The sequence below is a fragment of the Zootoca vivipara genome, chromosome 3, assembly GCF_963506605.1.
Source record: "Zootoca vivipara chromosome 3, rZooViv1.1, whole genome shotgun sequence".
Taxonomy (NCBI): Eukaryota; Metazoa; Chordata; class Lepidosauria; order Squamata; family Lacertidae; genus Zootoca; species Zootoca vivipara.
In genome coordinates this window covers 48,175,718-48,285,448 of record NC_083278.1, presented here as the reverse complement: position 1 = coordinate 48,285,448, position 109,731 = coordinate 48,175,718, and the positions used below count along the sequence as shown (strand labels likewise).

Genomic DNA, 109,731 nt, shown 5'->3' with positions numbered 1-109,731 from the left:
AGAGCCTTGCTAGATAATTTAGTCCAGCCATCGTGTTTCCTACATTGGCCAACCAGATGCTGCTTGGGAAGCCCACTAACAGGATGTGAGTATCATGGTTCTCTCTCACTGTTGTTGCCCAATAATTAGTATTCAGAGGCATGCTGCTTCTAATCTAGGGGTTAGAACATAGTCTAAGGGTCATAACATACTATTAAAGACTCACTAGTAGCCACTGAAACCCATTTCCCCTGTGATTTTGTTTAACTCCTGTTTTAAGCCAGTGGTTATCACATTTGGTGGCAGGAAATTCCATAGATCAATGATCCACTGTATGGAGTTTAGGGCTGAGTAATGTCTGGTTTTCAACATCGTGATATAACACCAGCTAAACATTGCAAAATTCCTATATATTACGATGTCTGAAACAAAGATGGAACTATGTAAAGGGAAACTACTACCACTTGGCAACTGTGGGAGTCTAAATCTGACACATTTTTACTTACGTTTAACATACAGTGGTACCTCGGGTTACAAACACCTTGGGTTACAAACACTTCAGGTTACAGTCTCCGCTAACCCAGAAGTAGTACCTTGGTTTAAGAACTTTGCCCCAGGATGAGAACAGAAATCGTGCGGCGGTGGCTCAGCGGCAGCGGGAGACCCCATTAGCTAAAGTGGTACCTCAGGTTAAGAACGGTTTCAGATTAAGAACAGATCTCCGGAACGAATTAAGTTCGTGACCAGAGGTACCACTGTATTGTTACCACTGTTATGTTAAAGTATGTACAGAATAAGAACAACAGGGGCAGCAGGAATCATGAGAGAAGCGATGACTGGCTTCAAGGTTTTCCCCACATCATGATTTTTTACATAGCGCGTGCACGTGCACACGCACACACACACACACACACACACACACACTGTGATTCATGGTATATTACAATGTCAAATATTATGAAACCGCAATCATGATGTAGACTTCAAACCAATTTTGGATGATGTATCAAAACATCACCCAGCCCTAATGGAGTTGATACCTCTGTTCTGGGCTGTCCCATAAAACTCTCCCAGAAACTAGCACCTTTTCAAAATAAGCAGAAGCACACCAAGCTTCACATTGTTTTGTCAAGGTAGCACAGGGGCCTTGTAGAATACTCTGGGAAGAGCAGCAGAGATGAGAGCAGAGCTTCTTCCAAAAGGGTGTTTTCTAGAGAAAGCAATGAAATAGTAGTTAGGCTGTACCAGAGAGATGACAGGAGGATAAGAAGTGATGTTACACAGTGTGAGGGACAGAGTCAAACCTTTTGTCTTACTCTCTATTAAACAGATACTGTAGATGGTCTCACTTTTATGTCCGTAGTGCCTTCTATGGTATTTTTTTTTCTGGGAATCTTCTCATCAGATAAGAATGGAACTGCTACAGTTCAGTATTTCCAATTCCCAGAGTGAACAGGCAATCCAGGAAGATACAACTGTGTGTTGTACTGAAAGTTGCTGAAAGGTCTAGGTGGATAAGTGAGCCTGAGTGACATTGGTAGGCACTGACAACTGTAAAACCTTAACCCTCACCCATGTTTTGCTGCTTAAAAAAATAAATAAAAATCCATCACCTCCAGCATAACCTGCTTTTAATGTGAACTAATCTGCTGCCATACTAACCTGGTTTCTGCAATTCAGTTAAATGCTTAAGCAACTGGATTTAATTTAATTACTCCTCCTTGGTGGTTGAGCTATTTGCAACAATGAGGTTTAATATGAAGTATAATTTTATGTAATTAGCATCAGTGGGCTCAAAGCTGGTATTAGGAATCTTCTCTTGTCAAACTGCATGCACTGGCTTTGGCTATAATTTATTCTTTCAAAAGTGTGTGGTAAATGCTTTCTTCTTCCTCCTCCTCTTTTGCAGGAGGTAAAGGGTACCAGTAACAAAATCTCAAAGTCTGAGTCATCCACTTGCATTATTCCCCTATTTTGAATAGAATCCCTATTTGCCTTTTTAAAGTGTACATGAAACCAAGCGTGTTCCATACAACATTTCGTAATTCAGGGGGGAAAAATTGTTTGCTACGACTTTGAAAATAACAGTGCTGTCTGTTCTTTTTAAAATCTGAAAATACTCCTTCACATTTATGTTGATTTATTCCCAGTAAAGTTGAGGAATAGTTTTGCAATAGATCACTGTATCTTTTTGATAAACCATTCCAACTTCTTGGCTAGTTGCTGTAGTGGGACAAGGAGAGGAAGCAAGTTATTCTCATTCCCATTTTAGCTGACTATCTGCTGCCTTAACACTTCCAGAAGAAGTAATTGGCCTGAACTTTTATGATTACCCTTGAATTTTACAAGTGATGGGAGAGACTGGCATAAAACGAGACAGCAGTCAATGAATTTAGTAGGAGATAAAGCATCTGCCCACATTTACAGCATTTGCCTGCCTGAATTCCACCATGGAGGCTCTACCTTTGCTTCCCCACATGCAAACCACCTCACTGAGGTAGGTGTGGGGCACTCTCACAGTGAGTTCTGATAGACCAATGGTTTTCAGACTATATTCAGAAGGAAAGAAACCATGTTCTCTGGGTTTAACACCTCTACCCGTGTCAATAGAAAGATTTAAAAGTGCAAGATATGGAGAAGGTGAAACTGGTCGCTTAGATCTCAGGACAGTTTCAGGAAATACTTCCCTCCCCTCCAAATGCTGAATGTTTGGGCAGTCCCACCACATATGTTTATTTGTACTTAGTGATTGACATCCTCTCTGACATTGGGGGATAATTTGTTTTAGGGTTAGGTACCAACCAAGGACTATTTTGAAAGATATTTCTCTACGGTAGTATGTGCTGACAGCTGACAGGGAGTTGTATGCAGTCTTAGCCCAGAGCCAATTCCAGCTGTCACAACACCTGGAGTTTATTAGGTACCCTTGGATAAGAAGATTTAGTAATGGACAAGCTTCTCTGAAAAACAACTTGCCAATGTGCCTTATGTTCCTCTGCAATATACAGGTGCAAGGGATTGTTGTTTTCCAGAGAACTTGCTGATTTCAGATAGTAAGGTTCAGCTGACTTGGTCAGCACCCTACTTCAATTGAGTTTCGTTGTTGTTGTTTAGTCGTTTAGTCGTGTCCGACTCTTTGTAACCCCATGGACCAGAGCATGCCAGGCACTCCTGTCTTCCACCGCCTCCCGCAGTTTGGTCAAACTCATGTTGGTAGCTTCGAGAACACTGTCCAACCATCTCGTCCTCTGTCATCCCCTTCTCCTTGTGCCCTCAATCTTTCCCAGCATCAGGGTCTTTTCCAGGGAGTCTTCTCTTCTCATGAGGTGGCCAAAGTATTGGAGCCTCAGCTTCAGGATCTGTCCTTCCAGTGAGCACTCGGGGCTGATTTCCTTCAGAATGGATAGGTTTTATCTTCTTGCAGTCCATGGGACTTTCAAGAGTCTCCTCCAGCACCATAATTCAAAAGCATCAATTCTTCGGCGATCAGCCTTCTTTATGGCCCAGCTCTCACTTCCATACATCACTACTGGGAAAACCAGTTTAAACCCTAGTAAATTCATTAGATTTCTCTGCAACCCAAAGGGTTATTTGCAGGATCAATGCAGAAATAAGGCCCTGAAGGCAAAATGAGAGCTGGTGTTGTGTAGTGGTTACAGTCTTGGGCTAGGACCTTGGAGACCAGGGTTCAAATCTCCATTCAGCCACATAGCCCACTGGGTGACCTTGGGCCAGTCACTGCCTCTCAGCCTAACCTGCTTCACAGGGTCATTGTGGGGATTAAATGACAAGGGGGAGCCCCAGCATCTCTCATGATCACCACTGGGTGTTGGTGCATTTAATTTAGGACTTTTATTTTTATTTGCTTCTATTTTCCACTGTCAGCCTGTGCTACTGAAATATATGCTTTCATAATTTAATTAATCGCCATGATTTGTATTCATGTGGAATGACTGATTTATTAGCTTTCAAGGCTTCTGTAATTACTCTGTGTAAATCAAGTTTGGAGAGATTATGTTGTAATGGCTGCAAATGTACATTACTTGCGACACAGCAGGGATTGGTCATACAAGAGAGGTTGTTCAGATGAATGCACTAATGGCTCGAGTTCTGTAAAAACACGTGGATGGCACAATATTGTTGAGGGGGGTGGGAAATCTCAAGATGGACATCTGAACATATGGCTACTGTTTAGACTGGGGTATGTGGGAATGTTGTGAATTAAAAGTCTTACATTACGGCACATACATAACTTGTGCAGTTTGTTGTCTGAATGGCTTTGGGGCTCTTAAAATAGAATCTCTGAAAAACCAGAGGTTCTTCAACCCTGCTACCGTAGATCCGAAGTTAACCTTCCATGAATTGAATGTCTCTTTCCATCCACAAAACACTTTTGCTCTACTGGTGGAAGTGGAAAGAAGGCAATTATTGCTGCTTCCCCTATCCCCTGCTGGATGTCCCAATCCTCTGGAGTAGATTTTCAGAAGTCACAAAGGGCTGCAGAGAAAGGGTTGGGCACTATGGGATGCATGAGATGGGTCTTTGGCAAGACCCAGTAGGGTACTTCTTATGTTCTTAAAAGGAATTGGAAAAGGCCTTTCCACAGGATCCAGGCCTATTGCTGCAACTCTAAACACATTTACTCAGAAACAGTGAGGCTTGCTTCTGTGTTCATATGCACAGGGCTAAGCTGCAAGTTTCTGTATTGCTGTTGTATGTTGGTTTGCTGATATCTTCCACTTAAAAGATGCATTGGTGCTTGAAATTTAAGTTATGTGTTGGGCTGCAGACAGACAATAGTTTTTTGTCTTAGAGATGACAGAGAATTGAAAATGATATGCGAGATATATCATTTCCCGTGGTGTGTGTGTACTCCTTCCTTTTATTCCACTATTGTCTGGAGTCAACAGTTTTTGCAGGCTTTTAAAGCACTACAAAACCCTGTTTTACCAGAAATGATTGTGGAACAAAAGAAATGAATGAGCACACCCTGGGCAATGATGGTGCTGTCATGCCACTTTCAACTCTTTCTCAAAAATAATAATTGTTTCCACCCTTAAGTATTACCCTTGAAATGCACCTTTCTTATTTGACAGAAGTTTATTCCTGAATCTTCTGCCTTTCAACTATCACAACCTAAAAATGAAATGAAACCTTACCTCTGTGGTAATCAGCTACAGCCTACTGTGTAATAAAACAGTTGTGATAATAGAAAATAATTGGAAAGAGAGAAATGTCTTAAACCAGGCCTAATTCATTTTTCCCAGGAGGGTAAAAGCAACCCCTCTAGATACTGTGCCAACCCTAGCAGCAAGACACAATTGCCTTTAAATACAAGAATAAAACATTCTGTGGAACAGCTATTTAATGGCTAATAAAATGCCAGGATGTGTGCCAGACCATGTGTGGTGAAGTGCTCCAAGAAGTAGCAGAGGAAATGTACTCTCCTCTCCCCTGTTTGTAAGTGTTTTGTGCACAGAGCAGGACCTTGCAATATGTTGATCTTATTTCTGGACCTTCCTTTATGAAGTATGATTCTATGCATGAATAGTGCTATTAGATGTACAAATACAAAGCATATGCCAACATGTGTAAATTCAGTCTTGTATTTAGTGTACTTCATCTGATATATGTTACTGTCTACTGTTAGTAAGTTCCAATAATTTGGTCAATGTTGATATCTACTGGTAAGTCTTAAGAAACCCAGAGGGAAATGTCAGGGGAAACTGATGTTTACCAGTGAATGTAAGCAATTTTGGATGATGTGGGCATCCTGATGGAGGTATTACACTCATGGCTGCCCCAGAGTTAAACAATTCCTTCTTTACAGAAGCTTGTAAAAGCAACAGTCACTTTGGGAAGTAGCATAAGACTTTTAAAATTTGATAGACCATTGTTGGCAAGGGTGAAGCTTTAAACTGGAATGCACCTTATTTTTCTTCTTATTGGACATTGATACTGCCTGTTTATGTCTAGCAAGACCCTCAGAAGACTTAGGTTCTCAGAAAGGAAGTGAGCTAGAAATCCAATTCAAAGGAAAAGTCAGGACATTCCTTCCAATGTAGTTCTTCACTGATATGATGCTCAATCTTGAGTGGATGAAAGCATGGCTTCTTGAGATATGAAGTCGCATAGACTTATCCATCAACATGTGTGGACAGTTTGTGCTGTTGCTTTGCTCTGCCGCAAGCATATATATAACCTGGTGATGGATCATGAGGGAGAACTGCCTTTAAAGACTGAGAGCCTAGCGTGCAATTTTATAATGCACATTGGCCTATGATTGCAAATCTGTAGCTAAAACAGGTTCTGGACTTTTAGCTTCACACCTGCTTATGTCAAAAGATAGTTCTGGTTCTCCACGTTCCATAGCTCAGAACTACCACTCTATTTTTAAGAGCTGAACTTCACTGCATGTCTGGCTCACTTCCAGGCCGCCAAATCGCAACTGCAGCCTTAAGAGAAACTGTGAGCTATTCAGATCAATGGGAGTTTTGGCACTGACTTGATGATATGTACTTCTTTAAAGATGTTTGACTTACGTAGGGCTTCACATCACACACGTTTGCTTTGGCCCCATATCTCAGTCCTTCTTAGACTGATTTCAGTTATATGTTGAATTTTGACTGAACATGACAGCTTCATTTTTCTACTGAAAGCTTATGATAATTTGACTTAATTAGTTTAAATTTTTAAATTATTTAAATTATAGGGTACCGTTTGATGTAAAACGACATTCTGTGGGAGCATATTAATTTTACTTGTGTATTTGCTCTGAGGATTAGTTGATGGTGGTGAGGGAATGTCATCTGGGTGGAACTTGACATATTTGTCTGCATATTGCATACCAGGCCCACTTCAGCAAGAGGCTTTATTGAGCAGATGACAACTGTTTAACACATTCAGCTTGGTCCATAAACCCAATGGAGAAGTTCACATGCATATGTAATTTTCAATTTGCCCTAGTTTTTTCTGGGGGGAAAAATTGCAAGTTTTAAAAAGTAAATCAAGTACATTGGATCCTGCTTGTTTAAGGCTCACAAAGACCCCGTAACACTTTAATTTAAAGAATTCATGGGATTCTTTGTTAGATCAGGTCAATGGGCTCCCCATGTGGAATTGAACTAGGGGATTCTGGAGAAAACAACTGAAAAGGAGAAGCTCTCACCTTTCCCTAGCACGGGCAGTTCCAGGCCACTGCTATTTTTTGGGTAGGATTCAGTCAGATACCAGCAAATTCAGGTTTCACATTTAAAGTTGACCTGGCACTTCTGCACAACAAATTTGCTCGCCACTAAAAAAAACATTGATTGTAATTTTAATTACATTTTAATTCTTTTGCAATAAAGAAAAATGATGGGAAAATCTGAATCAAGCTGAATTAAATTTCTCCCCACTCCTTGCTTAACAGCCTTGCTTAACATCCTCCTTGAGTGTTTTTGCCTGACTGGAATCTGCCCTTGAACTCTGAGAAGGATTCTTGCTTGCCTGGAAGGAGGTTGGAGAAGGGTGTGAGAGTGGGTATAGAAATCTGCCTAACATACAAAGTTTTAAATTCATTGTTCTACCCACTTTTGCCTTTTTGGCCCCTGCAAGGTTGCCCAGAAGGGAATGTGGCTCTGAGTCTTGAAAATGTCCCCCACTCCTTCAGTATAGCCATAATGACTAATAGCCGCTGACATACCTGTCCTTCGTTTGCTCCGCACTCAGAAGTCGCAAGAAATCTTTTTATGGTGAACAATATTACTGAGCAGTCCTGGAAAGAATGTAATTCAACTAAGCAGAACAGAATGAACATGCTGTTTGTTCATTATGTGTCTTTGTACAGCCACTTGTAAATATTTCACAGAGCATTATATGGCCACACTCGTTAATGTTTACGGCTTGCTGTTGAGCAGAGAAACAGAAGTAAGGAAAGGCAAAGGCTTTTTTAAAAGCTGCAGAAATTTATTGACGGCTCTGAAGCCGACTGAGAACCCCCAGGTAAGTTCTGCCCACTATTGTGTGGGCAGGTTGATCCCTCCCCTTACCTGGTCAACTCTCTACTGACAACGCCTCCCAGCTGGGATTGGGTAACTGGCAGAGGAAGGGGGCCAACTCCAGGTGTCCAGCCTGGGGGGGGGGCGAATCCAGGCTGTACTGCCGGGAGCCGCATGGGATCGTGGGGGCTGCGCGCGACCACGCAAAAGGCGCCCCTGTTTGATGTGGGGAGCGGTCATTGATGGTTAGCCATTGACTTTCTTGCAAAAGTGTGTGTGGTTAGGTGTTCTTGCTAGGCATTAAGCTTCCGAGACAATGGATTTGAGAGAGTGGGTGATTATTATTTAGATAGATTAATGTGTTTTACCATTAATACTTTAACAGTGTGCACTACAACTTGGCATTATTTCCATGAAAGAGATGTGCATCCCCCAGTAACTCTGTGCCTTGCACATGCACACCAGAACCTGACATTCTGGTACATGTATTCTGTAATCTGACAGTGCAAGGATAGAAATCACACTCGTTCCTGATGCCTGTTCATTCACTGATGGGCAACTGATATTCCCAGTTCTAGAACAAACATCACACCACCCTGCCAGGTAGAGATGAAATTTGACCAAGAGAAGAATCAGCATGAAGGTTCATGCTACAATAAGTGCATTCATCTTTAAGGTATCGTGGGACTCTGACATTTATCCAGATTTGCTAAGGTGCCTTGCATTTCACATGCAAATCATATTTGAAACGACAAGTGTACTTTTGAAGATTGTGAAACTGCACAAAAGGCGTATAACCATAAATATGTCAGTGGAACATTAAAAATGAGAGGCTGGGTTTGAGATTCTTACGAAAGCTTGACCTATAAATGTCAATGCAAAGGATAATGTTATGCCCTATAACCAACCACAATGTGTTGTGATAAAATGAGTAGACAGGACTCTGTTGTTTAACTGACACAGCAGGCTTTCTCCCCAGCTAATAAATAAACGAATGGATGAATTAAAGGATGTAAATGAAGGCTGCTGTGCCTTTTGGAGGAAATTATACATGATTTCATAGAATTTCCTTATCTTCTGTTTGGCTGTTACTTCCTAATATTCACTTAAAACAAAACGAAACAAAAAAGCACAGGAAGCTGTGTTGGTCCGTTAGTAAAATTCCAAAATCCACAGCCAGGCAATATCTTTCTAGGACAAACCAAAATGGCACAGTATATAGTGAAGCAGCTTTTTATTGCTCCAGAGCTCTTCACTTAGGTTGGATGCTAAGCAAAATGGATGTGGGGAAAAGTGGAAAAAAGCTGGCTTGATGTGGAAGCCACAGAGCCTGCATTTTACTCACAGTCTTAGGATGGAGCATATGATTGCAGACTTGCACTGATTAGACTGCACTAGGTACTATTGATGTTTCAGGTATTTTGTTGCTAAAAGCTATGGACAGGCTAGATTTGTGGCAAAAGGAACTCTCTACACAGATTTGGGTCTGTGGCTTTGTTCCATAAATGATGGGCTACATTTTAAGCCTTGTCAGTGATGCGCACATAGGTTCTTGCAGAAAGCCTACGGAATTTTGTTCTTCAGTGAAAATATACCAGATAAAAGGAGAAAGTGATTTGCAAGCCCGAAAGCAAGCCCCAATGAAAGCACAGCTTCTAAAAGGTATCGTTACAACAACTCAAACCTGTAGCAGTTTATACCACTATAATGGCTACAACTTGCCCAAAAGACTCTTGGGAATTGTAATTTGATGAGGTTGCTGAGATCTGCTCCTCGCTCAGAATCCCAGGTGCTCTGGGAATCAGGAAGGATGGTTAAACAGGTTTGTCTGTGGTACAGGTCTATCCAGAAATTTCATTCAGTTTTTAATGTGACTGTAGTTCAGGCATTAGGGGCTGATCTCACCCCTGCTTTTCACATGCTGTTTGGGATTTTAGAAAGCACAGTTGCATTTGTTGTATCTAGTCTAGCCCATAAGTGTGCTTTACAGGTGCACAAACCATTGTGTTTGCTGCCGCCAGCATCATAGCTCCTTAAGAGGCTGGAGTCTCTATAAACCTTATGCTCAGAAAGTGCCAAATAACAGCTGATTTGTTGGTGCTTTGGAAGCTAGGAGTGGGGTGGGGTCGGGGGAGGTTTGCAGGCACCAGTGTGTGCCTGCAAAGCCCATTCCATCTAAGCCCTACCTTTAGTTATGCCACAGCTGATGTCATATATGACATCAGGTGTGTGGCAGGTGGGAGGAGGTTGGCCAAAATGACACTGAGGGTCAAATGGGGAGGCCTGTGGGGTGGAGATCATCTCCCCCATGCCTGCCCACATGATTTTTCTGTGCTGTATATTTTTTTCTGCACTATAAACAGTCATGGCTTCTGCCACAAAATCCTAGGAAATGAGTTTGTAAAGGGTGCTGAGAGTTGCTAGGAGACTCTTATTCCCCTCGCAGAACTTCAGTTCCCAGAATCCCCTGGGAAGAGTGGTTCCCAATCCACTTTGAGAATTTCACTCTGTGAGATGAATAGCACACTCAAACCACAGCTCCCAGGATTCTTTGCAGGAAGCCATGACGACTGTTTAAAGGGAAGTGATACTGCTTTAAGTGAAGATGGGGGCCAAGGCATACTTTGCGCACCACATCCACAAATGGTTAAGAGTAAAATTAAGACTAAAATCAAAGAGACTTAAAAATGTCCTTCTTAAAGCTGCCTAGACACCCACAGAGATTATGGCAGTTCATTTATATTTAAGAATTGGATATTAAATTAAAACCAGGATAGCGAGCATTGCGGTGTGTGGGGTGGGGTGGGGTGGGGAAGGGTAATTTCTTTCCCGCACATTAATGAACACTAGGCAGAAGCCTGCTTTGTCAGCCAGCTCATGTTACATGACACTGGCAACATAGTGTGAACGGGCTGAAGTAACTGGACAGGACAAGCCACAACAATGACACGTCTGCTGAGGAAATGCAAAAAGACAGGGGTGACTGGGAATCATGGTCAAAAACTTTTACAGAACCTGAAGGAAGAAAAAAGAATAACCTTTTCATAAGCATCTGTTGAGGAATGCATTTTTGTCTCACAGAAGAGGAGGGCAGGGGGATTTTGGAGTAAAGCTTGTGAGTAGATCCTGGTTTGTATGGCATAATGCACACTGTGGTGTTAAATATGCACCAATTAATTAAGCAAAGTGAAGCCTTTGGAAATAATAATAATAATAATAATAATAATAATAATAATAATAATAATAATATCTATACCCCATCCATCTGACTGGGTTGCCCCAGCCACTCTGGCTTCCAACAAATCAAAAAACCACAGCAAAACATCAAACATTAAAAACATCCTTAAACACCTTTTAGGGAAGCACTTGGGCATTTAGTGCTTTTTCATTTGTTACAAAATCATGAGCTTTGGAATGAGCATTCTTATTGATGTTATTCTACAGAACAAAATATCTTTTACATTCACGCCATAATACTGTGAGCCATGGCTGTTGCAGAATGTTCAAGAACAGGCATCCCCAAACGGTGGCCCTCCAGATGTTTTGGCCTACAACTCCCATGATCCCTAGCTAACAGGACCAGTGGTCTGGGAAGATGGGAATTGTAGTCCAAAACATCTGGAGGGCCAAAGTTTGGGGATGCCTGTTCAAGAACATTCTGGCTGCTCCGGGGGGGAAAGCTCACAGTATCAGCTTGCAGCTTCTTGTGAGAATCGGCAGGGCAAACTTTCACACAGACCCAGGGAGGGAAGTTGAAACATGGAGGTCTGTGAAGACAAGACAAGGGAAAGACAAGGAGCCATTATGTGCTGTGGCTGAAGGAAGTGGAGGGAGCAGGCAGTGTCGGTCCATGCATTTTTGTTTTGGATCAGTCATGTTCAAGCTCTCCTTGGCTCGGTGCTGAATTAGATGGGAAATTCACAAGGTCATCTGAGAACACTTTCTTTAAATCCTCCTCCTAAAACACATACAAATCTAGCAGCAAGATGTTTGGATGAGATGGAGAAACCACATAAGGCATCTTCAAGAAGCCATCAAGAAAACTGACCCACATGAATGAGTTACTCCCCAGACAAAAGGCTGATGGATCAGGCAACCTGGTAATGTAATTTCCAGTATACGATAAGGGTTTTATCAGCTACCATTATTCAAACTTTGCATGTGTACCTACATGGCTGCTGGTTTTGTAGATCATGCAGCTGCACAATAATCAATGAGAGCATCAGGGCAGGTGGCTGTGGGTCCCTGGTCAGCTGAACTCAATTCAAAATATTTGACAGTCTGAACTGGATACAGTTGTCTTGGAATATATTGTAGTTCAGCATTACCAATAGACCAATCTGTATTTCAGGAATGGAATGGAATGGAAAACTTTAGTTGACCTTACTTTTTTGAATCACCTGTAGCTGCCTTCAATGGCATCCCTGTGGCAACATTCATGTGTGCTCCAGACAAGTTATCTCAGGGGACAGCAGATGGAAGAGCTAGAGACTGAAGCATGGGCAGAGAAGATTAGGATTCGAAGAAGGGAGCAACAAATGAGAAAGCATTCTGGCAAACTTGCATACAAAACTGTGTGCAATTGAAGCAATTGGCACTAATCTGCAGGCAAATTTTCATGGTGACTTCAAAAATAGAACTTGCAAACCGATGTGGAACTGAGTTGAACTTAAGATTATACAAATGAGAAACAGAGAGATACAAAAATAGTAGTAGTAGTAGTTACAGGTAGGTAGCCGTGTTGGTCTGCTGTAGTCGAAACAAAATATTTTGTTTCAAAAAAATAATAAACGGATTTGCCCATCCTTATTGGAGGTTATTTAAAACTATTGGAATAGATTTTTTAAATATATAAACCACAAACTAGGGCACAAATCACATCAGAAATAAATATGGCATCATGGTTAACAATAAGCAGAATCAAGGGGTGCTTCCAGATGGGCAGCTGTTGGCAATATTAAATCACTGCTCCCCTACTGTTACTACCAAAATTCCACTTGACTGTCCACTATAACTTACTGCACTTTTTCATCAATCACAGTGGGTGGGATGTAATGCTTTGAGCAAGGAGGGGGAAAGTCCAATGGTCAGAATGATCATATGAAATTTGGAAGAAAGATTCTAAACTGGTGGTGACCATCAAGTTTCTTTCCTTGTTTACATTTGCAGTATAGTGTTATAGCACTAACATTCATTCATTCATTCATTCATTCATTCATTCAAACAATATATTTCCAATATGTTAATATTTTAAAAACCCAGATTGAAGCCAATGGAAGAATTAAGGAGCCAAGTTATGGATTGGTTACAGTATCACCAACTACACAATATGCTTAAACTAGATAAGAAAAATTGGGTTTTGGACCAAAGCTCACAATATGAAAGAGAGTTATTACACAATAAGGAAAAACTACTGTCTACAATGTATAAATTATTACTGGAATGGGAAACAAAGGACAAGCTGGTTAAAGCTTTAACAACCCACTGGGCAATGGATATAGGACATAGGGCATAATATAGAATTAAGACTCTGGGAGAAACTTTGGAAGAATGATTTGGAATTTACTGCTTGCTACATACTGAAATGATTCATAGATGGTATTTAACCCTGGGCAGATTGGCTAAGATGTATAAAGTAGAATCAGATTTGTGTTGGAAATGTAAAGAAATGGAAAGAACTTTTTTCCATATGTGGTGGGCATGTCAAAAAAGTTAAAAATATTGGAAAATGATATATAATGAGGGAAAAAAATGTTTAAAACAAACTTCCCAAACAACTTGGAGGCATTTCTGTTAGGAATTGTTCAGACAGAGGTCCCCAGGTGTCAGAAAAACTTATTTATGTATGCAACAATGGTGGCTCAGATTTTGTTAGCCCGAAAATTGAAAGTGAGAGAGTTCCCAGGTAAGGAGGATTGGCAAATTAAGATGATAGAATATACAGAGTTAGCTGGTCTAACAAATAGAATAAGAGAGAAAAAAGAACAGGTATTTAAAGAGGAGTGGAATTTTTTTGCCAAGTATACAGAAAACAATTGTGCACAGTTGAAAAATGCTGGCAGTATTGGGGTAAATTCAACAGTATAATAAATATTGGAGTGATGTAAGATAGGAGAACTGGGTTAGATGGTTACAGCAAAATATGCAGGAATGGTGGATAATCATGGAAGGGGAAGGAAGGAAGTCACTGAATGTATGGTATAATGAAATGTTTAATTTGAGATGTAAAGTTGAAAACATATATAATAAATTGAAAACATATATAGCATATAACATATATAATACTTAAAGCTGTAGCTATCAAATCTGCACTTCCTAAAGCAGTATGAGAACAAAAATGTAGGCACCCCTCAAAATCTGAATTTTGCAAGAGAGTTCTTCAACTGAACAATGCTTACAAAAAGGCATATAAATGAAGATAACATAAGTTATGACTGTATTTTAAAGGTCTAAAATCCTATATTTCTACACTTTACTGCATGTTTCATGATTTTAAATGGGTGGTATCTGAAGAAGTGTGCATGCATACGAAAGCTCACACCAATGACAAGCTTAGTTGGTCTCTAAGGTGCTACTGGAAGGAATTTTTTTTATTTTGTTTCAACCAGCAAGGTTCTCCACAAGTGGGGCTTGCAACTTGTACGGTCCAGGCAGCCATAACGTCTTCTAGGTTACTCCATCCCGTTCCTCCTTTTCTCCAGTTTTCTGTCAGTCCCTCTGACAGATACTCAGCATATCATGGCTACTGAGCCTCCTCAAACCTCTATAGGCTATTTTTGTGTGCTTTCTCAGAGACAAAGTTCATTAATAGCATATATAAGTACTGTATATACTACTGCAGCAGTAAAGGAAAGGAGAATGTTAGCTGCTTTGAGACTCCTTCGGGATAGGCAAAAGAAAGTACTCAATGCAAAATTAATTTCACAGAGGATAGGTCTTCCAAGGCCTGTTAACCTTGGTGGAGGAATATAACTTCCATGATTAGGTGCAGTATACCTCTAATTATCAGATGCTGGGGACAGGGTTTCCCAAACTTGGGTCTCTAGCTGTTTTTTGGACTATAATTCCCATCATCCCTAACCACTGGTCCTACTAGCTAGAGATGATGGGAGTTGTAGTCCAAAAAACAGCTGGAGACCCAAGTTTGGGAAACCCTGAAACATCATGTCCTGCTTGTAAGCTTACCAGAAGCATCTGGTTGTAAACAAAATATGAGATTATATGGACCTTGGTCTGAACCAACAACACTGTGTTCATTTTTGTCTAACGTTTTTCTCCAAAGAGGCCTATATTACCGGGGACTGCCTTTTGAATTTATAAGCCTATGTAGTGATTGAGAGATGTAGGACTCTTTTCTTTTTTAGAGCCACAATAAAAACTAATCGAATTGCAGACATCACAGTGGTACATGGAAGGATGATTGTTGTTTAATTTTATTTGCAGGAAGTTTTCCTCAAACGCTACCAGCCTGTTCTATGCCTTGGAAGGTGAATGAAGATAATATATCCTCCTCATTGAGGGAGACTGTGACGAAGATGGAAAGGGGAGCAACTTCCCTGGGCTCATCCTGCCCATCATTGCCTGCTATTTTAACCAACTTTTGTAGATAGCGTTTTGTGCCCATCACTGTTGCATTGTATGCACCTGATACGCCCTAGATCAGGAGCCACAAGCATTAGTACATAAAATGGCTAGCCTGTATAAACAGTGCCATTAACTGAGGAAAACATTTGTTGCGTCAAAAGCCACAGCCGCCTGCTGTCGTTATCGCCAGTCGAACGAACGACAGATCCTTCATGTCGCTGATGTCGTCTAAAGCGCAATACTGGGCCACGTTGCTGCATGACTGGGACAAAGAGATGATGATACAGTCTGGTTACTATGGCAACAAAGGAGGGATAGTTTTTAAAAAAGAGAGAGAAACAGAAAGAGAGAGAGAGATTGAGAGAGAGAGAGAGAGGTTCCTAACACCCACTGTAATCATTGTCAAATAATTCCTGTTACTGTAAGGGACATTATTTTAAAAGTACAAATGCGTTTTACCTATTTATGCAGACTTTCTATAACGTGACACATCCCTCCCTCTTTAGTTTAGCTGCAGCGAGCGGAAGAAAACACAGCACAGCTCAGCTCAGCTCAGCACCACACACACACACACACACACACACACACACACACACACAGGCCTCATTTTCTGCTTGTAAAATGTGTGTGTGTTCTTTAAAAGGCAGTGGTTGGCTGGTTTTCCGGACATGATGTGGTTGAAGCTGTCATCGTAATGGAAATTCATTGCTGTAGCTATGGTAAATCGAGTTTTCTGCCTGTGCTGAATGCATTAGTCTAATGAGATGTTTGCAGCTGGAGAGCGGAGCTGCTGGAGATGTACGGTGTGCTAACGGACAGGGGGAAAATGGCTTGTGGAACGGTCTGCATGCACGTGCTCCAAGTCCTCTGCTCTCTGGGCCAAAATATCTGGTGTCTGTAAAGAAGCTGATCCATCATTAAAACATAAGCAATAGGTAAGGGGAGGGGGGTTGTTGTTGTTTTCCCTGTGCTTTGTTGCTGCTGCTGGGTCATCTTGTTATTAAAAAATCAGCTGTCATTATATCAGCATGCCATGCTATTGACTTCAATATTTCTACAGCCTTTTAATGTGATTCATACATGTATGCCTATGCACATACAGTATCTTGGTGTACAATTTTAGGGAACACTCAAGCCTTAAGTTTAACTACCTTAATGCTAATTATCAGTACAGTACTGTCTTTGGAACAGTTCCGTATGGAAAGGCATCCTATTAAAGCCTTCTGCATGTTTTGTTTTTTCAGTATCAAACAAAGTGTGTGTGTGTGTGTGTGTGTGTGTGTGTGTAGTAGTAGTAGTAGTAGTAGTAGTAGATTCTGTGGTTTTGATGATAAATGAATGTCTTGAAGATTTTTCATATGTTTGTCAAAGTGGACTTTCCCCATTTATGACAAGTAAAGGTGTGTGTGTGTGTTTTGAAAACTGCTTATACCAGAATATAAACAGTGTGGTTATAGCCTAGATTTTGCTTTTAAGGCTATGAATCCCTTTAAACATTCTGTCCAAAACTGATCTATTTATACCTGAAGATTTATGCTGATGTACCCTTAATGAAATTCACAGGAAGCCCTGTATATATTTTAAGCATGATGATTTTAACTTGGAGAGTGTAAAACATAGAACTTACAGAGAATACAATTTTATTATTATTATTATTTAGCTTTGGGTGTGTTTACCTGGACTATATTATTTTACATGTTTTAAAATGTATATGGAAATGTGTATTTAATGACTATTTAGTGGAACACCCAGAAACAAAAAGAGTCTTCGTCTGAGGCAGGGTAAATGCATCTGTTGCATGAAAAAGCCTCTCCGATGCCCCTAACATAATTACCTTCCACCTTAGACCAAGGGGATTATCAATGAGTAATTGAACAATGAGCATCTCTGAAAGTTGCTTCTCTCCCCCCACCCCACCCTGTTTGTAAATACGATTCCATGAATGGGCTTTCAGTGAAAAGGTTCATCTCATTAAGGAGGAATAATATGGAGTTTCCTGCTCATGTGTGACATGTTCCTGAAATTCAAATTTTATTTTTAAACAGAATGCCTGCAGATTTGGGGTCAAGCAGCCTCTTGATTGGTGGATGCTTTTAAAAATAAAATAAAAATGTTATATGCTCTGGGCTTCTAAGGCTGGCTCCGCAGAAAAATAGAGGTGGTGGGGGGGGGGAGAAGCAGACACAACAGGAGTGAATGAGTAGGAAATGCCGAGTGTTTGTTCTGTGCATATATAGAGCTGCAACCTGAAAATCAGAGGATTTAGGTGGACTGAATTGCTTGCAGCTTTCTCAGAGATTCAGTCATTACTATCTTGAGTTTAGGACAAGTCTTTAGGGACAAATCTGATGCGGATGTGAATTGGTGGCTCTGATCCTGAAGCCAACAGAGCTTGAGAAGTTGGATATAGGTTGAGTTTATGTCCAATAAATTCTGTGCTTCTGCACTGTGGATCAGGCAGAAAATGTTTCAGTAGCATATTCCTCCAGCAGAGGTTTTGTTGACCTTTAAAATACCTGCTTTTAGAGATCTTTTTGGCAATATTAGGTTTAATATATTTCTTGCTTATTCACTCCCATGGGTATGTTTCAAAGAATTGTCTTACGGCGGTTGTTTTCTCTATGCAATTTTGTCAAGAGTAGTTAAATTTCCACTCCTGGAGAAAAAGAACGAGTCTATGTCCTGGGCTAGATCAAAAATTCCTGGGCTAGATCAAAAATTCGAGTCTAATCTCTTGTCGGAATCAATCCTGACACACAGGGTTGTACAAATGTGGCAGCTGGATAGATTTGATATCTTTGCGTCTTCAGAGACCTGTTTGAAGCATTTGTAACCAGAATGTTTTGTAATACACAGGTGAATGCCATGGGGAACGGAATTAATACTACAAGCTGATATGTGAGTTTCAACAGCCTTCAGCAACAGTTTATACTGTGAATGAACAAAAGGTGACCACACAACCAAAAAATGATATCCCCCCCCAGGCACTTACCAAGACAACTTAACTGATACCCCTACCTGGGGATTGTTCCCAGTTAATTTTGACCCTTACTCCTTCTTTACTGTCCCCAAATAGAGAAATGAGGTGGCAAAGCATCCTTTCTGCTTTCATACAATTTCCCCATATAAAACCTGCACCTCTCTCTCCCCCTGCATATTTTCAACTATGCAGCACTCATTTTGCTTATTATTCTTTTTGTCCATAAATTATTATCAGGTTGCATTGGTGAAACCATAAAATAGTACTAAAGTGCCCCCCTCCATCCAATGTAGATTTAAAAAGGGTTAGACCAACACATGGAACATGTCTATTAACAGCAGTTAGCTATGAAAACTCAATGAAACCTCCATGTTTGGATGCAGTAGCTCTGATTATTAGTATTAGATACTAGAGACAAGATAGGGCTGTTGCCTTCACATCTTAGCACCTGCTTTGCCACTGCAGGGTGGAAGATGGTGAAACAGATAGATTTTTGGACTGATCTAGCAGGAGTGTTGTTATGTTTGCATGTCCCTTCTTTTGTCTTATGAAATTGGGATTTTTGTTTTATTTTGTTGACTTGGAGTGCTTAAGGCAACTGGAAGATCAAAGTTATAAAAGGAATAGACCCGTGACAACATGCCATGGTGTTTAAATATTTCAGTATTTTTATGTTTGTTTGTTTTTTAAATATATAAAACAGAGAACATACCCTGCAAGCTTGAGCCCACATTTAAAATGCTCGTATCTTTTAGGCTAACAGTAAGAACAATTGTCACATAGTGGCTAAGAGACTGTTGTTGTTGTTTAGTCATTTAGTCATGTCCGATTCTTCGTGACCCCATGGACCATAGCACGCCAGGCACTCCTGTCTGTATACATAGTATATTCTTAAAGCACATTTGAAACACATTCTTTGCCTAAAAAAACTCTGGGCACTGTAATTTGTTAAGGGTTGCTGTGAACTGTAACTCTGTGAGGGGTAAACTACAGTGCCCAGAATTCTTTGAGGGAAGGAACATGGTTTGAATGTGCTTTAAAGATATAGTATGTACACGGTGTAGTAAAATATCATGCTTTCCATAAATTCAGGAATCTTTGGCAAGCCACTCCTGAGTCTGCTCTGCCCTCCTCCCAAATCTGTAGTTAATCTGTTAAGGATAATACTACTACTGTGACTCACAAAGAGGGTATAAGGATTGCTGAGAGAATGTGCCTGGTTTTAATTTTTTAAAGTTATTTTTCATTTTGTTATTTATAGCAGTTTTCTTCAAAGACAAGAAACATATACCTAACAAGAATCTGAATAAAACCCTCAGTATCTAACAATCACATTACGCATTCTCTCCAATATACTAGCAATGATGGCTGATATCCAACTTAGTCATATTCAGAGTACATTTGTTCAAATCAATGAACTTAAGTCATTTAACTCCATTGATTCCAGTGGATCTACCCTATGACTACTGTTGGATATCACCCAATATCTGATTTATATAGTCACACAGATGTGTACTGGTAAACTATAGTGTTGTGCAATTCAGTCCAACAACTCAAAGCTTTACTCTTCCTTCCTTAACATGTATATGGATATAGAATGTCTTCTGCATCATTTAGTTATAGCTTAAGAGATGGAAATGACCGCTCTGTAGGCTGAGTGGTGAAATGCTAAATTTGGGTTGAGTTGCAATATACAGCAGCCTCAACAGCTCACACCAGGCTTCAAGGAGCCTCTCAGTCTTCATTCTCAAGCAGTTAATTTTGCCAAGATGAAGTAGCCTTGAAACAGGGCTACTTGAAAGGTGCAGAGTAAATTTGCAAAGCAGTAGGTTTCAGAGGCCAGAAACCCCTGGGCCAGGAGGAATACCTCACAAACCGAGAGTGGCACCAGGGACATTAGGCCTTGGAAGCCAGCCCTCTGGAGGGGGCGGTTTGTGTCTGCCACTCTATTCCCTTCTCAGAGTGGCTGTCCAGAAAAATCTAGTTGCTGACCTGATATCTGCTGAATTGATGTTTAGTATAATTTAGTGACCAGAAGGGATATGTAGCCAAACATTTATATGTGTCTCAGCAGAACAGAGTAACCAGTGTGTATATACGTATATATTATTTATACATAAATGTATATTTTGCTCTTCAAACCGAAGATTTCCAGAATGTCTTACAACCATAATTAAAAACAATAATCAGGTAGAAATATAGGTGTATTCCTGTTAAACAGATCTTTTAAAAGATTATTCATTTAGCAATAGCTCCTCTTTATGCTCCAAAAGATGGGAATCAAGAGAAAATATCTACCGGTATTTAATTCCTTCCCCCAAATGGCATGAATGTTTGAAATAAGTTGCTGTTAATATATAGGTGTATTAATATGCTGATCAGTGAAACACTGATTTGTTCACCTCCCCATTTAAAACACATTTTAAAACAGAGTTTTCTGCATATGTAGAAAATACTTGGAAGATACAAATATCTCAGTCATCCAGAATTAGATGGTTTGATGTGTACAGTGGTACTTCAGGTTACAGACGCTTCAGGTTACAGACTCCGCTAAACCAGAAATAGTACCTTGGGTTAAGAACTTTACCTCAGGATGAGAACAGAAATCGTGTGCTGGCGGCACGGCGGCAGCGGGAGGCCCCATTAGCTAAAGTGGTACCTCAGGTTAAGAACAGTTTCAGGTTAAGAACGGACCTCCAGAACGAATTAAGTTCTAAACCTGAGGTACAAATGTAATTTTGTGAGAATACAGACTGAACTGTACAGGGGAAAGAAACCCCCCCAGGAGGTTTAGGATAAATGTGCATGTGGATCAATTAAACCCTTACAGATTTCAGTAAATTAAGACTTAAAACTTGGGGTAATTAAGGGTGTGTGAGTATGAACTTTTAGTTTTGCTGTTTGTGAAGCAACTGCTGATATAGGTAACTTGCCTCCCCGCTTTTCTGTAGGCAGGTGGATAAGATTGTAGTTGGACAATGAGAATGAGTCAAAAGGTTGCTAAACAAAGGTGAGAGGATCATCCTTTGAAATACCAAATTTGAAGGGGAACTTAAGATTTAAAATGATAGCAAGGGACCTCCTACAGAACTTGAGAGATAATTCTTAGTATATAGAATATGGTACAGGTATACATATGCATGGTATACCAGGATTGGATTTCTCTATTAAATCCCATAGGTTCTTATAAAATATATAAGACATTGCCATTTCCCAGCACCATCTGTGGGAATTTCCCTGAGGAGAAATGCTATTTGAGAGAGAAATAGTCAAGTCTATAGCAGTGTGCTACAAGTGGACTTGGAGTATTGGAAAATGCTAATGTTGTGAGGAATCTTCTAATCACAGGTATTGCCTAGGTAACCAGAGATTGTGAAGGAACTTTAAAAAGATTAGCTATTGCTACATTCATTGTTTCATGAAAGATGATTGACAGATCTTTATTACAGGAAAAGCATACAGGATATGCAGCAAGCTTCTGTGACTATACTGTACTAGTAACAGAATGCAAGTCATCACATTATCTCCAGGTCTGTAATTAATTTTCTGGTTTTTTTTAAAAAAAATAGTTTCTATGCACAATTTGCATCTGAAGCCTCAGAAGACGGCTGCCTATTAGTGGCTTCTAGTGCACTTGTGGGGTGTGGAACTAGAATCTTCTGCTGTCTATTTGATGGATATGTTCAGATCTATCTATGGTGTATCCTGGAAGAAGGCTGGGGTGCCCAGCCAGAGGGGCAGGGTATAAATATAAACAACAACAACCCACAATGGCATGAGTGTTTGAGCTGGACCCTGAGCAGAGGCATTCCACACTACCATGTTTTGCTGCAGAGGTTACTTGACTAAGGGCTTATCCATCATTCCTCTTGTCCCACTGTTTCCCCTCAGGAAAAACTGCTCTTTAGCACTCAATCAATCAAATGGAAATTTGGGGATGCTCTAGAATGATTGAGGTTTGCTCTGATTTAGCACGAAAGAGCGGGTTCTTCCTGGGAAATGAATGGGAGAAGGTGAAAACCACTGAGCCCAACATTTTCTAGGCATGGGACAAGCAGAAGTTTGGATGAGCCCTGAGATTACAGAGCAGTGTTATGAAAGCTCAGGAGCTGGGCGGGGGTGTTGTCCAGCCCAGTGAAGAGAGATTTGCAGTACAAGTGACTCTATGATCTGAAAATGCCGCAGCTTATAACTGCTTACACACAGAGAAAAAAATGTGTTCATAAGAGACTACCATGAAAAAAAAATCTATTTATCCTTAATGTTGCTGCAGCTGTGCACTTTGCCTTTGCAACAGAGAAATATTTTGCATATATCTTATCTCCCGATTCCATTTGGTGGCCTCCATCTATTTTCCCTATCAATGACGAATGAGAGATGTGCCTAGTAGCTCTCTCATGGCTCAGTAAATACTTGAATTTATTTGCATATTAAGTTTAGCAGCATAGCTAAGTGTAGCATTAGAAAATACTTCACAATGGGCCTAGTTCATCAGTAACATGCCTAGGATTGATATTTTCAAGGCCCCTTAACACTAACAGAAAATAATTGCATGAATTCGGGAAGCTGGGCCATCATGGAGGCAAATATTTGTTTTATTGAGTCTCTGATTCAAGGGTTTCTGAAGTCAAATGTGATTCTTTCAGCCAGTCAATTAACTGTTGAAATTAAATAATACATTTTCTCCTTTCTTGCTTTCAACTGAAACCTCCTTAAAAATGGTGAAATCATTTCATTGTTTGGCATATTCATCCTTTAATGTAAGGAAAGAGCACTTGCCACAATCCTGATTCTCCCATCTGAATATGTAAGTCTATGCAACTGTTGTAAAAATTTGCAGAGCTACACGGTCCTAGAATTAAGTGGATCCTTGACCCAGGAAGAGTCCAGGTATCCTGGCAGGCAGACGAAGTTTGAGCGTCTCCTGCCTACCAAATAACAGAGGCCAAACCAGGACGTACGAAGCAAGGTACTTTATTAATTAAATAATAAAGCTATTGCAATAGCGATCCGTCCACACAAGCAAGTTGAAGTGAAGGGACCCCGAACAAAGGAAGCTTCACAAATTTATAGGTTTCATTTCCAATAGTACAGAATTGCATAAAAGGTGGGGAAATGGGTTCTGGGAGGGGGTAATCGCGAGAGGACAAAGGGGTTGATGGAATTCTTGATGTAAGATATCATGGTGATAGTCCAGGTAATGATTATGCATGTCTCCTTATTGTTTGACAGGAAGACTCTGCGGATGTGGGAAGATTGTTGATAACACCTGTTTATCAAATAAAATTGTTGTTCTCACTGAAAGTGTGTATTTGAGTCGTGCTCTTTTAGACTGGCTAGGTGGCAGTGTGGTATCAAGAAGAAGTGGAAACAGTCCGTAAAATATGTTGTGCCACAGAGGTGCCTATTAACTTGCAACAAAGTTTATACAAATATTCAACGTTTGCAATAGAGAGAAAAGACTACACTTAAAGTTAAAGAAGAAGAAGATATTATACAGTAACTAATAATACACAGAGAGGATACAATTCTAACAGCGGTAAAACGTTCACAGTTCAGAGCGATGTTTGACAGCTTATAACATTTTATCAAGGACAACGAACTAAAAGCTTAGAAGGGTGCATAAGTGGAAACCTTTGCAAATAGTAGAGTCAAACAATTAATTCTTCAGGATGGCAGGATTTTTTAAACAGGTACAATTTGATAGAAAGGTTCAAGGTATCAGTGCAAGGTTATATTATTGCGGTTTCGTAAATAGATACAGTTTCATACAGAGTAGAGAATAGGGAGATGCATCGGGTAACATGATAGAGGACACCATAACATTACTAAAGGAACAACGGAATAGTTTATTAGGGATAAATATATATATCTTAAAAAGGTCCATGGTTCAGCTGAATCTGGGTCATGAAAAGTACAAGGGAGGGCACCTCAGGCGGGGATTTGGGAGGGTGGAAGTTCCGAGAATGGGTGATCGTTATCGTTTTTGGTTATCTGGCTGGAGGTGCGATTATGCAAGTTTCCATGTGGGTGTGAGACAGGATTTAGCAATGGGTTATGTAAAAGGGTGCGTGTGTTTTCCAAGAGGTCTGGAGGAACTGTCTGGGTCAGCAGGGGATTAATTTACCTTGATACGGCAGAATAGGCTTCTCTTGACTTTTGAACCATGAAGTCAAGAAAATGGCTTCTCTCTGGCTAAACTGTCCCCTCTCTGTACATTGGTAGTCTCGTAATGCATGGGGGCAAATTCCTCTTACCCTGCCCCTTATAACATTTCCCCTCTCTGCGGATTAATTTTTAAGTAATTAAAAATTATTTCCGCACACCGGGGTAATGTACTCCCCACTCCCAAGGTGGAACATCGGTACTATCTCGGGGAACTCAGGGGAAGGACATAACGGAGCTTGAAAGGAGGTTGGGGAGGGCTTTTGTCTGCGGGGAGTTAACATAGCCGGGAAACATTGGAGGCAACAGCAAAGGGAGGTAAGGAGGAGGATCAAAGATAGAGCTAGAAAAAGGGTGCCTTTCACGATTTCCCTGAGCCAGGAGGCATTGGGAAGCCACGACCAGATATCCCAGTCTGAGACCCCTTCATTCTGCACCTCGTGGAGATCTTTTGTTAGGGAATCGATGGCTCGGAGGTGTGCTGTTATATTCAGGGTCTGATCGGATACATACATACAGCACTCCGCCCCGATGAGCTTACAGGTCCCGCCCTGCGCTGACAGGAGGAGATCAAGAGCCAAGCGGTTCTGAATAGAGAGGGATCGGACCTGAGTGAGTTCTGTTAACACTGCTAGCGTGGCGGCCTCAGATTCATTGATGAACCGCAACAAAATATCCGTTAGTTTTAAGATGTCCATATGGTTCGAGAAAGCCCCATAGGCTGGGAACACTGCGCGGAGCCAGGTCTCTGCCTTTGCCTTAGGTTTTAACGGGGTAGTCGGGGACCTCCTGTTTCTCAAGCGGCCGGTAGGTAAGTCCTGGGTTACCCGGAACCCTGGGTGTATGTGGCCGAGGAAGCAGGATCCTCTCATGTGAATACTGACCCACGTATAACCTCGGGAGGAACAGAGCCAGAATAGCCCGCTGAGGGGTTTCCCAATTCGTCCGGTGCTAAAGGCTTCTATGAGACCGTCAATGGGTGATTCTTGAATGAACGGGAACAAGACGGCTGTCAGGGCAGACTTGAGATCAGGGTAAGAACGGGAATGCGTGTGATTCCTGACTAAGGTGAGGTCCTCTCCGGGGTTTATTAAGATCGTAACGGGGCATTTGCTAGAACCCACATGGCTTCCAGTTCCTGTAAATTCTCTACAAATGGGTCCTTGGGACTCACCACTCAGGTATATATACTGTGAAGTGGGCTTTAAGAAAGTAAGGTTCCGGTTCAGGAGGTAGGTACTCTTATACTGTTGGAGGGTGAGGGGGTTTGCAACGAAAGGCACTCCCTGCTCTATGTGGGATGGGATATGGGTGCAGATCCAGCAGTCAGTTAAATTCGTGGCATGGGCGGCCCGCTGAAGGAGCTGGACGTACGTATTACTTTGCCATGCAGAGATATCGGAAATGCGCGGGGGCAAGGGAAGTCCTGTAAGGTTGACGTTTCTAGGGGCAGTGCCGAGGGGCTGTAAAGGGTCCTGTCGGTGGAGTAAGTGTAGGTCAGTTGAGACTCCCCCGCATCTCTGGGGTCCTACATGGTCCCATTCCGTACTAGCCCCACCTCCAACTGAGTGTAACCATCCCTCGACATACCTATTTCCTTCCCAGGTTGATGCCGTCCCTATGTCCCATATACAACAAAATTTTCGAACGCAGATACCTTGAATGGTCGTAGCAGTGGATGGATTGGTACACATGAATCCATAAGTCCAAAAGTCATAATGCATAGAGTCCGTGTATTCCCCCCAAAGTCCTTGTCCTTGTTCTGCGGGGTCAAAAGTCTTAATAGTGGTGCCCCATTGGGTCTGATGAGAAGTTCCATTGTGGCAAGTTAACCGGTTCCAGGAATGGTCAAGGGTAAAGAAAGCACGTCCCAATATAGAGAAGGAGGCAGACCTTATAAGTAATTCCCAGGTTTGGGTGCCTCGCAGTTGGGGTCGAAAGGCATGTGGTAGCCACCTCTTAGTTCCGGGAAGGCAGAATTTGAAGTCTCCAAGGTTGTTCAAGGAAGTAGGGTCAGAGGAGTCGACGGTCCGATGATCCAGGAAGAAGAACTCAGAAGGATTTTCTCCACAATTGAGCTGCTGGGCTGCGACGTAGGTGATGAAGGCGAGACAGTATCCCAGGAGCAGGGTCCGGTCCATCTCACGGGTTGGCAGAGGCGAAAATCTGTATAAAAATAAAGAAAGAACTCGACAGACACGATACAGTTAGGGAAGGGAGGGGGTGGTGGTTTTTGGGTTTGAGAAAGATAAGGGAGGAGGGTGGGAAAACTGGGTTGGGTTTTGGGAAGGTGGTATGAGAAAGGGAAGGTAAAACAAAAACTGGGGTTTCAGGTCCCGCTCCCGGTGTCGTGGCATTTCTGTTTCCGGAACTGCATTCGTATGGGTGGATGATCTGGGTCGTCTGGTTCAGGTACTACAAGGATCTTTGACATCCACTTCTCCAGGTCTCCTTGGTCACCTTCCTTGGCTGTTATTGGGATCGAGGTGGGTTCCTCGGGAGGGTCTTGGGGGGATTCGATGGCTGGCGCGGGATTGTCGAGTGGGACGGTGTCTTCGGTGGAGTTGATGGAAGATGGGGAGGTCCTTGCAACGTCACCCAGGTCGTTGGGGTTTGGTGCGGACTTACAGAAGGTGTGATGAATCCAGGCAGAACGTTCAGAGACCTTGATTGCAGTTGGGGTCGTCAGGAGAATCTGGTAGGGTCCTTCCCACTGGGGTTGTAAGGTGGCTCGCCTGTAAGTTTTAACCCAAATCCACTGTCCAGGCGTGAAGGAGTGAGCATCGACATCAAGGGGAACATTCTGACAGGTTGCTGCATAATGGTGTAGTTTCTTTAGTTGTCGTTGTAATTGTGTAACATATACAGTCAGTTCGTTTTCCCCAGTCTCTAGCTCAGAGACGGGGAGTTGGGTGGTATGAGTCGGGGAGGGTCTGGCGAACAGGAGTTCATAGGGAGATAGTTTCAAGAGTCCTCTCGGCTGGCTACGAATATTATGTAGGACTAACGGAAGAGCATTTATCCATTTTAGCCCGGTAGCCTTACAGATTTTTCCCAATTGGGTTTTTATAAGTCCATTCATCCGCTCCGTCTGACCTGAAGAGGCCGGATGGTACGGGGTGTGGAGTTCCCATTTAATTCCAAATGCCTTGGTGACAGACTGAACTACCTCTGCAGCGAAATGTGTCCCACGGTCAGAGTCTAATCGACGTGGAACTCCGTATCTGGGAATTATTTCCTGCATGAGGATTTTGGCAACGGTTTGAGCATTTGCTCGTTTGCATGGAAAAGCTTCTGGCCAACCTGAAAGTCGGTCTGTTATGACAAGTAATTGTTTAAACCCCATACAGTTCGGGAGTTCTGCAAAATCTAGTTGTAGGCTTTCAAAGGGTATATATGCCCAAGGTCTAGACCCTGGTGGTTTGCGTGGTTCTTGTTTTGGGTTGAATCCGGCGCAGATGGTGCAATTTTTGGATACTGCCTTCGCAAATTGGTGTGCACCTGGGGCATACCAATGCCTAAGGATGCTGTCTGCTAGGCGGTTTGCTCCCCAGTGTGTGAAATTGTGTAAAACCCGGAGGTGGCGGGGTACCCAGGCTTTAGGCATTGCTAGACGTCCGTCCGGCAAAACCCACGCATTGTCCCTTTGGTGTGCCCCCAGTTGTTGCCATGAGCTTATTTCTTCTACACTAGCGGTGCGATACATTCGATTGAAGTCTACATCGGCTGGAACTAAGATGGCTTGAAATTCATTTTCATACATTTCCCCTCTCATGGCCGCTGCCTTCTGGGCAGCGGCGTCCGCAATACTATTCCCTAAGGAGACAAAGTCCGTGCCATTTGTGTGTGCTTTGCAGTGTATTACTGAGATGGCCTTCGGGAAATGTATGGAGTCCATTAGTCTTTTCACTAGCGGTGCGTGAGAGATTTGTGTTCCTGCAGCTGTTAGGAATCCCCTCTGTTTCCAGAGGGTACCCGTAGCGTGTACCAGTCCGAAACAATATTTGGAATCAGTATAGATATTTACGCGCTTGCCTTCACTCAATTCGCAAGCTCTGATAAGGGCAATAAGCTCAGCTGCCTGCGCACTGTAGCGCGGGTTTATAGGTGCAGCTTCTAGGATGGTGTCGTGTGTTACCACAGCGTACCCAGTTTGTCTTGTTCCAGCCACGACCTTGGAACTTCCATCTGTAAAGATTGAGATATCTGGGTTTTCCAAGGGAAGGTGGTCTAAATCTTCCCGTGGCCTTTCGGCCAAGCGGACTGCTAAGGTGCAATCGTGATGGGGGTCCCGTCGTCGGGCAGAGGCAGTAGGGTGGCTGGATTTAGGGTATTGACTCTTTTAATGCGCACGTTGGATGGTGTGAGCAGGGCAGCTTCGTACTGATTTAGTCGTTCGTTACTAAAATGTTGACAGTTTCGTAAGTTTAACAAGGTGGCTACAGCATGTGGTACATTTAGGATTAGTTCTTGATTTTGAACGATTTCTAGGGCTCTGTCCACTAATTCCGCAGCGGCAGCAATTGCCCTGAGGCAACCTACAGTCCCCTTAGCTACCGGGTCTAATTGAATACTGTAGTAGGCGACAGGACGTTCCTGGCCTCTGAAGGTTTGTGTCAGAACTCCGGAGGCTACCCCTTTCTGTTCATGCACGAACAGCGAAAAGGGGAGACGGTAGTCTGGCAATCCTAAGGCTGGAGCGGACCTCAGTTCCCTTTTGATAGTTTCAAAATTTTGTAGGCTTTCTTTGGACCATTCAAGGGGTTCTGGTTCGTCCTTATTAGTCATCTTTACAAGGGGTTTGGTTAATTCTCCATACCCTGGGATCCATGACCTGCAAAATCCGCTCATTCCTAGAAACCCGCGGAGCTGTTTCTTGGTCTTTGGCAGGGGAACCTTAGCTATAGCATCTACTCTTTCAGTTGTCAAAGCTCTTGTTCCGTGGCCAATTATGTGGCCCAAGTATTTTACTTCAGTTTGGCAATATTGTAGTTTTTTTGGTGAGACCTTGTGGCCCTTGTCGGCAAGGGCGGTTAGTAGATGGACGGTGTCCATGTGGCAATTAGTTGCGGAGGTGGAGCAAATTATCAAGTCATCTACATATATTAAAAGGGAGGAGCCAGCAGGAAAGGAGAGGTCTTGTAGGTCCCTATGCAATGCACAAGCAAAAATTGTTGGGCTCTCTACATATCCCTGTGGGAGTCTAGTCCAAGTCAGCTGTCCTTTTTCCCACGTAAAGGCGAACAGAAATTGGCTTTTCTCATGCACTCTTATGGAAAAGAAGGCGGAGCATAAATCAATGACACTGAAATATGTACTATCTGGTGGGATTCCGGTCAAAATTGTATTAGGGTTGGCGGTGATGGCGTGGCGGGGTATCACAAAGTTGTTGATAATTCTGAGGTCTTGGACAAGCCTGTATTTAACTGGGGCACCCGGGGGTGATGGCTTGCGTACCGGCAGGAGTGGACTATTGCATGGGCTGACGCAGGGAACAAGGATGCCTTGATCCATAAAATCCTGTATCATTGGCCTCAATCCTTCTATTGCCTCCTGCGGCAAGGGGTACTGTTTGATGGAGGGGTATGGGACATCAGTGCGGTATTTAATAACAACGGGATCTGCCGATTTTAAGAGTCCCACAGAGGTATTAGTATTTCCCCATAGGTGAACTGGTACCTTGTCAATCAGAGGGGTTGGTATTTCTAAATCAGTCAGGTTTTCTTCCTTTAAAATGCCTTGAAAGGAGACTGCCGCCTCTTCTGGCATGTGGAGGTAGATACCCTCAGTGCTGCAAGTTATAGTTGCCTGTAATTTACATAGTAGGTCTCGCCCTAGTAGGTTGACAGGGCTCGGGGTCAGTAGAAATGAGTGCTCAGCAGTCAGGGGCCCTATCGTTACTTTCGCTGGCTCTGAAAGAGCGCATGTCCTGGGGATCCCATCAATGCCCATTATACGTTGTTTTTGCTGACTGGACCTCAGATGACTGTCGTTTAAAGTTGAGAAAGTTGCCCCTGTATCTAGTAAACACTGATACTCATGGCCATCTATGGTGATTGTGCATATGGGGTCATGGGCTGATAATGCAATTGTCGGGCAAACCAGGGCAAGGTTCGAAGGATCCCCGTTTAATTGTCATTGGTTAGTCTCTGAATTAAGAGTGGGTTGCATTTGCTCCTGGTTAAATTCCAGCGGTAGTTGGAATGGGCGCTGATTCTGGAAAGGGTTTGGCGCTATCGGGTTAGGGTTTTGTGCTGCATTGGATCCCATCCCTAGAGCTGGTTTTGGTGCCACGGTATTTAAGAATAATGGACAATTTCGCTTGAAATGCCCTATTTGATTGCAGAAAAAGCATTGAGAGGTGGTCTCTCGATGCTGGACATTGTTAGCCCTTTGGTAAGGAGAGGCTTGTCGATTTGCATGTGCGTTCATCCCTCTAGGTTGTGTGGGAGCCTTTGAATTTCTGAAGGGGTAACTAGGTTGGGGGTTATATGCGGTACTGGCTGCACTCAAAGCCAAGGCGAGGACTCTAGCATCGTCCTCCTTTTCCTTCCTTGCCTCCTTTTTCTTTTTCTCATCCCTTCCATCATAAATGGTTTTCGCAAGCCCGAGGATCTCACTCATGGGTTTCCCTTCATAGGCTACTTGGAGGGAGAGGAATTTTCTGATGTCCGGACAAGCTTGGTCTTTAAAGAAGCTTTTTACCACTACTTGGTTGTCTGGGGTATCAGGATCGATTCCCCCCCATGTCCGAAAGGCGGTTATTAGCCTGGTATAGAAGGCGGTGGGAGTTTCATCAGGTTCTTGGGTTACCTCCCTGATCTTAGTCCAATTTGTAGATTTTTTTCCCGCGAGCCTTATCCCATGTAAGATGGCTTTTCGAAACGCCTTCAGATACCAAATCCCAGGCGTGGTGTTATAGTCCCATTCTGGTTCGGTTCTAAGTTGGGCTGCAGTTAGAGGCTCGATCCCTGCGGGTTTATTGAGTTGGACATCAGGTAATTTTAGGGCTTCTGTTGCTTTCTCTAAGATCTCCTCCCGTTCGGGCTCATTAAAAAGACCATTCAGGAGCATGTGTACGTCTGCCCAGGAGGGATTATGAGTAGAAAAAATAATGGCAATTTTACGATAGCACATGTCAGGATTGTCTTTTAAGGTCGACATCTGCTGAGCCCAATTCAGTAGGTCTGAGGTTACAAAGGGAACATGGGAATAGACGAAGTTCGTCCCATCTGAAACTGGGACTGACCTTAAGGGATATTGTCCCTGGGTTTTCTCGGTAGCCTCTGGTTCCTTTTCTATGGGGTCTCTTTCCTTTGTGGACGATCCCTTTAATTCCGATAAAACTGTCACTAGTTGCTCCACTAAATTGGTTTCTGGGTCACGACTACGAGTTCTGCTAGCAACAGGACTTAGCTGGGGGGGTACTTCAGCAGGAATTCGGGCTTCGAGGTTGCCCTGAGGTGCTGGACTTAGACTAGGCATGGCAGGAGTTACAGATCCGCCCTCCACTGCACTCCGGGAGTCTTGGACCTCAGCCTCCCGTTGTCTGTTTGCGTTAGAAGGAGATGGTGCCGGGGCTTCGGCAGGGCTGCAGAGCTGGTCTACCGGCTCTTCTATAATTGTTTCCTGGTACGGTGGGGGTCTTGAACTCCTTTCCGTTATTACTGGCATTTGTGGGGCTGTTGGACCTTCAGTCCCTTTAAGAAGGATTTTTGCCTTTTCAAATAAGTTGAGATATCGAATTTGCAAGGGGTATTGGTCTTCCAGTGTTATTCTTAGTGCAGAGATTCGCTGGGCATTAAGGGAACCTCTCGGGATCCATTTTTCCCCCTCTGGATGGTCCGCAGTGACGCGGATCCAGTCTTTCTGACAGAGTCTTTTTAGCCGATTTTTGTCAAGTTTTTCCACCCCAGGTAATTCATGCCAATGTTCGAATATGAATTGTAATGGGCTTTCATCCTCAGAGTCCCCACTTTGGCGAAGCTTCCATTGAGCTTTGCCACGGCTGGGAGTCTGGGACAGGAATTCCTTTGAATTATGCGCACCCATGTTTATTCTGGCTCTTTATACTGCAGTTCTGGGTCCCCGACCCTGTTCCTGGACACTCTTAACTTCCCGAGTCTATGACTCACCCCCACGTCCTTGTGGTGTTCCTGCCTGCCGTTCGCGTGCACTAACTACTAGGCGGCCTGGTGCAGCTAGATACCTAAGGACCCCCTTCTGGTCATCAATTGCCTAGGGTCCTGCAGCAACTTTCCTGCCTCTTACAATCTAATAGAAAGACTACCTGCCCTGGACGCTTGCCCACGCAATGCCGGGTGGTTAGCCTTGGAAGGAAGGTTTTTTGAAAAGAACGGGTGACCTTGCGATCTAGAACAACCCCGTCACTTCCCGGTGGGGATCGGGGGTGTCTAGGGGCGGCTTCACCCGAAGATTAAGAGCAGAGGAATACGGAAAAAAGGTTGGGTAGATTGCTCAGAACTCCTGCGCAGATTGGCAGGAGCGAGCTGGGTCCGTCCTTCTGGGTATTTCGTTTAACGAAAGGACGGATCCCAAAGGCTCTAATTCTTCTTTATCCCTTATGCCTTTACAGCTTAGCTGCAACTAGAGCCCAAGATAAGAAACAGAAAAGGAGAGAACAGTGAAGAGTGAAGTTTTAGAATTTTAGTTGCTGCAGTAATCAGCCCACCGCGTGTCCCCTTTTAATACTCACGACCGATCCTTTCAGTCGAATCCCGTTGTCTCCAGCTTCCCACTGGTTCCTGAAGAAAAAACAGCCTTGTCCCTTTAAACGTTGCTTCGTCCTGGGGGTCCCGCTTGGACTCTCAATTACTACCAAGCGCCTCGGGTCCTGAGGTTGGTTTACCCCCCTGCAAAAGAGGCAAGGGCGCGCTGGGCTCCCCTTCCTCAGTGAACCCGGAGCTCAAGGCAAAACTGGGTCCCCGAAGTGGTCGCCAAACTGTTGTAAAAATTTGCAGAGCTACACGGTCCTAGAATTAAGTGGATCCTTGACCCAGGAAGAGTCCAGGTATCCTGGCAGGCAGACGAAGTTTGAGCGTCTCCTGCCTACCAAATAACAGAGGCCAAACCAGGACGTACGAAGCAAGGTACTTTATTAATTAAATAATAAAGCTATTGCAATAGCGATCCGTCCACACAAGCAAGTTGAAGTGAAGGGACCCCGAACAAAGGAAGCTTCACAAATTTATAGGTTTCATTTCCAATAGTACAGAATTGCATAAAAGGTGGGGAAATGGGTTCTGGGAGGGGGTAATCGCGAGAGGACAAAGGGGTTGATGGAATTCTTGATGTAAGATATCATGGTGATAGTCCAGGTAATGATTATGCATGTCTCCTTATTGTTTGACAGGAAGACTCTGCGGATGTGGGAAGATTGTTGATAACACCTGTTTATCAAATAAAATTGTTGTTCTCACTGAAAGTGTGTATTTGAGTCGTGCTCTTTTAGACTGGCTAGGTGGCAGTGTGGTATCAAGAAGAAGTGGAAACAGTCCGTAAAATATGTTGTGCCACAGAGGTGCCTATTAACTTGCAACAAAGTTTATACAAATATTCAACGTTTGCAATAGAGAGAAAAGACTACACTTAAAGTTAAAGAAGAAGAAGATATTATACAGTAACTAATAATACACAGAGAGGATACAATTCTAACAGCGGTAAAACGTTCACAGTTCAGAGCGATGTTTGACAGCTTATAACATTTTATCAAGGACAACGAACTAAAAGCTTAGAAGGGTGCATAAGTGGAAACCTTTGCAAATAGTAGAGTCAAACAATTAATTCTTCAGGATGGCAGGATTTTTTAAACAGGTACAATTTGATAGAAAGGTTCAAGGTATCAGTGCAAGGTTATATTATTGCGGTTTCGTAAATAGATACAGTTTCATACAGAGTAGAGAATAGGGAGATGCATCGGGTAACATGATAGAGGACACCATAACATTACTAAAGGAACAACGGAATAGTTTATTAGGGATAAATATATATATCTTAAAAAGGTCCATGGTTCAGCTGAATCTGGGTCATGAAAAGTACAAGGGAGGGCACCTCAGGCGGGGATTTGGGAGGGTGGAAGTTCCGAGAATGGGTGATCGTTATCGTTTTTGGTTATCTGGCTGGAGGTGCGATTATGCAAGTTTCCATGTGGGTGTGAGACAGGATTTAGCAATGGGTTATGTAAAAGGGTGCGTGTGTTTTCCAAGAGGTCTGGAGGAACTGTCTGGGTCAGCAGGGGATTAATTTACCTTGATACGGCAGAATAGGCTTCTCTTGACTTTTGAACCATGAAGTCAAGAAAATGGCTTCTCTCTGGCTAAACTGTCCCCTCTCTGTACATTGGTAGTCTCGTAATGCATGGGGGCAAATTCCTCTTACCCTGCCCCTTATAACACACCAAAAATATAAATGCACGCAGAGAGGCAGAAGTGCGGGAAGCAGACTAGAACCATGTACAAGATAAACGAGGCCAAAACTTCACTGGGTACAGGATCATTGGGGTTTGATATTGCATAAAGGCAAGGATCTCTCTCTTGCTCCTAGGCAGCCCACATCCTGCACTGGGATTCCACCCAGCCTGCCTGCTGGGCAACCAGTAGGAGTTGCCATGGGGAGGTTCCCACCAAGGTGCAGGCTAACAAGCAAATGAAAACACGCACCAACATTCTACATGTTTCAGCAGGCTTTTTTAAAAAGGGGTTTTAGCAGGCTCTGAGAAGAGTACAGCAAAGGCACCTGCCTGGTGTCAATAGGCAGGGAGTTCCAAAGTTTGGTGCTGTGACACTGAAAGATCAATTTTTTACAAATGCAGAATGGGTAGTATATGATACCTGAAGTGTAGCAGTGCCAGTTCTTTGGATCAAAGTGGCATAGTGGGCATATTTGGAGTAAGGTGATCTAACAGGTATTGGTCCCAAGTTGTTGAAGGCTTTATATACCGGTACTAGTAGCAGCACCTTGAACTTGGCACAGTAGCAAATCGGCAACCAGGGCAGCTTCCAGATCAAGCACAAGGGAAGTTTCGCATAGAACACATTGCAGTAACCAAGTCTTGATATTTTATGCCATTCTTTTACCCTAGTATGGTGATGTAAACACAATAGAAAAAAACAGATCACTGCATATCATTTAGCTGTGGGATAAGTGTAGTTCCTCATGGCTTTGCAGTGACAAACATTCATTATCATGCTTAAGATGAACTGTCCACCTTCTTAAAATGTTAAACCGCTGCTGAAATATTCATATTTTATCTGTTCATTCATTGCCTTATTAATTTTTTAAAAGGAAACTTTTTTTTAAAAAAAGAATACAACAGTTTTTTGTTATGTCAAAGGAATGCAGCCAATTAGAATCCTACGCAGTTTCTGATTATCATTTGCAAAGCTGATACTCCCTGCAAAAGCTCAACCCTAGAGGAGAAAAGTATGTTTGGACTGAATATAGTGCTTTAAACTCAGTACCATTACCTTAAAAAAATGTTACACATGTATTCTCCTTCCTGTACAAAATGCCAGTTTTACAACTTTATGATGTCTGCACGATATGACTTTTTCTAGTTTGTGTTTACTTCACGAGTCCTGGCTTCATTTTAGGATAAAAATGAATGTGGTGCCTCTTAAATTCTGCTTAAATTCAGTGTCTGCTGTCTGCTTTTCAAATAAGTGGAAAGGAAGTCATGGGAGTCCTGTGAGAGGACTACTTTGTAATGCAATTTTTAAAATGGTGCATTGTAATGCAAATTAAATTTGATTTCTCTCAACTTTCAGCATGATCACAAGAACCATTGTGTGGTCCCTTCTAGTCAGAAATGCTTCATGAATCAGCCAGTTGATGGATGTGCAAAAAGTTGGTTTGTCAATCCAAGCTTCCATGCTGTGTTCTCCTCTCATAATGGCAATTGCAAATGGTTGTTTCAGGAGAATTCTCATGCTCGATAGGGTTTTTCATGTATTTGTTGCAAGTGGCTTTGGTGTTTACCTTACAGTGGTACCTCTACTTATGAATAACTCTACTTACGAATATTTCTACTTACAAATGGAGCTCCGTCCGCCATCTTGGATGCGGTTTAGATAGGATTTTTTCTACTTACGAATTATTAGATAGGGTTGCTTCGACTTACGAATTTTTTCTCCCAATGCATTCCTATGGGATTCGACTTGCAATTTTTTTTGACTTACAAATGTGCATTCAGAATGCATTAAATTCGTAAGTAGAGGTACCACTGTATTTGTTTTCCCCTTTGACAGTAAGTTTGATTGCATCTGAATTAACCCAATGTCTTTTCAAAGTGACGGGAATGTATTAATTGCCACACTACTCTTTTGAGGTAAAACCAAACCTCAGCCCTATCTCCTGAAAGGCAGGGCTGTGTTGTGTAGTAGGCAAGACCTTGGACACGTAATGAAGCAGTGGGTAAGGATCCTTAAGGCTGCTTCTGCGTTGCTCTGTGACCTTGAAAACGTCCTTGAGAATGCACTACTATATGCCAAACAAGCTTAAATAGCCTTTGAACAGCTTGCTGGGTATAGTGAAAATTTTACCCTTCATTTTAACTCATTTACAAGTCCACTGAATTGAACATGGGCTCAATTGGTGCTCCTTTCTAAGTCCTATGCCCAGTTGGAAGAAAGAACCACTGACATTTGTAGAACCTACAGCTCAGTCCTATGCCTGTTTACTAACTGGGTGTCAGCTATACTGGAGAGATATGTTTTGCAGAGAGATTTTGCTCTGGTTATTGAATTCAGAGTTTGAGTGTGACCCTATAGGGCAGGCATCCCCAAACTGCGGCCCTCCAGATGTTTTGGCCTACAACTCCCATGATCCCTAGCTAACAGGACCAGTGGTCGGGGAAGATGGGAATTGTAGTCCAAAACATCTGGAGGGCTGAAGTTTGGGGATGCCTTCCTGCTATAGGATGATATAAAGGAAAACTGGGTGTCCCTTAGTATTTTTTTTGGTCTGAGTATATATATATATTTTGGTCTGTTTTGGAGTGCGCGGCTGCCACAATGAAAGAACCACATTTCAAAAATTCCAGCAGTCTCTGTATAATCAAAGCCATGGAGTTTGTCACAGGTTTACATCTAGTCCAACATTTCCCCCATTGGGCTTGGTCTTTTTAAAAAATTCAATTTCCATAGGAAATGCTTCCTAGACATCAATGACAGGGGGATCAGAGATCTTCGAACATATCCCCAAGGGGACACTGATATTAAAGCAAATTGTCTACATTTCAAACTCCCGCTGATTCCTGAGAGTTTGCTCTCCTTTTTATTGTCCACCTACATTAGCAAAAATAGTATTTCAAAAGGCATCATTTTCTTTAGCAGCGCAGCCAGTATTGGTGGATAATTGGTTTCCTCGCATTGGCTTGTTACAACATGGATCTCTTGTAGGCATGGAAGGTTTAAAAATAGATTACAGACAGGTAAGTTAATGCCTTATTGTGTTAAGGATAATGAAAGACATACTGCTTCTCTTCTGCTATGTTTTTATGAAATTTGGGGCTTGGCTTTCCCCTTACGGTGGTGAAGGGAACTATGCCATTTCAAGCTGCAGGTGGTGTGTCTCTCTCTGTGTGTGCATGTGAAACTTTCAAATGTTCCCACCTGTGATACCCCCCTCCAAAAAAAAAAAAAACTCCTTACAGGTAAATTTTAGGTCATCAGGAAGAATTGTTCCAGTATAACTACTCCCTTCTCTGCTGTCTTTCCATTTTCTTTCTTTTTGCCAAGGAAACAATTTTTTTTTTAAAAAATGTGATTGTTCACTCACAACCTGAGGTAATACTGCTCAACCTATCACTTCATACCCACCTAATTTTGCTGCATATGTAGACCAGGCCGGTCAAATTGGTCGCTGCTACTTACCAGGAGACAGAGAGGGATGGGCAAGGCAGAGGCGAAGTTGGCTCTTAAACTGGAATTAAATTAAATTACCTCAAGTAAGCATACACTAGCCTGCAGCCTTAAACATTGTTCCTCAAAGTCGGTCTTCCTATTCCCTGCAGCTCCTTCTCAGGTAATTTCTCTTCTAGGCACCTTGTCCACTGAGTAGCTATACCAAACATGTGCAGTAAACTGGTTCTCAGCTGGGATCCAATTCATGCATGGCACAAGAAGGCTTAATTTAAGTGAAGCTAGCCCAGTTTCCACCATCTGAGAAAGATCTGCTAGAGAGCAGTTCCTTTTCTGTTTTTTAAACAGAAACTGGTCCCCAGAAGGCTTAGGATGACGTTGTGCTTGCAGTGAGCAAGCAGCTGGACATGGAATTAGTGTCAACAGGGTTTTTAACAGGTGTTTTAGAATGAGCTTTTTATTATTATTGACACGAATAGTACAGACAGTAACATTTGTGCAAAGGCAGGTATTCAGAGTGCCTACCGGTATATTAAATTTGCCTTCTGTGGGTGCCATACATGATTCCTCGTTAGCCAAAGCTGCTCAATTTGAAGAGTATTGAAAAATGGGCGGGGGGTATAGAACTCTGTAGCTTTAGCCAGTAATTTATACATAGTTAGAAGAGTCTTACGGAGCCAACAAGCTGTATGGAGCCAGCAAGAAGACTAAATTATTTGTCACCGCTAAAAAGCACGTCCGTTCAGCAGTGCTTCAATTAACATCAGTATGTCAGGCCTTTAATCCTTGTTTCATTTTTAAAAGACTCTACTTATTTGCCAGAGCATTTGGAAAAGATAATTCACATTTGTTATCCTCTCATATTTATTATTGCAAAGGGAAGAGATTTTCCCATTCTTAACTAGGGATGGGCAACCGTGTCTATTTTGGTTTCCCCCTGTTTCTTATTTTTCCAGTCTTATGCTTGGTTCTTCATATTTCCACATCAATTCAGGATTTATTTATTTATTTTTTTAAAAAGTCCTCATGAAACTTCAGCATTTTAGTGCAAATTTCTCTTAATGGATACATTTTTGCAAAAGCAATTTCCCCTAATATAATGTGTTTTTGTATGTCATTTTCACCAATATATGCCTTTATATGCACAGTTTATCCTATTATATGCATTTCTGTACACATTTGGCTGGAGAACTGCACTCCAAGATTTGGGAAAGTGCAAATTTCAGACTATGGCTATGCTTCACGGATAGTCTGGAAAGTGTGAATTAGATAAGATCACCTTTAAGTGTAAACTGGCTTGGATTTCTCTCACATCCCTAATCTTAACTACAGTAGTAAAACAATTGCCAAAAAATCCATACTGTTCACTCACCCCAGCTTCTCAGATCTCTGCCCATCTTTTCCATGCAACATGGATTCTTATTCGACTATTAGCTTTGGTAACTTAATTCTGAAATCCAGTGCTATTCTCTTTATGCCTCTTTCATCATTCATCAGCCAGCTTCCAAAGGGCATAGAAATATGTTTCTCTTATGTTAAGGAACAGACAAGCTGAAATAGAAATTCTGTTTATTGTTGTTGTTTAGTCATTTAGTTGTGTCCAACTCTTCGTGACCCCATGGACCAGAGCACGCCAGGCACTCCTGTCTTCCACTGCGTCCCGCAGTTTGTTCAAACTCATGTTTGTAGCTTCGAGAACACTGTCCAGCCATCTCGTCCTCTGTCGTCCCCTTCTCCTTGTGCCCTCAATCTTTCCCAACATCAGGGTCTTTTCCAGGGAGTCTTCTCTTCTCATGAGGTAGCCAAAGTATTGTAGCCTCAGCTTCAGGATCTGTCCTTCCAGTGAGCACTCGGGGCTGACTTCCTTCAGAATGGATAGGTTTGATCTTCTTGCAGTCCATGGGACTCTCAAGAGTCTCCTCCAGCACCAAAATTCAAAAGCATCCATTCTTCGGCGCTCAGCCTTCTTTATGGTCCAGCTTTCACTTCCATACATCACCACTGGGAAAACCATAGCTTTAACTATACGGACCTTTGTTGGCAAGGTGATGTCTCTGCTTTTTAAGATGTTGTCTAGGTTTGTCATTGCTTTTCTCCCAAGAAGCAGGCGTCTTTTAATTTCGTGACTGCTGTCACCATCTGCAGTGATCAAGGAGCCCAAGAAAGTAAAATCTCTCACTGCCTCCATTTCCCCCCCTTCTATTTGCCAGGAGGTGATGGGACCAGTGGCCATGATCTTAGTTTTCTTTTGATGTTGAGCTTCAGACCATATTTTGCACTCTCCTCTTTCACCCTCATTAAAAGGTTCTTTAATTCCTCCTCACTTTCTGCCATCAAGGTTGTGTCATCTGCATATCTGAGGTTGTTGATATTTCTTCCGGAAATCTTAATTCCGGTTTGGGATTCATCCAGTCCAGCCTTTCACATGATGAATTCTGCATATAAGTTAAATAAGCAGGGAGACAATATACAACCTTGTCGTACTCCTTTCCCAATTTTGAACCAATCAGTTGTTCCATATCCAGTTCTAACTGTAGCTTCTTGTCCCACATAGAGATTTCTCAGGAGACAGATGAGGTGATCAGGCACTCCCATTTCTTTAAGAACTTGCCATAGTTTGCTGTGGTTGACACAGTCAAAGGCTTTTGCATAGTTGATGAAGCAGAAGTATATGTCTTTCTGGAACTCTCTAGCTTTCTCCATAATCTAGCGCATGTTTGCTATTTGGTCTCTGGTTCCTCTGCCCCTTCGAAATCCAGCTTGCGCTTCTGGGATTTCTCGGTCCACATACTGCTGAAGCCTGCCTTGTAGAATTTTGAGCATAACCTTGCTAGCGTGTGAAATGAGTGCAATTGTGCGGTAGTTGGAGCATTCTTTGGGATTGGGATGTAGACTGATCTTCTCCAATCCTCTGGCCATTGCTGAGTTTTCCAAACTTGCTGGCATATTGAATGTAGCACCTTAACAGCCTCATCTTTTAAAATTTTAAATAGTTGGAACAGCTGGAATATCATCACTTCCACTGGCCTTGTTATTAGCAGTGCTTTCTTAGGCCCATTTGACTTCACTCTCCAAGATGTCTGGCTCAAGGTCACCAACCACACTACCTGGGGTGTACGAGACCTCCATATCTTTCTGGTATAATTCCTCTGTGTATTCTTGCCACCTCTTCTTTTATTATTCTACTTTATTTGGCATGAATAGTGCTAGGAGGTATATGATTATATATATATATATATATATATATATATATATATATATATATATATATATATGGTAATTAAAACAAAAACAAATCAAACCATTTTGCATAATTCATCATTTTTATAATATGTTAGAGAGTGAGAGAAAGCGCGCACGCGCGAGAGAGAGAGTTTCCAAGATTTTGATGTTCTGAAGTGCAAGATTCCCAGGGAATCTATACTTCCTGCATCAAATGTGCATTGTGCTGTCCTCTTATTTGTTTCAACAGCAGCAGATTTGCTGGCCTGCTGAGCAAAGCACTCCTGCCTGTTGGATATTGAAGGCACTGTGCCCTTATGAAGGTAAGAACCCAGTTTGCCCTTACAGTGAACCAGTAAGCAGTGTAATAAATGTCACATCACACAGATGTTTCATCAAGTGCTCAGTAGGTAACATCTACTGGAGATGTCCTCATCACATCTGGTTGTGAACAACTCAGCAAATAATTGCCATTTCAGCAGCCATTGTTTTCATCAGCATTTTCCTGTGTAGCAAGAATGCCAGCACAGAACTTTTAGAGTTTCAAAGTGAAAGTTGGCTTTGGTTCTTGAAAAGCATGAATGAATTCTAATAAGCCTTATCAACAACTACTCTGTGCTATCAGTAAAAGACAAAACAGGCTGCACTGAAACGTTGGTCACAGGAGAAGTGGTCAAATGCAAACAGCTGACCCACTGAAATACCATGGGACTGACATACATTTCTGCAAATGTAGAAATGACTATTGCTACACTGTCATCCAGTCAGTGTGAGTTCCTGACAGAGCTAATTGATGCAGCCAAATAAATATCCTTTTTTAATATTTAATTTTGTAACCAGCTTGAATGGAAAACCAAAACCGCATGCAGTGAGAAGTCATGCTTCCCTGATTAAGCTATCTGTCTTTCTGAATGAACACTGAAACTAATCTAGACCATCTTCCATCTTTTCCTTTTGAACTACACCCAAGTTTTCCTATTGAAACACCAGAGTCAATATGTTTAGCAAAAGAACTATGGTTCAGTGGTAGGTCAGAGGTTTTCCATGCAGAAGGCCCCTCGTATAATCCCTGGCATCTCCATGCTCAGCAGCATGACAAGCCACACCTGATAAACATCACTCTCTATCATCATCAACATCATGATCATGTGGCATTTTTTTCCTGATTTCAGCCAAAAAGGGGGGGGGTTCCCCCAAGTAGCTTACAAATGCAGACAGAAGATCAGGAGTGCCAACTTGAATAAAATATTGGGAGGGGGCAGGTAAGCCCCACCCTGCATAACTGATCACAAGACGTGGTGCACGCACAGCATTTGAATGGCAATGCCCATTCATTTGGGGTGGGGGCAGCCCCCTCAAATATTTTTAAAGGGCCCCTAGGAGATGGCTCCTATGCAGAAGATAGTCTCTGACATGTGGCTAAAAGACAAGACACAAAAAAGGGGGATGGGAGGGAGGAAGAGAAAAGTAAACTCAAGTACTACAGAAATATGGCAGTGAACAGGAGAAGACAAATTTGGAGATGAGCCAAAAGTTACTGGTCTGTTGGAGGAGCCCTGTGTTCTTTTGGACCTGACCTCCCTACCTCCAGGTCAGGCTAAGAAAGACCCCCATCTGAAACCCTGAGAAATTACTGCCTGTCAGTCTAGATAGCATGGAGCTAGAGGGATCAAAGATATCAGGAAAGCAGAGTTTCTGTATTCTTCCTAAAACCATACAATTGTTTTCGTAAGATTCTTAGCCAGTAATTTGCCAGAGTGTAAGCATTTAATTCTATATGAGTTCAGTTTTAGCTTGAGAACATCCCAGGTTTTTAAATATGGGCCTCTATTCTACATGGGATTGTAATAAATCTCCGTTGAAAAGGACATTTGAAAAAGGTAGGGTTCACTCGCTGGTTTATGCCAGCTGAGACAGACACAACTGTGCTTTTCAAGAATAATGCAGTTGAATGAGGACTGCCTCACTTCCTGTTGCCCCCTTTCTTTTTTTCGTAACATGGGAGCATTGTAAGATCATGTTAGCTGAATTGCAGGGTGAACGAAAGAAGGAGGGCAGGAGCCATTTCCCAAAGTTTGCATTCAGATTTTTCAAGTTTTAGATTAAGGCGAATCTTTGTTTCGGGGATGCTCTCAGGAACCCTTCCTTCATCCTTGCCATCATTCAGTATTGCAGCTTGTAATCCCCGCCTCCCCAGTATGTTCCTGAATGATGCTAAGATGTAGGGGTCAGATGGCAAGTCACATACCGTGGGCAAGGGTTGTGCATCAGCTGCAGAGGTCAGTTATGGACTAAGCAGTTACACAATGGGACATGTCTTAATTCATCATGATGGCTGCCTTCTGACTAAAATGGCCTATCCCAGTGATGTTAATAGAGCCATCCACCTGAATAAAAGTATACCAAATATGACTGAAGGCTTTGAAGTGGGTTTTTTTAAAAAAAATAATAAAAATGCAGGACTCATTGAATTACATAACTCTCTGTGGAATGCCCACATATCCAATGAACATAAAGGTCTTCAAGTAATGTTTCTCGAGTTAGGGAAGGTGAGCAAGGGAGAGCAAAAATCCACAAGCTGAGGGAGAGTAATATACCTGCAAATAACCAAGGGTTAGGGTTTCCTCAGGTGTGCATCACAAATTCATAACTTCTGCTTCCTGAAAACAAGGAGCAGGGTCACACACCCCTTGCTATTATGGACTCTGTTAGCTTATGTAAAGCAGGAGGCTACATATAGAATCTGGGAGAGAAGTGGAGCAGGAGGAATATAGGCTTTTGATGGGCTGAGAAGAAGTGGTTCAGATGTATAAGGCAAGGCCAGGTATAACTCCTGAGGTTTCTAGGCTACATGTGAATGGGTGGATGAAGAAGATTCTAACATGTTTGTGAAAGCAGTTGTAAAACCAAATGATTTCCCCCCTCAAGACTTGTGTTGCTCTAAAGGCAGAAATCCCATCTTCATCTGCCCATTATAAACAGTACATATAGGAAGCATATTTCTTACCCAGCAAACCAGAAGAAATACAATCTAGGCTGGAATGGGATCTGAAACAGATGGCCAAAGGCACAGCATGTCTGAAAAAGGACCAAATTTGAGTGGAATTGTGCAACTTCCTTTCCATGGTAAACATTAATTCCCAGTGCAGTTATGCACCATTCCACAAGTCCATAAACAATTTCTCATTACATTATTCTGTAACTGCTAATGCACTTGTGGCTTCTCATCTGCCTCACTTTCATGATCTGTGCTCGTGCTAGGTCAGCCCATAGCACATTCCCCTTGGCTTTACTGACACTAATTAAATGGTCTTTCTTCTTCTTTATGTGATAGGTGCCTACACACACACACACACACACACACAGTCTTAACCAGTGCTTTTTTCTAAAAAAATGTTTAGGGGTACTCTCATTTTCCTACTCATATTGAAATACTGCCACTCAATGAGGCCAAACTTAGATTCACAAAATGTTTCAGGGTATGCGCCCCCACCCCCAGAAAAAAGCACTGGTCTTAACCAAAGTGCCAGTTCACAGGTAGGGGTAGTGTCCAAAAAATTGAGAGAGTGTTCTCTTGGCATATATAGTAAGGCATAAGGATAGGGAGGGAGTTTTTGGCACATAGAGAAAAGCATAAGGAAAGAGAAGCGGATTTTTTGCACTGATAGTTTGGGTGACTATTTTGCATTTTTCTCACTTAAAACTTCCAGCACCTCCCTCAGATGCTTTGATATATTTTATGAAAGTGCAGGTTAGAAATAAAATACTACGGTAGACTCTAGATGCCTGGAGTTCACAATTGGAGGGGTAGAGTGGCAGTAGTGCAGCCTTTTGCCTCCTGTGGCAAAATTTGTAGATAGAATTGCATAGTTGGAAAGGATGCCAAGGGTCATCTAGTCCAACCCCCTCAATAAAAGCATCTGTGACAGAGATGGCCACCCAAATGTAGAAGTGTTACTTTAAAAGCAGATGCAGCACTGGACCTGCATCCAATAAGAAGTCACATGGGAAGTCACATGAGCAACATCATTGGAGGAGTGTTTCTATAACCTTTTTGGTATTGTTATCGAATGCAACATGTTTTTTAAGTGATCTTGTTATATTTGTAATAGTGGAATGCAGTTTCTTGGTGTGTTAGTATGTTGTTATATTTGTTTGAAATGCATCCTAGTTTTTCTGTTGTAAGCTGCTTTGAGCATATTTTTTTTTTAATGTGGCATATAAATAAAATGAATGAACGAACAAACGAATGGGAGAGGCTTTTAAGGTCTGCCTGTCCATTTCCAGCAGATGGATGGTAAACTACCCTTCCTGCCAGATCATGGCAGTGTGGGTCCAGCTTGTTGCTTCAGGACTAAGTGGGTATGGTTGCCATGTTGAGCTTTTTTTTTTTTTTTGGCAAATTCGCAATAATAATTGCAGACATGGGTTGCCATACGTCCAGATTTTCCCAGACATTTGGTTTTTGTTTTTGTTTTTTGTGATTTCCAGCTGGATACTGCTTCCGGCTATAGTATTGTGGATGTGTCCACAAAATTCCAGACATATGGCAACCCTAAAGTAGGAACCTTTTGCTGTGTGATCTGAATTAGCAGTTGGCAAGGGTGTTTCTAAACTTAATCTGGAAGAGCCTTCTAAAGAGAAAATTAAAAACCAAGGACTTTTGTAAATTGATCAGCAACTCAATTAAATTCTTATTTGAATACAGGTGGCTTGATTCCTGGGTCTGGGAGCAACGAAACATGTTGCATGGATTGAAAAGCAAAATGGAATGGTGGTTTTCCTCCGACCTCCATTTTATTTTTCTGTCAAGCAGATCAGTATGTGGTCAGGCTCCTAACTAATCAAGAGTGCTTATATTGGTCAGACAAAGAATGAAGAGGAAGCTGCCCTCTGGGTTACTATTTTATCAAAGGTTGATTTAAGCGTCTCCAGTTCCAGCAATGTTTCTTCAGAGCATTGTGTTTCCAGATTAGATTAAACACTTAATCTTGTTTTCAAGGTCAAGCAGGGTTTGATTAAGTTTTCTGGTTCAACTTTATGAGATTAAAAAAAACCCCAACTACTACTGCTGCTGCTTCCCTTCTAGTTCAGAAAAGCATTGCCTATGCCTCCCCCCCCACCAGTCCAGTAACAGAACAGTTATTCTGATAGTGTTTTGATCCAAGTGAAAAGAAGAGCTATAGGCACTATCTGCTTTTTACAACAGGAGCTGTGGTGACTTTAATTTTGTCATAGAAAATGTACAAAATCTAAACATTGTGTGCATTTTAAATTAAATTTTCAAAGTCATCTCTGGAGAAAACCATTTATGCAGACTAACACTGCAATCCTAGGTGTTCCTCTGAATTAATTCCCATTGTTTTCAATGGGGCTCACTCCCAGAAAAGCATGCATAGGATTGCAGCCTAACTTTGACTGGGATCCAAAGGACTGCCCAACTAGTTCCATGCACCTAATGAGCTTTGGTGCTTGAGTTTGCAAACAGCCACATTCAGATGTTGGACGGGACCTGCTTTTCAACTAAAGAAATATTCCATTTGGTCATGCCCAAATCCTTGGCATCTTTAACATTGGTTTTGAGATCCTGGCCTTTAATTACTCTGATGCTGAATGCACAGTAGGACAAGACCTTTACTAGGGCACCAAGCAAAATAGCATGAAATAGTAAGCTTTCTGGTTGTTGTTCCTAATAAAGACATTGCTATACTGTAGAATCTGTAGATTTCTATAGACCAGGGGTCAGCAAACTTTTTCAGCAGGGGGCCGGTCCACTGTCCCTCAGACCTTGTGGGGGGCCGGACTATATTTTGAAAAAAAAATGAACGAATTCCTGTGCCCCACAAATAACCCAGAGATGCATTTTAAATAAAAGGACACATTCTACTCACATAAAAACATGTTGATTCCCAGACCATCCCAGATTTAGAAGGTGATTTGGCCGCATCTGGCCCCCAAGCCTTAGTTTGGGGACCCCTGCTATAGACCAACATGACATTCTTTTGTTCTGATGTGGATGCAAATTTGCCAAAAAATCCAGGGACGCTACTCTCATTGGCTCTAGACAGTTTGTTGCCCAATCAGCTATGCCATGTGATCCAATAATTCTGTGCCAAGATTTCTTGCAATGTAGCAGCAGATTCTAGGGTACAATCCTCTGATTGCACCTCGCTAGGTAGAATCTGAAAGTTGCACCTGTGATCTTCTGCCTGAGTGATGGCCACCTCCCACCCACCCTGGGTCACATGCTGGCTGAGGGTAAGGCACTCCTGGATATGCAGGGTGTGCCCTTCTGTTCAGCCCACCTTGCCTCTTCAAAGAACTTGATGCTGCAAGATAAAGGGGAAGATGAGCCTTATCAGGTTGCCCTTTATCAATCACCAACCACTTTCCTGGGGTCTGCCTGAAGTTCGCAAAGTAGAGAAGGTTATGGCTTCTAGGCATAAGGGTGTTTACAATAAACTGAGACCACACAGGTTGATGAAACAAGTAAAATGAGAAAGAGAGAGAGAGAATTTTAAGGAAAACATAATTGAGAAATCCAGCAAACTCCGCAACAGAGCAAAAAACCAAAAGTAGATTAAAATGCAGTCCCTCTCCCTACCAGACTTTCAGAAGAATCTTGCTCTTGAGTAGCAGCTTTCTTGTTTGCCCCTCTTTCAGGCTTAAAATATTTTTTCCTTACCATGCTGAGAGCCACCTTGATCTACCTACCCTCTGGCTAGCAACCTTTGTTTAAAGCCTTTGTCTACCTGACTGCTTTATATCACAGGCTCTTCACAGCAGGTTAAGGCAACAGGAAGTCTTAGAGCCCAGATCACAGGCTCCAGGAAGTGATGGAGCCCTTAATTTTCCCACCTTCAGACAAGGGATGTGCTATCTTTCACACACAGACACACATACTGGAGTTGTACTGCCTCCACATCTGGGTTTAATGTTTAATGGCTTGTTCAGCACTAGACTAGAATCTCCACAAGCCAACCAAATACCTCTAGGAAGTTTACAAGGAAATACTATATCATCATGGGAAGGGCGGGCAATCATCCCTTATAGTTCATCTGCAGCATTTGATAATCCAAATTATACTGTTTATTTGTTTCAGATTCATTAGTGGCATTCAGCCTACTCTGCTGGCACTGGACAGAAAGGCAGAGCGTGAAGTGAATGTGTGGCATTATAGAGTTAGGTAGCACATCGAGAAGTCAATAAAAATACTATATAAGGGATTTTAAAAAATAAATAGGAATTCTATCATGCAAATAAAATGGATGGTATAAAATTCATCCAGATGACACACGAAGCCACAGATTCTGCAGGCTTCCGGCTTTCTTTCTTTTTTCTTTTTTTTTGGAGAGGGTGTCTGAATGACGTATGAGAACTTGATTAAAATCTTTCCTCCAACCTTCTTGAGGGTGATAAAAGAGCTAAGAAATCTTTGCTGCATGTGGGAATGATAAACTGCACGAGGGAGGAGAAAGGGAGAAGAGAGGTTTAACGAACAATTTCGGGTTATAAATATGACTGCATATAAATATGATTCTGACAGTGAATCCTATAACCCGTTTTGGGGGATCAGCATGACGGAAGCTGTGTTCTTGGAATCTGATCCACTCTTCACTTTTGTGGCAACCTGTCCTTTAACTTGAATGGTGCAGGACAGGTGCATTGTAGGGCCTGAAGGGAGTGGGGAGACAACTCCTGCGGCAGATGATGAAGACAAAATAAAATGAAGATACAGCTCAAGAAGTGGTGGTGGTCACTTTGTTGACAAATATGAGTGCTCTTTCCTTGTTGTTAACCTCCTGCTAAATGAATAATAGTTCTAAGAATGTATTTCACGTCCCTGCTGTTCTTCAGATAGCCCTCTGTCAATCGCTGTCAAACCACCATGGAAGCAATTGCCAACTTGGTGCCCACCAGATGTTTTGGACAAGAAATCTAATCAGCCCAGCCAGCTCGCTACTCTCCTTCCCATCCTGGCTCAGAACATCTGCTTTATATAATAATAATATAATAATAATTTATTATTTATACCCCGCCCATCTGGCCGGGTTCCCCCAGCCACTCTGGGCGGCTTCCAACAAAACAGAAATTCTAAAATACAGAAATCCATCAAACATTAAAAGCTTCCCTAAACAGGGCTGCCTTGAGATGCCTTCTAAAGGTCTGGTAATTGTTGTTCTCTTTGACCTCTAGTGGGAGGGCATTCCACAGGGTGGGTGCCACTACCGAGAAGGCCCTCTGCCTGGTTCCCTGTAACTTGGCTTCTCGTAGTGAGGGAACTGCCAGAGGGCCATCGGAGCTGGACCTCAGTGTCCGGGCAGAACGATGGGGGTGGAGACGCTCCTTTACCATTCTATGCCCTTTACCATTCTATGCTCCTTATAAGCCCAGGACTTAAATCATTTTTTATGTTGGAATCTGAAATGTTTCTGCTGAATATCTCAAACATAACTAGGATTTCTATCCAAACCCAAATTTCAACATGTAGATTTCGACCATCAAATGTCACCATTGGCCATTGTTTCCTTGAATAGCCATCCTGCAGCATTGTGGCATTCATTCAAGAAGCACCAGTTTATGATTTGCTGATCTTAGATTGGAGTGCAGAGAAGCTCTTCGGGCATCTCTTGCTTAAAATGGTAACTTGTAAATCTGATTCCGTTTCAGTAGGAGAGTCTCTTCTTGAGCAAAATGAATGGCAGAATGGTGCTCATAACAGGGCAATTTGTAAAATTACACAGACATCTTCCTTTTTGATTAGTAATAAAGTCATTTGTCCTCGCGGCCACTTGATTGAGTACATGAAAAGGAGCTTAACAGCACAAACCCCTCGATTTCTCATGGCACAGGATCAATTAAGCTTAAAGTTTAAAAGAAGAGTTTCCGCTTTGGAATGTCCAGGGCAGCACATTTATTTCAATGTCATCTCATTAAAAGTAAGTATCTTGGGTACTCAAATATCATAAGTAAATGGTTTCTGTTTTACTCCTCTCAGAAAAGGACAGGCTCTGTATCCTGTGCTTGAAGTCAGCTCATCTGTTCATTGGATGGGATATTTATCCCAGCTGTCAGCCCTGAAGTAAGCAAACTGTAATCAGTCATATCCTTGGTCAGGACCTCTCCTGTTTGTGCATCTTTATATAGAAGAGCTGCTCACCTACTGAAGACATTTTTAATGTATTATTTTTTCCCAGCAAATTTGATTTCGTAATTTTAACTGACTTTTATTTTTATTGCACTGAGAGTTTTTATTGTACATCAAGCAGTTATTCAATTTGTAGAAATAAACTTAAATAATTATAAATATATAGCCATTTCAGCAGGGCAAAGTTTAACCCTGCTAATGCATTCTGCCTTTTTCTTTTTTCTTTTTCTTTTTTCTTTTTTGCATAAGGGGGCAGAAACTTATTAACCATATGCTTCAGGGAGACTGTAAATTAAGAGAAGATTGAAACACTGGCCACTGGTTTGAGCAATGGGATACATATAATCCATTTCTATCCTGTTGTCTCATACGAAATACTGCATTTTTTTGTGTGTTTTTCTGCAAAACAGCTTCAATCTGAATTTCATTTTAATTTTAAAATTAATTTACTGCCCTTCATCCGAAGACCAAAGGGAGTTTATAGTATAAAATACATGACATAAGGGAAAAAAGAAAAGAAAAGAGAATTGAGAGACAAAAAGTCCTAGCTGCATTTTAAGCTGGTAGCGTGTGCACAGCCAGTGAACAATAACTCAGAAATCTTTTGACACTGCCCTCAACAATCTTGCAGGTGTCTATCTATCATCTATCTATCTATCACAGACATCCCCAAACTGCGGCCCTCCAGATGTTTTGGCCTACAACTCCCATGATCCCTAACTAACAGGACCAGTGGTTGGGGAAGATGGGAATTGTAGTCCAAAACATCTGGAGGGCCGAAGTTTGGGGGTTCCAGATCTGTCTGTCTATCATCTATCTATCTATCTATCTATCTATCTATCTATCTATCTATCTATCTATCTATCGCGGTAGGGTATGTGTTCCCTAAACAGGATTTAGAGTGTCTGTTAAACAAGCTGTCTGATCCAAGTCTGGTTTAAAGATTATGAGCTATAAAAATGGAGCCCAGGAGAGACCTTGAAGTTGCCAGTCTACGGTGAGCCTTTGGGTAGCAGACTGAGCAGGCATGCAGGTGATCTGGTCACATTGTATTTCTATTTAAATTATAGTAATTATTTCTAAACTTGCATCCATACATATGAATTTTATGCAAATCTGTATCCTCCTTTGTCTTTTTTTTTTGACGAAGCATTTTCTCATTTTGGGCGATGCGAAAATGTCCATTTAACAGTCCGCTGGGGGGGGGGAAAGGAGGGGGGGGAATCCCGCCAAACCACTAAGGCTTAGAAAATCCTCTGAAAGATGTATTCAGAGTATTGATGCATATTATCTCCATTAAGTATTATTTAAATACTGAAATCTGCATTTGTTACTCTCCCTCAAAGTACTTATTGAATACTGTACTTATTAAATATTTACCATTGAACTCTTAAAATAAGTCTAGTGATCATAAGCTAATAATTCTGTATCCAGCAATTTGTTCAGGGAACTTGCAATCATCGTGCAATCAATGCATGTTCCTCCACCACAGACCTAAAATACTGTCAGCATAGGCTAGAAAGGGAAAGAAATGCATTTTTAATAAATGCATTCTTAATATATTTAATATGTGTATTAATTTAAATACATTAATATATTAATTTAATATATGCACTATTAAATATGTACTCTTGCAAGTTCAGCTCTTAGATAATGTGATGAATATCACAAGAGAGCCAAAATTGCATAGTAGTCAGTGGGTGGTATTCTGCTATCAGCATAAGGATTTCTGTTTGCGTAACAGGACATCCCTCCTTTCCCTCTGAAAGTGGGTGCCCTGCACATCCCCAAAACCATTCCAGAGGATTGGGGGAGCCCCTAGAATAGATTTAGGGGCACCCAGGAGGAGGAGAGGGGAATAATATTTTGTGGCACAAGTGGAAATTTTTTCCCTGACAGAATGTTTATCTTATTGCTATGCTGGATTCCACCAAGAATATTTGCCTTTTAACTCAGTGAGTCTTGGGTTCAAAAATCCCCCTTAGCCTTGAAACTCACTGGCTGACCAGCTATTTTTACTTGTTGGTTTATTATTTTTAAAAAACCTCCCAGTTGTGAGGTGGTGGAAGAAAAAGACATGGAAGAGCAAATGCAAATATAATAAATACATATGAGTGATAGGCAGGAAATATGAAATTAAAACATGGCTTAAAACATGGCCTGGGATCTTCCAAGAACTGGCCCAGCTTGCATAGCCCCAGATACTTCACTGATTACTTAAGAAGTAAACAATAGTATGTGTGAACAGAAGTGGAAGATTTTTGCCTTAATTTTGTTAGTCCTCTAGTGGGCAGCAGCAACAACAATAACATAAAATTTATAATCTTAGTGCACGAAACTGGCCTTGAACTCTGTGCATGAGCTAAACTAATCAATCATATTCACAAAGGCAAAGAAAATTCCTAGCATTTTATGTCTCCATTTTCAGTGTTTTCTTTTTCTTCATCTTGGATAAAGGGACTTTAACTGAAGATATAGCTCAGATGCTTAGAGCATGGTGCTAATAACGCCAAGATTGCAGGTTTGTTCCCCATGTGGGACAGTTGCATATTCCGGAGGGTTGGATTAGATGATCCTCAGGGTCCCTTCCAAGTCGACAATTCTATGACTTTGGAAATAACATTTACCATCATATGCTTACATCCATCGAATGGAAATCAATGTGATTTTGTGTCTGGATTAACTGTGGCTGGGTCATACTGTACCAGCACCCTTTGTCCCTACCAACTAACTGTACGGCCTTGTCCCTCACAGTTGAGAATGGGAAAGGGTTTCATAGCAATTTTTCTTTAATTTCACCGAACATTATGACGCAGACCACTCACAGTTATGTGAGTACTACTAGCCATTGTGTTGCAAAGGCACAAGAATGAGGTTTGCCTTTCAAATCACCAAAAAAGAGGGGGGGAATCTTATATTTCAATAAATACAATAAAGAAAATACTTCAGTCTATGTCTTGAAAGACTGGTTGTAGCAATCTGGGTTTTTTTAATTTCACAGTAATTCTAGTCTGTCTGTCTTTCTGTCTGTCTTTCTGTCTTTCTTTCTGTCTTTCTTTCTGTCTTTCTTTCTTTCTTTCTTTCTTTCTTTCTTTCTTTCTTTCTTTCTTTCTTTCTTTCTTTCTTTCTTTCTTTGGCATATACCTGTGTGTCAAACCCCCCCCCCCCAAAGTCTGAAACCTGAATTTGGCAATTTCTTTTTCTGTTCTCTCTTTATGCACTCAAACTACCTAGCAAATCCTGATAATCATGTGACCTTGTCAGCTACATTTTTCATATATTTATTTCTTTTTCTAAAAAAAACCCTCTGTCTGCATCATTCTTGTCTGTAGAGTCTTATATCGTCAATTCATTGCCATAGGCTGCTAGTCTTCAACAAAAATGTCAGACCAAATGAAGAAAGGTAAGACTGTAGGAATGGAAGTTGGTCATTTCTACTCCTCTGGGTCCCATTCCTTCAAAGACTCTTTCAGGTTCTTCTGGTTCATTAACCAAACCTGAGTTAGAGGCGTATTCAGCTACTGCTCTTCCTTCTGTCACTGGAGTGTCATACTTCAAAGAAACATCTCCTAAAGGACAGCAAAGTGCCACTGCTGGTGAATTCAGCTTTTTTTAATAGAAAAAATGTACTATGAGATGACACCAAGGACCCATTCACTCTCATTCTCCTTCCTCCCTGAAGTGAGGAAAAGAACAAAGGCAGTCAGAGCACTAATTCTGAAGTCCTGGTGGATTTGGGGAAGAAATCCTCCTCAGTTAAGTACGACTCCGTGGAGGTGCAATTGAGGACTGTAAGAAAAACGTTAATTGTGGGTTCTGCTTCAATGCAAATGCAGGTGGGATAATTAATATCCCGTGAAATGGTGACCATGAAAAGCTAGCAAGCTCAGCCCAAACCAGGTGTATGCAGTCTGGATTCAGTTTGTGAAGTAATCTTGCTGTTCTTTGTCACAGCCACCAAGTTAACTGTTCACAACACGAAGCTGCTCCTCTGTGCTCTGCAACAATATATAGAACTGAAATATTGTTCCTCTCTGCCTGTTGCCTGCTGTGGCTATCCTGCTGCTGCTTTTATTTAACCCCCTACCCCGGTTCCCTAAACAAGCAAGCAAACAAACAAAGACACAAACAAACAAATACACAAATGAAAATAGCTCGTAAGAGATAAATTTCTCTCTGTCTGAATTATTCATCGCTGCCCTGTCAATATGTGCTGCACTTTCCCAAGTCCACCCTCTCAGGGAGCCGTGCACATGCAGGAATGTAAAAGACATGAAGTTCTCTGTGTGGCTTCATCATGCATGTAACTTGCCATATGCATGCAAGCGTAATGTGTGCTAGGTTATTTAACACTGCCATATTTTTTCAGATCTGCCCATTTCTCATTGTCATAGCTGCCAAGTCTCCCATTGAAAAATCCAGGATCAGCAGCGGCGCGGCACCGGAAGTCGCTTGTACGCATGTCCGGACATGCGTAAAAGCAACTTCCGGTGCTGCTCTGCCCGAATTCTGGTGCCCAGTCATGGGCAGAGCGGCACCTGAAATTGGTTCTGCGCATGTCCAGACATGCGGAGAAAGTGCCTCTCTGGCAGGTAGGAAATCGGGGGATTTACGGATTTTTTTTCTATTCAGCATAACAGCGGGAAACGGATTAAAATCTGGGGGTTTCCCGCAAAAAACGGGAGACTTGGCAGCTATGCTCATTGTGCAAGTACCATGTTACCTAGAAGAAGTAAAAACAATGATATGGAGAAGGCTGCTGGGGATGCATTCTCCCCATCTGTAATTAATAATATCTTATTTTCCTTTCCCCCACTCCCATGTCTGGATTGTGAATTTTCTGTGGGTATGTTCAGGTGAACAGCTGAAGTGGTGTGCGATGTGATAAAAATACCTGTGATAAATTTGTGGTCATGGAGACAAGTGATTTGAATGTCCTGACATATCAGAGATGTGTGGCAAGATCAAAAATCACCACCTCCTGAGAAATTTATGAAATTTGGCTTGCGCCAGGAGGTGGAAAGTTGCAGTCGCACTGTGCCTTTGTCACATATCAAAACATGCAGTCAATTAGGTCATGTTGAAACAACGAGAAAATCACTGGTTTCAAAATTTCTGCCATCCCCTCCACTGACTGTTTGAATTCCTCAGTGGAAACTTCAGAATGCAGGGAGATGAATGCACATAGGTTGCTATTAATGAAAGAACAGAAACAAATATAGTTTGTTCCATTCTGTGGTCATTCCCTGTGAGATTTTTGAGAGAAGAGGTGGTGATTGCAATTACTGTACTTTTTAAAAGTGGTTTTGAGAAAAACTTGCAAAGAAGAAGAAAACCTTAGGTACCACAGACACAAAATACCCCTGCTTATACAGCAACTATGCATACCTTTCTTGTACCCAAGTGTATAACAAAATTGTAGCTTCTTTACTCATTGTTACAGTGTATGAAGCAAAAGAGCTGCTGTGTTCCATTTTGTTGCACCTTCTAGTCTTGTATCCATTTAGTAAGCAAGCAGTTAAAATGAAGAAGGGTCTTATGCAGAGAGGGCAAATGTTTCCCATCCCAGCGCAAATACAGATGTGGATAAAAAATTGCTCTGTCTGACATAGTGAGCCCTGTATGTAAGTGGTGACATCTGTCATGGTAGGAGAAGTTTGAAATGGCTTCTGTTTGGCAGCCATTTTGTGTGTACTGGTCAAGGACTGCAAGTCTGCATGTAGTTTACCTGTAGAGTAGCCCCATAGAGAGGTTTTTCTTTTTCTTTTCTTTTTTGCTAACAAGGATACCAACAACATGTAGCTAGGGGTGGGGGTGGGGGTGGGAACGTGCAAGCAAGTTCTAGTAGCCCATTCCTTGGCTCTGACTCCCAGTTTTAGGAATCAGTGCCTTGGAATACAGCTGGAAGTTGAAAAATTAAGACGAGTTGCAGTGGAAGATTAATATAACTCATTTATAACTCCGCAATCCTGACCTTTTGCGAATGATATCAAAAGTCTATAAAGCCATTAATGCTGCCTATTACTACAGGTTAATTTATATACTACTTCTCACATTCATGAGGCTCAGAAACATGAAAGGAACTCTGCTTCTTTCAAGTATTATCTCCTGAATATCAAATTTCCTGTCCTCCAAAGGCACCTTTAACTCTGCTAAGCTAACTGTATAGGAAACTATTATTCTGTGAAACTGAACCTGAAAATTAACTGCTGTCTCCTTACTAGCTTGGGCTTGTGATTTTTTTGTTGATCAGGTAGATGCTATATGGACATAGTACAATGTATTATTTTTTTAGCAAGAGGTGGAAGGGAGACAGGAACTTAGATGCTATTCTTTGGACATTGCTGATTTCCAATCTGGTTGTGTGTTCAGTTTACGTTAGTGATTAATGCTTCCAAAGAATTGGATTAATTGCCAGTGCAGGAATGCCGCTTCACAGGTCCAAGCCTTGAGTTAATAAGTATTTTTAAAAGTGTGACACAATTTAGCCAAATGTATGCATATGAGCAGTAGAATTATGGGCCCTGCTCTTCTGTTTCCCATTTATCCACATGACTTGGGAACATTCAGAGCATCCTCCATATTATGAGATGAACAGAAAAATGGTTGTGCTTTACAAATATATGTAAGGTGGCTTCAAATTGGGAGGGAAACAAGGCAGAGGGAATCTAAACAGTAATAACGAGATATCAAGAATTCTCCATGGCGCAAATAAATAACATGGAAAAGCAAATCCCTCCTCAGCAGATGTTTAAGAAAGGGGTGGGGAGGGAGATTTGGTTCAGTTTGCAATTAAGGGCAACCTTACCCAATTTGCACTTTCTGAAGCAATATGCAAACAGACATACAACCATCCTTCAAAATCCACACTTTTCTGAATTTTGCAATGCAGTTCACCTGCCAATTAATGTGTACAAACGTGTAGATTAGGTGAATGCGTGGCAATGGTTGGGGACAGGGTGGTCTTCCTTTGCTTTACTTTATATCTATGTATATTGTTTTAGTTCCATTAATTAATTCCATTAATCCCATTAATGTTTGTTTTTTAATTACTGTTTTTCCTGTGTTCTTAGCAATTCTTTTTATCTGTACACAGCCTTGAGTCCTTTCAGGGGAAAAGGTGGGATATGGATAAGTATATAATAAAGATGTTTTCCTGGAAATAAGAGCTCAACCTATTAAATTACTCAGGGCACTGGTTTTCCAGCTCTGAATATGATTAGATAGTTTGTGTGAAGTGTGATAAAGGTGCTTACCAGCTATCTTAAGGTAAAGGTAAAGGGACCCCTGACCATTAGGTCCAGTCGTGACCGACTCTGGGGTTGCGCGCTCATCTCGCATTATTGGCCGAGGGAGCCAGCGTATAGCTTCCAGGTCATGTGGCCAGCATGACAAAGCCGCTTCTGGCAAACCAGAGCAGCACATGGAAACGCCATTTACCTTCCCGCTGTAGCGGTTCCTATTTATCTACTTGCATTTTGACGTGCTTTCGAACTGCTAGGTTGGCAGGAGCTGGGACCGAGCAACGGGAGCTCACCCCATCACAGGGATTTGAACCGCCGACCTTCTGATCGGCAAGCCCTAGGCTCAGTGGTTTAACCACAGCGTCACCTGGGTCCCCACCAGCTATCTTGGTGACATCTAAAGATGGGCTGTGATCAGACTACTATCTCTTTCACTAGACTTCCCATCAAGTTGAATACCAGCTTTGAAAATATCCACCTTCCTTATTATTTTTTGGCATCAGGTAATTTATTTTTTTATTTGCTGATACTTTTTAATTATTGCTATATATATTGGTGCTTTTAAAAATCCTCCTGGCTCTGTTGTTTGGTTTTCAGAACTGCTACTGTTTTTTAATGTCTCACTGTTTTATATTTTAATATTGATGGCTATTCTTTCAATTTATTGTTTTAAATGTTACCTGCCCAGAGAACCCTTTGGAATTGAACTGTGGAATATTTATCTATATATATAAGGATTGTTACCATGTCTTTCTAAAGCCCCTGTGTGTCTGTTTATCATAATGAGGGTGCCGATAAATTATATTAAAACTTATTTTCCAAATAAACCCAAGATGACTAACAATATAAACCAATCAACATAAGCAAATAAAAAATGTAAAGGACCCTTATAGTTAAATCCAGTCGCAAACAACTCTGGGGTTGTGGTGCTCATCTTGTTTTACTGGCCGAAGGAGCCGGTGTTTGTCCACAGACAGTTTTTCCAGGTCATGTGGCCAGCATGACTAAGCTGCTTCTGGTGAAGCCAGAGCAGCGCACGGAAACACTGTTTACCTTCCCGCCGGAGCGGTACCTATTTATCTACTTGCACTGGTGTGCTTTCAAACTGCTAGGTTGGCTGGAGCTGGGACCGAGCAACAGGAGCTCATCCCGTTGCGGGGAATCGAACCACCGACCTTCTGATCTGCAAGCCCTAGGCTCAGTGGTTTAGACCACAGCACCACCCGCATCCCATAAGCAAATAAACAATCAGTAAAAGTAACAATCTGAAAATAACATTAGATAACAGAAAGCAGAAACTATAATCTCTTTAGAAGTGACTCTAATAGCAAGGCATAAAATACAATTTTAAATGTCAATACAGCTACAACACTTTCTAGCACCACTCTCTGACATTTCAAAAAACAGAGTAAGAAACTGTTGTTACATTAAAGCAGGCACCCCCAAACTGTGGCCCTCCAGATGTTTTGGCCTACAGCTCCCATGATCCCTAGCTAACAGGACCAGTGGTCGGGGAAGATGGGAATTGTAGTCCAAAACATCTGGAGGGCTGAAGTTTGGGGATGCCTGCATTAAAGCATGGCCTACCAGGGGCGGGGTCAAGGGGAAATTGCCCTTCCAATATGCACAGATTCCCAACCTTCCAACCTTCCTTCCTTCCTTCCTTGTATGTTACTGGCATATTCAAATTTTTTCTGAGAAGCTAGCCTGCTCCCCGCTTTCCATATTTTACCATGCCCTCCTTCTGGAAAAACTCCTGCAGACACTCCTGCATGTAAGACCAATCCACAAAGGCCCTTGCTTCTCTTTACTTCTGCTCTCTGTCTAACCAGGAAAAAAATGTGTTTCCATTACGGCATGCCACAGATCTGGGTAACCTTTGTGCTTTCAAAAATGGAGAGCAGCCATTGCTTCCCTGTCTCAGAATCTTTGTTGTATGATCTACACCACCCAGCAGAGACTTATTCAGTATGCAGTTTCCATCTTGGAAATGAGCCTGAAAGCTGACTGCTGGCTAAAGCACCCGACCCTAATTGCCGGAATTTTTTTCTTAGGATTTTTTCTTGTCCCACTACTTCCTGCTTTGTGTAACATTCTTGCCGAAGAGAGATGGAGAAAAATTGTCTTTATTTTATGACATTTTGGTTAGTTCCGATAAAGGTATTGCCCAAATGTGAATTTTGGTGTGCTGATCTTCTCTTATGAACCAACCTTTTGCTTTCTGTGTGCTTTTCCTATTGTGACTATGTCTGGATGTGAGGAGGGGAAAAGTCCTGCACAATTATCGGAAATCTCTACTTTGAAAGATAAAAAATTCTATCAATAGAATGTGTGTGTAAAAAGCTGGTGGGGTCTGTCTCTGCAGCCTTATCACATCATTTCTAGGCAATCTATTAATTTAGCCTCTTTGTATTTACCATCCTTCTTTACTCAGCATGTGGTTTTATATGATGTTAGACCTTTTACCATGTGTTTCAGAGTTTTGGACAGCTGGTGTTAATGGTGTTATAACCAATCTTCAAATCTTACAGTGTATAATGGATCTATCTGAGCAGAGTAAGTGCCTGTAACTCTGTTTAAAAGATCTATTATTGAGTAGCTTCAAAAACAAATGCATTTGCTTCAGCACAAAATTGGAGTCATCTCTGCTCCATTTTCTAAGGATCATTTTGCGTAAATACATTCATAATTATGGAAGCCTTATTGGTGTCATCTACAATAATTTCATGTCAGATTTTCTGGCTTCTCCAATATATTAACCTCAATGTAAAGGGGATTAATACTACATGCTACAAACAAAGCCATTGGTCACTGTGTCCGAGTCTCACCTTGTCTGAGGCCAAAAGCAGTTTTCAATGCCACCAAGCAGTCCAGGAACTTTCATGTAACCTGGAGATTTTTATAGCCATTTGCAAAGTGCATTTCTGTCACCTTTTGGATCACTTTAGCTAGCCTGTATGCATCAGAGATGGAGAAGAAAAGCTGCTAGGTCTAAAAGTGATAATTTCCAGGTGAAGCCAAACAGTTGTATTTCTCATTTTAAGATTTAAGGATTGTTTACTCTTTGCTTTGTGGAGGGAAAAATGTGTTTTGTGTGCATGTGCTAAAGCACATTATTACATCAATATTGTAATAGTTTTTAAAGAATAAGTAAAATAAGCAGAAATTGAAGTTGTTGATTTAAGAAATACATGGCTGAAATGGTGCTGGCTGATAGTGGTAGCTGAAGGATAGATGCAAGAGACTGGCTCTACCTATAAACATCAAAATGACACCTCTTTTAAATAGAAGGAAGGGTAGTGATCGAGACCTGTGGCGATTGTGCTAGTGTTCTGTTCTTTTAAAAAAAGTTGTACAGAGGAAGCACAGGAAAGTTGCAGGACAATGATTTGAGATGAAATCATGTAGAGGTTCTTCAGAAATGGAGTTAATAAAGTATGGCAATTCTATAGGCAACACCTACTGTGCAAACATCCCCTAGAACTGAGCATTCACACCAAACTTAACCAAGATGTGGGAAGCTATGAGGCATGATGGTATTGCACAGTGCAAGCTGAAAACAGATGTGTCCTTAATCCATAGATTAAAGAAGGAATGAGGAACCCTTTTCAGTCCAAAAACAACTGTCCTGAGTCCACCTGTCAATAGCCAAATGCAAAAGTGGCCATGACTAAAGTAAAAAGTGGGTGGAGGAACAGATATGAGTTTTACGTCTATACAGAAGTCTCCGTTCCAGCCATGCAGAAACTGTCCTTTCCATGGTTAGTGGCTTGGATCCAGGTTTTGCTCCTACTAGCAGGAACATCCTCTGGGCAGTGGAAGGGGTTAACAGGTGTCCTTCTATAGGAACACACTAGAAGCTGAGGTAATGGCTATTAAGTTTTATTCCTGATGAGGCCTGGGAGCTTGCACAAAGCAGAAACTAACACTCTAGCCAGGGCATACTTGTGAGTCTGCTGTCCAGCATCTGGCCCCCTGGTTCAGAGCTGTTTCTCTTAAAGGGGCCATATGTCAAATATTTAGTTATTAATGCATACATTACAGTGACTTTTGCTTATTTCTCTGCCCCACAGTCCTTCCAAAGATCTGTCTAGAGGTATTGAGGCATGCCCCCACAACAGGGTGTGGACTATAGAGAAAGAGGAAATTGATTCATCCCTTTTTCCCCGTGGGTTTCCTCCATTACATCTAAAGACTTTTGTGAACAGAAGGGGCCTTTCAGCTCAGAAATAGCAGCCTGGATTGAACCCACTGTGATTAGAAGTGTGTTCTGTCATTGTGGATGGGCGCATTACTTTCTCCATGACATTGGTGATACCGTTAAAATGTAATGGAGGAAGATGGTCCTTCAGACACCCCTGCGGTGGCAGCTGGGAGAGGGAGGGACCACGATGGGAGATGGATGGTGACCATTCCTCTACTTTGCTTACAAAATTTGTTTGTGGGTCTCTCTTCCGCACTCACCCCCATTTTCAACAATATAACTCTCTTTTTAAAAAATTACAGCTCCTTTACTTATGAATCATTTGCCATCACTGCCTCCAAGACTGGATACTATGGACATGCAGTCTCCCAGAATACCAGGTCGAAAAAGAGGAAGACCCCCGCTCCATTCGACGCCTATGAAAATGGCTGTTCATAACCTCTATTCTGCACCAGCTGGTTCTCTGCCTGTTGTGAAGATTCCAAAGAAGCGAGGGAGGAAACCTGGATACAAGGTATGCCATCCTACCAGCTATGATGTTTGTCTCTTTGTTTTAGACAGGAGTAGCTAGTCTGTGGCCTTCTGGATACTGCTAGTCTCCATCCTCCACCAGCCTGCAGCCAGCTTGACCAATTGGCAGGGATGCTAGGAGCTGCAGTCCAACAAAATCCTGAAGGCCACATGTTAGCCTCTCCTTGATATTTGGAATATATTCATGTGGCATGAACACATGTGCCAATGTAAGATGGCGGAAGGAGATTCATGCTCCTTCTTCTTGCTGCTGCTGTGTGGTTGAGAAGCAGGAAGGGCAGTAGTGCAGAATCCTTACCAGCTTGTTCAGGCTAACACCCTCGTTGGCTCATGCCAGTACAGCCATCCAGAATATTCTATGGATATCCATGCAGTGTAGCAAACTAGTCTTCCGCCACCACTGGTTCTTCCTTGGTTTGTTGCTTGCTGTTCAGTCACGGTACCAAGAATTTTAGGTGGTGTTTTCTTTTCCATTTCGCTACAGCAATTCTGACCGCTGAAGAGCCAAACCACTGCTTTAAGCCAAACACATGTCCAGCAATGGGAAATGGCTATGGTGAAAATTTTCAAATTTTCAAAGAAAGCTCTGTTTGCTGAGATATGATTCTTGTTTATGGCAATAATTTCTTTTGAATCGTGGTCAAAGTGTTCAGGAGACGGAATTATCAAAACACACAAAAGTTAAAACTACTCTCCATATTTAGGTAATTTATATACAGTACCACCATACTTCTGTAAGGTAAATAATTAATGATAAGCAGAATATTACCCTCTGTAAGTGGCTTCACTATTCACATTTTAAAAAACACAACTAAAAACAACTACTGGGCTGTAATTCATGAATGAATTCTATTGCATTTGACCATTTACATAATATCCCACAGTTTCCCAAGCCATTCTTACATACCCAACAAGCATAAACCAGTCTAGGAACTGATAGAGCATGAAATATTACTTCAGGGATCTTCCTGGTGTACAAAATCTGCTGTGAACTTAAGAAGGCAAGCAAGATACTGCTTGGAATAAATGAGTTCAGTGGTTGGTTTCAGATTCCTATTTTAATGCACTTTTATTGAAGTTGATTAGTTGTTTCAAAAATGTTGTGAGCCACTGTGAACACCCAACAGGATGGAAAGATGGAAGAGAAGCTATAAATAAGCATTTGGTTTTTGGTTTTTTTTTAAAAAAAAATCTGCATTTGCTAAATTGATAAGTTTATGCAGGTCACAGAATCCAGCCTGATGCAGAAATTTGATTTTTAGTGTAGACTATAGACTGCTTTGAAAGCAACTGACAAGCTAGGTTACATCCAAAGGTCACCTTCTCAGCCAGAAGCAGCTTCCTCTGACAGAAGGGAGACCTTCATTCAGTGAAAGGAATCCATTTATCAAAGGAGGGCTCCTTCTGAGAGAGAAAGGGAACTTTTGCATCCAACTCATGTGTCCTGTATATGCTGCTGTCAATCGCATTATGGAGCGCAAGAAACTCAAACTACTATTAAATGCTTTCCAAGTAAGGATAGAGAAGAAATTCAATTCATTCCATTTAAAGGCAAACCTTCCTTACTTGCACTTTCTGAAACAATACAATAATGAAAATTCACACTTTTCCCTATTTTGCAATGCAGTTTTCCAACCAAGTAATGCTTACAAATATTCATATACTAGGGTAAAATGTACATCAAAATACACATATTATTGGCAAAAGCATACAAAATGCACCATAAAAAGGGAAATGGCTTTGCAAAAATGTGATTATTGCATATATAAAAATATGTGCATTAGGACAAATTCACAACAAAATTCTGATGAGGTTTCTTTTAAAAAATTGCAAGCTGATGTGGAAATGTGATGAATTGAAGAGTGGAAAAATGAGAAACCAAAATTTACAGATTTGCCTATTGCTACTTCTAAATAATACTTTGTTTTCTGTGCTCCTATAGCAACAATAGGATTTGGGACAAATCTTTGCAAGGTCAAATTTCAACTCCTCCAGCAAAAGGAAAGTTTGAGGTGTTTTACATAATTGTTTTAGTAAAACCTGACAAAGATGCATGCCCCATTTTTCATGTGTGAGGCGTTACATTTGCTACCAAATATAGAAGAAGTGAGGCAAACAAAAACGGGAAGTAGTAAATGAATGAAGATCATTCATTATTTATGGGGACTGGTTTAATGCAATCATTTCTGTCATCTAACTTGTAAGAATAGCAAGTTCGAGGGTGATGCTGTTTCTTGATGAATGGAGAACCAAAAGTAAGACATTCTCTAGTAAACAATGGCTCCAGGTTCTGAGGCTGACAACAGCAATCTGTAATGCTCAACACATCTGACTTTGTGCTTTTCATTAGCATTGGAAGATTTGTACACCGAAGCAACATTTCCGCAAGAAGCCTTTCTGTTGGATATGGTCCCCACTGCTAAAGCATACAGCTCTCAATCAAAATGCACTTGCTGCTAGAGTCAGAGAATACATTTTGTGACGGGTAGATCTCTTGATTTAATTAGCTCACAAATAGCATGGGTTCCTGCTACCGTGAGACTTTTATGTGCATTTTTAAAAGCTCCTTCCTGCATGCTCAAATGGCAGGCGACCAACAACTTTATGGCAACTGGATGCTGGATTATTACAGAACAGATGGATCAATTTGTGTCTGTATGTTACAAAAAAATGAATTTACAATCGGGGTTAAATTTTATTTTGATGGAAGTTTGCAATAAATCCATAGATGCCAACAAATGCATCTTTATTGTCCCCTATATAGATCTGACTTTTCCAGTTACCATTAAACCTTCATGTCTGGAATAATTAGCACATTATAGATAGATAAAGACAGACTTGAAGTTTTAGTTCCCCCTCCCCATTTTTTTCTTATAATGGTCTCTCACTGATGCCTGTGAGTTACGCTAGTTAGTTGTGTGCATCTAGACAACCTAGAGTGTAGCCTAAAAACCTATTGCTTGGTGGAAGATGAATAGGCAAGATGTTGCATTGAAACAATTGATCTACACAGACTTCAGAGCCTATAGAGGCTATTGATGTCCATTACTTAGCCACGCATGGAATGGAGCCATGGCCCCAACTCAGCATTTCAGTTCCATTGTGGTACCCCTCTGTTACATGTGGTGCTAAATGCATCCATATAATTATATTTTTCTAGTTGGCCAGGTAACTGATCTCCATGGAGACTGATCGATCAGGAAATTGATCTCCAAGAAAGCTCATTTAGATAAATCAGATACTGCTGGATCAATTTCCTTCGAAGGAGAAAATATTGTACATGGTGGTGTCTTTGTAACCATTTCACAAATGTATAGGCTGAGTATATATCACAGGGAAGAATAGCAAGCACAGCAGGCATGGCCAGCATTTATCCCCAAATCAACATCACTCCAACCCCTTCTACTAACCAAAATTTTATAGAGAGAAGAACATACCTATTATTATTATTATTATTATTATTATTATTATTATTATTATTCCCAGGCTCACAGAAAGTTGACCACAAAGAAATGTAGCCTTCAGACTGAAAAAAAGAAAGTTCCCTAGCCCTGCCTTAAAACCATCAGAATAATTAAAACAGACATAGGTAAGAATCTGAAAGCACTAGCAGCCCTGCGCTCCTTTGGGATGGAGGTTTGGGGTATAAATTAAATAAACAAGTAAATAAATTTAAAACCTAGATCATAAAAGAGTGTTCTTTAGTTGCTTGAGAACAGCTGAAGAAGGGGAGAGGATGGAAGAAGCTGTCTTGGATCTCTGCTGGCAAAGCGTCCCATATGGCATTGCTGCTGGAAGGGACCTGTCTTTCCTACCCACCTGTTTGATCTCACAGGTACCTGGGACAGAGGGCAGGGCCTTTGCTGCTGCTTTTAAAGTCCAGGTGGGAGAAGGCCAGTTTCTTTTATACCATTAATGTTTAACACCTGTATAGTAAATTGGGCTCATAATCAAATAGGCAGCCCATGCAGATGGAATAGAAATGGAGCATACATACAGAAAAGAAAAAAAGGTTAAAAAATAAGTTTCCTTCCCTCTGCAGTACAGAAAGCAGCAGCTGTTGCAATATCTTCCCTCTGATATTATACCTGCTGCTTACTACCAGCTAAAATTTATTTAGCAGCCACAGTATATTAGGCACCCACACTTACTCATTTTGGCACCAGCCTTGTTACAAGATTTTTATCAAGATTCCTTCAGCCGACAACTATAAACGTTTGCCTCTGTTTAGCTTAATAGATAACCGCTGTAAATGTCTGCCTTTGTTTAGCTTCATGGCTTTTCTCTCTCCCCTCCCCTCTTGCCTAAACCTTTTTCTTAACTGAGGCTGAAGGAATGCATTGGCTTTGACGGCTTCTGCTATGTGTCATTTTCTTGCCCTCGCCACATTGCCTCTTTCACTTGACTGGAGCAAGTGCCTTGGGTATTGTGCGTAGTCTTTTGTGCTGTCATTCTCTTCATCATATTGTTATGAAAAATGTACCCCAAAATGCGTTGCCTTTTAAGAAGGACAGACGCGGGTCGGAAGCTCCAAAATTTGCACTAAGTTCAGCTCCGCCGGGAAAATGACAGAGACCACACGATGCTGTCAGGAAAAACAAACTGATCCCTTTATTGCAGAATGCAAAGCTACAGCTGTAGGGTCCCTGCCTCTGGAAAGAAGGAAGGAACCCCGGGAAATGGTGAAGTCCCCCTATATACCCTCCTGTTCATGCATGGAAATCTCTGGACTAGGAGGGAGGGGGAGACAAGGGCGACGGGTGGGAGATCGGATTAGCTGGGTGCGGAGATGACTTCTCCTTTCAGATGGAGAGATGTCAATCTCTCTTCTCCTGTCGTTGATGGTGCTCCCTGTTGTTTGGCAGGAAGGGCAATCAGTCGAGATGGGTGCAGAGGTGGGGCAGTTCCTGGCGATTTCCATGGGGTGGAAGTCCGCCCGGCAGTGTTTTCCTCCAGGCCATGGAAGGGTGGGCTACGTTGAGGATGGCAATTTATTTGAATAAAGTTGTTCCAGCTAATCCCTCTATTGTCCGTGTGTCCTTGAATGGGTATAGGGTGGTAGTAGGGCAAGGTTCAGGTGGGTTGGGATCATACAGGGTTCATACAGAAAATATACCTGGAAAACATACCTAATGCAGGGATTTCTAATTAAAAGGTAGCAGTCCTGACATATACAGTTCTAAGATATAAAACAGCAATTCTAATACAGAGGCAGCGGATAGAGATTTCATGGTAAGAGAACATATAATAGGCTGTATTATTAACTTGAGTAGAAAAGTTTAACTTTGGATTTGGGCGGTTCCCCCCCCCCCCTTCTTCTGGAAACATTGTTTTGTTCTGGGCGGAGGGGAGGTGGAGAGGGGAAATGTGTGAGTTTATGCTAACTGTTGTGCATATGCAGATCCTTAAGCCTTCCTTCAGGCAGGGTCGAGTCCTAGCTGGAGGGGTGGGGAGACAGGGAAGATGGCATTGAACAGGATTCTGGGTATTGCAGCTGTCAAATTCTGTCACCCCTCTCTGTTCATTAATAATGGTGTCCTGCAAACCCCCCCCCCAATATGATTTTATAACAATTTTATAACAGCCCCCTCTCTGAGGCAATATTGTTGTGTAACAACCAATCATTGCCTCACATAATCGACAGTGACGTATTCTCCATTTCCCGGGTGGTACATTGGCACAACCTAGGGGTATGTGGTGGCGGCTCAAAGGGGGGCTTGGGAGAAGCATTTTATAAGAAATGGTATATGCCTTACATTTACCGGAAGGTCCACCAATGACTGAAAAATGCAGTTTCCTTGGAGTTTGCCTTTTGTGTGTTCTCAGGTGTAAAAGTTAGCTTTCTGGTCCCACACCTCCATCATGGCACAGCAGCAACAATCCCTGGTGAATCCCCTTAGGGCTTTCATATCGACCATGTCACCTGGCACTCACCATAGCTGCCACAGGTTTGGGCATGTCATGAGAGAGATGCCTTTGCCTTGGGCTTTCTATGGGATTTTTTTATTATAGGCTCTGGTCTTGCACTGTAGTAGGGAGTTGCTCAGTTACTCTTAAAGGGAGAAAGCTACTTGCACCTTGGATACACTTGCCCAATTAGAACTGACCCAATTATAATTTATACAGCCCCATAAAAACCATTCTGAAAAGGGCACATGTCCAAATTGGTCAATTTAATTCTATAAGGAATCATTCCAGGTAAATCAAGGCATATACACCTTCTTGTATCTGCTGGTTTCATGAATCCTGAAACTGCTTCTTGGTAAAAAGAAGGCTGGCACACTACAAAGTGCCAGGTGAGATAAGGAAATGTGGTCATAAATTGATCTAAATCTCAATAATGGACTATGCAATAGCCTGATCTTTTAGAAAACATGAGTCCTCCATTGGGCGAGTCCTCCATTGGGCGTATAAGGAATAATACCACCATTGGGTGCATAAGGAATGTTACACTATACAATAACTTACTATACATAAAACATGAAAACAATTACACACAAAAATGCCCCCCCCCTTTGTGGAAATAACATATACTTGTCAGACATAGGTCAAGGTTTCTGCAGAATATCACGTAACATAAAACATAATTATATATCAGTTGCACAGTCTTGAGGGCACAGTCTAAAATAAAAAAGAAATCCTTGTAACTCATTCCCCCCCCTTGTCCGTCCCATTTGACACATTTCAGCATTCCTACATAATAACACATAATGCATAAAACCTTCACATTGTTAAGTCTACACCATTTGTATATCTTGAGGCAATTGGGTGAACTTGAGATAATTCTTGCTGCTTTTGCATGTATTTCCAACCTTGGGCACAAGGGCTTTTCTTGTCTGCCTTTGAGTCACTGGGAGGAAGTTAACAGCACTTCTAAACCTTGCTGAAACATTATAGCTAAGAGATAAAATGTCCTTCATAATTCAATTACTTAGTTTCTCAAGTCTTTTATGGGAATAAATTGTTGTGGCCACTGTGATGCATTGGCAGGTTGGTAAGGTGGTGAGGGGATGGTATTAGCATTTGATTTCCTGTAAAACATCCTTTTGAAAATAGGCCTGTAGGGGGTTGGGGCCTGAAGATATAATTAGTTAAATAATAATAATAATAAAGGGGAAAATATTCTATAAAGTTCTTCTTGGGAAGCTGCAAATAATATGTGATCATAGTTAAGCATTTTATTCATTTAAATATTATTATTATCATTCATATTTAATTACTGCTGTTATTGTCTACTCAGTCTGTTTAATTTACTTCACCTAGTTTGGCTGTGGAGGACAACAATTTTGTTAATTAGGACACAATTGATAAGTTATTAACATTTTCCATGTGTGGTTCTGAATTCTCTTTGAGGTTCGCGTATCCTGTTTGAAAGGGATTATTATTACTATTATTATTTACAGGAAAGAATGACTTAGATGCTACATTCGTATGTACAGGAAGAAAAAGTAGAAATAGAAAAAAATGCATAAATGAAAACAAAATGATATTTAGATTACCACTCAAACAACAAATTTTTTTTTTTAGAAGGACTTGACACAGAAATCTCAGATTAAAAAAAAATTATTATCAAATAATATGAAGACATTATAAAGACCATACAGGTTAATATTGGACTGTAACCTAAAGATTTGAAGGTGAATGGTAAAATAATGGGAAAAAACCTTAAAAGTCATCATGTGCTATCTGATAAAAGAGAACTCTATGGGGAAAAACACAGATGGTACCTGAATAAACATCAGTCTAATAATGAGCATCTCAAATGAAAATAAAGAGTAGCAATCTAAAGTTGTACAAGTATGGTTAGATTAATTTCATAGACATAATGGAAAAACTGATTTAATAAATGAAAGCAGATTATTTGCAACCTAAAGAGAAGCATCAAAGTAAAGGAAATATATAAAACTATAGCGGGAAGTAAACTAATACAGCAGGGATTTAAGCTCGTTTTGCAGACTGTAAGGAAAGAAATTACTGTTTGTATCTCTTCACTACCCCCCCCCCTTTTTTTTTGTGGGAGAAAGGAAAAAATAAACACTTGTTACTGGGGTTTAGTCTTCTTAAAGGTTCACATATCCTTTAGAAATGTTCTTCCTGGGAAAGCTGTGAGAATAATTTTTGCATGTTAGGTTGGAACTTTGCAAGGGGGGAGGTTATGCAGGAGTTAATGCTTGGGGTGAAATGCAAATGCGAGATAAGTATCTGAAGGTGCTTCCTGAATACCCATTGGAAAGGGGGAGCAGACCCTTGGTTTGCATAGTCTGGAGTTTTTTCTAAGCCCTTGACTAAAATCACAATCAGTATCCTGTTGAAAGGGGAAACAAACAACAACAAAAAGTACTCAAGCGATGAAAGTACTCAAGCGATGAACTCAAAGTGGGAGTGCTGAGATATTTACCTCTGGAAAGAATTTTGCATATTAGATTTGGAATGATGGTCCAACACTTGACCCTTTTGTTTTCTCAAGTGACCCCCTGGAGTCAAAGACACATAAGGAAATTTAAACAAATTTTCCCCTGCATGGCACAGGCCCTTCAGCATTTGGTTGCTGTTTTTGTTTTGTTTTGTTTTTAACCTCCTTTTTCTCTCTATTTTTTCTCTTCAAGCTGGCATAGCCTCTGTGCATGTACAAAGTTCATGATTCAGAAATCCATTGTACCATTTGAAAGTGTTGCTGGTGTTGGCTAAATTACCATTTGAATAGAGGAAGGGAAGGGTGAATAGGTTAGATTTTACACAGAAACCCAACAATTTACACTTCCACCAAACCAGCAACAAAAAGTGGTCAAATTAAATTATTTTTGGTCAGTTTAAATCCATTTCTATAGCTTTTGTGTCCTGAGATATTTCTGACACCTCTTACTTCCTGTTCCTTGCTGCTTAGGAAGCAGGCTTATAAATCTTAAACTTTAAATATATAAAACTTCAACATCCAGACAACCCAATATTTTCACAGACAACCCAACCCAATATTTTCACAAGAAAGCTGCAAGAAAAGTTTGGTCAAATTAAACTCCTTAATGAAGTCATGGCACTAATTAGCCATGTTTACTGTACTATATAAACATCTCATACCCCAGGCAAAAGAAATCTAGATTTGCCCCCTTTATCTACAGGGTTTTTGGGGTGCAGACCTTTATTCAAAATATTTCACAAATGTGGATTATTATTATTAGTGTGCTTTCCCTCTAGTCATTAGCGGAACAATGACCCGCCCCCTTATGTACGGGTAAATGACCAGTCAGAATTCATAAATTGCAAATGTTTGGGTTTTTTTTAAATAACTTCAGCCATGGGCAGACTAAAATTCCCTGCCCCCTCATATATGGGAAAATGGCTACAGGGTCACAATTCATAAGATATTTTCTGCCATTTATTTACAAGGGAAAATGGTCAAGACTTTCATATGTGCTTAAACTTTAAACCTTAATAGACAAAATGGTAAAAACTTATATAATCACTCCTTAAAAACCAACGACACTCTTGTTCTAACTCTGAAAACCAATAATCTTTCCTTGCCAGAAAGCAGAGCTGGGCTGAATTTCAACCCATCACCACATCAGACACATTGCCTTTCACATAGCTCTAAAATGGAAGTTAGAAGGGACCCTGAGGTCATTTAGTCTAACCCTCTAAGATGCAGGATTCAGAAGATTTGACTGAGAATACCAACCCTATACAGAACCCTTTAGCAGATGAGTTTTTTCCTTAAGAGACTGATATCAGGAGCCCAACAAGAACCCTTCTGTCCAACACAATCAAAGTTAAAACTAGACTCAGATAGACAATTCCTGGCTATGGAAGTTCTACTTTTGACAAACAAATCGCCTTTATAGGAATAGCTGTTCAATTTTCCTTTAGTCAATATTCCTCTAGTCACTTGGAGAAAGACTCCCCTTTGTAGCCTCTCTCAATAACAACATTTGCACACCTCATTCTCATATTTATCATGTTTAAGATTGATTGGTTCAACATTGTTTCTTTATACTAGAAATTTAAAACAAGTTGGCAGTTTTAACTATGCACACTTAAGAAGGCAGTCTATGGATGTTGTGGCCAATTTATACACAACCCCATAACATTTCTAAACATTGAGTACATCTCTTATCCACTTATAGCTGGAGTTTATGAAGTGAACATTTTCAAGTTTCGAAATATTTTCAAAGCATTGAGCAAGCATTTTCAAAGTTACAACTCTTTATTTTCCTTCATCCTGCCCCTCTTTTCTGTTGAAAAATGGGTAGGTACACACACACACACACCTCTTTATACTTTTGGAGAGAGAAAAAATGGCCTTCTACAGCCTCTTTAAAACAAACCTTTACACACTACTTCCACTCTTTTTAATATTTGCCATGTTTTTGGGTTGATCAAGCCCTTACATAAAAATTATTTAAGCAAGCTTGCATTTTGTTTTGGTTTTTTCTTTTGTTTTTTTTTTTAGACCCTGAAACATTTCTTAAATACAATTGGAGGCGTCTATCAGAGTTCAGACGGGAAGTAAGCTCTCCTTGGGCTTATTTCTCCCCTGAAGCCTGCAGAGTTGTCTCTTTGGACAGGGGTGCACCCATTTTTGCCCTGGTCAGTCTCCGAAGGGGCACTTGCGCAAGTTCTAGCCCTGGGCAGTCTCCGACGGGGCTGTGGGGTCTCTCGGGGTTCTGGGGACTCCTTGGGAACCTGGGGCACGTCTAAGGAAAGTGGACAGACTCCGATAGGAAAGTGGACCGACTCCGATAGGAAAGTGGGCTTGGGAAGGTTTGCTAAAGGGCTCTCTAAGGGAAAAATGGGGTTTGGAAAGTCTCCTTAGGAAAACGTTCTAGGAAAGTGGGCACACTCCGAGGAGGACTCTTATTCCCACCCACAATTTAATAGTGCCACAGCAATCTCCCTGCCTCTTGCTCTCTAGACTCAGGTCCTACTGAACGCTTGCCTAGGCAATGCCAGATCGGACCTGAGGAATGAAAAGTAGGAAAAGGGAACGGGCGCACTTGCAATCTCTGGTCATGGGTCATACCTAACAAAAGGTCGCCATGGCAGAGGGGCGTCTTCACCCGGGATAGCTAAGCGAGAGAAGGGAGAGTTGCCAAGGCTCGCTATCTGGGCAAAACTCCGACGGACAACAAGCCTTGGGGAGGAAAAGGGCAGCCGCAAAACCTTCCAGCCTGGGCAGACTCCGACGGGCTTTGGGTTTTTTTGGCTATGAAAAATAGGAAAGAGTTTGATTGCTGTGACAATTCCCACCCCGAAAAGCCAATTTCCCTATTGATACTCACGTCGCAGCGCGCTGCCTTCTTTTCCTGAAGCTTGGTCACCTCGCAACAATCAGGAGAAGAAAAATCTTGTAAAATCAACCCCCACGGCCGTCTGGATCCTGTTTGTTTTCCCTGTGTGGTCCCGCTAAGGATCCCAGTTAGGCCAGAACTCCAGGGACAGTCGGGGAAGGGGATCCCCCCTGCAAATGGCTGGGTGCGCTTGGGCTCCCCAACCACGGCGCCCCAAGAGTACGGCTAAACGGAGTCTCCTGCCCTGGCTCGCCATATTGTTATGAAAAATGTACCCCAAAATGCGTTGCCTTTTAAGAAGGACAGACGCGGGTCGGAAGCTCCAAAATTTGCACTAAGTTCAGCTCCGCCGGGAAAATGACAGAGACCACACGATGCTGTCAGGAAAAACAAACTGATCCCTTTATTGCAGAATGCAAAGCTACAGCTGTAGGGTCCCTGCCTCTGGAAAGAAGGAAGGAACCCCGGGAAATGGTGAAGTCCCCCTATATACCCTCCTGTTCATGCATGGAAATCTCTGGACTAGGAGGGAGGGGGAGACAAGGGCGACGGGTGGGAGATCGGATTAGCTGGGTGCGGAGATGACTTCTCCTTTCAGATGGAGAGATGTCAATCTCTCTTCTCCTGTCGTTGATGGTGCTCCCTGTTGTTTGGCAGGAAGGGCAATCAGTCGAGATGGGTGCAGAGGTGGGGCAGTTCCTGGCGATTTCCATGGGGTGGAAGTCCGCCCGGCAGTGTTTTCCTCCAGGCCATGGAAGGGTGGGCTACGTTGAGGATGGCAATTTATTTGAATAAAGTTGTTCCAGCTAATCCCTCTATTGTCCGTGTGTCCTTGAATGGGTATAGGGTGGTAGTAGGGCAAGGTTCAGGTGGGTTGGGATCATACAGGGTTCATACAGAAAATATACCTGGAAAACATACCTAATGCAGGGATTTCTAATTAAAAGGTAGCAGTCCTGACATATACAGTTCTAAGATATAAAACAGCAATTCTAATACAGAGGCAGCGGATAGAGATTTCATGGTAAGAGAACATATAATAGGCTGTATTATTAACTTGAGTAGAAAAGTTTAACTTTGGATTTGGGCGGTTCCCCCCCCCCTTCTTCTGGAAACATTGTTTTGTTCTGGGCGGAGGGGAGGTGGAGAGGGGAAATGTGTGAGTTTATGCTAACTGTTGTGCATATGCAGATCCTTAAGCCTTCCTTCAGGCAGGGTCGAGTCCTAGCTGGAGGGGTGGGGAGACAGGGAAGATGGCATTGAACAGGATTCTGGGTATTGCAGCTGTCAAATTCTGTCACCCCTCTCTGTTCATTAATAATGGTGTCCTGCAAACCCCCCCCCCCAATATGATTTTATAACAATTTTATAACAGCATAAACATATCAAAAGTTAAATCCTATCAGCATTAAAGAAAACAAAAACAGGATAAGCCGTTTCAAATGGCAGGATAAGTGCTTGGAGATTGTTAACATGTGCTATGACCACCAGATTTGTGTGATTCAAATCACAGCGCTTATATATGTTATACCTGTGATCCTTATCATAAGGCCATGATGCCTGTCTCAAGTTCCCCACCCACTTTAATGTTGTTGCACTTCAACTCCCATCAGCCACAGCCAGTGATGGTGGGAGTTGGAGTCCAACAACATCTGGAGAGCTACAGGTTGCCTATCCCTGGCATAAAATATCCATCGTATTTATGAAGCCTTGTTTCTCAGAACAGAGCAGATCATACTGAGTCTGACCATTGATCTATCAAGGTTGGCTTAGACCACAGCACCACCCGTGTCCCATGTAGCCACAGAGACGTTTGGTGCTAATGACTTGTGGGCTCCCAGATCTCAAGAACCTTGTACTGGCGTGGTGTGACGTGGTAGGGTTCTGTCACTGGGCTAACCCCCAAAGGGGTGACTAAAGTCTTGCTTAAATTGACAATGAGCCTGAAATCCCTAGTAACAAGTTGCAGCAGTATAAGTTCTCAAGTGGCCTACAGGTACATTTTCATGTCCAAAGGGATCCTTATACAGGTATGTCAGTTGATGGAAGGAGAAAACATAACAGAGTAAAAATAGTTGTTTAGTTATTCCTGCTTGATTTTTTTTAAAAAGCATTTGAGAGGTAGGAGGGAGCATGCAAAAGCACATTCCTTATATCCGGTGATCTCCATTTTCTCAGACAAAGGGATCATTTCACTTACTGATTTATTGTGTTCCGTGAAGTCTTCGTCAGATCCAAATTAGGACTTGTAACATGCAATTTTCTCCTCCATTGCTTTTGATTGTCTTCTTGAAAAGTCTCTTTACACCGGATAGGTTTTTCCACAGCTTTGTATACTCACGTCTTTATTACAGAAATATATTTTTATTACGTTGAAAGCAGAGATACAGCGGTTTCTCAAATCATTCCTGAGCTCCAGAGATACAGAGGCCTTAGGCAGAAGGCAGAGCCCTTACATTGGATCTGTGTTGTGGAAGGGTGAGGTAGCGATTCCATTCAGATTGCATTTAAAGGCAAACCTCCCCTATTTGCACTTTCTGAAACAATACTTGAACCAAAACACAGCTATCCACCAGAATTTTGCAAGGCGGTGCTCCAACCAAAAAATGTGTATTAACATGCATATCTTGTTTTTATTTTATTCACTTAAATATTTATAAATCACTCTTTCATATAAGGTATAAAAAATCTGGGTTCAACTCAAAAACACAACCTTACAGTAACATCAGTAAAAACAATCAATAACATATAAATAAAAATTGGCTGGTAGAAGATTTCCACAGGCCAGTCTGAACAATGCAGTTTTGAAAAGGCATTGAGAAGAAAGCAAGAATGACTCCCGCTGAACTTCTGTTGGCAAGGACTTCCACAGGGCAGGACCTGCCCCCCTGATGACTTAGTTTCCCATAAAAGCCAAACAAACCTCAGAGGTATGGAGGACCACCAGAAGTGCCCCATGAGAAGATCTCAGTGGCCAAGGTGGAGCACAAGGAATGAGAGAAAGTGTGCATGAAAATACATAGTGAAAATAACACAAACTGCATTATATTTAGTTAAATTTACGTACAAAAATGTGCATATTAAGAGAAATGTGAACCAAAATGCTAATGAATTTATAAAACAATTTTTGCCGACTGAACAATCACCTCGTTCTTTATACAGTATTTGTCCAGGGATGAGATTACAGATAATAGTAACTTCAACATGGAGACTTTATAGTTCTCCCTAGCTTAGAGAGTTGAAGTTAGCTTGAAGGAAGTACTACCATTTGTGGTAAGAACAAGTGCTCTATGTGGGGCTAACTTTGGGGTTCATTTGGCAGTGCAGAATGTGGCGGATCAGTTGCTCCCGTCATCATGCAACACCCTACTGTCAGGATTTGCCCTGGCTGCCATTCTGCTACCAGACCAAGATCAAGGTGTTGGTATAACATATAAGGCCCTGTACCACTCAGGATCATAGCTGCCAAGTTTTCCCTTTTCTCGTGAGGAAGCCTATTCAGCATAATGGAAAATCCCTTAAAAAAAGGGATAACTTGGCAGCTATGCTCAGGATCAGGTTACTTGGGAGACCACTTTATCCCTTATGCACCTAGTAGGCTGCTGCAGTTTGCAGGAGAGTTTCTCCTGCAAGTTGTTATGGTTTTTAGCCTTTATTGGCATAAGTTTAAACAATAAAATCATACAAAGTCACCCAAATACTGTACATTAATACTCCAAACACATGCAATATATAACAGACTAGAGTTCCAAAGTTTGAAAGATCTCAGATGCCTACTCTGCAGGACTTTTAGTGTGGCTGCTCTTGTTCTGTGGAATAGCATTTCCTCCTTTTTAAAACTGTACATCACCCTAGATAATTGCATAGAAAGCAATCAATAAATCAATAATAAATATAAAAACAAAACTCATTCCATTTTCTGCTGTATTGATAGAGTTTTCAGGTTTAGTGAATCAAAAGGAATGCTATGTGCATGCACCATAGGAGGTTGTCGTAGGGTTGCCATATTTCAAAAAGTGAAAATCGGGACACACACAAAATGAAGTTTTTCAGCTATTTTGGGGGAAATTTGCTAAAAAAAAACCCAAACACTTCCGATATTGGCTGTCATACACCCGGGTTTTCCTGACATTTTAACCGCTTGCCAAAAATTCTGCCTGGATGCCATTTTTGACGGACGAATCCTGGCTATGTCCGGGAAATTCCGGACGTATGGCAGCCCTGAGTTATCACCCTCCATTTCTACTTTCACCTGTTGCCATTCACTCTGCTTTCTAGTTAGCAGATGGTCCATTTTTTAGCCTAAACATCTGCCAAACACTAGATGTTTTGGATTACAACCTCCAAGTGAGTCAAAGTGCCTTATCTATCGATTACAAAACTATCTTGTAGCTCTTATGGAAAAGCTGAGAGAGATTTAAATACATATGCGTTCCCCCCCACCCCCGCCACTCCCTGCCCCAGTATTGCTGTTGACCCTTGTGAAGGTGCATAGCTGCCAAGTTATCCCTTTTTTAAAGGGATTTTCCATTATGCTGAATAGGCTTCCTCGCGAGAAAAGGGAAAACTTGGCAGCTATGTGAAGGTGTGGTGAAATATATTTACAGGAACTTTCATTTCAGAAGGATATGTCTATACCTGTACCCACTTTAAGCACACAAGTTTCAGCAAAGTGGAATATTTCTATTCCAATAAATTCATTGCGGTCTTTACATGCTGTGCCAGGAATGGCATTTGAAAGGGCAGGAGAAGTGCTTTTGAAAATGTAGATTTCAGTCAATTGACTTTTAAAATGTACCTTTTCATATTATCTGTTGTCATATTACTTTTTAATGGGTAATAAATAGGGGCATAAATTTTGTTGTCAGGCAGTGACAGGAAAGTGATGGGGGAAATAAGATGAAATACAGTATTTAGCTTTCTGCATAAGCGTTTGACGGTAGCCCTGGCTTTGTGCTTAGAAGTACACTCAAGGTGTCTATTTTATAAGACCACCCTTAAAGGATGGGGTGGTCCTTCTTAGATTAGAAATGACAGAGTGGGAGAAATACTATTAGGGCAAAGGAGCAGTGGACCTATTTACACTGCCAGTCCCTGTCCAAACCAGATCACTGTTCTGTTTCTTAAAGAGAAAGAAAGGGAAGGGAATATCCCTTTGTGCCTGCTACAGATTCACTGTTTGAGCTAAGGCTGGAATTGTAGGGAAAATGGCATAGTCTGGGATAATTTTTATGTATCTAGATCACCCCATGGCTCATTGGTTCCCCCAAACCCTAAAAGTTTGCCATATAAACCAATCCAGACTTGCAACCATCATCTGAGGCCCTTCTTTGTGTGTCCCTCCATGAGAGGTCTAAAGGGCAAAAATACTCTTCCCAGGGAGGCTTGCCTGGTGTCATCATTACATACATTACATATATTTAGGCACCAGGCAAAAACTTTCCTCTATAACCAAGCCTGTGGCCTTTTAGAAGTGGAGAGGATGCTTTCAATGTCCTGCACCCTTGGTTTTAATGTCTCTATGTAGGGTTTTGTTTTGTTTGCTGGAAGTTGATTTGATTTGCCTTGGGCAAAATAAACTGACTAACAAATTTAATAAATGATAAAAAACATAATTGAATGCAGTAAGTAGGTAGTTGCTTCTAAGGTCCTTTTGCAGCTCTCCTGACCTTTCTTTTCTTGGGTTTGATTCTGATCTGCAGCAGACCCAATGCTTTGTATTTGCATTCTTGCACGTGCACACATACCCCCGCCCACACACACCCAACAAGCCCTTTCAGACATTCCGAATTCATTTTATTATTTGTTGTTCTCTGCTTTCAGTACAATGTGGGGGACTCCCATTCTTTTCACACCCAGAGCGATGTATGAGATAGCTGCTGAACAGCAAACATTTCGTTTAAAAGCTAATGGATCTGAAATTTCCCAGCAAACATACATTTGTGTGTGCATTTGTTCTACAGCATCTTTTATTTTGTCATTTGCAATAAATGGAGGGAAACCAATTACTAGCCGGAATGTAAGGTTCGTTCTCAGAAATGGTGCCGAATGCTACATCAACATTGTGATGTAGGTCTGAACCCTCAGCATAGTTGGGAGATCAAACATCTCATGGGAGCTAGGCAATCACTGACATTTGATAACACAAGCATTCACTTTTACTATCAGTGCTGGCATGACCCTATTATAGTTACAGATACTCTGGCTCGTCTATGTCTATTATGTCTCTAAACATAACAGGTAGGATTATAAAATAATTCCTTCCAGTAGCACCTTAGAGACCAACTAAGTTTGTCATTGGTATGAGCTTTCGTGTGCATGCACACTTCTTCAGATACCCTGAAACAGGTAGGATTATAGGTTGGTTCCTAAGAACAAGGAGGGCTCACGAAACAGAACTTCCCATGTCTCCCTTTCCTTTTTGTTGTACTTTCCTGTGGGGATCCTTGGGAATGCTGTTGGCTGTAGCATGCGGGTAAAGCTGGAGTGGGGAATTAGCAAAAATCAGGATCTCTCTCCTTGCTCAAGAGAAAGTGTCCTCTGCTTAAGCAAGCAGCCATCGTAAATTAGACTTACTCTGGGACATGACCATTGCAGAGAAGCTTACACATCAAATCCATGTCATTAAGGGACAAGCCGAACAGGATGCCTTTCTTTTGCAGAATGGAATATTTTTTTTCCATATAAGACTGGCAGTACAAGGGCCAGCCCAAAATGCAACAATTTAGAAAAATAATTCATGATTTAAGTGTCTAGGGAAGGAACATCAGTTCACGCTAACAAAGTCTTATGCCCTTCTGGAGTGGCGTAGCAAGAGTTGTGCGTTGGGGGCGGTCCACCCCGGGTGCCACCCTGGAGGGGGGGTGACACTCAGCCCCCCCCCGCGACTCCCAAGCCGAGCCCCGCCGCCCGGTAAAAAGCCTCACTCAGCGTGGCGACTGACTTGCTCGCTCACCTGCTCGGCTGGCACACACTTTGCTTCTTCCTTCCTGCTGGGCGGAGCCGCGGAGGCGAGGCCTCCCTGGTTTCGCAGCTCTGCCCAGCAGGAAGAAGCAAAGCGTGTGCCAGCCGAGCAGGTGAGCGAGCCAGCCAGCCACAACCACACTTCGCCGAACAAAGCTTTTTACCAGGAGGCTGGAGGCTGGCGGGGAGAAGCGTCCCCTCTCACCCACCCACTGCTACTAGCTCTGTCTTTTGGGGGGCAGCACGAGTGGCAGCGCCGGCACCCCGCTATGTAGCGCGCATGTGCAGCATTGCTACATAGCGATGCATGTGTCGTATGTAGCAACGCATGCATCAATGTGTCGTACGTAGCGACGCATGCATCGATGCTTCGTACGTAGCGAAGCTGTGCATGTGCGCTACGTAGTGATGCCCCGGCCCCGGGTGCGTGTCATGTTTGCCGCTCCCGGTGCCTGAGCGGCTTCCTACACCAGTGCCCTTCTGTCTGACAATGTGATTGCCTTCTTTTTAAAACACACACACGCCAAAAACTGGATGGGGGTCTAAATCTCTGCTTGTTGTGCAATGACTGCATTACCTAAGGGTTCCCTTCTGCATGGGGCTAATATGATGCAAATATGGATACATTTTTATTAAAGCAAAATAAAAAATTCACTGGCTCTCACACTTGAGGTGTATATTTTTGTGATTAAATCAGTAAACAGTTTTAAATATTGTGTTTTAATGTTGTAACCCACTTGGGGACCTTATGGTAAAGGGTGGCTAACAAACAAGCCAACAAACCAACAACTGCAAGAGAGTTACACTTGTGCAGCTAAGGGTCAAATTGTAAATGATAACTTTATGTCAAGGGTTCCCAAGCTCTGGTCCATAAACCACCTGTGGTCTGCAGGTTTCATTCAGATGGTCCATGGTATGTCTGCATTAAATATTCACATTGATTTTTAATGGTCTTTTTATTTCTTACGTTGGATTTTATTGTAGCAAACTTCAAAATCTATAGAATGCAAATTATAATACAATAAATACAATATAATAAATAAAAGAAGCAAAAAATACAATTAAAAATAATACAGCATCTAGCACAATGCAATACAATTGCTAATACAGGCAGAAAAATAGAGTAATTAAGTGGTCTGCTAAAACCACCAGCAATTTTCAAGTAGTCTGTGTGGTCTAACAGTCCAGCATTACACTTTATGTAAGAAATTTTTACATCTGCATTGAATAAGTCCCCCCCCCCAAAAAAATAAGCAATACTTTGATAGTCCTTTCCTAAGATGTAAATAATTATGCCGTGAATTGCATAATATTTTGTTTCTTGCAACTTCACCTGCATTATACATTAACATTTTAGTCCCATTCCCTATATTCCTTGAAAGCATTAATGTGTCTAAGAACGAATGTGATACTGTGGTAATTTGCTGTAGTGTGGGAGTTTAAAGAGCTCTAATATGTAGTATAATAAAACAGATTCTGCATGTATTTTCATTATCCAAATTGGTTCTGTCTTCCAGCTGAAATCTCGTGTTCTAATGACCCCTTTAGCAATTTCCCCACCAAGAAGCACCCCGGAACCTGATATAAGCTCAATCCCACAGGATGCAGCTACAATCCCCAACTCAGCGGCCCCACAAGCCCTCACAGGTATGTGAAACGAAACCGTTCATCAGAAAAGGAGTATTCATTTATGAATTTATTTAAAGGATTTCTAACCTGCTCTTCAACCAGATCCCAGGGATAGAGGGGAATTCACTTCACTTGACTTTTCAATATAATATGTGAACTAAAAGATGGCTGTGTTCTCAGTTCACACCTTTGCAAATTCTGTGCTGCAGTGCTCTAACCCAAATAATGTACCATAATGTATTGGGGGAAAACGTGCACAAAAATATGCATTTTGGTGAAAAAAACATACAAAGATGCATTAAATTGGGGAAAATTGATTCTAAAAATGTACATATTAGGATAAAGTGCATGCAAAATACTCAGCTTTAGGTAAGATAAGGATACAACCCCCCCTCCATCAAAACTATTTTATTGAACTTTGAAAACCCACTATCATATACATGTTTTGAGCTGTACTGTTCATCAGTGATTCTTGTTTAAGTAAAGCAAATATTTGAACTCCAAAGACAAGTTATCAATTGTTTGCTGGAGATCTATCCAGATTTCTTCTTCATTCTCTTTATATTCTCAATTTTGTTTCTATCATGTCTGTACATGATAGAAAATCAACTGCACACACATAAACAGAGCACACCCCAGCTCTGCCTTAAGAAACACTGTGTCACTCATCGGTAGGAAGCAAAAACCTGTGCTGTTTTGTATTAATAAATCTGTCATCAGATCTCCGTAATGCAGTTCATGTCCTTCGTTCGTGCTTGTAATGGTTTCTCCTGTTTGTTTGTATGGCCTTTTGATGGCTTGAAGTGCTATGTAATGCTAACTATTATTGCCATTATAGTCCTATTTACCCAGAATAGATTGCTTTGAGTCTTTTTATTGTTCAGCCTGAGTGGCTGTTAACACTTCAAGCACTAGATTTTCATTATGGTGTGATACTAACTGTATATTATCCCCAACACTGCTCAGCCATCATCCACGTCCTTCGCTCTGTTATAATTTCTTTTGTCACCTATCTGATTTCTGTCACAGGGTAATGCTATATGTTCTGAAAGATGACAACTCTAGCACGCTTGCAGCCAGCAATAATAATGTGTCTTACTTTAGGCTGACTCACACGATCCTATAAAATAAGCAGGCATGCCAGAAAGACTGGAACCTCTGCTATCCCTTAAAACAAGAAGGTTCAGCATGTAAAATGTTAACAGGGATTCTCTTGCTACAGAGGCCTAATTGTCTTATAAACCATGTTAATAATCTGCTTAACAATATGTAAAAGCTGGGTTGTCCTTTTAGCCTCATCATTGTCCTCTATTGAACATTTAAGTACAAGGAGAAGAGATAAAAGACATGTTGATAGATTTCAGCATAAGTATCAAAGATTGGTTTTCTTTTTCCTGAGCAGTTCATTTTAGTGGCCTCTTAATTAACTAATTAACTAACTAAAAGGTTTTTGGGCTGCTTTATTCAACAATGTCCTCTCAAGGTGGCTTACAAACCTAATACAATAAATTACAAGCTACAATACAATAATATAATTACAACACACCACAAATTAAACCTCTTAAAAGAACAGACTCGTACCCGGTAGGATGAGATGCAATATAGTTTGAGGTTTGCACTCATGCCATTGGGCTTTCCGTTCTGCTCCCTGCATGCCCCAAAACATTGGTCCAGGGCATCCTCCAGAGAAGATATTGAGGTCACATGGGGAGGGGAGCTGGGAGGGGGAGGGGGAGGGAAAGGAACTGAAGGTTAACTGTGTGCAAGCTGGAGAACATCATTGAATATTGCCTATATCCTTAAAGCACTTTATGGGAGAAAGCTTTTGTGCTTTCTTACAAGAAGATTTCTCTTATACAAGAAATGAGGTGTACCACTACCAGAACATGAAATATGACTTTTCAAGTAACTTAAAAAATAAATAAACTTCTTTTATTAATAAACAGCCTTTCATCAATAAATTCAGTTTTGTATTGTGCAAACGAGAGTATTCTCTAACCATAGTCTTATCTGCAGACCACTGCATTAACCCCCCCCCCATTTCAAGTGCTTGCCTTACAACACAGTCCTATGGCTACTTAGTAGCAGGTTCAGAGGAGCTTATTCCCAGGAAAGAGGGTTTAGCACTGCAGTCTGAATTATATGTCCAGTGAACAGTGGATATCATGATGAAATATAGTGCACACTGAACCTTCAGCCTGTTAATTAATTCCTTACGGTTTGCTATCTCTTCTCAGAACACAGCTTAGGTCAATTTCTGTTTCCTTCACTCTCAGATAAGAGGGGTTTTTTTATAAAAAAAGTGGATTTATGGATTTCAGAGAATTCTGCCATGCAGAACTGTGCAAACTCTTCTTTCTTGAGAATGTAAACTTTAAAATTAGCCTTGAAACAACTTCTGCACAGACATTTGGAGCAAACATTAAATATAATGAAATTATCAGTGAAATTATCCAGGATAGGGTTACACAAATACTGGTAGGCTTAATTCTCAAAAGTTTGGGGGTCCCTGGAGTTCAGCAGGAAATATGCTTAGCCATCCCCTTGAATGGTTTCTTTGCCACTTTCTTTTCTCCTGTAAATGAACAGTTGGCATTCACTCCTGTGGATTAAAGTTCAGTGTTTCAGGAAGATTAAAACTCTTAAAAGAAGAAGAAGAAGAAGAAGAAGAAGAAGAAGAAGAAGAAGAAGAAGAAGAAGAAGAAGAGGAGGAGGAGGAGGAGGAGGAGGAGGAGGAGGAGGAGGAGGAGGAGGAGGAGGAGGAGGAGGAGGAGGAGGAAGAGTTTGGACTTGCTATGCTATCCTGCCTTTCACTCCCCTTAAGGAGTCTCAAAGCAGCTAACATTCTCCTTTCCCTTCCTCCCCCACAACAAACACTCTGTGATGTGAGTGGGGCTGAGAGACTTCAGAGAAGTGTGACTAGCCCAAGGTCACCCAGCAGCTGCATTTGGAGGAGTGGAAACTCGAACCCGGTTCACCAGATTACGAGTCCACCGCTCTTAACCACTACACCACACTGGCTTTCTTAAAAGCATTTGCTTGTTTTCTAAAAAGGTTGAACAAAATCACAATTGCTTGTAAGGCATTCTGTACTGATTGTTCCAAGTGTGTACCTTTTAATAAATATAAAACTTCTGTCTAAAATACAAACCTGGGAATGAAACATCACAGGTGCATATAGGGTAGGGTGCCTCATAGTCATTATTGTCAGCACCATAGCATCCTTGAGCAGCTGGAGAGGGGCTCCCATGCCCAAGAAGGACCAACCTCTAAACCAGCCTCTCCCCCTCCCGTAAAGCTGGTTCTGTGACCCACCTGCTATTTTAATTCCATGCAGTGCCTCAGAACAACACTATGTCAATAGTACTGTGGGTAATTTAGACATATAAAATATCACTACCAGAAGGTAAGTGTAGTGGGAGCCCCCACAAGAAGGTCACTTTGACAGGGGGCCTCTCAAACCCAAGCTAGCCCTGGATCCAAACCACTATCTTGTCCTATTATTAGAAGCAGATTCAATTCAAAAGCTGTTTGCCTTTGCTCAAATCAATGCTGTCAGACCAAAAAAATGTTTTATTTTATTATGGCTTTTCCACCCTGGGACAACTAGAGGAAGCCACCCAGAGTGCCTAGGGCAACCCAGTCAGATGGACAGGGTATTATTATTATTATTATTATTATTATTATTATTATTATTACAGTGACATCTTTCTCCTTTTGTTCAGTCTGCATTTATGTCAACAAGCAAGCAAATGTGGGGCCATACCTTGAACGAAAGAAAGTGCAGCAACTTCCAGACCACTTCGGACCTGAGCGGCCTTCGATGGTGCTACAGCAGGCAGTTCAGGCTTGCATTGACTGTGCACACCAGCAAAAGACCGTCTTCTCACTTGTCAAGCAGGGCTACGGAGGTGAAATGGTGTCAGGTGAGAATGTATGTTGTGTTTAGGGTTGCCAGATGCCTTCTTTTTCCAGGACACATCCTCTTTTTTCACTAGTATGTAAAATGAGAGTCGTCATAACGATTCACAGTTAAAAGTAAAGGTAAAGGTACCCCTGACCATTAGGTCCAGTCACGGACGGCTCTGGGGTTGTGGCACTCATCTCGCTCTATAGGCCAAGGGAGCCGTCGTTTGTCTGCAGACAGCTCCTGGGTCATGTGGCCAGCATGACAAAGCCGCTTCTGACAAACCAGAGCAGTGCACGGAAACGCTGTTTACCTTCCCACCGGAGTGGTACCTATTTATCTACTTGCACTTGACGTGCTTTATAACTGCTAGGTGGGCAGGAGCTGGGACTGAACAATGAGAGCTCACCCCATCGTGGGGATTCGAACCACCGACCTTCTGATCGGCAAGCCCAAGAGGCTCAGTGGTTTAGACCACAGCGCCACCCGCATCCCTGAAGTTAAAAGTAGAATTTGGCAAATTTGTCCTCCTTTTTGTTCAAAATATGGCAGCCCTAGTTGTGTCACACTTGTCTCTGTCCTTAGAAACAGTCTTTTGTCTAATTCCAGCTGATAAAAATTAGTGATTAAAGGGATTCACTTTAGATGATGGGTTACAGTCTGTTTTACACTCTGCCACACAATCTTTTTTGAGCATGAGCTGGGCAGGGCATGAGCTGGTCTCCAAACATGAAACATATAATAGATTTCTAAGCATGTACCAAGCGTTCTATGTTGCATTCTTCAAAGTGGACTGCATGGCTCCCTTGGAATTCTGTTTCTTCCCTGTGTGTGTGTGTGAGGGAGGAAGTGTTCGCCACACCCTCCACCCCTGCAAGAAGAGGAGAGATGGACTCTGCTATAGGGGTGTGGGCAACCAAATAGGGTGATTTTCCCTGTAGGGGAGAAGTGGAGATCTGGCTATTTAAGCCCGTTCCACCCTGCACTCTTCCCTCTTCTCATTGAGGGGACTGAGGAGGATTTTTTCCGAAGACACTAATTGCTCTGTGTCACAACTTTTTCTCCTGCTTCACATTTTTGGCTGTTGTCTGAATATGGCTAATTGTTCCAGGTGGATGAGTGGATTGGGGGGGGGGAATCCAACTAATATCAGAGCCAGAGTGGTGTTTGGGCCTGTCAGGTGCACTGGGGTGAACACTGGCCAATGGAGCCTTGCTGCACATGTCAGGTTCCTATACCCAAGGAGCATGCAGCAAGGCGGGAGGAGTTTCTTCGGGCCTTGCTGCTGGATCACAGCATGTAGCTGGCAACTGGCTCAGGAGATGGGAGAGTTGAAATCCTCCCCTTAATCGCGTCAACATCCAGACTTCATTGGTTTTGGTTAATTTGATCTGCTTGGCATTGCACTTTGCATTTGGTGAAGGGGTGGCACTAGATTTAAACTTGAAATGTATCATTGTTTCCCAGATGTATCAAATTTCATTCCAATATTTTAATGTTCAATGGAGGTGTTGCATTAAAAGCAAGAAGAGAAGCAAATGGAATGCTGAGTGGTAAATTGCAAACTAATGGCGTTACTTTGATCCACCAGTAAGGTTACTTGCAAGTGACTGTTTATTGTTGCCTCGGTGCTGTTCATGCATGCAACTTTTTCATAGTGACCATAAGAAGTCCTCTTCAAAATGCCACCTCATATTCCACCCACCCAACATAATATACCTTTACTGTTACTATGGGTTATTTAGTTACATATTGGATTTTCTGCATAAATGGTAAATCCAAATTAAATGAGAAAATAATACAGGGTGGAATTGTTATGAGGATGAGGTTGTGTGGATACTGCGCAAAGCTCAAGTGCATGAGCAGTACCAAGTCGGCAGTCAACTGCCTTATGGAAGTAACCTTAGGGTACAGTCAATTCCTCATATTGTGAGGCAGGACCTCCACCAGAAGTTACAGAGGTGCTCAGGCTCCTTCCTGGCTCCTTTCCAATCCATGTGTGTCTTGCTTTGACAAGTAGGTGAAGTGATTGCTTGAATGACTAAGTAGAGTAACTAAATGAGCATCAATTACTGCTGTTCTGAATCATTGTGCTTGCAAGGTAATTGTCGTACGCTGTATGTTTTTGTATTTAACATCCATCTGATGAGGATGTCACCAGGGATGGGGAAACTGCAGTCCTCCAGATTTTGCTGGACTCCTACTTCTATCTACCCCACCCAGTATGGCCATTGGTCAGGGAGGATGTGTGTTAGAGTTCGATAATAACTGGAGGACCACAGGTGCCCCAGCCCTGCTCTATACCCACATGTATCTGCCAACTGAGGATAGACTCTAGTCAATCAAAGTTTGTGCTGTAATAAATTTGCCAGTCTTCAATGTGCCACAAGACTCTTTCTTGTCTTGGACCTCCTGGAGAATGCTGATAGTTTCTCTGAGGAGGATAGAAAGAGAAATAATGAAAATGTTTAAGCCTCTATGTTAGTTGGCTCAAACGTTTACAAGATTTTTGCTTTGCTTTTGTTTTAAAGCTATGTAATAGTTACTTGGAAATTAGGCACTAACATTTTTAGCTGAATTTACTAAGGAAAAGGTGAAGAGCAAATACACGTTAAGAACTATTTAGTTCCCTGAAAGTGGATGTAGATAAAACATGTTCGGCGGTGATCACCATACAATTGCTGCCGCATCGTTGGGACCCTCCTCCATGCTGTGCAACCCTGAGCTTTATCCTGCTGTGCAACATTTAATTATATTCCGTCTCCACTTTCATTTTCCCCTGAGGCACTCTGATCCCAGTTTGCATCCTTGTTGAAAGAAACAAAAAGCTACACATGTTTGAGAAATTATTTCAGCTTGTTCCTGAAAGCATGCCAATCAGTTGTGTCCAATAAAGTCCATTATTTCTTCTTGTATGGGTATGATTAAATTCCTATTAACATTAATGAGATGATAGCCTTATGGGCTCCGGCTGCAATTCATTTGACTTCGGTCCTCTGAATAAACTCAGACTGAAGTACTAAAGCTGAAAGATAAGTATATTTGTTGAGATCATTGGCTGATTCTCTGCTATAAGTAAAAGGCAAAGCTCAAAAGCTACCAGTGCAAATCCTGACCAAAGAGAAGTTAGTACAGCAATAAAACAGCACAACTTCCCAGCAGGTCTAAATGGATGTGATGGACTTCTATAGATCTACATCACCACGTGGTACATGCCAAAAGCAGCTTGCACAGTGGGGGGAAGCAGTGGCAGACTCTCAGTGGTGCCCTGTGTGATGCTAAAATTGGGTGTCCCTGCCTCTCATACTCCATTTTACAGCATAGAATGTGCTCCCCTAAAACCACCTCTGTGGGAAGCTGCAATGCTACATCATGGCAATGGTGGGGCTGCTGCATACCAGGAGGGTCAATGTGGTGGAAAGGTTGAGATGATGGGTCTGCATGGGCAGGAGTGCCAGATTGGCTCTGCTAGTGCACCCAAACTGCACCAATCCCCCCTCCCCCTCCCCCTGCTGCCAGCAAACTAGTATTGTGCATGTTCTCCACTGGACACATTTCTTCTGGCAGTGGGAATGCTGGGGCAGAAGGCAGGGAGGCCAATAGCAGGTGGCGCCAGAGCCACTGACAGGCAGAGCCAGCTAATAATAGATTGGTCCCCATAATCTTCCCTGCTGAGTGCTACAAGGGCAACACTAAAACCTAGGAGGATGAAGCTGGCAGACAATGTCACACCCTAGACTGCTTGTAAGTAAGAAGGCAGGTGGGGTGAGGGGCTGGCTGGGGAGAGAGCTCCATTTGCCCATGTGGACCAGCCATCACTAGCTTCTGGCGCAAGCTTTATCTACGGTACTTTTTTAAAAAAAATGTTGGTTCCCATTCAGACTTTGGGCCCAATCTGCTGAATGTATACCATGGATCAGTTGGCACAACCATTTTTCATGCTATTTTCTCCAGTACTTTGTAACATTTTCCACTTTACAGATCCATATATTTATCGATTTATTTCTTAAAACGACACGACATGGTATTGCTAAATCTGTTTTAATAATATTTATGTGATTTTAATTGTTTTGTTTGTTTTTTACTTTGGTGGCAAATCACTTAGGAACTTCTTTAGTGGGAAGCGACGCATAAACTGAATAAACCTGAAACAAAATTGATTAGGCCTAAACCTCAGCCTAAATAGGTATGCAAAGGTTCCAGTTAATGGTGCCACTACAAATTATTTAAAAAGAAAATTAGCAGTGACATGCTCTTTTGTCTTCTGTAAAGTATATGTCACCATAGATTGGGGTTGGGGTGGGTAGAAATTTCACCAAAGTAGTGAATTGGTCCTGTGATCTAGGATTCAGAGTACAGCTTTCATCAGAGTCTGGTGATTTGATTTTTAGCTCAGCACAGAGAGATGAAGTAACAGCGAAGTTTGTATATGGATTTGAAGGCAATCCACATTGTGACTCTGGAAGAGAGATTCAGACTCTTCTCTTTCTGTGAAATATTTAAAGCAACAAAAATCAATGATACTCTGTACTACTTTCATCCTTCTTGTATTTATTTAGTGAATGGCCTAAAGAGGTCACAGTATCAGTGTTTGCTCAAAAGATGTGCGGCTTGTAAAAAAAGAGAATGTGCGCTCTATTAAGAGAACCTCTCTCTGCTTTATGAAAGGAGCTACTGCTTATATTGGAGAATCCCCTAATTCCTCCTCATTTCTCCCCTAGTTTCTGCTTCTTTTGATGGGAAACAGCACCTCTTGAGCCTGCCAGTAGTGAACAGCATTGGTTATGTTTTGCGGTTCCTCAAAAAGCTTTGCCGTAGCTTGTTGTGTGACAATCTTTTCAGCAATCAACCTTTCCCACAATACAACACTTCTGAAAACCCTGAAGAATATGAAAATGGACGGATGGAATCAGGTCAGTTGGTTCCTAATGACTTTTGAATATGTATTTGAAGAAATCCATGTCTGTGTGTTGGACTACCATTTTCAAGGGAGAATCAGGGACAGCAGGTTCTTAAACCCTTCTCACACGTTAACTCTTCTTCACAAATTTCTGCTTATTCTTTCTTAACAGCAAATACTGCTTTCCCTCCCAACCACACCCCTTCTGATCTTAGAGCCCAGCTGAAGGGAAAGGGTTTTAAAGAGAAAGAGAGATTTGCAGGAGAGAAACAGCAAGTGTGTGGAGGGTTCAAATCTCCTATCCACCATAGCTGTCAAGTTTTCCCTTTTCTCGCGAGGAAGCCTATTCAGCATAAAGGAATTTCCCTTAAAAAAAGGGAGAACTTGGCAGCTATGCTATCCACCTATTATCTCCAGCAAATACTTGCCTCCTGATCCACATTAGTGTTATGAGTAAAACACAACACGTGGAGGCCAATTTTTCTCTTGTAGTGTTTAGTCTCCCTCTACCTTTGTGAGGTAGTCCCAGCTCCTGCCAACCTAGAAGTTTGAAAGCACGTCAAGGTGCAAGTAGATAAATAGGTACCTCTACAGCGGGAAGGTAAACGGCATTTCTGTGTGCTGTTCTGGTTCGCCAGAAGCGGCTTTGTCATGCTGGCCACATGATCTGGAAGCTGTACGCCGGCTCCCTCAGCCTATAACGCGAGATGAGCGCCGCAACCCCAGAGTTGGTCACGACTGGACCTAATGGTCAGGGGTCCCTTTAGCTTTAGCTTTATGAGAACTTGGAGCGACACACAGATTTATTAGTCTGACAGGCATTAGAAGTGGACAGGCATTAGAACTGGACACTATACCACTTAACTGTACACACATGACACTTTGATGTATCCGGAATCTTGGACAATAAGTCCAAGATTTCATCCATTTGCAAAGATGAAAACATGCTTTTCATCTCTTGCTGTATGAATTTAGTGGACTGTTCTTTCAAGTCACACTGTCACAGTTATGCCCAACTGGTACAAGCTGGGAGGAGGGTGGAGTGTTTTGAGAGCAAAGCTTTGTAATGTCATTTGCTATTTTGCTTATGCCATTGAAAGTTTTTTTTAGACTATCAAGGACTTTATTAAAATCTTATAATGTTTAGGAAAAAATAGACATGTGAGTCTCCTGCCTGATTTCAAAGTGATCTTCTGAAGGGGAGGAGGGAGGCAACATGAGTTCAATATCTCAAAAGCAATAAATGTGCTGTGTTATTCTTACTCTTATTTAGTCCTGTGGCAGACTTGATTTTGCCTTCCCCTGTATAATAACTGCAGTACATGGCTTTGGAACATAGTCAAAATAAATGGCTTTTATGGTTATCAGTAGTCTCGGCTTTGGTTCAGCATTTAATTACCTGCACAAGCCATTTATTGCCTCATATATTCCTCTGCCATGAACATTATCCCTTAAACAATAAATAAAATATTAAGGTCAGATTTAAAGGGGGAATGGGAGATCTGTGCAATGCACTCAACCACAACAAAATTTAATAGGAAACTATTTGCCTGATCTAAAAAGGTTTGTGGAGAAGAGGTCATTATGTTATCTTCGGTGTTTGAAATGAGATGGAATGTGATGATTGTATACATGGATTTTTCATCCCTTTTGACAGCTGAGCTGCAGTCAAAAGTGGGGTTATGGCACTGCCACCTTTACACCCCCAATTCAGGCACTGCTTGACAGTGATTCAGTGAAGGGGACATTAGATTAGCATAATACGCCATTTGTAAACATCTACTTTGCACAAAGTAGAAACTGACATTTATTTACTGTACTACGTTCTATTCATGACAGCTGTCTGGTGTCCCTGTGGAACAACACTGGGATGCTGCCTGACAAATTTTCAACCAGGCTGGGTATTTTTCTTGTTAATATCCGACCATGTGTTGGTTTGCTTGCAGCACAAACCATAATCCTTATGGCATAATGCTTATTTTTAGTATTGCAAGTAGCTGATGCCCATAGCTCAGACACACTGGTAGGCTTTAACGATGTCTATAGGAGTTCACACTGCTGATAGGAATGGTTTGCAGAAGAAATGTCAGTATCGCCCGGCTGGTACAGACTGCTATGGAGGCTATCATAAATTGGGGCAGGGCATGAGGATGGTGGCTAGATCTGAGCATGAAAGGGGAAGTGGGGATCTTCCTGTTGAGCAGGAGTGGCAATATTACAAAGCAGCAACAGGCAAGTGTGGGTTAAATAATGTGGGGTGGGGAGGTAGGAGGGCCCTTAAAGAAATTCAAAGCCCCAGTCCATGATCCCCTTCCCCAAATTTTATTATAATTCCCTGGAACATCCTGAAACAGGAGCCAAGGGAACTGTCACTCAGGTGAGGCCTCCATAATTCAACAACTGGTATGGTCTCCAGTTCTCATGATGCTTCCAAATTTCTGTTCTGCGGTGTGCCTGTTTAGACAAGCATTCCACTGATCTCTTGATTTGAATCCCCTGCTTTGAGTTTTGTTTAACTGTTATACTGTTTTAATGGACTTGTTTTTTATATGTTTTAATTGTGGATGTTTTAATGTAGTTGTTTCACTGTGTTAATTAAAGGTAGCTATTGTTTTTATAATTGGTTTTGTTTGCATTATTTTTCTGTTGGCTTTTATTTGTATGTGAACCGCCTTGGTATTTCTTCTTGAAATGGAACACAGTATATAAATTATGTGATTATGATTAATAATAATAACATAGGAAACACACATACACATACACACACACACACACACAGATCATTCATGATGAACAACAGAAAACAAATGTTTCAGGCAAACAAATGAACAATGTTCACAGGGGTCACACCTTGAAGTATTCCTCATTGCACTTACCTGTGTCAGAGATGTTCATCATACCTGGGTCACTGTGAGAGAGGCGCTCATCTTGTCCCCTTCCAGGAAATCCATAAGTGTGGGGTGGATGCATGGGAGTTGGAAGTCAATCAAACTTCCTCTCTTGTTGCTTCTGTGGAATGTACAAAATGGCTCAGGATCTATCTCCATGCATCTGGTGAAAGGTGAAAATAAAGATCTTCCTGTAAAACTACTGCTCCAATCCATTTTTTAAATGCACCAGTCTGATAATAACAAGGAGTTTGGAGTTGAAGTTTGTTGGTTTCAGGGAGTTGGAAGGCCATCTGTTTCAACACATTGCACCTCCTAATAAGAATTTGAAGGTGACTTCAGAACTGACACAGATGTTAAATCAGTCTCAGCATTATGTAAAAAAATAAAAAAGTAGATATTATTTATTGAGGCTGTCTTTGGAATACAGCTTTAAGGCTTTTCTAATCTCTTCCAACAATGCCAAGGAAGGCGGTTAGATGAAGCTGACGATTACCGGTAGATGAGCCAATGGCATAGCTCAAATGAAGGGCAGGGCTGTGTGACCATGAGATCATAGGGCTGAAAATAGACAGGCCACATCTGGCCATCCCATTATAAGAAAAATATTATAGCACTTTAAAAGGTAGAGGGATGGGGTCATGGGGTGATTTCAGGATGAAATATTAAGAGCAATGGCAAGAGAAAGAGAGGCAAATGTGGACCTGAGAAATATTAATGAGAAATTTAGCTGGGGCAGCCAAAATAAGGAAATCCTGCAAAAAAATAGTGCAAAATGCTGTATTTAAAAATGAAAATATAAGTTGTGGAACATTTGCCCTGGTGTATGGTGGTGGAGAAATCCTACACTAAAGAGCTGGACATCCAGTTTGTGAGGTGAGACTCTGCACATAGCTGATCAAATATGTGTGATGAAAACTGAGTCTTGGCAGGTTTTCCTCACCTGGCACCTCCTGCCTTGCATACTTGCCCCACTCCTGATGCCCATGTGGGTATTGAGTATTACAGTTACCTAGGAGGCTGCAGGCACAAAACAAATTGTGTGTATACTCAATGGGCATGATCTATGCACCAAAAATTGGAGTACGTGTGGATATTATAGAGTGTAAAAATATTTATACTTATGTCCTTCTCAATTCTCAGGTTCGGAAATGGCTAGTGGTTGTTATTTAAAAACGCCAGCTAGGGAACTGGTAAAAGAATAATGATAGAAAGTGAGGAGAAGGCAGAACAAGAACAAGGGCCCTTATTCTAGATGGCAGAGAACTCTGTTAAATGGAATTAATGTCTCCCAATTTGCTCATCACTCTCTCTTATATTCTTTTGACATCCACAATGATGATCTATACATGAGGCTGTAGTATCCCTTTCCACTTATTGGACACATCATTTTAGGCGAAATATTGGCTTCATCACAATTTTCACAAAATATTGTTCATATTAAATCTCTTTCAGCCTCTAAGGCTTCCTTTTCCATTTCTAATATTTGTGTACTGCTATGTGTTGTTAACAAAACTAATTAAATCTTGTAATACTGTCACAAATACTGTGCTAGCGTTTGATTGTGCTGCTAACAGCTTCTTGTTATGAGTCCTGTGGATTGCAACATTGACCTATGCCAATGTGGGTTTAAGGACCAGTTCAGACACTAACTATCTGAATTTAATAAACAATTATAAGTTCAACTGAGATCAAACCTTGTGTTGTTGTGTTCCATTCTTGTCTTCCTCCTCTTCTTATGTGTCCACCTTCAGCCCAGCTTCTATCATGGTTTATTAAACCACAATTCCCCATTTTGTACAAGCATAGAAACTCTTTTTTTTACAAACCAGAATATGAAACTAGGATCAGATTGTGGAGAGTAAGCATTGATTAAACCACAGTTTTCCAGTTCAGATGTAACAGGAAACAAGGACTTAACAAATCCCAGACTCACTCTCTCATAGTGTGCAACAGAAGGGAAATGATGTGAGGGAAGGAGCCCATGAACACAAACTTGAATAGAAAATAGCCAATAGAGAACAGATTAAGCACACACCGGGACACCAGACTTGTTCTTAAAATCATGGTCTCAATTAAAAAACAAACAAACCACATGCATTATATGTAACATTTTGAGAGGAAAGCAATCAGGTTTTTCATTAAATCAATTAGCTGCATGTACTATTATTATTCTTTTTATTTACACCTTCATGTTGTAAGTACAAGTAAATAGTGGACTTGATGGCCGGTTAACTCCCTGTCTTCTCAAATTCACACTGTACTATTAGGCCTGGAGTGTATTATTAAACATCTGGCCCTCTAGGTTTTGATGAACTACAACTCCCACCAGCCTTTTGAAGGGAACAGTGATTCCCCCTGCAATAGTAGTTTGGAAACATCTGGAGGACTCCAGGTTAGCTTCCCCTGCATTAAGCAAATAAGCCTTGTGCTCAAGCCTCACTCCAACAGCCTGAATCCTTTTGGCCTATATATATTCATCTTTAAAATCATACACTTTCTGTAACTGCCTAAAATCATTCTGAAGCAAACCAAGCACTGTAGTCAACCAAAGCCTCGAGTGAAGTTGACTTACATATATTATTAATTTCAGAACTAGAAAGTCACAATGCCATAAATTAATTCAAATCCATTTCCTATTATAAATCCTCATTGATAAATTAAATCCCACATACTGCAGTTTCTTCTAATTCTGTTCACACTTTAGTTTGCTAATGGTTTTTAGCTGCCTGTCTGCTATTTTAAGACTGAGAGAATGAATATATATATATATATATATATATATATATATATATATATATGTAATTTCACTTTGGTAGAAAATCAATGATGTTATTTCATTAACCCCTGATCCTTTCTTTTTGAACAGAAACAGTCATACCTGAAGACTACCTGGTTGATCCAGTGAACACAAAGCATTACAGCGTAGACCCCTCTGATTCTGCCTTTAATTGTATGGGATCCGTGTACTCTATGAGGCAGAGTTCTGGCGAGGGACGTCATGGTGGTGGGTCATCTTCCTCTTGCAGTCACCGCTCTGGCCAGATGGGCTCTGGAGGACCATCAGCTGCAGCTCTGAGGCATCAGACATCAAGCCCAACCAGAAATGGAACCTACATGGAAGGAAACAGAAGTGGTAACATCTTACATTCAATTTTTATCTGATGATGTGTTGAGTTCCTTTGCTACCTGTGAAGTTTCTATTCTTCCTTAAAGACCAACTCTTGTCATGATGATATCATTTTATGAGCCAGGCCACTCACAACCAAGTGCAGCTCAGCAGCCTTGTGTAGCCTTGACCGTGAAATGGAGGCGTTGTCCACAATACTGATGGGCTGTATTGTGACTGATGCACCACAAGTTGTGTGGGCCTGATGTAAGCATGTAAGTTACAATAAAAAGCAGTTTCTTTTTATTTCTTACTGTTTATGTTAAGAAGAAGAGAAACATTTGAAATATGTATTCCAAAAGGCTCAAACCTTGGGATTAAAATAGCCTACTAACCTGTTTTTAAATAATTACACAAACATTTATTTTTGTAAGCCAGGAAATGAAACTGAATCTTAATCAATGAATATTGTGGGGGGTTTTTAAACCCAGGCAAACGTAAGCCCTAAGTCTGTGCCAAACCCTAACAGAACCCAAGATTACTCCAGTTACAATATGTGTTTCTTTCTTCATTTGTTTTAAAAATGAAATTACATACTGTTTTCTTTCCATTTATTTAGAATTTTTCAAAAACAATTCCTTGGTTTTATTAAATAAGCCTGCAGTAATTCCATTACTGCACTAGGATACAATATTGTCATGGTCTGACCAATAGCAATTTTTTTAAACAACAACAACAACTTCATTCATTTCTAATTTGTCAAATGTCACATGTATATTTTTACATTTTAAAGATAGATTTGCCCAAGTAATCTTGACCATTTTAAAGTAGTGAATATCTTCCCCTATCTAATTTATTAATGGGCTTAATAGAACCCTTAATATTTCTATTCTGTTTGAGGTACTTTCCCCCTCAGCCTGTTGCTTGGCTGTAGCTTGTTGTGGCCTTTTGTTGTCCCACATTTGGTTATTTCCTTTCCTTCAGTAATAATTCTCATTAAACTTCTATTTTATTGAGCCTTCATTTATTTCCTTTTTTTCTGTTTCAGTTCAGTGTGGTTACTGAGATCCAGAGAAATCTAAATTCAAGTCTGAGCTCATCTTTGGAGCCACTGGGTGGCCGGAGTGACTGAGATTCAGGACGGAGCCATACTTCCCACTTGTCCCGCCACTTTCCTCCAAGAAAACTGGCTGTTTACCAATGAATCAGAACAAATATCAATGTTCCTTTTTATGTGGATTGACATTTGTTCTGATTCAGTGGCAAACAATGGGTTTTCCTGGGGAAAGTGGCGAGACAAATGTAAAACCACTTGAGATAAACATGAGTGTGGTCAAAGCCCTCTGTCTGTTTAGGTGACCAGTCCTATTACATTGTGTTTTACCTAAATCTAAAGACAGTTCCAGGTACCACCAGACAATTCCAGTGAACCGTTTTCTTTTATTGGGAAGATATATGTATATATAATCAAATGATTCTGTTTTATCTGCTGCATCTGTCACTGTTTTTATTATATTGTATTTTTGGAATGCTGTTGCATTTATTGTTTGTTTTAATTGTTGGCTGCTGCCCTGGGTGCTGCATAAGCACTGGAAGGTGGGATATAAATCTTTCTAAAAATAAGTACAAATAAAACAAAATAGGTTGATTATCCCTCTGAGCTGCATCACGAGTTTTTAAGCGCAGTTCATTTACATATTTTCTTGCCACCTGCCAAAGCCAGGAAATTGGATTTTACCTAAATTATGATCTTTAAGGATAATTATTGGTACCAAAGACTCCTCTCTCTTTGTAATCTGAGCATTCTTTATCATCTTGATTAATTCTGATGACACAATGCCCTAGGATACCTTTGACATGAGAGAGATGAGATCGTTATTAATGTATTTAATCCCTGGTGTGAATAAATTTCAGATGCATTAATGCAGGATTTATATACAGGTAGGGCTCCTCCAACAAAGCATGCAAGACCTGAGGAGTCAAGCAATTTTGCAACAGCTTTGTTGACTACCAATTAGCTTCTGAGCCCAATTCAAAGTGCTGGCTTTAATTTATTAAGTCCTTTATGTTATGTGTGGTTCTAATGTATCTGACAGGGTGCCTCTCCTCAGGAATGGCTGGGAAGGCCCTGCTTAAAGTCCTGTTTTTGTATGAAGCACCATCCAGTACGGAACATTGTAGGGACTTCTTTGTGTTGGCTCTGTTACCTGAGGATCACTAGCAAAGTACTGTACTGCTATAAGAGCCCCCTACACAAATCACAGTGATTGCTCAATAAAGACTGAATAGAGTCTAACTTATGTGCAAGAAAACCAAGAATGCACAATAAACAGGTTGAAGACCAAGCCTGTTGAGATGCTTCCATGGTCCTGCTGAATTCAGGCTCCCCAGTCTCTTTGAACCTCTTAGCTCCTCTTTCCCAAAACCAGGAATGGGCAGAAGTTTGATCTGGTTCTATTGGTTGATCTCTGGGTAGTTTGTAGGAGATGAGCAAGGATCTTTGATTCTCAATAATTTAACAACAGCAGCAATCAAACTACTCACACCTCAATTAGACTGCCAAAGTAAAGAAAGTTGTGGGATGACCATCAACTTGGCTCTGATACTAAGAACACATCCCTGTGTTTAGTAGCAGCAGTTCAGAGGCACTGTGTTCTAGGTGGATGCCTTTTGCACTGATTCAACTCAGTGGATCCTGTGGTTCTAGCTAAACATAAAGGGAACCTCCCATGCCTGAAGTCTGCCCACCTCTGTCTTAAACCACTCTGCAATTTAAGTGTTCTGTGCCACTGACATCCTCAATCTTGCTGTCCCAATCTTATCCTAAAGATGTCTGTCAGACATCTACATATGAGGGAGCACTGATATTAGGTGCTTCACTGCATCTGATAAGCCACATACCACATATTCTGATCTCTTTATAGTCCACCTAGCAGACCAAAGAAAGTGCAGAGCTACTATAAGATGTTGACGCAGCAGAAGGCCAAGCAGTGGTGGCATCTTTCCCCGCTCCACTCCTGTAACTACTTCCTGCATTTTCAATTGAATGCTAAGACACCAAACTGGGATGCTCCTCCTGTGCAAATGGCTTTTGCTGTTTTCAGCAGCTTCTTAACGGCACTACAGCAAGGAGTGATAGAGCAACCAGTGTCTAATCAAGACTAACTTCATTTTACATTGTGCCGCCTCTTCTAAGCTCATTTGCCTTTGTTTCTCCATGTGTGCATACTCACTTTAACACACACACCGGCGATATAGCTAAAAGCCAAACAGGCTCTGTTTGTTCAACCATAATGCCGCGCTGCCAAGGAGAGAGAGGAGCAAATAAAGGGGGTTAAGTTCAGGAAGGAAACGGCACAGAGATAGCGACTGAGATTTATAATTCTGCAGAGAGTAAAGAATAAAAAAACATAAATGCACTTTCATCCCAGTGTGCTTTATTGCCTTGATTTAATGTTGAAAGGAGCTGATGTGACCTTAAATCATCTCAGCCTTGATGCCATTAAGAAGTCACATGCGCAACGTTCATCTTTGTGCAATTTTAGTAGCTCTCCAAATAGATGTTCTTTGGGGACACTCTGCTTCATAAAAGCTGGGTGATTAGGAGGATACTGAGCAGGAAGATATTCTGATCCTGTGGAAAGTGTTAGGGCTGCCCCACATGCAATATGCATTTTTGCTACAAAGAGCAAATGCAAATTTACAGGTGGGCTGTTCGGTCAGTGGTAGAGCATCTGCTTTGCCTATAGAAGTTCCCAGGTTCAATCCTGGACATTTCCAGGGAGAGCTGGGAGAACTCCCCCCTACACACACACACACACACACACACACACACACACACACACACACACCTGAAACCCAAGAAAGAGCCACTGCCAGTCAATGAAAGCAACCTTCTGCTAGATGGAGCAATGGTCAGACTCACAATAAGGCAGCTTCCTGTGTTCTTAAAAGTAGGGCAACTGAAGTGTGCATGCAGATGTGGGAATGTAGGGGAAAGTGTCCACACATTGTGCGTGGAAAACAGGGAAAGTGCCTCCTTTCCCCTGATGACATGAATCTAGATATTGCCACGTGCTCCAGCTTCCAGGCCTACCTAATCAGTCCATCCCATGTCCTTTCATGTCTAGGCATTGGTGGTGGTTCTGTACACTCCTGTAAAGCATATCTTCTGTGAAGCAGCCCTCGGTCTAAGGATTTCAGGGGAGGCATTTGCCAAAGCCCTGCTTTGTCCCTGCCTACCATTTCTTTTGTTCCATTAGCAGCTTCACGTTTTTAATTCCAGATGGGAAGATGGTGCTTACTTGAGCCACTTTCTCTGCTGCCTGTGGTTATGATAGCAGCGGTTGTTCCCTTCAGACTGTGGCAGCTGGCATATTTTCTCTCTCCCAGCAGGGAAGTGAGTCCTTTGCATTTTTATAACCCAGGGTTAACCATCATGCCTTCTGCTGAGCAATCAAATCCACAATGTCCAAAGTTCTCTCTGCTTTCTCACTTCTTAGGCCAGCCATTCCCAACCTTATGCCCTTCTGTGTAAGTGTGGCTGATGTTTTTGGTTTTTTTAATATAACTCTCATCAGGCTGACTGACCTGATGGAAGTTGTAGTCCAAAATATCTAGATAGTATCAGGCTGGGAAGGCTGCCTTAGGCTTGCTTCCACACAAGGCTTAGATACTAGGTGGCTGCCTTATGCACATTGGAGGTAAGTCCGGTTGGACTTAATAGGAGGACTTAATTCCAAGTTAACCTAAATAGGAGTGGTCAAAAGCATGGAAAAACCAGTGGTCTGACCTAATTTAAAGGTTACTGCTCTTTGCTTGGAGGCCAAAGAGATGCACTTCGTAATGATGGCTCTTGTCCCACACCCTACCAGGAGAAGCCCATTCAAAGATGTCATATATGGATATCCCTGAGCTCTTCCTGCATCTGCTTCTTGCAGCATAAGAAATCCTCTCTGTGGATGCATTTCAACAGTCACATACTCCCTTCCTGGCATTCACTGTTCCCTTCATGTGAACGGTTCAAGGATTAACGGACATGAACGACGCAAAGTACATTTATGAAACTTACTAGCCATGCAAATGCAGCCCAGGTTATTTGTATTACAAATATGCTGGTTTTGCAAGTAATGGCTGTCATGCTACTGCTGAAGAAACAAGTTAATCAGTGTTTATTTGTAATGTGACGGGTTCCTTTGTTTGCTTCTTTTCACCTCAAATAGCCTCAAGTCCTTCACCAGACAGGCAAGATGCAGCTCGGCCCATAAGCAAGAATCCTTCGACCTGGACCGTTGATGATGTGGTTTGGTTTGTAAAGGATGCCGACCCTCATGCTTTGGGACCCCACGTGGAGCTCTTCAGAAAACACGTATGTAGAAACTTGTCTGTGATGGAATTATGTTATCCAGGACTAATGTTCAAGTGAATAAACACAATTTGCACTAAGCCAATGAAGCCCACCAGAACATTGTGAGCTACTTACCTGGGACTGTGAAAACGGGATTGTGAAGTGCTTGACAGGCTACCACCATACATGGCCAATGGCCTGCATTTAGCTTACTGAGGCACATCTTGCACAGGCTAGTAATAAACTAAAGAAACAGTTTGCACATCACAATTAATAGTTTACTAGGACCCGGGTGGCGCTGTGGGTTAAACCACAGAGCCTAGGGCTTGCTGATCAGAAGGTCGGCGGTTCGAATCCCCGCGACGGGGTGACCTCCCGTTGCTCGGTCCCAGCTACTGCCAACCTAGCAGTTTGAAAGCATGACAAAGTGCAAGTAGATAAATAGATATCGCTATAGCGGGAAGGTAAATGGCGTTTCCGTGTGCTGCTCTGGTTCGGCCGAAGTGGCTTTGTCATGCTGGCCACATGACCTGGAAGCTGTATGCCGGCTCCCTTGGCCAATAACGCGAGATGAGCGCCGCAACCCCAGAGTCAATCACGACTGAACCTAATGGTCAGGGGTCCCTTTACCTTTACCTATGAACCTGGAGATAATTCCTCTTTTGCTTCCCACCTTCTCCAGCATGACTGAGAGCAGTGCTGGATTTACGTATAAGCTAAACAAGCTATAGCTTAGAGCCCCACTCTCTTGGGCCCCCCCCCAAAATGTAAAGAAACAAAATCTGGACGTACATTTCCAAAATATAAGATTAAAAAAACAAATAAAATAAACCTACATACAACAACAGTGTTTTGTGTTGTGTAGGCTTCTCCTTAATTGTATTTCAGTTCAGCAATTACTTTGATAAAATACATATTTTGTTATGTGCAAATGGCTTTAGATACTGGTACCTATTAGGTCCATAAATTACCATATAGCATATATTCAACACAAAAAACAGTGACAATTTGTTGTTGACAAAGGACAGCTGGACATATAAAGTGCCCCATACCCTTCAGCAGCTTAGGGCCTCATCAAACCTAAAGAGAACCTTGGCCACTGAATTCCAGTTGCAACAAGAGTATCTATGCTCCTTTTGTGGACTTCCTTAGAAATATCTCATTGGCTACTTTGGGAAATACAATGTTGGACATTTGGATCTGTGATTTGACCCAGGAAGCTTATTATGTTCTACAGTAAGCTCAGTAGCCGACAACTTAGCATTCTGTGCAATGCTGCAGTCCTTGACAGTGGTGATGTGGTTTAAACATAATATGGGCTCTAAATTTTCCATATCAAAGCACCCACTAACCTGCTCCTTATATTCAGTCAGCTTCACACAGATATATACAAGAGGTCTGATGCTTGATTAAGGCCATCACCCAATCCTGCTCAATTATGCCTTTGAATAACTCATTTCCCTGAAATTGTTTAACCTTCATTTCTAAACTGGATTAGCATGAAGACCCCAGAGGTGAGAGACAAGTGATTACTCCTTTAACCTTAGCCATGTCTTCCTGTGAGTTAAATGATTCTAAGGAGCAGGTGCATAATTTAGTCGGAAGCCTTGAATGCTGCTGACATTCCCAAGCAGCACCTGAAATCCTTGCTTTTGCAGCTGATGACAAGCGCAGGATTGCAGAATGAGGTGGTGATGACCTTTGTTAGTTTAACTTCCCAGTCCTGTACTTTTCATACTAAGACAGAAACAGCTTGCCTTGAGAGAGACCAACAACATGTTTACTGTCTGCAAGGAATCCTAGTTCATGTCAGTATAAAAGCTTATGGGTAAATAGTGGCTCATTCCTCCAGGATGCCCAGATACAAAGAAGGCAACTGGCACTTGCCCAAATAGTAGTTGTGATTTCTTGGCTAGCCAGCTCCCCTCTTGGCATTTCTGAGGAGGGTGCAGAAGAATTTCAGGAGAGATTGGACCTAGAAAGGAGCCTGAATGAATTTAAAGGGAAGCAATGTGGGATACAGATTAAGAGTAAGGCGAACTAGCCAACAGGAATGCCAATCCAAGATGAGTGAACAAAGTAATGCAACGGGCTGCTCTGATCTGTAACTGGAAAAATGAATATTGAAGGGAGAGTAAAGCTTTTGAGTTGAGGACAATTAAGCTTGCTCTTTCAGAATTATATCCTGACTCTTCCAATGATGGATATTATCACTGAAAGTGCATATTGTTTCATAGACCTGATACGTCTTGGTATTGATTATTCCAGCTTTCTTCCAATTAGCTTACCTCCCTTTACAGTATTTCTTGAATAGTGATTTTACTGCCAGGCAAAGTCCATCTTTTTTGAAAACAGTAGCAACAAAAAGAAAGGATTTTTCATTACCAAGCACAGTGTTGTATGCCAAGGCATCACGCTAAAGCCAAGCCTCCAGATTTAGCATCCGTTTGCATTGGTCAGTGGGCTTATCACAGTGTTCAGCACTAAGCCTGAAATATTAAGCTTGACAGTCAGTGTTCACAGGATTAGATCTTAATAAAGCAGCATGAAATTCTTCCAGATGCTGTATACTTTTGCAGCCTTCCAGCAGACTGCGAGAAGCTAGTCTAGGTCATAAGCCTTGGCAGCTATAAAGCACAACAGAAATTATTACTACAGATCAGATCTATAATTGAACCAGGCCTATGACAGAGGAGTCACAGCAGGTCGTTAAATGTCATGGTGTTTCTGTTTCACAAGGTGCTTCCTAACCCTGAAATTCTGGATTGGAGCTTTTGTAGGTTTAGATATATACCCTAATGCAAAACACATGTGTTCTCCCTTCAAGAGTAGGGTTACCAGCCCACAAGGTTTGGCCTGAAGTCTCTAGGTTTGCCTGCCCCCTCAAGGGGGCAGGTGGAGGGCTTGAATCTCCAGATGGATGAACGTCTTTAATAATGATAATAATAATAATAATAATAATAATAATAATAATAATAATTTAAAAGGCTGTGCATGCAGCTTGCAAACTTCAGCCCATAAAGGAGCAAAGACACTATTGGTGGGGATGGGTGAGGTCTGTCTTCTTCTGCTCCCCTCTTCCAATTAACCTCCATTTCCAGAGCCCAACCAGGTCTTTGGCCTCAGATACAGGCTGTGAAATTGCAGGGCCCAGGATGCTCCTGACGTGGCAACCCTATTCATGAGAGAATTGTACATTCCTTTAAAATATGTGGTTCTCTGTAAAATACAAGAGCGTGCGCGCGCGCGCACACACACACACACACACACACTGCTTGAGTCCCAGGATCTCTAGAAGTACATTTAAGCTGGGAACAGGGAGTGGGCCTTTTCCGTGTCTGTGCCCAAGCTCTGGAGCTCCTTCTCGAGAGTTGCTTGGTTTCCCCCTTCTTTATTGGCCTTCCATCGGGTAATTAGAAACACTATGAGTAGTTGCCTCATCACAGAATTGTGTCATCATTCTACTTCACAAGTATGCCTGGGAGCAAAAAGCAGCCAGGAATTCCATGCAGGTGACTGAGCAGAATCCCAAAGAAGGAATAGATCTCTTGGTCCTGTCACACACAGACCCAAACCCCGCTCTGCCAGTCCACTTCGTCAAAAGAGCCTTTCTTTCTTTCATTGTGTTTAACTAGGCTGCTATTATCCTGCATTCTTATGCTGTCTGTGGAGGAGGGGGCTTCCTTTCTTCTGCGGTCAGTATGGAAATGCAGGCTACTAACCTTGTATTTAGTCAAACAAAACAAAACAAACAAAACAAAGGCTAGTAACTTATGTGGGCTACATTAGAAAGCTTTACTAGAACCTGTTAGGTTAAAATTGTTAATGGTTCCTGGCCTTTTTTAATAGGTTGTTCTTATCGCTTTACAGCTATTCTAGTGTTTTACTGCTGCTATTAATGTTTTGCTTTTGTTTTATAATTGTTAAAATAGTTCTAATTCATTGTTGCTAGCCTCCTTGAGCTCATCTGAGGAAAGCTGCAGTAGAAGCATTTTGAATAAATGTGAGCAGCAATCAGGAAATTATAATAATATGTACTCAATGGTGCACCTCTCATACTTCTTTCTATAGTTGGGTGTTAATTCCTGAGTTCAAAATAACCTGTCATCAGGAAATACGTGGATTTCTTCCTTAATAGCAGGCACATGGATGTTTTGAATCCTGATATGTGCACCCGTGTATTATTTGTTGTTGTCTTTATTTATATAGTTTCATCAGTATAATTGACACTATGCAGCATACAGAATAACAGAAGTACAAAAAGCTGTATTAGCATCATTCCCAAGAATCACATAAGCATTTGATAGCTCATTGTTAAAGAGCCAACTGGTGATTTTTTTAAAGAACAAACTCATATGGTGATTTATGTCCAGGTTCTCTCTCTCTCTCTCTCTCTCTCTCTCTCTCTCTCTCTCTCTCTCTCTCTCTCTCTCTCTCTCTCTGTGTGTGTGTGTGTGTGTGTGTGTGTGTGTGTGTGTGTGCTGACTGGGATGATGGGAGTTGTAGGCCAAGTCATCTGAAGAGTACCAGGTAGGGGAAGATGGCTATAGTCAACCTGCATCAACAGTGATGTTCATGCAGTCATTGAAATGGCCCTAAGTGATATTAATTCACGCAAACCAAAGGCAGCCAGGTTGGTCTACATGGGAGTGGGGGCTCCAAAATCCATAGTTGGGCTGTGCTTTTATTAGAACCTCTCAAAATGTCACCAAATACTGACCAAGTCATGAATAAGAGTTCTGATATACTACTAGGCAAGGACACTTGTGTCACTTTCTTTTCTCTTTCAAGGTTGTGGAAATTAACTTTAGACTTACAGTATTTAAAGAACAGATAAAGTTAGGAGAATACAAATTCTCCATACTTCAGTTGGATAGATGCCAGGTGGAACGTTCAGGATTTTAAGGGCCACAGTTCACCTGATTTCTCCAAATTTTCAAAGAACTCTTAAATTACTTAATTTTTCAAGCAACTCAACACCACCCAAGGTGCTGCTGGCCATTCCTTTTGAGCTCATTGGGATAGTAGTTTCCTTCCCGTTCAACAAAGGTCAAAATCGCATCACGTTTTTGATTCCTTCCTCATTTCTTTTTAAACTAGGAGATTGACGGCAATGCTTTGTTGCTACTGAAAAGTGACATGATCATGAAATATTTGGGCCTGAAGCTGGGACCGGCACTGAAACTCTGTTACCACATCGATAAACTGAAGCAAGCCAAGTTCTGACACTTCCTAAAAACACCAAACAATCCCAATGTAACTTGAGAAAGTGGGAGAAAGGTAATGTGTTGCCTTACAGAAAGATATCCGTTTTCCAGCTGTCTCCCCCTCTTTTTGTACTGAGAACTTTCTACAAGTGTACATCTTCACATTTTTTAAAACCGATGCAGAGGCTGGTGGGGAGCGGAATCTGTTTCGCTGGTTTGTGGTAATAATTTTCCAAAAAAGAATATAATGATAATTATTTTGTATTATTCATATGGTTATTATTGTTAATATCATTGTTGTCCTGTTTTTGTATCACATATGGAAAATCAGACACATAAAGACCATTCAAGCTGGATGCAGAAGAAAGGTCACTGCCACACAACTCAAGTCAACTGGTTGGTTGCAAGCTCCGCGTTGCTTGACTCAATGCCTCAATGTGGCATCACTGGAACCAGGGGCTCATAGATTTGGCTTGGCTTAATAGCTAGCCAATCTTTGCAGTTGTCACCAATCTTTCCATTCCCCCAAAGGCCTCTGGGGCATGCAGAAGACTTGGGAGAGGGAGCAGGAAGTCACAAGTTGTGCAAAGCTTTGGGATGCACATCAATGTATGCCTCTTCTAAAGCTCAGTGCGACAGAAGAGTCCTTCCCCATGTTCTCTGCAATATGTGGGGAGTAGGGAGCTGCATCAGAGCCGCCACCAGGTGGCAGCTGCCCTTGGCAACTGCATTTGGGGAGATCCGAATGTAGCCCATTGTTAATAGCATCCTTCCTTTAGCCACATGTCATCCGGATGGCCCTTGTTGCTATTTGGCTAAGCTTATACCTCCCCTACATATTTGGGCCACAGCAACAGTCGTATGGTGAGATTGGACCCAAGAAGCCATGGCTATCTTCAGGGGGGACCGGTCCCATGCCTTACAAACACTATCTGGAAAACTTGAATTATTTCAACGGAAATAAGAAATTGGGATTTTTGCAAGCTCAAGTACCTTTTCTCCCCACTAGAGGGACTGGTGCTAATGAACTCCTATCTTGAGCTGTGATCATCGCTTTCTCCAATAGCAACTTCCCCTTGAGCTATATCTCGCTTTCAGTCCATTACAAAATTGCAGCTCTGACTCCAAAAAAAACATTTCAGGTTTGATGCCACAAACAACAAATAATGAGCCCCATTGCCAGGACTTGAGAGTAAAGAAACAGAGAAGTAAACAAGAATCATGACCACACCTATTACTTTCTTGATTCCCCCTTTCTTCTTAATTCAGTCCAGTTTGGAAGATCTTTTGTAATGCATTTGGGGGGGTGGGGGACGTGGGAAGCAGAATGCTCTAGGAAGGATTTTTTAAAAACAACAACAACATTAAATGCTGCATTGTAGATTCACAATGACATTACATCTAGGCGATGCATAAGTTTTTGCTAGGTTTTTCTTGCAACTGAAGCTGCGCTGGCAGAAAATCTGGACAAATTTTTCAATCGACATGTTATCCAATTAAAATGAAATGCACAACCTCTGCCAATCCATATAACAATAACAAAAATTTGGTTTCCTACATCTAACAAAGCCATGGTTGGAGGA

At 41.6% G+C, this 109,731-nt stretch overlaps 1 protein-coding gene across 1 annotated transcript; it reads left to right on the top strand.

The window, feature by feature from the left end:
- Positions 1-16,287: 16,287 nt before the first annotated feature.
- Positions 16,288-108,478, top strand: SCML4 (Scm polycomb group protein like 4). Its single transcript, XM_035110678.2, has 8 exons — positions 16,288-16,477; positions 62,688-62,899; positions 82,679-82,808; positions 86,516-86,716; positions 91,419-91,610; positions 97,355-97,621; positions 102,817-102,962; positions 108,042-108,478. The coding sequence occupies exons 2-8, from the start codon at positions 62,699-62,701 to the stop codon at positions 108,165-108,167; spliced, it is 1,263 nt and encodes a 420-aa protein (XP_034966569.1). The 5' UTR covers positions 16,288-16,477; positions 62,688-62,698; the 3' UTR covers positions 108,168-108,478.
- Positions 108,479-109,731: the final 1,253 nt, after the last annotated feature.

Coding starts and splice junctions, on each gene's coding strand:
- SCML4 (XM_035110678.2), top strand. CDS start 62,699: ATGAATCATTTGCCATCACTGCCTCCAAGACTGGATACTATGGACATG. Junction 82,809..86,515: donor GGCCCCACAAGCCCTCACAG/GTATGTGAAACG, acceptor CCTTTTGTTCAG/TCTGCATTTATGTCAACAAG. Junction 91,611..97,354: donor AAATGGACGGATGGAATCAG/GTCAGTTGGTTC, acceptor CTTTTTGAACAG/AAACAGTCATACCTGAAGAC.